Below are 144,179 nucleotides of genomic sequence, written 5' to 3' on the forward strand. Positions count from 1 at the left end.
ACTCTGAGTCTCGATATGCAGGATGTCACAGTCATAACTCACGTTGATGTCATGTGAGGCGTTTATTATTAGTGATACATGTTTTTGTGCATTAATGTTCGGACATGTTTATGACCTACAAATAAAATGTGAGTTTCAGTGTTTCGACAGAAAGTGTGAAATTAACGTAGCGGTATCATCATGAAATCTCTTACCGGTTTCCAGGTTCAGAGATGAAAATTCACTTTTCTTGCCTTCCGATTGGAAAAGTCGCTGATGACGTCTTTGTAGTCTAATCTGGATCTGCAATGTCTTTTTCAATAGATAGGAGAAGCCAACCCAGCAACTAATGGGCTATACCGAATTTAGGAAGGGATTATACTGGCGACCCTTTTCGGCTGATGAAGGTGGACTATGGAATGTTTTCAAAGATGTACTTGTGCGGAATTTGACCTTGAAGAGAGATTTTAAAAGGGTTCCTCTTAGAAGTATCTCAAATCTTATATAATACGCTACCGTGGCTGTTCGTTTGTCTGTCCAGGATTTTAAATCACCTGTAGCTCGCAAACCGTTTGAACTATTGACCTGAAATTTGGTACACATATATTACGTGACATCTACTATATGCTTTCAGTGTGATGATTGACCTCCACGGTTATTCCTCTTTTTATTTTATTCTATTGTACAATCAACTCTCGGCAGCGGCCAGCAGGGCGGCCGTGTGGCACATGCGTACGGGCATCGTTCTCATCCCTACCACCTTCGCCGTCACTTCGCCTACGTCTACATATCTTAAATCATTCTTGAGGCAGATTGAAGACTTAAGTACCAGCTATAAGTGAAAAATTAAAGAAAACGTACTAGGTAATTGCAACACAAACACTGACTTAATCAGTTTTAACGTGAAAAGATGTCGACGAAAGAAGAGAAGAAGCGGGCCGCTAGGGTGGAAGCAGCAAGCGCATCAACCTCTGAGCAAATGAATGCTAAATGTACAAAGAAAGAGTACGAAAACTAAGAATGCTCAAGTCAAGTGTATTCACTGCATGTTATCGTGTAGTGCGCCGTTACTGGTATACATATATTGAAGAATATAACTTGACAAATCCGCCCGATTAGGACACGCGGACCTCAAAAGCGGGTCCCCCTTAGGCGTGGGGCCTGGGGTAGTCGCCCCACTTGCCAACCCCAAATGCTGCTCTTGGCAGCCGTGCAACAGGTGACACCTCAGTACCAAAATTGAACACTATGTGATGTTATTTTTTTATTTTTTTTTTTTTTACAGTGGCTGGAGTGCCAATCCAAATTTTCCACTCCAAGTTGGAGGACCTGCTTGCAGGGCTGGGGGCGGGATGCAGATTAACGTCATACAGAAAACGAACCAATTGCAGGTTAAGGGTCTCGCTTAAGGGCCTAATGGATTATACTGGTAACACAGACAGTTTTGTGTAAAACGAGGAGTTATAATCCAAACTTCCTAGCGTGTGAATCGACACAACAAAAATTCATATACGAAGAGCGCTGCGCCACCAGACTACCAAAAAAAAGAGTAGTGTCCAGCTGCAGTCAGGACAGTTTTAGGCCTCGGACAGATCCGAGCATTTCAGCTGCATCCATCCATTTTTCAACCTGCTGAATCCAAACACGGGGTCACGGGGGTCTGTTGGAGCAAATCCCCGTCAACACAGGGTGCAAGGCAGGAACCAATTCCAGGCAGGGTGCCAACCAACCACAGGACACACACATACACCCACCAAGCACACACTAGGGCCAATTTAGAATCGACCTAACCTGCATGTCTTTGGACTGTGGGAGGAAACTGAAGCACCCGGAGGAAACCCACGCAAGCACGGGGAAAACATGCAAACTCTACGCAGGGAGGACTCGGGAAGCGAACCCAGGTCTCCTAACTGCGAGGCAGCCGCCCACTTCAGACACTATGAAGTCCATAAATTGACGCCCCCTTCTGGAGCCCCTCCCCTGTTTCTCTGCAGAACTGACGCCTATATTACACGCCCCTCATGATGATTTCAATCCCCTTTAGTTCCATCCATAGACATAGAATTACAGTGCTAGACGCCGCATGACCAGCAGCATCGTACGTCAACGTCGCCGCCATATTGCGAGTGGCACTGCTGTGCAGTGAAGTAATGAATAATGTGCTGCTTGGGATTGTACAAACCGCTGTACGCTCCAAACCAGATCCCAGGGGATTACATTTCATAGGTAAGGCTGAACAATTGTTTTGGTTATATTTGGCCATTAGAAAATCCCGTTTTATAATCTTAGCACTCAAGGTCACCTCACAATAAAATTAAACATTAGTAAAATTAAAACGAGAATGATAAATCAAAAAGCAATAATTAGCAAACAAACAAAGATAACTGGCAGTAACAGAGCAAAATTCACAATTGGTATGCCAGTTTGAAAAGATAAGTTTTGAGGGCAGTTTTAAAATGTGTTATTGAATCGTGCTGACGTATATGAGAGGGAAGAGAATTCCAGAGTTGAGGAGCACTATGAGAGACGCTCGAGATCCCATAGAACTGAGTTTGATGTGCAGTACAGAAAGTAGAGCTGCAGATGAGGATCTGAGTGAGCGAGAGGAGTGCAAGTCTGTAGGAGATCAGTGAGGTTGTGGAGAGCTTTAAACGTTCAGAGCAATATTTTGTATTGTATTCAGTAGTTAACAGTGAAGTTGAGAGAGAATAGGTGTAATATGTTCAGTGGATTTAGAACAGCAGGTTATTATCCTGGCCGCAGAATCTTGAAGAAGTTGTAAGCGATGGATACGTTTTTGTGGGATGCCAGATAGAATAGCCTTACAGTAATAGATAGATAGATACGTGAGGTGACTCGGCCATTAACCAGTACTTCAGTACTGTGTTGCGTAAGAACAGGACGTCTAGAAATGTTTCGGAGATGGAAGAAGGCAGTCCGAGAAATGTTACTTATATGGGAGGAATTATTTAATAATAATAATTATTATTATTTAATAAATGCCATTATTAGTGTATAAATGGATATAAATTATTGCATGTAAACGATTCGCCAAAATATGTTGTATGTAAACGATACTGTTTTAAACGTTATTGTTTTTTCATCAGAAAACCCGGTTTCCACGTCTACCTGTGTTAGTTAAATGGCACTTTTGCCACTCGCAATATGGCATACGCGCTGACGTATCGTGTCGACTGGGCAACACAGTGAAGGCGGCGTCTATCTATACACTGTATGTCTATGGTTCCATCCATCCGTTATCCAACCCGCTATATCCTAACTACAGGGTCACGGGGGTCTGCTGGTGCCAATCCCAGCCAACACAGGGCGCAAGGCAGGAAACAAACCCCGGACAGGGCGCCAGCACACTGCAGTCCCCATTAGTTCCTACACTCAAATGTGGATTCAGCATTTATTAAACTTGTAAACTATCGAGGTCTCTCAGTTCTGAATCCGAAGTAGCTGTTTTGGTGTCATATACTTGAAACAAATTGAACAAAAAAATCTAAACATTTTGTATCTTACCGTATACGTTTTATATCTGCGTTTGCCATTTCTCATTCATGAGACTGCACTTTTTAATACGTTAGTTATATGCTGCACTCAACAGAGTAGCGGTTCTGTGGCTGAGGATCTATACTGGTAATCAAAAGGTTGACCGTATATAAAAATGGGAAATGCTAAAGAAGATGATGAAGAAGAATAAATTATCTGCTGCACTCAGCTACGATTAACATTACATATTCTTACAGATTCTGATTCTAATAAATCATCAATTTTGTGTAAACTGTCAAAATATGTAATACTACGCGCCGGCAATTTTTATTATTTATATTAACGATGCATTAATTGTTGCGGAGTTCATGCTCCAGAGGAATGACGAACTCTCCCTCAGAAACACGAAGTGGTGTAAAGTAGTCGTTTGAGTTGCCCACCTAAGACCTGCTCCGTTAGCCGAGCGGCTTTGTGTACCCACTGGTGATGGCTCGCAACCTCGCAGCAAGTACGAAGAGACGTTTATTACATTAGCACGACAGTTTATTGTGGTGAAGCTTTTTTTTATTTTTAATAAATATTTTTCTGCACACGCGTTCAATTTGCCACCATTACTATAATACTGTAGTCCATTTAGCACAAAAGTGTACCGCTAACGCGGGGTTGGGGGCGTGGAAAGTGGGTGGAGTCAAAAGAGATGCAGCTGACAGGCACCTCAGAATGTCTCACGTCGCTGAATCTGTCCGAGGCCTAAAACTGTCCTGACTGCATTTGGACGTTGGAAAAAGGCGCGCACAGTGCACGTCGGAAATTCGTCAGTTTAACGGCGGGACCCGAGCCGCATCACAGCCTCCTACTCACCGTCCCGAGTCTTCCCACAGAAAGCAGCCACAAGACGCGCCTCCTCTCTTTCAGAACACCAGGTACCGTGCTTAAGTGGGTGGTGACCGACCAGAAACCGAAAGTAAAAAGAGGGGGGCAGGGTGCAGCACTTTTTCTTTCCCTAGTGCAGCTGGGTCGCTCGAAATCCGCTTCCTTTTAAATGCTTTAGACTTTCAGCTTAACGAAGCGTAGCGATATTAAAAAATAAATAAGTACAATAAGTAAAAAGAGAACCTCCTACCAGCCCAGGCCGTGTGACACCGGCTTTACGTCAAATAGCGGGCGTGCGAGGTGTTGTGGCGGTGTGACATTCCCCTTGAGATTGACGCCACAGTTGACCGCGTGATGTCATCCCGTATACCGTACCTCCAGAAGCGTGCGTTTCGAAACCAGGCAGTTTATATGATGAGCTGAGCAGCACGCTGTCATTCTTCATTTCGGAGAGCGCCTGATGGTGCCTTAACTGACCGTTTTGGGAAATGGGACTTTAATGATCGTGAGATGAAATAGGAAAACCAAGGAGTCTGTGCATCGGCTTGATCCCGTGACTCTCGTGATCCTGTACAGTTTTAGGTAAGAGTACAGTAGGATGAGCCGACAGTGCTTTTTGTAGAGTTGTTTTTTCTGTATTACAGTGAATTTGTATGTCTGTTATTCCATCAACTTACGCTGTCAAATTGCTTTCCAGCCTCGTCACGCCTTTTAAATTCATCTTTTGAAAGATCTCGTCGGCCTTTTGCACTTGTGTGATTAATTTAATTTCAAATTCTCTTCAGCTTTACTTAGTAGGCAGCTGTATGTATGTAGAATGGGCGGTAATAAATAGCGTGTAAATTTAACTTCATTACTTTCGGTTTAAAACGGAATCGTTTCTTTTTCATATCCATATTTACACTGAAGTTATTTTGCTGCGAGTTTATTAGATATGCCATAGCGTAGTGCGACATAAATTTCGGACATAACTAAATTATGCGTTAGGTGTAAACCGAGACCCCGACTGAATTAAGCGGATCTGAGAATGTTTCATTACAATAGCAATCGATCTTTTTGTAAACTCGCTTATTTATATAATAATAATAATAATAATAATAGTAATAATAATAATTATTATTTCTATTTATACGGTATTTAATTTAAGGCGTTAACATAAATTATGCGTTAGGTGTAAACCGAGACCCCGACTGAATTAAGCGGGTCTGAGAATGTTTCATTACAATAGCAATCGATCTTTTTGTAAACTCGCTTATTTATATAATAATAATAATAATAGTAATAATAATAATAATAATAATTACTATTTCTATATATACGGTATTTAATTTAAGGCGTTAACATTTCCTGTGTCCCTCAAAAAACAAAGCAGTTTCGTTACAGACGTGCAGGGGATTTCTGACAGATACTGCTTGAAAAACCATATCCGGCAGCACCGTTTGCTGTACAGTAGGGTTTCAAGTAATTTGATTGACATTAAATGCACTTACTCTCTAACTGAGGTTATTTCTAGCAGCCGCGTGATGACTGTAATAGCATACAATTCAGAGCTGAATTTGTGCACTAATTGTTGCTCCTGAATGTGTCAATCTGGTACCGTTACATTATTTGTTTCTTGAACTGCAATTCTCCATCAATCTACCCATACATTAATGGCTATTCCTAATAGAATTAATTGTCTTGAGGGGCCTTAGCCTATGCACGTGCACAACAGGAGCCAAACCAAGGTGAGGTTTAAGTGCATCACAGGGTCTATGTATGCTTGCAACTAATGCAGGTGTGATGCAGGTGCTTGCCTTTGGGATGTGTTAGCCAGCAATAATGCCGCCTGCACATCAGGGCAGGTAATCCACCATGAAGCTAAGCAGGTTTGGGCCCAGCCATTACTTAGATGAGTTAAAAGTCGGGTTGCTGCTGGACCATCAGGGGGTGCTTAACCTGTGGATACCAATGGTCCAGTGCAGTGACCGGGACACTGCTGTAAAAATAGTCTCTTTCCTTCAGATTAGACATAAAACCGCGGTACTGATTCTCTGTGGTCATAATAGATTCCTGGTGTTTTTTGCCAATGTCCTAGTTAAACTGCCCACCATTGCCTTGTCAATTCTAGCCCCATAGCATTCCCTGTCCCATATTGGCTAACTATCTCTCTCACCCCTTCACCACCTAATAACTAATGAGTAGTGAGCATAATGGCATAGGAATGGTTGTCGTCATATTACCCAGGTAGATGCCACTGTGGCGGTTGAAGTGGTTTCCTACTGCCTGTGTAAAGCGCTTTGAGTATGTTAAACAAGCACTATAGAAATATAATCAATGATTATTATTAAAACCACTATATTTGGAGATTGGACATAGACATGGGAGAAAATGTGCACACTCTACACAGAGACTCTACAGGCCAAGATTTGAACCCAGGGCTACCCATTGATCTCCATTGGAGTATGCACGCCGGACTATTTAAAGTTTTTAACATACTGTAAAGTGTACAGTTCCTAAGTTTATAACATATGGAAATAGCAGAAAATTCTCAAGCCCACATAACAGAAAACTTAAAGAATTTGTATGATAGGCTGAAGACTTAATTAACATCAAAGCAGTATGTTTGATTGGTGAATTAATAATTTGCCACAAAATTAAGCAAAAGGGAACAGATCTAAACAAACTGTCCTTCTCATTTTGCATACCTTTATATGAAAACGCCCCACAATTTTGTCTTTCAGCTACTGTTATAGTATTATGTTGAGTGCAGGCAGCTTGTAACAGTCTCCAAATGCTGATTTGTCTCCAGTGCAATTTTTCCACTAGGCAGGTGCTACCAACAGACCAGACACTATAACAAATGTGAATGTTAAGGTCAAAGACAAGTGCAGAGTTCCATTTCTTTATTATTAAATAAATTGGGTGTTGAAATAGGCATATTACATATTATTAAATATTTTCAGCTAGCAACAGGAGAATCAGGAGCAAAAGAAGGCCTGTGATTTGATGCAGCACATCCACTTAAACATTTTTCTCCCTTTTCCCCTTATTTTCTTTACTATTTTTACATAGAGTGACATATTCCCACCAAAGTTTTAATGAGTGGGTTAGGTGTGTATAAGCAGAGTTATACTCTGAATCTGCATACTTTCAGACCTTGCTGTATGTAAAATAAGAGTATGCGATATCCACCACTAGATGGTAGTAACTTGTTACTATGACTATTTTGGACATACTACATTTAAAAAAAAAACAAAATTGTACACATCCATATTACTAACCGAGAATGGTAAACCGGAATGCACGGACGCAGGTACACGGCGATGGACCCAGGAGACATAGTGCGCAGGCGCTTACAGCGCGCGTCTCATAAACCGCAAGCGAAGTCTGATCCAGCGCGAACGAAGGAGTTACGGCTCAAAAACGAAAGAGCTCAACTAACGTAAATAGGACATGAAGCAACAACGCGCCCATAGCTAACGACCAACGACACAGCCACACAGAAAAGAGGATTCTGCACTGCACCCCAGAGTCAAACGTAAGACACTATGGAGTCCGCAAAGGTCCACAAAGATAGTACGAAAGGCGCAGGCGCCTACAACGCGCTTCTGAACTAAACGTCCACACTACACAGCATGGTCCGGGTAATGAGAATAAACGAACTCTCCGTATTAAACATACGGCATCCTCACACGTCCAAACCATATAGCATATGTGAATCACATTACAGTGATGCATTATTAACGGTGCAACCACAGAAAACGCTCCGTATTAACAGTAAGTGCAATTATCCAGATTACTAACGGTAGACAACGGATAACTAATGGAGTCACGGTCATGGCTCCAAAACGATCCAGCTCAACTAGCGGAGCTACAAAAGCGAGCCCGCATGGATAAAAACAATAGATGTAGGCGCCTACAACGCGCGTCTGAAACCGTGGAAGCAAAATTGTCTCGACTCCAAAACCAAACAGCTCTGCATGGACAAATACAATGTACATAGACGCCTACAACGCTCGTCAGAAACTGTGGAAGCAAAGCAGGCACGGGTTCAAAACGAAAGACCACAATTGGCGGAGATACAAAAACGAGCCCGCCTGGATAAAATCAATGAACGCAGGCGCCTACAGTGCGCGTCTGAAATGCCGCAAGCAAAGCAGGCACGGCTCCAAAAAGAAAGAGCTCGACTAACGGGGCTACAAAAATGAACCCGCCTGGATAAAACAAATAAACGCAGGCGCCTACACCGCGCTTCTCAAACAATGCAACCAAAGGAGTCACGGCTCCAAAACGAAACATCTCAACTAACGGACATACAGAAGCGAGCCCGCCTGAATACAATTAATGAACACAGGCGCCTACAACGCGCCTCTCAAACAGCAGAGTCAATAGATAAATGGCAAAGAAAGGAACGACAGACGGCCGCTAAACAATTCCGCCAATTAGCTGACAATGCATTCTGTAATGAGTCCACTATTAGTGAACATTCATTAGGATTAATGAATATACTTCCTTTGTTCGTCATCTACACCTTTACACTCCAATTCATCTACACCTTTACACTCCAATATATCTCATACATTCATCAATGTATTTCGGGTTACCCAACACCGGGGGTAGGTGAGCGAAGCGAGCAGGGGGCAGAGCCCCCTTGTTCCAGCAGAAAATGGAATTTTAACAGTACTAGATAAAGTGGTTTGGAAACCTGCACCAGAACCAGGCCCAAATGTGAGAAAATGCCTACAAAAGCCAAAATCCTGATGCCTGGTAGCAGGAATTGTTGAGTTTCAGGGCTGTAGTTAATACTAGGATGATGAAAAAACTAGACAGTTGAGACTAATAAAGTGATCATTTTTCTTCAAAGTTGTATTTAGTGATAAATATAATTTCTAAAAATATCATGATATCATTTATAGGCATAGGGGGCACAAATGCAGTGTTCAAGTTCAGTCTTAGTGCAATATGCCTTGTGTCTATGTGGGTTTTTCCTTTGTACTTTTCCTTTCTCATTCTAAAGTTGTGTATTTTAGGCAAATTCAATGTCGATGTCATCAGGATTCTGTTGGTCTTGGAACTGCTTTTGAGTTGTCGTTTTAGGACAATCATTAACTTTCAACCAGTCAGCTTTAAAGCTAGTTTCTGTCATCATAAAGTAGGAACTGCACAGTCAAAATCCCCTTTTTGAAAAGAGACCAAAAAAAAACCAAACCAAAAACTTAATTTGTCATTCACAAAAATTCATGCAAAATCCTTTGAGCTTAGGAGTGAAATATCTTTCATTTTTGAATTTACCAAGGTAAACAAAAAAATTAAATAAATAAATAACGTAAAATTGTGTGCATTTGTGCATAGAGTCCCTTCTTTATGATGTCAAGATAAATAAAAAGGTGAGTCAGTGTCCTGGAGTGAAATCTTTCATGCTGTTCCAATAGCAACAGATACCTGATGCATCGCATCAATTATATGTGTTAAGTTAATTTATGATTCTAAATTACCCCCTTGTGAGTTTGGAAGAGAATGTGTGTGTGTGTGTCCCAACCAGAATTGATCTTTACCTTGCGCACAGCATTGCCATGATCTTAAACTTAAACAGGAATGTTATTTATAAGGTGTATCGCCCATTAATCAGCCGAGTTCTCATTCTGCTACCAGTAAAGTGCATTAAAAGTTTACTACCGTATATACTCGCGTTTAAGTTCTCCCGCGGATAAGTCGGGACTTGATTTTAATTTCTGGTATTTTATAATGTCGGTTGTATAAGTCAAATGTGGAAAACTCACACTGTTGGTCCAAGAGATTATGAAATGCTAATGTCCACCTGAGAGAGGAACCACGGAGTACACTGCCTTTTTTTTCTATGTATTGTGCCTACGTGACCACACGGTAATACCTGAACTATTCCGAAGCGACGTTTGCACTGTTTTGTGTTTTTTTTAATCTCACACCCTCATACACCTTATCGTAAGAGCATCCCTTATCTACAATGAAGTGTTCGATCAGAAGAAAATATGAAGTTGGTTTTAAATTAAACGTTGCTGAAGTAGCAAAAGAAATTTTTAACTGTGCTACTGCAACAAAATTTGATGTGTCTGAGAAACTGATACAAGATCGAAGGAGGCAAGAAGATGTAAAAAAAAAAAAAAATTAAGCGTCGCATTTTTGAATGGGCATATAAGTCAGGGTCTGATTTTATCATTGATTTTTCGGGTTTCAAGACTCGACTTATATGTGAGTGTATGTGGTAATTAATATCAAAATCATTACCTTACAGATAAAGCCTGTTTTATTTACAGATATTATGTTGCAGAATAAAGACATTAAAGACATGATACATGCTGTATACACTGACATCATTAGACCCACTATTCATTTATTCACTGTGGACTTTAAAATGAAAATGTACTATATAAAAATTGATTGAATTTATCTCATGCTCAGATTTGGTTTAAAAATACTGCCCCGGCCATTGTTCAACCTTGAGAAGGCCCCTGAGCATTCAATGAGTGTTTTTTAGCCTTATTGGGCTTGTTGCACTGTAGTTGTTCTTTGTTGTACTATAAGCCTGTCACCTTGCCAAATGCTAGTCTGAGTACTGAAGGGTACACATTTTACCCTGTACCTGAGACAGATCTACAACAACAACAGCATCTATATATATAATTCACTAAATCCATGGCAAATAAGACACACGCAAGACAGCCCCGCCCACCAACAATTCACTAAACAGTCGAACATGGCACGAGAGCGAAAGCATTTGCCAAGAATGTGTTCATTAATTAAGAACGAAAGTCGGAGGTTCGAAGAAGATCACATACCGTCGTAGTTTCGACCATACACAATGTCGACTGGCGATCCGGCGGCGTTATTCCCATGACCCGCCGGGCAGCCAACCGGGTAACCAAAGTCTTTGGGTTCCCGGAGGAGTATGGTTGCAAAGCTGAAACTGAACGGAATTAACGGAAGGGCACCACCAGGTGTGGAGCCTTTGGCTTAATTGGGCTCAACACGGGAAACCTCACCTGGCCCGAACGTGGCTCACAGGTGCATGCGACTGAGGTGGTGTGTGGAAAATGAACAGTCAACGTGACTTACAAGTGCATGTGGACTGTACACAGACAAAAGCAATTCAGGTGAGGAGTTGGGGGCGGACACATGAGCAGGCAGTGCATACTGAACGATGACTAAGAGATGACTTAAGAAATCGGCAGACTAGAATGGCGGGGGCGGAATGGTCATCAGACGATCGAACTTGCCTATCTAGAGGATGTAAATGTCCTAACACGGGTTCTGTAGATGAACCTGCGGAAGGACCATTACCGGTTGTGCCGACCTGTCGTTGGACGGTTAGGACCCGAAACCTCTCGGGCCGCTTCCCCGCCCTCTCTCCAGAGTTCCATTTTTACATTCACTTACAGTCGTATCCTCAAACCTACCCCATTTGGACAACTGTGTCTTTCAGGAAGTGTTCACCCATCAATACATAATTATGCGGCATATGCTAAGCCGTGGGTTGGCTAGTTTATTTATATACCACATTTTCATACATCATGTAAAGCACTTTGAGCTACATTATTTGAAGAAAAGAGAAAAAAAGACAAAGTAAGAATTAAAATAAGACAACACTAATTAACATAGAATAAGAGTAAGGTCCAATGGCCAGGGAGGACAGAAAAAACAAAAAAACTCCAGACGGCTGGAGAAAAAATAAAATCTGCAGGGGTTCCAGACCATGAGACCACCCAGCCCCCTCTGGGCATTCTACCTAACATAAATGAAACAGTCCTCTTTGTATTTAGGGTACTCATGGAAGGACTTGATGATGATGGTTATGTAGACTTCTGGCTTTTTTAATCAGTGCTTTGATTAGGTGGTGGTGGCGCAGGTCGCCACCACAGAAAACCGGGAAAAGAAACAGAAGAGAGAGTAGGGGTTAGTACAGCTTTTAGAGCCACCATGAATAATAATGGTAATTAATTGAATATACTGAGTATCAGGATTAAACTAAATTGAAGTTATGAGAAAGCCGTGTTAAAGTAATGTGTTTTGAGCAGTGTTTTAAAGTGCTCCACTGTATCAGCCTGGCAAATTTCTATTGGCAGGCTATTCCAGATTTTAGGTGCATAACATTAGAAGGTCGCCTCACCACTTCTTTTAAGTTTAGCTCTTGGAATTCTAAGCAGACGCTCATTTGAGGATCTAAGGTTCCGATTTGGAATATAAGGTGTCAGACATTCTGATATTTAAAATGGAGCGAGATTAGATCTAGTGTTATACTGTCCTGAAATAAGCTTGGACTACCAAAAATTTGAAGTGGACCATCAATGTTTTAATTAACTTTATAAAATAAATAACCCTTCTGGTTTAGTACCATTTCATGTAATCCACTGCTTAATCTGTCATGTATTGGGTTATACAGTATGTTTTAATGGGATATTCCCAGTGTTCTATAATTATGTAAGCCATAACACAGTTTCTTTATTTTCATAGCATCAGATAACAACTTTAAGTGTGTTAACAAGAAAAGCAATATGATAACACACAGTAAAACAATAAAGGCTTGTTTGCCCTGCTTTTTTAATAATAAAATGTATCTACTCTAATGTGGGACAGTTTCTTTACCCTCCTACCAAGTTAATAAATAATAACATTAATGCCAATAAGATGAATGGAATTTTATTTAATGAAGGGCATACAAGTAAAACATCTATACAAACATACAACATAAGGACATTAGATTCATAATTTTCCTTCAGCCTGTAAACAGCCAGTTAACAAAACCCTCCTCAAATTACTGCAGATGATGTTAAAGTTAATGAGTAAAACAGAATTATTCTTTCTCCCAGTGTGCCCTTGTTCTGCTGGTCCTCCAAAATTTCATAATGCTTACATGGTGGCTCCGTTTAGTGGAGGCGTTTGCAGTGACTGTATTCCATGGTCAATAGTTACCTAACCAGATTACCTCTTCCAGGCACCCTGTCTTGTAATGTTGGAATGGTTCTAAAATTTTGACTTCGGTACCAACACCAGCTTTTGGACTGAAACAGAACTGAAGCGGAAAACTCCCCTTCCCCAGCCGAGTGTAGCCAGCAACCAATTTGCACAGTTGCCAGCTTACACATTGCACGGCACAAAAATGTGTTTCATCTGTTGCATCTCATAAACGCACGTCTCCCTACTTTCTCACATGCTGTGGTTTCCCTTTGAATTCTCCAGTACACCAAAATTTGCTGTCCACAGCGCATTGAAGAGAAAAAGGTGTAGGATGTAGGGTATGGTGGTTTGTTCACTGTGGGGTCTAAAGCGTGTTGAAGGGGAGAGGGTGGTTTAGGAGAATTGTCCGACACCAAGTCTACAGCACATCTCACTGCCTTGCTACAAGCAGCGGTTCCCCTTTGAATTCTTTAGTGCAGGGGTTCTTAAATGTTTTAATCTGAGAACCCAAGTAAGAAAAATCAGTACCAAACTGGGATCCAAGAAGATTATTATCAAAATGACAACAGGGTCATAACAAACAAATAACAGTGGCCATATAATAAAAAAGTAAAAGCTTTTGTTCCTTTTAAGCATATTTCTCACATGAATATTACTAAAAGAGAAAAATGAAAAACAAATGTATTGCTAAATCTATCCAAACTGGCTTGTCCTGAGCTGGGTCATAGGACATCTGGTCCTTATCCCAGCAAGCATAGGGTGCAAGGTAGAAACAACCCCTGAACAGGGCGCCAGTCCATCACAGGGTGAACATACTCACACACACATGCGCACTTGGGCCATGTTAGCATTCCCATCCAACTAACCTGTGTGTCTAACAAATACGCCCTTCACAATACCAGTTAATAGACATTTATCAGACCATCTTCATACAGTGTCACAAGAAGGAATTCTTCCTCACCAAGGCATGTTTACCTTGTAAATGCTAGGGGTCGCTTTTGCCCCGTTAACCCCAACAGACAGATGCACTGACAGGGTAAAAGCACCAAGAAGTTATTTTAATTTCTTCTTTAAATAGTGCCCTTCACGCACCACAGCCACCAATAAACAGGCAAGAAAACTCTAATAACAAGGCACTGACATCTAAAGTTCGATCCCAACAAGGGGAAGCAAAGGAGCATACAATTGATGAGCCCCAATATCGAGCAAAACACGTTTCATGTACTGTTTGTATTATTTGACAGGTACTGTACAGCATGTATATAATCCAACCCAATTCACTCGCCATTCTTAACACCATGAAAATCGTCACATCCTTGTCTTGCACTTGTTATTTTCATTTTGACATTTTAATCTAACAGCACAGTCTCTTCACCTCACATACTTGTCTGTCAGCTCCTCCAGTCTCTCTCTTTCTTATATGCGTACTTGCTTTCAGTCTTCTGAGACAGATTGTTTTATAGGTTGTGAGATAGGAGTTACATATTTTATACTTATATTTTTGTACCACGGAAATGAAAGCTGTTTGTGATGCATCTATGCCGTTAAAAGTACGATAAATAGAGGCAGGCATATCACTCAGCACAGAATTCACACTTGGATGAACTTTTGTAGTTTTACTACAAAATCATGTTGTGACCCATACACAAACATTCGCGACCCATAGTTTAAGAAACACTGTTCTAGTGTGTCGAAAGGAATAGGTAGGGATTTGTCCCTCGTGGAGTCTAGAGAGCGTCAGAAAGCAAGAGGAACAAAGAGCTGAGCATAAGGTCTTTCATAACTACTCTTTACTTGTGGTACTGAAATTTGCAAAATGCTGGTATGATAACATTTTATAAGTTGAGCTTTTCAGTCCTTTTTCAGAACCGGTATACTAAGCAACCCTAGTGTCTTATTTAAAGTTGTGAGTACTTTTGAACACTCTTTGGCTAACAAGTTCCCAATATCTTCTCAATGAGCTTCATTTATATATGGTTGGGATTAGTTCCTGTCTAAATAACTCTTCATTTTCTTGTTTTCTCTATATAATTACTTATGATACATATAATGTACATGCCTGGGCACTTCTACCAGCTCCTGTTACCCACATCAGCAAGGACCTGACTTGGTCTTGCAATACACAACATCTCATTAACCAAGCAACAAAAAGACTGTTCTTTCTGAGGAAGTTGAAGAAATTTGGCATGCCAACCAAAATTCTCACCAATTTCTACAGGGGTACAATAGAGAGTGTTATCACCTGCTCCATTGTTGTATGGCACAATAACTGCTCCCTACAGGAAAAGAAGGCACTCCAGCATGTAATTAAAACTGCACAGCACATCTCTGGAGCAACCTTCTCCTCCCTACAGGACATCTACACCAGTAGGGTCATCAGGAGGGCGTGCAACATAATTAAAGACAATACTCATCCTCAACACACGCTTTTCATGCTGCTTCCCTCAGGGAGACGCTACAGGAGTGTGAAATCATGCACCACAAGACTGACACACAAGCAATCAGACTCCTCAACAATGCTATAAGTTAAAGTCAATCCAAACCACAACTCATAGCCTCACAAATGGTACTGAGTGCTGCGGTATGTCAGCAGGCACTGTGCACCTTATTTTGTAATCTTATAATTGTAATTGCTATTTGTTTTTATACTTCTTTTTTCTTTCTGTCTTTGTATATGAAGGTGAGCAAGCAAAGTAAGAATTTCATTACATGGTTTTAACATGTGTTTTTGCTGTGTATATGGCAATAAACTTCTTGTATCTTGTTTTTTGCACTGTGTGTTCTAAGTTGTCACAGATTTGCTGCTCACGCTGTCAAGTTTAACTCAGCGTTACCAGGAGTGATAACCACAGCACTGCCAGTATGTCTATATCAGATCATATATGCAACCATAAATATGTATTACCACATTTATGTAGAGCATGGTCTGTCATTCATAATAACTCAACCACTCATCAATTTGTGTAAAAAGCTGTGAAAGGAGCAAAATGTGCTTACTGTAGATGATGTGTCAGATTCCTCATCTTTAGCAGCTCAGAAAAGACACAGTAACTAGAAAAGGAGTGGCTTCGATCATCTTATAATCTTTTTATAAAATCTTTTTTCAAGTCTGAGGTACTGAGTGTATCTTTATCAAAAACTATAGGATGTTTAAGTATAGGGTCAACATACTGTACAAACCTGTGGTTCATTTTTGTTTAAATTATTTGTGTTTTGTGATTTAAAGTAGAGTCATTTTGCTTCACTGTCATTTTATCAATAAACGTGAGACATGTTTCCATAAAATAAGTAATAAAGCATTGTGCTTTTTTTGCCAATATTGCCATTAGTAAACATTTTTAGTGCAGTTTCCTATTTACATACAAAATTGGATTTCATATGTTGGCAGGAACAGAACTCTTTTGTAACCTAGAGCTGTTTATATGTATAGTTTATGTAATTTAATAAAAAGCTATTAATCATAGTGATTTTTCTTTTAACCAGCACAGGTTGAAGAGAATTTTTTCATAATAACATTTTTCTGTTCTAAAAAAGTATATAATAACTAGACATTAAGCCCGTTACAATAATGGGCGCTAGAACAGTAGTGCATAAACATTAGTAGGAACAGTCTATATTAAATGGCAAGGGACCTTGACCTCATTCTGTTTCTTGTCTTAATTTTTTTTTGTCAAATATTTTTGCAAGAAGCGTAAAGTAAAATAATAATAAAAATAAAATAGAAACGTATATGACAATACAGTAAGTATAATTAATAATACATTTATCCTCTCCTGTGTGGCTGTTGATTGATGTGTTGTGTCTGTTTGAAGATCTCCTATCCTGCCTTTCTTTATTTTAGCTTGCTGTGGTGTCTGTCCAGCAAGTACTGTGCAGTTCCCCAGAAAGTATTTTAATCTGTGCTGGCGTGCAGCTGATTATTGTAGATAGATAGATAGATAGATAGATAGATAGATAGATAGATAGATAGATAGATACTTTATTAATCCCAATGGGAAATTCACATTCTTCAGCAGCAGCATACTGATACAATAAATAATATTAAATTAAAGAATGATAATAATACAGGTGAAAAAAACAGACAATAACTATGTATAATGTTAAAAATTAACGTTTACCCCCCCCTGGTGGAATTAAAGAGTCGCATAGTTTGGGGGAGGAACAATCTCCTCAATCTGTCTGTGGAGCAGGACAGTGACAGCAGTCTGTCGCTGAAGCTGCTCTTCTGTCTGGAGATGACATTATTTAGTGGATGCAGTGGATTCTCCATAATTGATAGGAGCCTGCTGAGCGCCCTTCGCTCTGCCACAGATGTTAAACTGTCCAGCTCCATGCCAACAATAGAGCCTGCCTTCCTCACCAGTTTGTCCAGGCGTGAGGCGTCTTTCCTCTTAATGCTGCCTCCCCAGCACACCACTGCGTAGAAGAGGGCGCTCGCCACAACTGTTTGATAGAACATCTGCAGCATCTTATTGCAGATGTTGAAGGAAGCCAGCCTTCTAAGGAAGTATAACCGGCTTTGTCCTTTCTTGCACAGCGCATCAGTATTGGCAGTCCAGTCTAATTTATCATCCAGCTGCACTCCCAGATATTTATAGGTCTGCACCATCTGCACACAGTCACCTTTGATGATCACTGGGTCTATGAGGGGTCTGGGCCTCCTAAAATCCACCACCAGCTCCTTGGTTTTGCTGGTGTTCAGGTGTAGGTGGTTTGAGTCGCACCATTTAACAAAGTCATTGATTAGGTCCCTATACTCCTCCTCCAGCCCATTCCTGATACAGCCCACGATAGCAGTGTCATCAGCGAACTTTTGCACATGGTAGGACTCTGAGTTGTATTGGAAGTCCGATGTATATAGGCTGAACAGGACCGGAGAAAGTACAGTCCCTTGTGGCGCTCCTGTGTTGCTGACCACAATGTCAGACGTGCAGTTCCCAAGACGCACATACTGAGGTCTGTCTTTAAGATAGTCCACGATCCATGCCACTAGGTATGAATCTAATCCCATCTCTGTCAGCTTGTCCCTAAGGAGCAGAGGTTGGATTGTGTTGAAGGTGCTAGAGAAGTCTAGAAACATAATTCTTACAGCACCACTGCCTCTGTCCAAGTGAGAGAGGGATCGGTGTAGCATATAGATGATGGCATCTTCCGTTCCCACCTTCTCCTGATATGCAAACTGCAGAGGGTCAAGGGCGTGTTGAACCTGTGGCCTAAGGTGGTGAAGCAGCAGCCTCTCCATGGTCTTCATCACATGTGTTTTGTATTATTATTATTGTATGTGTGACGTCTCCCCAGCAACGGATTTTATGTGGGCGAAAATAAATCTACTTTTAAAAGTCATCCTATTGTAATATCATGAAAATGCATATATTTAGGAAAACCCCTTCAACGACTGACACTTTACACATTTTTTCAGGCCAAGCTTCTTAATCGCAAAGCTGACATCCTCAGAGTGAACACTTGCACAACAACAAAGACTAATCCCACCTCTTTGGGGAAGCTGGTCTCCGCGTCTCAGTACCTGATTGGATTTTTTGTGCCATATGTTTTAGGTGTTACCTCATTTACCGAAATCCGATTGGATCGGCCGCAAGATATTTTATAGGTCCCGCCCTCTCTGTCTTGTGTGACGCATCAGGTGGCCTTTGAAGCATCTGCTAGAGGCCGGTGACTCTGCCACTCATTCTACCCTTCCCTGTACTTCCGCCTTGTCCGTAATATGTGTTTAATTTTCTGTCACAACAGTGGGCAATCAGCAGAGTCTCCCCAGGAACTGATGTAATGTGTGGCGTGCAGCTGATAATCGTGGCTGTGGCGTCTCTCCAGCAAGTACTGTGCAGTTCCCCAGCAAGTATTTTAATCTGTGCTGGCGTGCAGCTGATTATTGTATGTGTGGTGTCTCCCCAGCAACGAATTTTATGTGCCCGACCGCGACTTCCCAATCAGCACTCTCCCCAGCAGTGATGTCCTTTATTAAAGAGTGTCCCACTCATGCGCACTTCACCAGAAGAGACACACACGAACACATGGACGCACACAGGAATTTTATTAAAGAGGATAAATAGTATGCATTAATTTTGTCATTTGTAGATAGCATATTTTCTTTGTTTGGAGAAATAAATGCTTAGTGCTTATGACTGTAGAAAAACAGCTAATGGATAATAATAAGTATATAATGAATATACATTTAGAAAGAAAATGATTAATTAAAAAATTTTTTTTTTTTTTTTAGGTGGTGATGGCAGCAAACGAGTACTCTTATGAGAATATGGGAGTTATTTCTAGACAGAACTCTAATGCAGGCATTTCTTGTGAATTTGAAATGACGTTAATGGAGAGAAATCTGCAGTTTGTGGAGAAACTAGAAGATCAATACACATGTCCCAGTTGCTGCAGATTTGTTATCAATCCTCACCAGGCTAGCTGTGGACACATATTTTGTTATCAATGCATAACAATGTTCCTGTAAGTGTTTGTTTTTTTTTTTCTGCAGTTTTCTCAATGGCAATGACTTTATTTAAAGCAATAAGAATATTCAGCACACTGAATTAAGGGAGGTTCAATCAAATAACAGACCACAATAAGTCTTAAGCAGTAAAGTTTTATCTGTTTACACCTGGTGAATGTCTCCAAAATTTGTTTTCACTCCCACAACATCGGCCTTCTCCATCCTCTTAGACTCAAAGTTTTTTGAGGTTGATTAAGACTGCCTGATTTTTATAGTTTTAACCTCCACATTTTCCATTTTATAACCAGTTTAATGTTCACCATGTATAGTATATCGTGGGCTAAATGAATTATTGCTATATTTTTTAACCATTAATATACTAGAACTGGTATTTTAACCGCTGTGTTTTGTATTTATTTTAAAATGATAACATAGCCTAAGTTATTGTCCTCACACTATTTACTAATATTCTTCTAATTAATTACACTAATGCTAATTAATGTCATTAGTGGTTTTTGTTCCTTAATAAACAATTTATACATTTTCACATTGGTCAATAAATGAGCTTTTAAGAAAACAGATGTATGCATACTGTTTTTCAGTGTAAATATTCACTAAGCTCTTTTTAAAATAAATATTCCCAAAGTCTTCAATAAATTCCATAGATTAACAAACTAGTTGCTATAAATATGATGTTCTTAACTCTGCTTATCATCCTTTTAGGCTTTATAGGCTTCAAATGAAATTTTGTATGCATCATAATTTAGCAACACCAAATGTTTGTCACACAATGAATTATTATTAGGATATACATCTTGAGCACAGTAAATGCAGAGAGATATGCATAAAGTACACTAAAAGACTAAATGCCACAACTGTGTAGCAGTCAAAGATTGGTTTGCAGCTTGTTCAGATTTTCACCATATATAAGCAGTAAGTTAACTTATTTTAGTCAGGATACCTGAAATACACCCAGCTTTGGTCTAATCCACAAAACACACAACAAACACAGAAGAGATAAGAGAAAAATGTAAATCAATAATTATATTAAAATCTCAAAAATATTTCTAAAGGTCCATCTTAATAAAATAATAAGTATTTGTGTGTCCGTCTGGTTGCTATGTCCCTTTCATTACAATACAAGATGGTGCATCACAAATATTTTTAGTAATAAAATGTAATGCATTCGTCATTCCAATAGATGGGGCATCATAAACATTAACACTGCTTTTATGAATCCTATACCTAATGGCATTTAACAAAGAAATATTAATTGCATGGTGCACTGCAAATGTTAACACTGAGGTCTACGTTGACTATTTGGATTTCAACCTGTCTTAGACAGCACAGATAACTACACTATAATGCATGCACCATGGACGTGATAACATGACATAACATGTAATAAATAACACCATTCCCAAAGAGTAGAAATGTAAAACAGCACTAAATGGTGGAAAAGGATGAATAGACCTTAATATATTCAAGAAACCTGACCATGACTTCACTGGTCTGCCTCAGAAACAGGCCTCACCACAGACAGCCAGACCTTGAACTCGAGGCAAGTTTATAAATCTGCCCAGGCCCAAATGGGACACTGGTTTTAACAATTCAATAACACTTTTAAATGTACCAAAAATGCCCTTCAAGGGGGGACAAAACAAATTAAGTATCTTTGAAAATGAAGAGTTTATTAACATCAAAAAAGTGAAAAAAAAATGGCAAAATAGAGCTTTGCTCACAGCTATGAAATTTTCTACTCCAGCCTCAATGAACTTCAGGTATTCACTCCCTAGCCTGAAATATATGGGCTGAGGGTAGTTTCACAGCAGTACTGTAATGGTCATCTTACCTCTTAGGGTTCCACCCACAAAAAAAATATCCTCTAAACACATATACTCCAGGTATAAATCTCAAACAAACAAATATAACATTTAAAAAAAATACATAAAAATAAAAAATGCCTGAAAAAGAATAATTTTTAAAAATGGCAAAAATAAAATATATTGGAAGATAAACATAAGCCAGGAAACAAACACTGGATGAAATATAAGGTATATTTCCAATGTTAACTGGTCCCAGTTACCTGTTTGCTGACTCCAGTTGAAATGTGCGCTGACAAAGGTGTCTTCCCATCATCGCCTATATTGCTTGATGAGAGTCGCAGTCCTCTTATTACTACCACAACAACCTTACATAAGGAAGACTACAATTTTCATTACTTTAGCAGAATAGAGCACACTTGTAGCAGACATATTATGTGTATAAATGTAATAGCTAGAGAGACTAGTTAATTTAATATTATTTTTAGTATTATTGTATATCTTGTCCTCTAGTGATCCTGCTTTGGATTAGATGGGTTTGAGCATGTTATGTTATTGTGTTATCTTCTAGGGAATGTAGAACCAATCCAGTGTGTCCTGTTGATAACACCGTAATAAAAGCAAATGAGGTAAGCCATAACGCAAACAAGTCTAATAAGTCTTTCTTATTATTTCATTTTCTGTGTATAAAGATTTGCAAGCAGTGCTTGTATTTTAAAAGGAGTGCTGATCTGACATTTACCATCACCAAAATCTTGGTTTTCCTTATTTGACAGAGAGTTGGTGCAGCTTCTGTAATATTTACTGGAATGAAACAATACATGGAAGAAAATTAAAATAAATGGGAAGTAAATGCAAACCTGTATGTGAAAGATCAACTGAGATACTGTAGAAAATGCAATGATTACAGGAATGATTGTGTAGGACAGGATTAAGGACAAAAACATTTAACCATCTAATTAAAGAGCAATGTGGCTTAGTTATATCCGCTGTTATTAAAGTGAGTTATATCGTAGCTATAATACATGGTAGGTCTCTTTCTTTGGCTTGACACCTTCCTTATCATTGATGTCCACCAATGGTCCCAAGGGATGCCACCATATTTTGGAGTTGTTGACTGCATCTGCTTCTACTGTTAGAGTATTGCACTGTATGAATTAAAATTAAGATGCCATTATTACACAAGTACAGTATTGTAGGAAAGGCACTGAATCTAATTTGAAAATTTTGAAATTGTGTGAAAATCAAAGTCTGTTCTGGATACAAGCTCATTTACTCTGAAGCAGTGGTTCTCAACCTTAAGTATGTGAAGAATTACTGGGTGGTATGTGAGGGAGCACATAAACAAAAAAAGCTGGGAAATTTAAACACGAGCAAAAACAGAGAGTGTGTGTGAGAGAGAATGAACTTCACTGCACAAAAAAGAGAGAGAAGCTGCCTCAGTTGCTGTTACATGTCAAGAATCGCTTCCATGGCTTGAATTTCAGCATGGGATTGCAGGTTTCCCACCTATTACTTAAAATTTCCATATGGTTTACATTAATAAAACAGTGGATTCCTGCTACATCTTCAAAGCAAATAAAGGATTTCTTTTTGCCTCTACCATGCCATTAGTTGTAAAATAAAAATACACGATTTGTTAATGCTTTGTGAGTGCAAAGTTGTGAGCAGTCAGTTGAGTGAGTTTAGCGAATGGCCAGATTATTCACTTTTTAATACAATGCCATATCCAGCTACAGTTAAAGAATAGAAGCTTCACTTTTATCCTCTTGTTGTTATGAGCAGGGCTACAGTGGTCCATCCAACCCTCCATTTTCTGTCTGGCATATATAGTTCAGTGTCGTTGGGAGTCTGTGCCTATCCCAGCTACACTGGGCACAAGGCAGGTGTCAGCCTTAGACGGGGTGCTAGCCTTGCCTACATCTGCCTACATATCATTTTAAAATAAAATTAGTTTAGTTAGAGTTTCCACATTAGCCAGAAATTTCTGCAGTTACAGTTAGTCCAGTTCAATGAATAATTCAGCATTAATGCACATACTTAAGTATTAGCAAACACTGGTCACTTTTGTGAGATAACTTGAAGACATCAAAACAGAAGCAGTCTTATGGAAATCTTAAAATAATCTTAAAATGTTTGAATTCCCAAAGTTAGCCCTAAAGTTGGGACAAATCCAAAAAAAGGAGGGAAAGATTTTGAAAATTGAAACATCAGGGGCCTCATGTATAAACGGTGCATACGAACAAAAATGTTGTGTAAGAACATTTCCACGTTCAAATCATGATGTATAAAACCTAAACTTGGCGTAAAGCCAAGCACATTTCCATGGTAGCTGGCGGCACCCAGCGTCAAAGCAGTGCTACTGTTCCTGTGTGGTTAGATCCACATCCCTGAAGCGGCTTTATAAATACACTGAAATTAACCGCATATTGTTTACTAGCAAAATACCCGCGCTTCGCAGCGGAGAAGTACTGTGTTAAAGAGGTTATGTAAACATATATATACATAAACATACTGTATATACATAAATATATACATATACACATCCACATATATATACATATATCAACATATATATACACATACATATATATATATATATATATATATATACACACACATGCAGACACATATACATATATATACATATACATATTTGTATATCTACATATATATACACATATATACATATATATACATATACATATTTGTATATCTACATATATATAAACATATATACATATATATACATATTTGTATATCTACATACATACACATATATCTATCTATCTATCTATCTATCTATCTATATATATATATATATATATATATATATATATATATATATATATATATATATACACACATATATATATACACATACATATATATATATATATATATATATATATATATATAGCTGATTACCCAGTGGATTCGCTCACTGAGTGCAAGAGAAAAAAATAAAATGTATGTATAAAATAAGTTTAATTGCCAAATTTATTTTTCCACAAATAAAGAGCACTTACAATAACATAGAAATCAATATAAACAACATTAACATCATTATCATTTGAGAATATGAAGTAATATATAAGAAGCACATTGCATATAAATATAAATTATTAAACATTAAAATGTTCTTCTATAAAACACTACCGTGGCTATTCGTTTGTCTGTCCAGGATTTTAAATCAGCTGTAGCTCGCAAACCGTTTCACCTATTGACTTGAAATTTGGTACACAGATACTACGTCACGTCTACTATTCGCTTTCCCACACATATGAACACATATATATATATATATATATATATACACACATACATATACACACACATACACATATATACATATACATACATAGTGCGTTGCAACACGGGCTGTGATTGTTACATGGGAGGGAGACGACAAATCACAGCTTCCCGCTTTCTAATCGGGCTTGTGATTGCTGCTTTGACGGATGCCCAGATCCCACAGTATTTCCCCTTAGGAGAGGCGTTAGGCAAGTGTAATTGAATAGCGGTGCTGCAAGTTATTACTCTTTTTATCTTTATTTTATTTTATTGTAGAATCAACTCACAGCTGCGCGCACCAGTGCGTGCGTGGCGGATGCGTACGGCTGACGTTTTCATTGTCTACCACCTTCGCTAATCATTCTTGAGGCAGATTGAAGACTTAAGTGGCAGCTTAACTGAAAAATTAAAGAAAACATACTAAGTTTTAAAAAAAATGAGTTTTAACGGGAAAAGATGCCGACGAAAGAAGAGAAGCAGCGGGACGCTAGGGTCAAGAGCTGCTCATTAAGCAGCAAGCGCATCAACCTCTGAGCAAACGAATGGTAAACGTACAGAGAAAGAGGATAAATACTATGAATGGTCATGTCAAGTGTATTCACTCCACGTTATCGTGCAGTGCGCTGTTACTGGTATTTTGATAAAAGAATCTGAATAACATATAAGAACCGTATAAATTATTAAACAGTAAAACATTAACATTTAAGAAGTAAAGATACATTGAGTACTACTGTAGTGCTTTTGGGTATAGTACATTTTTTGTTTGCCCATTACATGCATAAATGTATACATTTTTTGGTGTACCTACCCAAGAACACGCGACATGACCCGGCAGTTAAAAATGTATCGCTCCAGCAATTTTAACTGTGTTACAAAGTCATCTAATATGGTATTGCAAACGGCAGCGGGAGCGTTTCTATAAACTCAATTTAAACTTACTGTTTACACCGTGCTTTGAAGATGCATAGTATACGACACGTGTTTCGCCGTAATTGTGGGCTCATCAGGAGTACACAGTCACTGCACTCCCTTACGGGAATCGATCCTCGGACGTAGAGGCGAAGCCCCTAACGTTGTGCCACGGCGTGACGTTCGTTCATTTGACATCATGTAGATCGGGGTAATTACATTGCAAGCATTCGTAGTCTGATTCACAATCTGATTGTATGGGTGGTTACCTACCAGGTAACGCTTGTGGTTGGTGAGCAAGTCGGCTAACTTCTGCCACGGTGCCCTCTTTCAGTTGCGAGAAGCAGATCATACAATGGTTGAAATAGTTTAATATATATAGCAAAATCACCGCGCTTCGCAGGGGCGAATATGGTATTGCAAACGGCAGCGTTTCTATAAACTTAAAGTTACGGTTTATACCGTGCCTTGTTTCATATTCTTTTCCTACCTTATCAATTGTGTAATGTGTTTTTTGAAGAGGTTTGATTCATGGAAGTGATCACTCCTGCTGCGTTCAGTCACTTCACGTGAGCCACTGTCTTGTGTGATGTTGCGATGTCCACGGGTTTATTTAATGTTAGCTAAGACCCGGCAGTTAAAAGTTTCTCGCTACAGCAATTTTAACTCTGCTACAAAGTGATGCAAACTCTCGTTTATACCTCGTGTCTTCTCATTAAACTTGTATCTCGCGAATATGGCATTGCAAACGGCAGCGGGAGCGTTTCTATAAAGTTAAGGTTACGGTTTACACCGTGCTTTTTTATACGTCGTGTCTTCTCATTAAACTTGTATCTTGCGAATATGGCATTGCAAACGGCAGCGGGAGCGTTTCTATAAAGTTAAGGTTACGGTTTACACCGTGCTTTTTTATACCTCGTGTCTTCTCATTAAACTTGTATCTCGCGAATATGGTATTGCAAACGGCAGCAGGAGCGTTTCTATAAAGTTAATTTAGACTTACGGTTTACACCGTGCTTTTTTATACCTCGTGTCTTATGAAGATGCTTGTATGCGTCACTCACTCGCTTCTTATTGTTTCGCTGCCTTGTCAATTGTGTAATGAATGTTTTCTTCTGTGCTCTTTGGGGCTCCTCCTTCTTTTCTACGTACTGAGTTCACAGTCAGTTCATGTGATTACGTGGGAGGCGTGATGACGCGACATGCAACTCAGTCTCCTACGGCCATCTTGCTGCCTACCATTACAGTATATGGACAAAAAAGAGGTTCCAGTTATGACCATTACGCGTATAATTTTGAAATGAAAACTGCCTAACTTTTGTAAGTAAGCTGTAAGGAATGAGCCTGCCAAATTTCAGCCTTCCACCTACACGGGAAGTTGGAGAATTAGTGATGAGTGAGTCAGTCAGTCAGTGAGTGAGTGAGTCAGTCAGTCAGTCAGTCAGTGAGGGCTTTGCCTTTTATCCATATTACTAACCGAGAATGCTAAACTGGATGATGGACGCAGGCACATCCGGCAATGGGCCGTAGCTGCAAAAAGACATACTGCGCAGGCGCAAAAAGAGTCCGCGAGAGTCGGCTGAGGAGCCGAGAAAGGCGGACAAAAGAGGGCGAGAGAGGCGGATGAGGGGCCGCGAGAGGCGGACAAGACCACAGAAAAAAGGAGTGAGCACAGGAAAAATGGAGAAATGAGGAAACGCAGGCAAAGCACGAAACACATTGCACACGAGAATGCTAAACCGGATGATGGACGCAGGCACATCCGGCAATGGGCCGTAGCTGCAAAAAGACGTACTGCGCAGGCGCAAAAAGAGTCCGCGAGAGTCGGCTGAGGAGCCGAGAAAGGCGGACAAAAGAGGGCGAGAGAGGCAGATGAGGGGCCGCGAGAGGCGGACAAGACCACAGAAAAAAGGAGTGAGCACAGGAAAAATGGAGAAATGAGGAAACGCAGGCAAAGCACGAAACACATTGCACACGAGACTAGACCCAAAAAAAAAAAAAAAAGAGGCTCGCGCACAACAGCAAGGCACCCCCCCCCCCCCTACAGGCACCGGACGGGACACACACCAAGAGGGGGATTCAACAAGCCCATGGAACACAAAAAAAAGAACACAAAACCACCCCACAGACCCTACAAGCAAGGGACGGGACACACACAAACAGGGGGATTCAACAAGACACAGGAACACAAAAAGAAAGAAGACGCTCGCGCGACAACAATCCTCAAACCCCACCCCCCCCCCACCCCCCAGACACACACACACACATCCATAAGAAGTGACACCCAAAGCCACATATTCTAAAGTGAACATCAACACCTTCACACTAGACAGCATAGGTGTCAGCATTGGTGGATCTCCTTACAATAAAGCACTATTAACCGTTCAACTGCAGAAAAGGAAACATATTAACAGTGACTGCGATCCTCCTTATTACTTATCCATATTTCGCATGCTGAGAAAGAAACAAGTCATGAATACACGGTCACGAGTACAAAACGAAAAGGAAAGGATAACAGGAACAAACACACGAACACGAAAGAAACAACAAAATAGACGGCTATGCAGCATAGGTGGATCTCATTACAATAAGGCACTTAACCGTTCAACCGCAGAAAAGGCTCCATATTAACAGTGAGTGCAATACTCCTTATTACTTATCCATATTTCTAAAAGAAAAAATGACTCGACTCCAAAAACGCAAAGCTCAACTAAAGCTTCTAACTAACGATGTACCTAAAAGTAAAAACTTTATGAACTGCATTAGATCCTACAATAGTTCATTTAATATGCACAAATCTACATCCTAGATCCACATGACGCAAACTATCAATCAAAGTGCTGCATCACAACAGGCACGGATTCAAAACGAAACACCTCCTGTCTCAGACATACGTTAATGGCAGCGAAGGCTACAACGGGCTTCTCACACAGCACAGGCAAATCGATTACAGCTCCAAAACAACACGTCCCAAATACTACACATGCAACAACGCGCCTCTCAAACGGCACAAGCAAAACATACACCAGGAAAATTCATTCGGATTAATGAATGTCATTTGCAATCATTGTCATTCAGTTCACTTCCCTGAAGAAACAACTGGCAATACAAGTTATACATTTACACGTTGTTGTCAAAAGGGTCAAATTAGACTGCCTTCTTTACATTCATATACTGAATATCTACAGAAGCTTATAGCTGACGATGTACCTGAAAGTGAAATCTTTATCAACTACATTAGATCCTACAAATCGGAATCCACTATGAACATTAACGGTGGCACTGCACGTGACATCCGTCTTGAAAAAATGTTGTTTATTGATAAATGTTCAATGGCATGAACAAACGTTTATGAATAATAATATTCGATTTGGAGGAAAGGTACTTTTATGAGGAGGAGATTTTAGACAGTGATTAGCTATTCTTCCAGATGCCATGCACTCAGCTATTGTTCAGTGCACCTTAAAATACGCAGACAATTGGCATTGCTTTCAAAAGATACAGTTAGTAAAAAAGATACGATGTCCAGAACCAGATCATAACAATTGCTTATTACAACTGAGAGATGGTACACTCACCAATACAGATGGACTTCAGCCACATATTATTACAATTCCTCAAGCCTTTATCTGCGACGACTTAGTTACAGAGAGATTTGGAACAGCAATCTCATTAGACCAAATGCCCCTTTTAACACAACACACTATATTATGTCCAAAAAATATTAATGTGGAAAACATAAATACCCAAGTCATTCCATTACTTCCTGGAAAGACACAACTCTTTCTAAGCTCTGACAAACTTGACTCTGATCACAACAATAACCATCTTAAATGACCTTACAAGTTCTGAGCTGGAATTACCTTTTGCACTTAAACGGCGTGTACAAAGAAATTTTCAAATAAACCTTTACACTGTGCCACACACTTTATTGTTTGCTTTCTATTTGCATCATCTACACCGTCACACTATTCTATATCTCATTCATACATCATGCTCTTTGTCATTCCCAACACCAGGGGTTGGCGAGCGAAGCGAACAGGGGGCGGAGCCCCCTAGTTATTATAGATTAGTTTAATGCATCTGATTGTAATTAACCTGTAACAATATAATGGTCCACAGAATAGTCAAACTATTCTAAATACAATAGCTGCTTTAGTGTTGTTACTCTCACTGCACCTTCTTCTTCTTCTTTCAGCTGCTCCCGTTAGGGGTTGCCACAGCGGATCATCTTTTTCCATATTACTCTCACTGCACCACTCGGAGTATTTATATCACTGTATCTGAGTGGGGAATCACAGATCTACAGCAGCTGATCGGAAAGAGAATTATCAGTATACAGCATCAAGCACACACTGCCTCAGCCATGCTGTCTATTTGAACTGCTCTCACACGGCAAACACTTCAGAGCCTTTCCTGTATGGACCTCGCAGTTCAGAAACGGTTCCATCCCAAGAACTATAAATGCACTTGATCAGTCCATCAAGTGCTCCTTGTAGAACTGTTTGTACTTATAAGTACAATCACCTCACTGTAAACTTGCACTACAGTTATAATATTGCACAACCTAAGCCACTTTATAAAACACATATTTACATACAGTATGATGATGATATCATTTTTAAGATGAAATGCAGCAAAATATGTTTATTATATTATACAGATAAACTTTAACTATAACTACACGGTGCCACAGCGCTAGCGAGGAGCTGCAGCTCCATTCACGGATTGTTCCTGCCTTGCGCTGTATTCTTGCTGTGGCTGGTGCAACACCGGAAGGATAGATGGATAGAATAATTAAACACGTACTACGAAGATATTTCAATGTTCCTTAAAGGTTTTGAAGAATTGGCGTTCTAAGCTTACAGATGGCTTAACGTCTATTACAGAGCTGATTGTGTGATGATTGGGTATTTGGAGAAAGAAAAGTAAGGACAGGAATTGGGGGTTAGTACGTTTGAAAGAGACAGTACTTCTGTAATAAAGTATTTCATTGAAGATCGCGCATGGCGCAACAAGCATGTTGCATGAGACATGAACACTCACTGCGCCACCGTGTTCCCATGTTTAATAACATGCTTTAACTCCTATCATCATGAAAATGATATCATGTATACATCTCAGTATTTTAATTATTCAGAGAGCTGTATAATATTACAAACGTAATGGATTCTGTTTCCTGCTGGAGGAAGAGAAAGCCCGGAAGCACGTAGTGATTCACACATACAGAGCACATAGAAGATCAAATATAAAACAAAGCATTTAACATGCTACTTTAGTTATGATGGGATTTGAGAAACTAGTAAATTAAACGATTTTAAGATGAAGTTTATGATGTTCTACTTTAATGACAACATAAACTACGTGATTAAAGTGAAAATTTCGAGATTAAAGTTGACATTTCGTGCTTTTTTTCCCACTGTGTGCCTTTTTTTTTCTCTGTACCCTAATAAGCTATCATATGACACTCAGATGGTGGGCTACGACTCGCCTTTTCACGGCGACTTTGATATGTGACAAATTCTTTTTTATTTCGGGCACTGTGCGACTTTGTGAACTTGAGCTTTCGAGTTTCTCCGACACGCTATGTCACTCAATCAACTTCCTTTTGTTGTTTATATAACTGTTTAAACCAACAAATAGTATGTTTTTCCTTGCCTCCACTTGGTATTCGCTGAAATTCTTCTATTTTCCCTAGTGCTTTTGCCATTCCCTTTTAACAGAAGGCTGAGCTTAATGGCAATTTATATTGATTTGCACATTCAAAGAGGTGTAATTCTGGGAGGAGTTGGGGCGGGACAGCAGGCACGTGCATTACCTTTCACGCTGACCGGGATTTATGGAGCGGAAGAACGTGGAAGTTGGCATTCGCACAGATTTATGCATCTGGATTTTTTTGTGCGTAAGCACATTTCCGCTTTTGTCCGCACGCCATGTTATAGTGTGAGTTCTACGCACGGCATTATGCATGAGGCCCCAGGTGTTTGACATTTGAAATGTTAATTAATTTAACTTGTGAATGAAATATTACTGTTCAGTAAATGTTACTGATCATCTAACATATCCTCCATACACTGACAATAAATCTCAAATGAGCCAATGTCACAATCCTGACAAAGTGGTTTTCTGACAAACTTGAACTGAAACATGTGTTCTAATAAAAGCAGTTTTAAAGAGTTTGTGTTAATTAAAATATTTAGAATTATATTGATATTTCTTAATTCATGTTGCAAAGACATAATGTTTAAATGTTTGTAGCATTGGCTTTAAGCAGTATTTATTTTTTAGTTAATGGAAAGAAACTGTAAGTGAATAAATTTAATATGTACACATAATATGATTGTTTGGATACTCTATGATGATAATAAAATCGTTCTTTATAAACCCCATGTTAAAATTCCCCAAAGCTAAAACATGCTCCACTTTGTTGTTAACCTTGCAGGAAAATCCCTCCCTCTCTGATACACATGAAATTCAAGTTTCAGTCTATATACTTTTTGTAAAATAAAAGTATGGAAACATAAGGCTTTCTAATTTTTATTCCATTTTAATATTCCATTTTAAAGTGCAGTAAAGTTGTATATTAAAGATTCATTAAAAAAAGAACTTAAGGGTCACGTAACAAAAATGAAAAGACATGCACAAACTCAAAATGTATTCGTAATACCTTGTTAAAACCCCAAAATACCATATTTTTAGGCAGATAAATATATGTCACCTTTAGATTTACATAATAACAGTTAGGTACTTTCAAAACATTTAAATTCTTGAGGGTGGTATGCCAATACAAATTTCTGAGGACCGCTCCTCTACAGAATTTGTATTTATATTTATTTACTGTCATTTTTTCCCTTTCACTTTGTATTAATTTTTTCCTTTGCGTTTATTGTATTCTCAACATTTTGCAAGGTTTTTCTGGATAACTGCTGCAAAAGGGAAATACTGAATCGAGAGGTCTTCTGTGTCAATTCCCCTAACTGCTTGTTTAAAGTCATTTTATGTCGTTTGCAGGTAAGTTTTACTATGCTTTCAATAGATTGTGTTTATATGCCTGTACTTTGCTAACTAAGTGTGATATAATGAAGAGGGCATACAGACATAATTGACTTTTGAGATCCTGCTTCAGAATGATGTGTCACAGGCTGTTGAATCCTACAGTGATATTAAACCTCCTTTTAAAATGATAAATAGGACACCATCCTTCTGCTCCACTCTTAATTTAGAATTCCTCCTTTTTTACCTGCTGATTTTACACATCACTGGAAACAAGAAGAAGTAAACTGGTTATTAATCAATTGTTCACTGCATTATAAAGTACTAAAATATTATTTATAATACAATAGAATACAAAATAATTATTTTGTATTCTATTCGGCACTAACATGGTCACGTTGTTGAGGTAATGGAGGACTTCCTGGGCACAATACTTTTCAGGACTGTAACATGGGATGTATGCACACCCATTAATGCTTATGAAAGCTCACAACAGGTTGTTCTTTCTGAGACAGTTAAAGTTTAAAGTATCACAGAAAGCAATGAAGCTCTTGTACAAGTCCAAGAGTGAGTTTTGACTAACTCAATCATAGATGGTATAGTTGTATCTTTGTCAAGTTCAGGTAGAAGTTAGACAGAGTGGTGTGCGCTGCTACTAAAATCACTGGTTGTCATGTCCTAAATATGGATTCAATATATTGCTGCAGACTGAAATCAAAAGCCAGTAAGAGCCTATGACATCCAGCCAACAATCCATTCATTTTCTATTACACTGACACTGTACACATCTCAGGTCAGTCAAGATGGAGGACTACTAGAATTCATAATAGTACTTAGTTATAAGCTGTGAGATGCATGAACTTAACACCTTACTCTTAATAAACCGTCAATTGAACTCCAGTCCATCGTAGTTTAAAATCATGCACATATATAAAGTGTGCCAGTAATAGTTTCATAAGTGTAAATGTTTACTTGAACATTAGAGAGATGCATTGTTTTGAGAAGTTGTTTAGATACAAGAAACTAAATGTTACCAAATAAGTGGACACCTTGGGCCAAACAGTTATGACTTGGCTATGCTATGGGATATGACATCTAAACTTGGCACAGGGATAGCTGACAGATGGGGTACAAAAGAAAATTGATTTCAAGGTTGTACATCATAAAATGTCTTTGATATGAATTGTAAAATCTAGAAGAGAAATCTCTAAAGGGCCATTTTTTGTATTTTATTTAGTTAATAAGTTTTTAAACATATGTATTTTCTTTTAAAAGTTTAAAGTCTTGTAATCGCTACTCTTCAGCCATTTATACCTTCTTTTTTAAGTATGCAGAGTGATAGTTGTTTATTTTTGGGTATGTAATTAAGGTGAAATAAGGCCATAAACCCCTTAGTGCATAAGGGATTAAAACAGATTGCAACACCAGATGAAATCTGATTATGTTTCAAAGGACAAAAAATTGAAAATTCGAAAAATTATTGTGCCATATGTGTAGGGCACTTAAGATGAAGAATTAATAAAGAAATGTATTTAGCTTGGTTTTCTTGGATTAATTACAGGATCACCTTAAGCAGTGTCCATATGAATCTGTACAGTGCACTAACAAAGGATGCACAGTAGCACTGTTTCGGAAGGATGTAAAGGAACACATCAAAAATGAGTGTAAATATCGTCTGGAGCCATGTTCATATTGTCAGACGTATGTCATGGTATTGCAGGTAAAGGTAAGGATTTCTTCATTAATGCTATTAATGATATTATCTGTTCTTTTTCTGAAAGTGTTGTGTTTATTACAGGGTTGCAAATAGCCGAACCCTGTCCTAGCAGATTTAATTACAAAGCAGAACCCAAACCTGGATGTCACGTTAGTTTATTTTAGAGCACATTTAGGGTGCCATGTTTTATAGTATGCTTATTTTTGAGATGTGGTATACAACTGGAATACAATAACCGACACAAGGAAGAGAGTGGTAGTAAAACACAGACACTCTCCATCAGACTTAATGAACACTTTCTATAACTCTATTTGCAGACACACGAACAGTACGAATGTCTGGAATATTTGGTTCCATGCCCAGATAAATGTTCAGAATTTGTGAAACGAAGTAAGGTAAGATGTGACTGTTTTTTTATTTTTTTTTTTTAATCAGATTCAAAACACTATTTTTACAACCCAATGTTACTTGTTACTTACAGTATAAGAGTATTTAAAATATACAGTGGAACCTCGGTTCATGACCATAATTCGTTCCAAAACTCTGGTCGTAAACCGATTTGGTCGTGAACCGAAGTAATTTCCCCCATAGGATTGTATGTAAATACAATTAATCCGTTCCAGACTATATGAACTGTATGTAAATATATATTTTTTTTAAGTTTTTAAGCACAAATATAGTTAATTAAACCATAGAATGCACAGCGTAATAGTAAACTAAATGTAAAAACATTGAATAACACTGAGAAAACCTTGAACAACAGAGAAAACTAACACTGCAATAGTTTGCACTATAGCGCTACAAACCGCTGGCTAAAAACACTTTTTTTAATGAGTTTTAAGCACAGGGAAAAAATGAACATTTGAAAAAATCCGTAATTTAATAAACCACCAAGAAAAGTAACATTGCAACAATGCACACTACGAACCGATTGCTGTAAACAGAAGTGAAAACAAAATCAAGCCCAGTGCATTCTTTAACTGCCTTCCTACCTTATCCGTCCAGCTCTCTCTCTTGCGCTGCCTGTGTGTGCGTCTGTCTCTCTCTTGCACTGCCTGTGTGTGTGCGCGGCTCTGTCTCGCGCTGCCTGTGTGTGTGCGTCTGTCTGTCTCTCGCTCTGCCTGTGTGTGTGTGCGTCTGTCTCTCTCTGGTGCTCCCTCTGTGTGTATGTGTGTGTGTGTGTGTGTCGTGCGCTCTCTCGCTTTCTGTCTTGCTCGCTGCAAAGGAAATGCACAGGGAGAGACTGAACATGTACAAACCGAAAGAGAAACTGGCTTGTTCGTATACCGAGTGTGTAGTCGTGAACTGAGGCAAAAGTTTGGTGAACTTTTTGGTCGTAAACCGATTTGTACGTGTACCGAGACGTACGTGACCCAAGGTTCCACTGTACCTGTTGAAGCAAATTGAATAATTACTCGATTAAAATATTCAGAATATAATTTTTACAGTTTCCTTTGCTTGATTTGACCTGAGAAGCCTTTTTCTACTTACAGTCATATGAAAAAGTTTGGGAACCCCTCTCAGCCTGCATAATAATTTATTTTCAACAAAAAAGATAACAGTGGTATGTCTTTCATTTCCTAGGAACATCTGAGTACTGGGGTGTTTTCCAAACAAAGATTTTTAGTGAAGCAGTATTTAATTGTATGAAATTAAATCAAATGTGAAAAACTGGCTGTGCAAAAATGTGGGTCCCCTTGTAATTGTGCTGATTTGAATGCATGTCACTGCACAATGCTGATTACTTGCAACACCAAATTGGTTGGATTAGCATATTAAGCCTTGAACGTCATAGACAGGTGTGTCCAATCATGAGCTATAAAGGTATTTAAGGTGGTCAGTTTCAAGTTGTCCTTCCCTTTGACTCTCCTCTGAAGAGTGACAGCATGGGATCCTCAAAGCAACTCTCCAAAGATCTGAAAACAAAGATTGTTCAGTCTCCTGGTTTATGGGAAGGCTACAAAAGGCTATCTCAGAGGTTTAAGCTGTCAGTTTCAACTGTAAGGAATGTAATCAGGGAATGGAAGGCCACAGGCACAGTTGCTGTTAAACCCAGCAGGTCTGGCAGACCAAGACAAATACAGGAGCGGCATATGTGCAGGATTGTGAGAATGGTTACAGACAAGCCACAGATCACCTCCAAAGACCTGCAAGAACATCTTGCTGCAGATGGTGTATCTGTACATCATTCTTACAATTCAGCACAATTTGCACAAAGAACATCTGTATGGCAGGGTGATGAGAAAGAAGCCCTTTCTGCACTCATGCCACAAACAGAGTCACTTGTTGTATGCAAATGCTGCATTTAGACAAGCCAGATTCATTTTGGAACAAAGTGCTTTGGACTGATGAGACAAACATTGAGTTATTTAGTCATAAAAAAAGTGTTTTGCATTGCAGAAGAAGAACACCGCATTCCAAGAAAAACACCTGCTACCTACTGTCAAATTTGGTGGAGGTTCCATCATGCTGTGGGGCTGTGTGGCTAGTTCAGGGAATGGGGCCCTTGTTAAAGTCGAGGGTCGGATGAATTAAACCCAATATCAACAAATTCTTCAGGATAATGTTCAAGCATCAGTCACAAAGTTGAAGTTACACAGGGGTTGGATATTCCAACAAGACAATGACCCAAAACACAGTTGGAAATCTACAAAGGTATTCATGCAGAGGGAGAAGTACAATGTTCTGGAATGGCCATCACAGTCCCCTGACTTGAATATCATCGAAAATCTATGGGATGATTTGAAGCAGGCTGTCCATGCTTGGCAGCCATCAAATTTAACTGAACTGGAGAGATTTTGTATGGAAGAATGGTCAGAAATATCTTCATCCAGAATCTAGACACTCATCAGAGGCTATAGGAGGTGTCTAGAGGCTGTTATATTTGCAAAAGGAGGCTCAACTAAGTATTGATGTAATATCTCTGTTGTGGTGCCCAAATTTATGCACCTGTCTAATTTTGTTATGATGCATATTGCATATTTTCTGATAATCCAATAAACTTAAGGTCACTGCTGAAATACTGCTGTTTCCATAAGGCATGTCATATATTAAAAGGAAGTTGCTACTTTGAAGGCTCAGCCAATGATAAACAAAAATCCAAAGAATTAACAGGGGATCCCAAACTTTTTCTTTTGACTGTAGGTCGGATCTACTAAAGGCAACTTAAAAATTAAATTTTTAATATTTTAAAGTATTTTTCTTTTATTAATTTGTATGTCATTCTTGTAACAATCCCTTGTGAGCATAGCATTGTGGTGGAATTGTAGTACAATTTGCTTAGCATTCTAAAAGAATTTTTTTTTGCTAATTTTTCCTCAGCTTGCTGATCACTTCCACGAGTGCCCAGAAATAGAAGTTGATTGTATCTACAAGAAGTATGGCTGTACTGTCAGGGTTGGTATAGATTATTAAATCAGTCGGTCATTGTTTTGTGTAGTACTGATCATGGTTACCGGCATGTACTTGTACCTGTCTTAATTTAAAGCAAAGACATGTCAGGAATCTGCTAGCCCTGCCATTTCAACTCCAGTTCCTGAACATATTGCTCCTTTATTGTCCATGTAAAAAATCACAAAAAGAAATGTTAAAAAATATTGTAGACATTAGTTACAGATTTTTCTTATTTAACTAAAATCATGTATTTTCTGAACTCACGTTTCCCCTTACAGGTTCACAAGGAGCCAGAGCCAATATTGTTAGTTCCAAGTATGAGGCAGGAATCAGTTATAAATAGGAGTATAGTCCATCACAGATCACAATATAAATGAACTCATTAATTATGCACCAGCTAGAATTCAGAGTTACCCAGGAATGCAGCAGAAAACTTAAATACTCAAAGGAAGTCCATGCAGACGTAGGGAGAATATGTAAACTCTACCAGACAGACACAGGGTTGAGAATCAGACTTGAGTCTGTGAAGCTGTACCTAAACTTTGTCCAACAAAAATTTCTGCCAGTTGATGTTGAGGATTTGAAAATGCCAAAAAAGAGGCTTATGAAAAAAGAAGATTTAGAAGTCATTACACCTAAAATTTTATTTTTTGGCATTGTCAATTGACATTGATATTTTATTTTATTTCACGTGGTTAGTTATAAACTCTGTTTTGTAAAACTATTGTACAGTAATCCCTCACTTATCGCGGGAGATAGGTGCTAAGGCCGACCGCGATAACTGAATTTCCGCGAAGTAGGGACACTATATTTATTTAATTATTTAACGTGTATTTGGACGTTTTTAAACCCTCCCAGTATTGTTTACAACCCACCCTTTACTCTATTAAAAACAGGGACAACTGCTAAGCAATATGAAATCGGTAGATAAGTTTACACTTACTGTATAGCGAAGTACACGTAGCAGCTTGTAGGCGGTCATGACGTCGTCGACCTTGTTGCAAAGATTCCTAAAGCAGATTCTATCCAGACTACTGCCTTATCACGTCCACTTGCAACTCGTTTTGCACCCTGGTTAAAGGACACTGCGGCCGTAGATCTTATATGCTTTTCCTCCTTTTTAAATAAAGAGAATCGATGTCCTGCAGCGATGTAGCTGTTCCCTTCCTTCAACATATCCAAAACTTTTACCTTTTCTGCAATCATTTGCATCTTCTGTTGGTGCTTGGACACGGCCCCTGAAGCATTAGCACGTTAATGATGAATGAGTGAGATGAGACTTCCTGGTTAATGCAACACTCCGTCGCTGAGCCAATCAGCAGCACACAGGAACTTAACTGCGTGCTCTGATTGGGTAGCTTCTCAGCCATCCGCCAATAGCATCTCTTGTATGAAATCAACTGGGCAAACCAACTGAGGAAGCAAGTAAAAAGACCCATTGTCCGCAGAAACCCGCGAAGCAGCGAATAATCCGCGTTATGTATTTAGATATGCTTACATATAAAATCCGCGAAGTCGTGAATCCGCGAAAAGTGAACCGCAAAGTAGCGAGGGATTACTGTACTAGAAAAGTATACCATTCAAAAGACTTAAGGAAATATCTGAAGAGCTTCCTATCTAAATATTGTACACAGTATCCTTTTTAGCCAAACAGAAATAACCTTTTGGGTGTGACTAAATGCATTAGAGAGTGTCGACAACATAAAATATTCAAGTTAATTTAATAAGTTAATTGTTACAGATGAGTTTGGTAGTATTATTTTAATTGCTGCTTGTTTTTTGTTTAATGCCATACTGCCCTATGGTACTATAGTTACAGGTACAGTGTCCCACCAAACAAAGTGAACAGTTTTAAGAAAATATCTAATAAAGAAGGCAGAAGCCATACCGTCAGGATGTGTTAGCTTGCCTTCCTTTGACCCATTTCTTGATACTTTTGTATAGTATGCATTGTCAGTCAGAGCAAAATGAAAGTTTATGTTTATGTCTCAGTTGAAAATAATCCTAAACCTCACAACCTGGTCTAGGTTTTGAAATTAAAAATTCTTTTTTAAAATTTCTGTCTGCGTTTCAAATGTCAGAAGTTAAGGGGGTAAACGTCCATTTTGATTTTTAAGATATACCAATTGCTCCAACATAACAGAATTCCTTTAAACAAGTCGAGGGTAAAATTTCACTGGTTTTACAAGAGTTTTTATTTGATTGTTGCAAGGAGCTTTTTTTTTTTTTTTAATGTCAGATTCTAAAAATTATTGTTCATTTGAAAGAAATTGCTGAATGCGACTTTAAACAATTTCTCATTACTTTTGTCAGTTCAGTTTTTTTCCATCATTTATCACATTTTTCTGTATTTTTAAGTAGGAAAAACGTATTAAAGTTCGGGCTCATGAGGACACAGCTCTGAAGAACCACTTGCTTCTTGTAGTGGAGAATAATACCAAACTGGAGAAACAGGTAAGAACTTATATTAATTATCAATTTGGAAGACTTTGAAAATGTTGCTTTCTGTTTGTCAGTTACAGATAAACAGTGATGCCTTTTAATGTTGACAGAAAATTAAGGGTACTGCGTCAAGTATAAAATACCTATACCTAATTTCTTTTTTCATTTATGTGAAAAATAAATTTCTAACTAGAAAGGTTTTGCTGATAACTTGAAAGAAACTAGTCCTATATTACTACTAAGACTCTATTATGTGGGCAAAGTCTTAAATTGTTTAGTGAATTAAAATTACTGTGGTGGGTTGGCACCCTGCCCAGGATTGGTTCTTGCCTTGTGCCCTGTGTTGGCTGGGACTGGCTCCAGCAGACACCCGTGACCCTGTGTTTGGATTCAGCGGGTTGGAAAATGGATGGATGGATGGAATTAAAATTAATAACATTTATATTTTTTTCATCAAGTTATAATATGTATTTTAATACATTTCCTACATTACCAGGACTAGTTATCTCAGAACAAAGTGGAAACTACACTACCACCGATAGACCTGTGTTTGAGATAAAGGAATGTGTCAACTGTGTTATTTACATCTGAATGACGTCATGTAGCTTAACAACAGTCTAGTCTAGTGATTTTTTAATATATATAGAATAACTTCATTCTATCAGAATTGCTTTGTTGTTTTTTATTTTGTTTTTTATCCTTATTTCCTATTTTTCCTTTAACCCCTTAACCGCCCTCTGCCGGATATATCCGGCACCGTTGTTTTATTGCTAACGCCATACTGCCGGAATTATCCGGCACATTTGCCTGTGGTTATGTGAATGCCTGGTGCGTAGTATAACTGACAGTTTGGCGTGGGTATTATTACTACATTGTATTTCGACAACTCTGCGCTTGTATTGGCCGATCACGTGATGTGATTCGAAAGTGAAAGCTGTGAATATGGCGAAACGTAAACTGACTTCAAGTGAGGCTTTGCAGGCGATTTTGGACAATAATTCTGATCATGATTGTAGCAGTTCTGAAGAAGATTTTAGCGACAATGATGAGCAGCAACGTGCGCTGCATGATACTGTGAATGAAGACGCATCGGATGACGGCGATATGTGGGTGTATCCCCAGCATCTCAACTGGGCTGCTGCCCGTGGTGAACTACCTTTTCTGCATCCGTTTGAGGCAACGTGTGGCTTTACTGTTGATGTAAACAATTACTCTGCTGAGCAGTTTTATGAGCTGTTTGTGTCACCTGATTTGATCAGACATTTTGCTCATCAGACAAATCTGTATGCAGCACAGTTTATTGAGAAAAATCCCAATTTACCTCCACATTCCCGTGGTCGTGCTTGGTTTGACACTGATGAAAGCGAAATGAAAAAATTCATTGGGATTTTGATGTTGATGGGAATAATCAGAAAACCAGATATTGAGATGTACTGGTCTACAGATCCTATGTATGCAACACCTATTTTTGCAGCTATCATGACACATAACCGATTCTCTTTGCTGCTGAACTTCTTTCATTTGAATGACAACAGAAATGAGCCAGATAAGAAAGATCCAAACCGCGACCGCTTGTTCAAGCTACGTCCTTTGATTGATCATTTATTTGAAACATTTCAGTTGCCCTACATGCCAGGACCGTCAGTTATAGTTGATGAAAGTTTATTGTTGTGGAAGGGCCGCTTACAGTTTCGACAGTATCTACCATTGAAAAGGGCACGGTTTGGTATCAAGATGTTTTGCTTAGCTGAGAATTCAGGTTACATTTATAGATTTCGTATATACACTGGCAAAGAGGATCCTATGAGTAGTATTTCAGCAGTGTTGCCAGATGAATGTAAGGACTTTGGACTTTCAGAAAAATGCTGTCGTGTCTGTTCAAAGAAGGGTCAGCGTAGAGACGTCAAGACCTTCTGCTCAAAGTGTCCCAGCAATCCAGGACTTTGTGCAGTTCCCTGCTTTGGCCTGTGGCACAGCAAACTCAAATACTGGGAATGAAACTATGATTGACTGAACTACTTTTGACTTTTGAATTACTTTTGACTGTTCCGTTTTGTGGTAGACAATAAATCCAGAAGCCTGAGAAAAGGTACATTTTGTGTTTTATTATGTGTTTGCCCATTTCTAGAACTTGCACAACATTTAGTGGTCAATACTGCTTGAATAAATGTAAAAAAGTAAAAAAAATGTAAAAAAGTAAAAAAACGAAAATTGTTCAGATTTCGCCTGGCGTGGGGAATATTTAGGGAGTTGGCGGTTAAAGGGTTAAATGACAACAATCATGTTTACAACCTCTAAGAATATTCTCAGTCTGTAAACTGTCTTTTCTAATGTTTGTTCTCAAACAGATAGCGGGCCTTAAGGAGACTTTACATGAAAAGCATAATGAAATACAAGAGTTAACAAGAGTTGTTGACAAGATGGAGAAAGAAATCAAACCCCTTGTGCAAAATGTTACTAGAAATGACAATATGCTTTCAGCTATTCAAGTAAGTTTTTTATAATGTTAAAGCAGACGTGCAGTACTACTACTGTAAAATATTGTCTACACTTAAAATATAATATCCTTTTCATCCTGATAATTAAATTAAATTGTATTTTGTATAATTTGACATAGTCCAAGGCATAAAGCTATATTGGGCAACATAAAAGTTAGGGTTTTTTGTTTACACAACAATCTGAATTATTCAAAGTACTAATTTGACAAAGATCTGGAAACATTCCTTAATGGTTTTTATAGTACCAACACAATAACAGATTTTTCAGCCTCCTATTCATGCTGTTTTACCTCATACTGAAGGTAAATGATGATGTAAGCTTTGTGACATGGTGCATATGGTGCTTAATGCATCCATTTGAAAAGGGATAGACTGTAGCTACAAAGGACGGCACATGATTCCATGATTTCATTCTCATTATGCATCCATTTAATCTGAATGGTACACCAGTAACTGATTCAATTTACCAGGCAACATTTTTCTGATGTTCAGTCATCTAATTCTGGCAATCATATGTTCTTAGTTGGTCAAGAGTGGACATTCTTCTATGGCTATAGCTCATTCAGTGTCCTGTCCATTGCATTGTGTGTTCAGAGATGCCCATCTCACCACTACTGTTTTAAGGAGTTGTTATTTCACCTGCCACCTAGGTTATTGAGAGAGACAATGTCCTGAGTAAATTGTCTTCCTCTTGCCTTCCATGCTATTGGCATCTCTGCCAGGTAAGAATCCCAATTCTGCTCTGGCTGGGATGCCAGTCTCACTTTGTCCCCTGCTCACTTCGTTTGCCAACCTCCCGGCCTGCGCTACACGCCAGCCACTTCGCGTCTCTGCCACTTGCGTATGTGGATTTCACTTTCACCAAACAACAAATCTTTTAATTCTCGGGTATAGGCCTCTTCATTGGGAAGAAACACTACTTATCCCTGATGGCAACATGAATTATACAATCTACAAGTCTCTGACTTTAAAGCCAAACAATATCCAAAGACTTCTGTCCATATATTCAATCTCTTTTTGCTGTTCTGTTATTTCACCAAGTAAAAATGTCCATTTGTTAGCACTAATGTGATCTTTACTATCATTTTTTTGAGACTTTCGAATTTTAGTACTTTCATAATCTCTAACCTGCTCTGCATGTGTATCACACCATTTTTGAACCTCTTTATGAAGTTCTACTTTGTCTTCTACTCTTTGTCTTTTATTCCTGACCCCGCTTGGAACTGAGAGCGCAGGAACTGTGTCTGACAATAGCATTCACACAAATAAGAAGTGATTGGACCGTGGGTGTGGTTGTAAATGTTTGAGAGGAGGGCAGGACTTGTCAAAATCTCTTGGCAAAAAGTCTTGTCTCGCGGTACCTGAAATTATCTCTAGCGGGAGTTGAAATTATCTCCAAGAAAGTCTCGTCCCAGGATTTCCTTTTATAATATATATACATTGTAATAAGCAGATATAATTGTAATAAGCCCCATATAATGTCGTCCAGACACAAACAAAAATGATTAGACGTTTGTCTAAGGGATCAAAACATCATGGGTATTTATAGGAGAAAATGATTGCTGGAAATGATTGGACCGTACAAGGCGTCACAGCAGCGGGACAGAAGTGACGCCATAAGGTTGAGACTAGAAGTGAAGTCATCAAAGGGAAGCGGGGTTGGCGTCTTTGTGGTGCGACTGGAAGTGATATCTTTGTTGGTGGAATAGCCATTTTTGGGAGCCTGGATACAGAGAAGGTAAGCGTGGTGTTTTATTATTTTTCTTCCTTGGATCTGAAGATAGAAAGAGAGAGGTGTTAGTATCTGACACAAACCCCATGTCTCGCGGGATTTTACTCACCTCTGTGCTTGTTGGCTGTCTCCTAAACGTGAGCGTGTGACAATATATATAACACAGTACCTGTCAAATAATACAAAGAGTACACAACTTGTGTTTCGCCCATATCTATGATCTGCTTCTCAAACTGAGAGGGTGTGGCGCATGTCTGCCGACTGGCTGAACAACCACGAACATTACCTGGGGGGTAACCACCCAAATATCAGATTGCGATCAGACCTATGATGATGATGATGATGATGATTCATTACATTTATATAGCGCTTTTCTCAGTACTCAAAGCGCTATAAATGTAATATAAATGTAATACACTGATCTACACACTGTCAAGTAAGTGAACAAGCTGCCGTGGTGCAACATCTGATGCTTTGCCTTGGGCACTGATGTCTGTGATTCAAATGCTGCAAGGGGAAGGAAAGGTGCATACTCCTGATGAGCCCCAATTATGACTCAGACCTATGTATATATTGTGAACACTCGGAGGCACTTCAGCTCCCCAAACGCCTAACACAAGGAGGCCTAGACGAAAAGTCTTTTATTGTGGATAAACTCTTTAAACCAAGCATTTTTCACCACCACAGCCCCAAGTACAATTTGCGGAGCAGCACACTCTTTGTCTTTTTTCTCTTAGTCACTAGTTAATGCCTCCTTTGCTCCTCCTCACAAGCCTCATCCACCATCCTCCCGACTCTGGCTCCCTGATGGTCCTCATGGGAACCCAACAAGACTGTCCCTCCAGGACTAAGATACCCAGCATGCCTTATGGGCAGCCATGCTGGGATCTGAACCTCGGCTCACTGACATCTACCGTCCTGGGGGAGACAAAACCCTGTGTAAGCTGTCTCCTCCTGTCCTTCCACATCAAGGGTGTCCCAGCCGGGCCAGACTCCCAGCCATCCCTTACAATATATTAGTCCAGGGAAAGTTAACGTGTTTATTTTTTGTGATTAATATTGCTTGTTTAATGCAATAAAAAATATTGTCACATCCAGGGCCACGAGGCAAACGTCTCAGGCAGTGCTGTGGTCAGGGTGGCATTTTCATGTAATTTTTTTTTAACATTATGAAACAATGATTCAAATAAGTCAAGTGTGTACCTAAAGAATTACATACACATCCAGTACTGTATTTATATATTACCTTTAATATTTCATGAAAAAATATTTCTGTTTAAAGGTTTAGCATTTCGTATTATGTGGTTCACAACAATGTGTGGCACTGGTGTTCATTTTCTTGATTTATGCATACTGACATGAGAGCAGGGGACTGGGAGGAAAGGGGGTGGGGATGGGGGTTTATGGCAGTCCTGGTGCAATGATAGAGAAAAGTTGCAAAGTTAAAAAAATGATGCTCTTTCTTTTTTTGCTTTCAAATTTTTGTAAGAAGATCGAATCAATGTCATATCATATAAGTGCTGAATAAGTTATCTTTGAGTGGCACTAAAAACAAAATAACTCTTTAGCATCTCTGTATTTAACTCACCAGTCTGCCAGCCAGCTTAAAGTGCTGACTGCTCTAATATAATGACAAAATTCTACGAAATAGATGTGTAATGATTATCCATACGCATGTTCAAGTTTGTAGTTTCTTCACTAATTTATGCAAGGAACATAACATAACTATCCAAGTAGATAGATAGATACAGTAGATAGATACTTTATTAATCCCAAGGGGAAATTCACAATCAATTCAGAAAAAGTAATGCACAGTGTCAGTTTTTAAGCGAGATAGCAGCTATGAAGATCTTGTTAATCGTGCCAGGAGCAAAGGTGTAATTAGAGCAGTGTCTTTCAACTGTTTTTCTGTGGTGGCACACTTTTTGCAACCCAAAAAATCCCAAGGCACAATTCTACCAACCACAAAAGCATTAAATCTACAGGGTATACACATACTAAACTGTCTGCAAAACAGCGATCACAGAGCTGCTTTTATGTCGGCTTCTCCAGGTAGTCCTGTCTCGACCACCTTAGGAGCATGTCTCTCTAATGTGAATTTCCCCTTGGGATTAATAAAGTATCTATCTATCTATCTATCTATCTATCTATCTATCTATCTATCTATCTATCTATCTATCTATCTATCTATCTATCTATCTATCTATCTATCTATCTATCTATCTATCTATCTATCTATCTATCTATCTATCTATCTATCTATCTATCTATCTATCTATCTATCTATCTATCTATCTATCTATCTATCTATCTATCTATCTATCTATCTATCTATCTATCTATCTATCTATCTATCTATCTATCTATCTATCTATCTATCTATCTATCTATCTATCTATCTATCTATCTATCTATCTATCTATCTATCTATCTATCTATCTATCTATCTATCTATCTATCTATCTATCTATCTATCTATCTATCTATCTATCTATCTATCTATCTATCTATCTATCTATCTATCTATCTATCTATCTATCTATCTATCTATCTATCTATCTATCTATCTATCTATCTATCTATCTATCTATCTATCTATCTATCTATCTATCTATCTATCTATCTATCTATCTATCTATCTATCTATCAATCAGGTCAGGACCCAGGGGCACTATGCTGTGATTTCCACGGTATACCAGTTGAAAAACACTCGTGCAGAGTATAATTATCAAGTCGTTGATGGTGATGAACAACTGAGGATAGTATTTACAGAGTTTTAACACAAGTTTGAATGTATGTTCATTTAACAGATACTTATTTTTTCAGTTAAATCAGTTTTCATCAGGGCATTGAAAGTCAATAGTTACTTTGATCATTTAATTTTTACTTTGACATGTCTGTGTTTCATATGCTATGCACAGTAATTAAGACATTGGCATCATCTTTTTATTGCCTTATTTTTCAACTTGCCATTTAGGAAGGTTTTCAAATTCAGGTTATACTTTCTCAGGTAGTATTTTGTTAAAAGTTCAGTTTTTAAGTTTGAACTATGCCTTTTTAATTCCTTTGTACCTAGAATATGTTTATGGAATCTGAAAGTGTAAGATTTATCAAACAATTATAACTATGCAGCCTCTTACTATTGGTACTTGAATATAAGTCAAGGTTTGAAGACAACATATCCTTTGTGGGTTCTATTGGCCACTTCAAAAGTTATCATCTTACAATGAATAAATGAAGATAACTGCAATAAGGCAGCTCTAGAATTACTTTAATATGACCTTGAATTATACAGTTATTTTTTCATATACAAGAAATGCCAGAATTAATTTCCCCTTTTAAATGTCAGAAGTCAACTGATAGAACAAAATTCTAGGAACAAAAAAAAGGAAATGGTGGGTGTAAGCAGTTTTCCTGTCAGTGACAATGCAGGCCCACTTAATTTCCCATTGTGTACTATTACTACAATTAATAATAACAAATTAATTTTTTAAAAAGCGTTCCTCCTGTGTTACTCTGAATTAAGAAGTTTATAATTTACTGTTTGGGTTTGCTTAAACAGAAATCACTTGAAGACCAGAAAGAGAAAGTATCCAACATCCATTTACAGTTACAGCAGTTGAGCAGGTCATTTAACCAAGACCCAAGCAGAAAAGACCTTGGGCATTTAAGAATCTCAGTAGATAACCTGCGGCAGCAAGTATCCGTTATTGAGTCACTCCGAGATCGCTTAGGTAAGTTGAACTTGACCTAGTTTTGTAAGTGTTCTTGTATTGCTAATCCTTTTTTGATTCAGTCTATTTATTTTCTCATGGGGGGAATTTAAGGGGTGGCTGGGTTGGGGGCCCTGCCCACTCAACAGTTGCAGTATGTTAACTAAAATACATCTCCAATAAATGTTACTTTTTCCTCAATTTGTTTTTTTAAGTCACAGCTACTGTACAGTAATGTAAATACGTTAGCAATCAAAAGATTGATAATCCATCTTACCTAAAGTAAATATCTCTTTCACATCCCCTATCCTTAAAACAAACAGAAAAACATTCTGTGTGACTTTGGTTATGAATTAGTTTACTATTTCAAACTTAGCTTGAGAAAGGTCATTTCATCTTGTATATTTTGATTTTTTTTTCTTGTGTATTTTGTATTCTACTTTTACATGTCTCATAGCTGCCAATGGCTGCAATCTGATCCTTAGTAGTCTATACAAGCCAGAGTTGCGTGCGTGTGTCAGTGTACCCGTGGCATATGCCTGAATGGGCTGCCCGTATAAACAGAGATGCAGTGATCTGAGCAAACGCCTCTGTCACACGTTACACACACCACAAAATACAAAATAGGTATAAAAATGAGAAAGTATCTCTTTGATAAAGTAAATAAAAAATTAAAAACTCCACATCATTCAAAACTGAGACAGCATATGAATGTTACATCATGCATACGTTTTCCCAGTTTTTTAAAAAAATAAGAAAGTACTGTACTTATTTTGTCACAATTACAACAAGCAGACAAACTGAAAAAAAATATTTCTGTTATTTAAATATCATTAACGGTACAATGTACGTTTTTGTAATTTCATCGTTTTCAACATGTTAGTGTAAGTGAGGTTTAGTTTATATTGTAACTATGTAATCAACAATTTATGTTTTTTGACTTGGGATATGATGTAAATATTTAATAGTACGGTGGATAATATAACAAATGAATGAAATTATTTTTTATGAATCGTTTGCTTCCCCTTCCAGCCTAAATGTCAACCTCTGCCCATGATTGTGCTTAACTTAATTCAAATAGTAGATTTTTTTATTTTATGTTAGGGGTTTTGAGCCATAAGGAATTCAGATTAAATGTTTATGTTGTCCATCCATCCATTTTCCAACCCGTTGAATCCGAACACAGGGTCACGGGGGTCTGCTGGAGCCAATCCCAGCCAACACAGGGCACAAGGCAGGAAACAATCCAGGGCAGGGTGCCAACCCACCGCAGGACACACACAAACACACCCACACACCAAGCACACACTAGGGCCAATATAGAATTGCCAATCCACCTAACCTGCATGTCTTTGGACTGTGGGAGGAAACCGGAGCCCCCGGAGGAAACCCACGCAGACACGGGGAGAACATGCAAACTCCACGCAGGGAGGACCCGGGAATCGAACCCAGGTCCCCAGATCTCCCAACTGCGAGGCAGCAGCGCTACCCACTGCGCCACCGTGCCGCCCCTGTTTATGTTGTTCAAGATATTAAAAATAATTTACATCTTATTTAGACATAATTTTGATTCATGCGAATGCTGTCCTACTCTTTAGTGGTGACCTAACATTGTCATGGAAATTTCACTGGAAATGAATGGCATGCAACATCAATACCAGTATGGGATAAAAGGTCAGCATTATGCTTTCACTGACCTTCTGAGTTTGCGTATAAATCTTAACACTTGGCTAGTAGTTCTTTTCAATTCTTAGTTTTCCTGGTTAACAAATTTAGTGCTTTGTATCTTGTTATTTTTGATAAGCATTTTTGTTTTGAAAAAAGATAGAACAGCTACTTGGTTTAGACCTTCCATCATTTATTTGACTCTGCCACTTTTTCTGGTCCGATTCAATCATTTCTGCCTCAGCAGAACAGATCTAGCTTATTCACAATAAATATTTTACCCATTGCTTTTTTGCTAAGTTTTTTTTTTTTTAGAAGATGAACTTTATAACTAATATAGAAGACTATTTTGTACATTACTTTTTATTGTTTAGAATTTATTAGTTTTCACACTGCCATTTGGTTTTCATGGCTGTTGACATTTTGCAATGCTGATTATAATTTTGACACTCATTTCTTGTGCATAGGCAAGCAAGTAATTTTACATAATTTGACTAGTGTGACACACTACGTGAATTCCACTTGTTATAAATCATTTATGAGTTTGACTTCTTCCCAAGAGATGTTGAAGCAGCAAAGTAGCTTAAAGATTTGGAGAGAGAGAGAAAGAACGTAATTTCTATATTAGATTTTCCCAGTTTCCTTGCAGTGGATTTAGAGCTCTGTGAAAATCCAACTATTTTGTGCTAAGTGCCATGGAGCCAGTGCCATTCTACATCTAACAAGCCTCCCTGCTGAAAGTTTTTTTTTTATTTCCTATTGCATTGGAAGTTCCATAAGCTCAAGGAGACAGAGAGAGAGAGAGAGAGCGGTTGGGAGCATGCACTGATACAGTGTGTTGCCATACCTACTACACGATGAACCACCTCAGCATCCCAATTTTAGTACCCAAGTGCAGCCGTGCAGTGGGTGACATCTCACCATCACACTAGTTCAAATGGAATGGAACAGTGTGAGGTTTTTTGCAGTGGGGTTTAAGATAAATATTAATAAGAAAAGAAGAATCAATGTTTATTTTTTTTATACTCTGGCTCCACGAGTATCTTCATGTCATTGATTGATAAGTAAATTATGCAGTTTAGTTTCATATTGAAAAATAAGAAAAAACATATTTGTGTTTTATAGAAAGTCATGTCTTATGGATATGCTTACAATATTCTGGTTTGCACTTCACCCTTCAGGGAAAAAAATAAGAATTTGTGCAGCTACAAAATTTCACTTAGTAGTTCAGTGTTCTGTAGGGTCCATACAACACGGAAGAATCAAAGGTATAGTACTTAGAGTCTGTCAGTGCAAAACACTGCTATGTGAAAATAAATTGATTTGAAGGTTTATGTGCTGCATAAACATCTTGACTCTGATAGTTGATTACTTAAAAACCATTAGTAATACTAGTAGTAATGGTTATCTGATGAAAGCAGTGGGTGGCGCAGAGTTACTAAAACATGTTCATATAGCAAAATGTGAATGTTGCCATCTTGTGCATTCATTCAATTTCCAGATGTTACTTTTATTCTCATTCTTTTTTGTTATAAAAGGGCCACATTTAATTTGCTGTCTATGCACAAAGACGATCTGCAGTATACCCCATTGTCTGTGGTAGATGTTTAAATAAGTTTATCACCAGGAATAAGAAGTGAGGTATTCTTAGTCTGGGCAGTTATTGCCATCCATAAGTGCTGTTTCCAGCTATATTTATATGGCTGTTACTGCTGCTAAAGCTTCAGTGCACATTAGCACGTAATATTCAGGTTAGTAGGAATGCAGTCATTAATTGTATTAATAAAATTTATTGTCCAACCTAATGCTAGATGAAATGCATGTGGCAGCCATACTACTACAAAAATCCAATCGTTTATCTATCTATCTATCTATCTATCTATCTATCTATCTATCTATCTATCTATCTATCTATCTATCTATCTATCTATCTATCTATCTATCTATCTATCTATCTATCTATCTATCTATCTATCTATCTATCTATCCAAGCAAGAAAAAATATATATATTTTTTTTTTTTGCAGCCTCCTTAGAAGTACAATCTACACGTCATTCTGGACAATTAAATATACACGTTGACCAGCTAAGCCTAAATGAAGAAAGATTTAACTGTTTGGAATCTACCTCGTACAATGGAAAATTCATATGGAAGATACGAGATTATAAAAAGAAGAAGAAGGAAGCAGCAGAAGGTCGCATTGTTTCAATTTTTAGTCAACCATTTTACACAAGTCGCTGTGGATATAAACTAGGTGCAAGGGCATACCTGAACGGAGATGGCAATGGCAAAGGCACACACTTATCCCTTTACATTGTGTTGATGAAAGGAGAATTTGACTCATTGTTACCTTGGCCTTTTAAACAGATGGTGACACTGATGATCCTAGACCAAAGTGGAGCTAAAAGTGACATTTCAGATGTTTTTAAACCAGACCTACATAGTGGTAGCTTTAAGAGGCCTGTGAATGAAATGAATGTAGCTTCTGGTTTTCCTTGTTTTGTTCCTCATACCACTCTGGAGTCTTCAAAACAAAGCATTTATATAAAAGATGAAACTTTATTTGTAAAGGTCAAAGTAGACTTAAATGGATTAGAGGAGCTCTAATGGTACCATTTCTGAAACATATGGTATCAAAAAAGTCCCTCAAGTTTGTTTCTTTCTCAGAATCCAGTGGAACTATTCTACCAGTTAATTTAATGCTTTTAACAGAATTTAGGCTACTTCGGTTTGTGTATAAAATTGCAATGATGTCAAACATCAGTATGTGTTAAAAGTTATTTTTTATCACAACGTAGAACTTGATATAAAGCATTTAAATAATTGAAGCTTTCAATCTTGCTTTTATTTCTTTTAGCAAAGAAATGATTAGAATAGGGCGGCACGGTGGCGCAGTGGGTAGCGCTGCTGCCTCGCAGTTGGGAGACCTGGGGACCTGGGTTCGCTTCCCGGGTCCTCCCTGCATGGAGTTTGCATGTTCTCCCCGTGTCTGTGTGGGTTTCCTCCGGGCGCTCCGGTTTCCTCCCACAGTCCAAAGACATGCAGGTTAGGTGGATTGGCGATTCTAAATTGGCCCTAGTGTGTGCTTGGTGTGTGGGTGTGTTTGTGTGTGTGTCCTGCGGTGGGTTGGCACTCTGCTCAGGATTGGTTCCCTGCCTTGTGCCCTGTGTTGGCTGGGATTGGCTCCAGCAGACCCCCGTGACCCTGTGTTCGGATTCAGCGGGTTGGATAATGGATGGATGGATGATTAGAATAGATATACAAAAACAACTCCTTAATTTTATTATTTTTTACTTGGACTGATCAGAATATGTGCTTGAAATTATGTACAAAATTAAAATGTCTTTAAAACTGTTTCAGCATATCAGTGATGTTAAAAATATTAAGGATTACTGTACATTATATATGTGGAATACTTTATTTACACCACTGTTTATGGATTAACACAGGAGAACACGATTAATGGGGTGATAATTTGTTTTTTAGATGCTGTGCATAATAAGCAAGCAATACGTTTTGTTGTTTTCACATTTTGGAGACGTAATGATAGTACCGGTATTTTGTATTATGATTGCAGAGTGCTTAATGCCGATGCCTCATAGCTCCAGAATTCTGGGTTACAATGCTGACCTGGTCGCTCTCTGCATGTTTTGTTTCTCCTCTTGTTTAAAAGGGATATTTCTCACATCCTAGGGATGTTCAAGCAAATCTAATTGACCATGTATGAATTAATATATACTTGTATATGAATATCCTAAATGACACATTGCATCCAATGGTTGTCTCTGCTTTGCATCCCTGTGATTGGCTGTGGCTGCCTGTATCTCTGATATTATATTATTAAGTGCAAATTTTATCATCACCAGTAGAAAAGGAAAGGTTGTATCTTGATTCATGTATACGGTAAATGAATCATCTAGAGCTCAAACCTATCTGTTTTAAAATGGAAATGTAATCAGTGTTGCTGATAGGCCTTTAATGCATACAATGTTTAAAATAAAATCTGTCAAATTTGCATTATTTACTTGTAGTCAGCTGTTGTTGCTAGGAATATTGTAATTAATAGTAATATATTAATATTAATGTTGTTTCTTTTGATAATGTTGGTAACTGGAAAGGAATGAACACAGCCGTTGCCAGGCCTTATGCTGAAGTTCGTTGCTGCCTTTTCCTTTCAGATCTTTTCTAGTACTAGTGACCGAATTAAAGTTTATTATTGATCCCTAATTCATACATTTTCAGTTATAATTTAGTACATTTGTATGTGGCATGAGCTTGTGAAGGCTAATATTTTGTTTACAGACTGGAAAGCAAATATAAAATAACATTTCATGATTGTTCCAAATACTTTATTAAGAGAAGCCAGGATTATCTGATAAAATACATTTTAATTCATTTCTGTTAATGTTAGTTATGGTATCTTATCAAACTGTCATCTAGGATACAGAGTGTAAATAACTTGATGAAAAGTATAACACCTGTTTATAAGCTCACAGGCTAGGGTCTCTTGTTTTATGGGGTTGCTCACACATTTTGTGTTGTTACATTGAATCTCCATGAATTATCTGTTTTAAATTTTTTTTTCAGAATACTTATTAAAGCCTATGTGTACTTGAACCATTTGCATATTTATTTCTGAAAAGTTTCTAATCACTAATACCATATTTCTGTGGAAATGTTACACTTTGCAGTATCATTGACTTTATTAATTAGTCGTCAAACCAATAAACTTTTCTGCCTCTTTCATTGAATTTACCTTTCCCTAAAACAAAAAAAGAGTCCTATATAGAGTATGTCTTTGTTCTTCAGTGACATTTTATTGAACAGTCCTGTAACTTGAAACCATTCTCTGAATTCAATCAGAGCATGTGTCAGGTGGCTAACAAACAAATGCAGGGCTTATAAATAAACAGTCTATATCTGGCTAGTTCAGTTGTCAGGTCGAGCCCAGCTGGTTATCTTCACCTCTATATTCATACTGTGTCTTTTGAAGGACGTCAGCTTTCAAATGTGGAAACTGCGACGTGAGTTAATTTATTTAATTTTTATGTAACCTCAAAAATGATGAGACTGGTCACTTGACTAAGATGTTGTCATATAGGCATCAAGGTGTATCATTAATCATTTTGATTTATTGATTTTTATTTGTTTGTTTCTGTTTGTTTCAGCTCCACTAGAATTACCACTGGCTTCAAAATACAAGTCTGTTATTGAGGTATTTTATAAAGAAATTCCTTTGACAGTTTTTGCACCCTAAAAACTTTTTATTTTAGCCATATTATAGGTAGTAATGTTAATGTATATGGTACACTTGAATTATCTGCAATATATTTTGTTGTGCAGATGAATATCATCACAAAGCAAATACAGTGTGATAAGTATATTTTGTTACTAAGTAACACGCCTATTCCTTACTAAAGTGGAAACCATGATTAACCATGTACTGTAAAAAGATTACACCTGTATTTTATTAGTGTTTCCTGTGTAAATCAATTATTGTCATGGTTTTACAATATTTTATTTTATTGTTGTTTAAGAATTGTGTTTTATTTTTCTGTATTTTATGTGTACTAAGTGCCTTGAGCATGGGAAAGGCGCTATATAAATAAAATGTATTATTATTATCCCATCCATCCATTTTCCAACCCGCTGAATCCGAACACAGGGTCATGGGGGTCTGCTGGAGCCAATCCCAGCCAACACAGGGCACAAAGCAGGAACCAATCCTGGGCAGGGTGCCAACCCACCGCAGGACACACACAAACACACCCACACACCAAGCACACACTAGGGCCAATTTTGAATCACCAATCCACCTAACCTGCATGTGTTTGGACTGTGGGAGGAAACCGGAGCGCCCGGAGGAAACCCACGCAGACACGGGGAGAACATGCAAACTCCACGCAGGGAGGACCCGGGAAGTGAACCCAGGTCCCCTGGTCTCCCAACTGCGAGGCAGCAGCACTACCCACTGCGCCACCGTGCCGCCCATATTATTATTATTATTATTATTATTATTACTGTTTAGTTTTCAAGTGTCTGTGTATCCTCTGCTGTGTGTTGTGCGTCTTGTGATTGGTTCCCCAAGAGGCATGGCCACCTGCCTATCACTGTCATGGTGTTGCCCTCGGTCCTATAAAGGGTGAGAATTTAGACAGTCCCTTGTGGTTCATTGAATGAGCTGGGCTTGGTGAGTTTCTTGTGTGATTAAACTGTGCTTTGTTGTGAATTTGCTGGTTTCTAACTTTATGCTTTGTTTTTGACTATACCTTCTGGATTTGTGTTTTTGGGACTTGTTGGCCTGAATTGCATTGTTGTTTAAGGCAGTCCCTTTTTGCCTTTTTTGCTCCTATGATCTTATGTTTGTTTAAAAGAAATATTTATGACTACAAGATTCATAATAGAAAAGAAAAAAGAAATTTGTGTTATGTTTCAGTCTTGTTACAGTGCCCCATGTGTATGGTTTTTAGATGTTAGTGTTCTAATCTATGATGGAGGCATTCTCACTAGAAAAAACTAAAAGTAGTAGTAGTAGTAGTATTGTCTTATGTACATTAGATTAGATTGGATTACATCTTGCCTGAAGAGGGGGCCTGAGTTACCTCGAAAGCTTGCATATTGTAATCTTTTTAGTTAGCCAATAAAAGGGGACATTTTGCTTGACTTTTCACTACATTCACATGTACATTGAAATTGTTATATCGTTGTCTGAGCAACATGCAGCAATTCACCATTCTCCAGTGCTATGATAAACAAGGAATGTATTAAAATACAGTAAAACCTCGATTATCCATCAGGGGTCTGGACTGAGGCCGGGATGGATAAGAGAAAAGACAGATAACAGAACGGCTACTTTAAAAATGATATACAGTAATTAGTTTAGCAAATAGTTGTATTTATTTACAAAACAAAACTATATTAACAAAATATAATATAGTATTAACAAAATTAATTAATTCATATACTATTGTAACGACCAGCCTAATAAACAAATCCAACTCAGAGGTACTGTACTAGAGTTTTCTACGTTTTACTTGGAGTCTTTGTTCCATAACAAGTGGTGCCCTGTCATACTGTATCTGGGTTACAGAGCACACCTCCAAAACAGTAAAAGAAAGCTTTCCCTTCCAGTTACTTTATCTTCTGCCGGTTACATTCTTTTTTCTCTATACTGCAAACACTCCTGCTTATTGTCTCCTGACTCCCTACTGAAAACTTCCTTCCACCTGCAACTTCCTTTTCCTTCTAACTTCTCCGGTCACTCATCTTCTAAGAGGCATGTCCTCCCCTTACAGAGCAGAAGACCTTCTGCCAGTCCCATCACTTACAGCATTCATTCTACCCTTTCTGCCCTCACACAGCATTTCACAAGCTGCCTGCAACAAAACATAACAGAACTTAAAAAGAAAATTACAATGCAGAAGAACATTAACATTAATCGACACGTTTTTCAATTTTGTCGGCATCACACTTTATATCAGTCACTGTTGTTCTTCCTACTCCACAAATTGAAGCAATACTTGAAGCACTTTCGCCATTTTGTACATGTTTAATAATTTCAATTTTTTTTGTGACAATTCCAACACCACACACATGCGTTTATCGGCTAATACAATGTCCATCCATCCATTTTCCAACCCGCTGAATCCGAACACAGGGTCACGGGGGTCTGCTGGAGCCAATCCCAGCCAACACAGGGCACAAGGCAGGGACCAATCCCGGGCAGGGTGCCAACCCACCGCAGGACACACACAAACACACCCACACACCAAGCACACACTAGGGCCAATTTAGAATCGCCAATCCACCTAACCTGCATGTCTTTGGAATGTGGGAGGAAACCGGAGCGCCCGGAGGAAACCCACGCAGACACGGGGAGAACATGCAAACTCCACGCAGGGAGGACCCGGGAATCGAACCCAGGTCCCCAGATCTCCCAACTGCGAGGCAACAGCGCTACCCACTGCGCCACCGTGCCGCCCGTATAGTAGATTAATTATAGCAAAAGTGAAAAGCTATGAAACACTATTAAAACTGAATGTATTTAACTAACACTGTGATTTCAAAATGTGGCATGACACATGGTGCTGGGGAAGAAAATTACGCGCTAGCACAAGTAAGAGTTGATCCAACATACATAATAGCTCGCAGTGTACCACATGGCAGTAGTAGTACAGTAATAGGTAGGTGCTGGCGTGTGCAATGGTTTTTTTTTTGGGCCTGACAGTTAACAGAGACTGCCAGTTAATCAAGTGACGGATAATTGAGGTTTTACTAAACCTAATAATACTAAATATCAATATCTGAGGTTAAACTTGTGCATTTTGCAGCATTTGTAAAATGCAAGTAATGTATTGTTTTCCAGTGAAAAAAACAGATGGAAAATTTCCAAGATCTACTGAAGAATGTGCATCAAGCACTTAGGCATTCCAGCTGTCTTCCAAAGACAATATGAATCTATTATCTTGACAGAAATTGGTTGGTGTTTATCAGGCTTGCAAACATGCACTCACTTTGTAATTTACTATTGTCCCTGAAAAACAACTTGGGCAAGTGGTACTACTTGACAAATCACTGATCTCTGTAACACATTTAGGACTTAATTTGCAGATCTTCATTTGTATTACTATGTTGTTATCAATCAAAGCATCCATCTACAGTTTGGTACTTACAGATAGCTTACCCTCTCTCCCCAGTTGTCCACTACTATATTCCTCTTAGCTAAAAAAGCAAGCAAATTCTGAAACTAAACATCAATCCTTAATATGCATTGCTCTTTTAAGCAAACACGCATAATATATCTTTTTTATACAGTGCTAACCCATGCTGGTGTCTAACAGCTCTTAAAGCAGTTAGCAGTGGCATGTAAAGACTGGGCTGTTATCAAAATGCAATGAGGATGGCTCATGAAGGACGCAGTGCATTTCATGTAGATTCCATGTGAGAGTAACCCCATTTCTCTTTAATGTTCACCTACACGGCAAGCCCTGGGTTGGTCAGTAATCTTTAGACTTAATTTCATCAGTACATCTATATTACTACACATGAAAAAGTATTCCACATTCAGATACTTTTTTTATCCTGTACAGACCAGCTTCTGTATTTGTGAATCAATTCACCAATGTTGTGATTTATACAAAAACATCTACTGGTGTATAGTGAAATTGCAAACTCCTAATGGAGAATTTAAAGCATAAAACATTCATGCCTTGGTCACATATTAGTCATTTAAATAAACATAAGAGTTTGAAGACAAAATTATTTGGCCATCATGACATAGAAATACAAGTGAAAAGGGCAAAAAATAAAAAAACAGCAGCACAACAGTGATAAAGGACTGGCATAAAAGATAGGGTTAAATTAAAGAGCACATTAAGAAAACATGATTTCCATGTGCACATAATTAGAGTACAAATTGCTTAGTCAAGAACATTACTGTTGGAAAAAATACATTTTATATTGTTTAAACCCATTTGCACCTATCTCATGACCATGTCCTGGAATAAGCAGTTTGGGAAAATAAGTTATGTATATGTTTGTGACAGGGGGACCCGGCCGGGACGCTCCTGCTGCATATGTTCTGGGGGAGCAACCACGGGCAGCTCAATACCTGGTGGCAGCCTCCCTGGCCGGCGGTGATTCCTCAACCTCCCGTAGGGCTCCATGGGAGATGGAGTCCTCCACAGCCCAGTTGAGAGCTGGGGTGGCCGCTAGGGGGTGCTGCGTGGATTCCACAGCCCGGCTGGCCAAATCTTCAACCCCACCCGGAAGTGCAATTGGGACCAGGTGGTCAAGCACCTGGAACACTTCTGGGTGGGCTATAAAAGGGGCCAGCCACCACCACTCAGTGGCCAGAGTTGGGAGGTGGAGGATGAAGCTAGACAGGAGCAGTGGTGGTGCCAGAAAAGTGTTTTGTGTTGGCTTAAGTGCTTTTGGGACTGTGTATTGCCTGTGGGGTTCACGGGGAAGACGGTGAAGAAAAATAAAAGTTCTTAGTGTTTATACGTGCCTCAGTGTGAGTCTGTGTCGGGTCGGGCGCTATACAGCGTCCATATCACAATGTTATATATAGTTTTTCCTTTGGATTGAGGTATTATGCTTCATTTTATTGTTTCTTAATAAGCACTCATTATGGTTAGTACTTTTTTACTTCACAGAAGTAATCTGTTATTCTTAGAGAAGTAAATTTATATTAAGAAGGATGGAGAAATGAATACATGTCATCAAATTAATTTGGCTTAACAGGAGTTTATCTGGTATTCTCCTAATGCATGGGCTATTAAAATCAATTGGAGAATTCTCTGTCAGGAATGTTGGTCGCTTGCAGTGCTGCAACATGCTGTTCATTGATCTATATTCAGCATGCCATATTCAGACCTGTTGGTTGGCTGAATTTTAAGTTGATTTGATGCCCTGAATATCTGATATGCTTGTTCAGCAGTTGACACGAGACTTCTAATTCTCTCATTATCACCTGTATAAAAGAAACACATTAGCAGCATTTTCAATTTAAGTTTTGACCTCTGTCCAAGCATTTCACTTTAAACATTAAAAAGCAATACTTTGTTTTCCCTGTATCAGTCCCTTTGTGTTACTCTTTACTTTCATCCTGATTCATCTTTAGTCCAAACAAATTTATTTTTTACCTTTTAGTATCTTGACATCTCTCACATAGCAATGGCATAGTCTTTTCTGAGTTAAATCCAAGTAAATCCAGGGTGCTTTGGTTCAGGTGCATGAAAAAAGTGAATGAGACATAAACAGAGCAACTGCATTACCTAGATTTAAGAAGACACAGGAAGATCAAAACCCATAATTATTACAGGACCCAATGGTAGCCTAATAAAAGAAAGTACAGTAATCCCTCGCTATATCGCGCTTCGACTTTCGCGGCTTCACTCTATCGCGGATTTTATATGTAAGCATATCTAAATATACTGTATATCGCTGATTTTCTGCTGGTTCATGGATTTCTGCGGACAATGGGTCTTTTAATTTCTGGTACATGCTTCCTCAGTTGGTTTGCCCAGCTGATTTCATACAAGGGACGCTGTTGGCAGATGGCTGAGAAGCTACCCAATCAGAGCACGTATTACATATTAAATAAAACTCCTCAAATATATTGTGAGCAGAGGGGCTGTTCACGCCGCTAGAGGATACGGACGCTCCTCTAAAAAATGCTGAAAAAAGACTACCTTGACATTACTCCCTTCCTTGCTGGGCTTACTTGCGGCTGCTTTGTTGCGCGATATGCTTCCCATGCGGTGCTTCGCATACTTAAAAGCCCAAACAGCACCTATTGATTTTTGATTGTTTGCTTTTCTCTCACTCTCTCTGACATTCTCTGTTTCAGACGTGCACTCCTTTGAAGAGGAAGATATGTTTGCATTCTTTTAACTGGGAGATGGAACTGTCATCTCTGTCTTGTCATGGAGCACGTTTAAACGTTTGAAAAAGAGACAAATGTTTGTTTGCAGTGTTTGAATAAAGTTCCTGTCTCTACAACCTCCTGTGTTTCTGTGCAAATAAAATAATTCTTTGCATTTATATAGTGCTTTTCTCACTACTCAAAGCGCTCAGCAATTGTAGGTTAAGGGCCTTGCTTAAGGGCCAAACAGAGCAGAGTCCCTTTTGCATTTACAGGATTCGAACCGGCAACCTTCCGATTGCCAGTGCAAATCCTTAGCTTCAGTGACCCAAGTGTGACAATATAAAAATAACCATATAAACATATGGTTTTTACTTCGCGGATTTTCACCTTTCGCAGGGGGTTCTGGAACGCAACCCCCACGATCGAGGAGGGATCACTGTACACATGGAAAGCCTTATGAGCAAACCTGCCTGCATCAACTAGCTCCTAATGAGCTACTTGATGCAATGATAATAAAGCACTGAAAAAGCATTCTCAAAGGTGTTGAAACACAACATGCAAAAGCACAAATATAGAGCTTATTGCTATGAAAATAGAAAATAACTTTAAACACCAAAGTCTTGCTTTTCAAATAGAATCAGGAGAGCTGATCGTACTATGCTCCCAGGTCTACATTTATAGGGAGAAAATTTCTGCCACGATGTCACGCATTAATTCATGTAGCTGCATAAACTACATTACATAGGAAAGCACCTGTGACCTAATTCCTGGAAGACAAGGCAAACTTACCAGTTAGACAAAAGTATTGATACTGGCTCTGGGCTGCTGACCATTTTGGTATTGCTTGACCTGAATGCAGTGTTTGATACAGTCTCCTGTAGTATTTTGTTACATTAGTTTCCATTGGACTCACTCATTTTCATACAGAATTGTAATACTATAACTCAAAAAGGATGAAAACAACTGCATCAGACAAAAACAAAAAATCGGCCAACCACATGATGTCATCAACAGTCATTTTCTGACCCCACTGATCCATTTCAGGGTTTCAGGAGACCAGAGCCTGTCCTGGTATATTTGAGTACAAGGAAATAACCAGTCCTAGATGGGGCTATTAGCAAACCTAGCAACTGGTCTAAAAGAAACGATTAATGATAATAATTTCTTACCTTCTTACAGGCTTTGTCAAGAGACACTGGAACTGTGATTAAGATTTCTAGGCTGTCTGCTGAGGAGGAGTTTCCGGAGCTTCGTAGAAACTATACACTTATGGCCAGGGTGCTAACAGTGCCAATGTATAAGCGCCTTTGTCAGAAAGTCACAGAAAGTGGCTTCACCTTTGATGATGTTATACAGCCAGGTTTAGAAGACCCTGGTAAGTATAGTTAAAACATCATGAGTAGCCATTTTTTCCAGTTTACTATTATTGTGTGAAATTGAATATGTTGTTACTAATTTCACTGCTAAAGGAGAATGAGTAGCACATGATATACTGCCAGATTAAGATAAGAGAGAGTGAGGGTGTAGAAGTGAGGAAGTTATGTAGTAAGGGTAATTGAGATGATGTAGTTTGGATATGTGGAGGTGAGCTGATGCACTGTGACATAGGCAGAGGAGATGAAGCCAAAATGGTTGGAAATACTGAAGGATGACATTGGAATAATGGGTCTCACCCTAAGGACAGGAAGATTTAAACTAAATGAAAGGAAGTTGAAGTACTGCATACCAAACCTGGACAAACTCAGATAAAAGTCATTAAATAGGATAAGCTGTGTATTGCTACTACGGACTGCTATGTTTAAAGAAAGAATCTTGCACTGTTATGGCTACAAACCATAAGGTTAGCCTGTACCTAATAAGATCCAAATGATCAGATTGAAATGCTGAGATGTTTTAAGACAGGACTATTCTTGAGGTTTTGATTGGATTTGACAGTTATTAGGTATTAACACGGACCCATTCTAGGTGACTCACAGCAAAATATTTCTGTTAGCATTCTGGAAACCCTTCATTTCTTGTTTAAATGTTTCTTATGTTATTGTTAACAGAATGTTGAAAAATGCAAGAATATAAGTATTGGGATTAAGATACAAACAAAGCCTGGTTTATTCACAGTAGCATTTCAGCCATTTGTGTGTCAGTGGTGTTGTAACTTGCATTATTCATGCTGTAATACTGAATGTGGTTGGACATTGATAGTTTGGGCAGTATTATGTGAAATGTTTTTATTTTATTATGTCACTTCATGTATCCATGGCTTACAGGTGGCAGCACAGAGTAACTAACTGGAGTAGTGGGCAAGTTGATGAGAACCCCAGAGGGGCAGCAGGTTTTCTCCTTTTGTTGCTGTTTTTCTCTTTGTATTCAACCTTTGGTATTAACATCCAGGTGTGTCAAGATGATATGTAGTTATTCTTCTTTCACAAGGTGTCACTGATTCTTAGTTAGGTTTTATGGAGACTTCTTTAGATTCAATGAAGACTTACTAATTAAAAAATGTACTCACCAAAAAAAATATACTCACTGGCCACTTTATTAGGTACACCTTGGTAGTAGCGGTTTGGGCCCCCTTTTGATTTCAGTAATTGTTCATGGCATAGATTCAACAAGGTGCTGGAAACACCTTTTGTCCATATTGACAAATTTGAAAAGTGTCAAATTGAATTAGGGATTTGCTGTCAGCCATGACTTGATCAGGGAGATGGTGTTTTCCCATTTATTGATAGCATGTGCAGGTACCCCATTGATCCGTGCAGCTGATAGTTCTGATAAAGCAAGGTTGTAAAAAGAGGACTTCCAGATCAAGAAAATGGCAGATTTGGGATTCTTCCATTAGGAAACTATTAGTCTTTTGCCTGCTATTGTGGCCAATGAGATAATGAGATGGTAGTGATGAGAAAGAGAGTAGAAAAACCTAACAGAAGTAGAGTTGTAGGAGAGCAAGGTCTAGATATAGATAAAATGGAGTAGAGGACTGCTGCAATCGAAGCCCAAAGAACAGCGACAGTGGGACTTTCTCAGAACGTGTAGGGAAAGGTGCCCTGTACATTAGGGATTCACTGATGGCAGAGTGAATCAGGGGCTAAGCCCATCAGGAAACACTTCCTAGGGTAATAATAAACTCCATGGACAGTGTTGTGGTGTGAAATTTTGCATATAATTTGATAAATATTTTGTAGGTCTTTATTTGTAACTTATAACACTAATGTCTATCATTGATAAGAACAGCAATAGTTTGATGGTTACGAACCAGTCCTTTCTAATTTTACTACTGGGTTGGGGGAAGTCCCTCAAACCAGTTTGACAAGTGATTCTCAGCAGGACTCTCTCAATCAACCCCCACAAGAAAGCCAGACTACCTAGTTGGTAAACTTCACCTTAACAAATGGTTTTGGGGACAGGTGTGAAGGTATCCTGTGCCCCACATATCGGAAGTAAATCTGTTTGGAACTGGTTTGTATCAGAAGCCTTTAAGTACCATGATGCCCTATTGGCTGTAGGTTTTGGACAGAGAATCTATAAATTTGCTTGCTTTACCCCTCTCTCTCTCTCTCTCTCTGTTACCAACTGATAATGGAGCATCTCACACACCATAAAATGAAAAGGACAACACAATGAAGAGCACAGCTAGGCAGCCATATTGAGACGGGCATGTGGCCTGTTCTGAAGAAAGCTGACCAAAAATGAGGACTTAACTAGAGCTAGGCAGCCATACTGAGATGGGCATGTGGCTTGTTCTGAAGAAAGCTGACCAAAAATGAGGACTTAACTAGAGACATTTTAAGTAACTAACAAGTCTGTGTGCCGCCTGAAACTACACATCAGCATTTATCAGGTTGTATGGTTGCCAATATTTAAATGTACTTTGCTTATTGTTATTATTTATGATTATCATCAATAATACATTATTTAAAGTGTAATTTAACTCCTGCGGTGGGCTGGCGCCCTGCCCGGGGTTTGTTTCCTGCCTTGGGCACTGTGCTGGCTGGGATTGGCTCCAGCAGACCCCCGTGACCCTGTGTTAGGATATAGCAGGTTGGAAAATGACTGGCTGACTTAACTCCTGCTTGTCTGTTGCTACTCCTAATTGCATGAGGTTATAAATGTAGAAGGGAAGGTGGGGAGAAGTTATATGGTACAATACCTTAGAAACAGTGGTAAGTCTGGGAGATGTGAGGCATTCTGACAAAGGTTACACATTAATAATACAAAAGGCAGAAAGTAGAGTCATACAGAACTCTACCAAGGAAAAACAGACAATTTAATATTGGATGTGTTGGTGATTAGAGTTCCTAGAGGAATTTGTAATGTTTTTAAAAATTGTGCTCCAACAAAATGATGTTAAATTGGTTAGATCATTGATCCATGTTTGAGTGATTGGGATAGGTGTAGTTATGAAATCACAAAAGTGGGCATACAAAAAGGAAATACGTTTAGTAGAAATCAAGGGTGAGAAAAAGTACTCAAATAATGGGTGGTTGGGAATGCGGACAGAAAAACTTACTCAACATACAGTCATGGCCGAAATTATCAGCACCCCTGGAATTTTCTTTGAAAATGCACCATTTCTCCCAGAAAATTATTGCAATTACAAATGTTTTGGTATACACATGTTTATTTCCTTTATGTGCATTGGAACAACACAAAAAAACAGAGAAAAAAAGCCAAATCTGACATCATTTCACACAAAACTCAAAAACCGGGCTGGACAAATTTATTGGCACCCTCTACTTAATATTTGGTTGCATGCGCTTTGGAAAAAAATAACTGAAATCAAGCGCTTCCTATAAACATCAACAAGCTTGTTACACCTCTCAACTGGAATTTCCGACCACTCTTCTTTTGCAAACTGCTCAAGGTCTGTCAGATTTGAAGGGCGCCTTCTCCCAACAGCAATTTTGAGATCTCTCCATAAGTGTTCAGTCGGATTTAGATCTAGACTCATTGCTGGCCACTTCAGAACTCTCCAGTGCTTTGTCTTCAACCATTTCTGGGTGCTTTTAGAGGTATGTTTGGGGTCATTGTCCTGCTGGAACACCATGACCTCTGACGCAGACCCAGATTTCTGACTTTGCGCCCCAATATCTTTTGGTAGTCTTCAGATTTCATGATGCCTTGCACACAGTCAAGACATCCAGTGCCAGAGGCAGCAAAACATCCACAAAACATCTTAGAACCTCCACCATGTTTGACTGTAGGTACTGTGTTCTTTTCTTCGTAGGCCTCATTCCGTTTTCTGTAAACAGTAGAATGATGAGCTTTACCAAAAAGCTCTACCTTGGTCACATCTGTCCACAAGACGTTCGCCCTGAAGGATTTTGGCTTCCTCAAGTACATTTTGGCAAACTCCAGTCTGGCTTGTTTATGTTTCTGTGTCAGCAGTGGGGTCCTCCTGGCTCTCCTGCCATAGCGTTTCATTTAGTTCAGATGTCGACGGATAGTTCGAGCTGACACTGTTGCACCCCGAGTCTGCAGAACAGCTTGAATATGTTTTGAAGTTGATTGGGGCTGTTTATCCACCATTCGGACTATCCTTCGTTGCAGTCTTTTATCAATTTTTCTCTTCCGTCCACGTCCAGGGAGATTAACTACAGTGCCATGTGTTGTGAACTTCTTCATTATGTTGCGCACAGTGGACAAAGGAACATGAAGATCTCTGGAGATGGACTTGTAGCCTTGAGATTGTTGATATTTTACCACAATTTTTGTTCTCAATTCCTCAGACAATTCTCTGCTCTTCTTTCTGTTCTCCATGCTTAGTGTGACACACTCAGACACACAACAGAAAGACTGAGTCAACTTTTCTCCATTTTAACTGGCTTCAGGTGTGATTGCTATATTGCCAGCACCTGTTTCTTGCCACAGGTGAGTTCAAACGAGCATCATATGCTTGAAATAAAACGATTTACACACAATTTTGAAAAGGTGCCAATAATTTTGTCTGCCCCATTTTTGGAGTTCTGTGTGACATGATGTCAGATTTGGCTTTTTTTCTCTGTTTTTTTGTGTTGTTCCAATGCACGTAAAGGAAATAAACATGTATATACAAAAACATTTGTAATTGCTATAATTTTCTGGGAGAAATGGTGCATTTTCTGGGAAAATTCCAGGGGTGCCGATACTTTCGGCCATGACTGTACGCCCTGAAGTCCTTCTATTTCCACAAAGAAAGCCCACCATTTATTCTGGAATTTGCATTCATTTTCGCATCTGCCATGTCTGTGAACACATTGTTATACCATTTCAGGCGAGTTTATAGTCGTTTTTCTTACCTGATTGGAATAACTGGAGCCCCGGCAGTTCTCAGATTTATTTATTCTCTTCATCCCACGTACTGAAACAATGTGATTGTGACATTTTTTCATTGATTATTTCATAGTTGTCTGCTGAAGAGAGACATCAATTCACATCTGGGAAACAATGTACAGGAGTGTCAACAACAGACACAGGAGAGGATTTGCCGAGGTACAAAGCATATATAAAAGTAGTCAAGTTTGTGCCGGAGGAAGGAGACAGCAAATCGCACCTCGGTACCATCGTTCAGTGGCGTTGTCTGTGGTGGAAACAGGAGATCTTTCGTGTAAAAGAAAGGAAAAGCACTATTAATCAAGTTTTTCTGAATAGATTTTAAGAGTTGGCAACAACGTGGTCATTTGAAGTGCAACAATTTAGAAAAACTGAAAGAAGGATAGGAGTGTGACATACACACTGATGAAATAATTCAAGATTTAAGAAACGCAACACCAATCAGCGTCGGCTGTGGCACTTCTAGTGATAAATTGTTTAACCTCTACTTCTTATGGTGCCCCTGTGCACAGTTTGAGAATCACTGCTGTACAGATCCTGTCTGCCTACAGGGGGTCAGACTGCACGATACACAAGACCAGCCTCTCAGACAGCTATAGCTCAGTGTATCATACCATCAATCGCTTCTAAAGGTTTTTATTACCGTGAGATATGAGACACGGGTGTGACCACAGCTGATCCAGCATTTCTGCAACTTCTGTCTGTGTCAAGATGTGTTTTCTTTGTAACGGAGGCAGCCCGATATGTGACATTTACTGTATCTCCAATAGCCACAGTGGTGCAGTGGTTAGCACTTTTGTGACATTTTTAGTCACAATAATCATAACCCTAAGGGAAACCTCAAAGGCTATTGCACCATTAGAATCCACTCAAAACTAAATTGTTTTTTTTATTTGATTTCAAAAAATATAAGGATAACAGGGAAAGACATTTTTATATAGACATTTGAACTCCAAACTGGCGTCCAACATACTCCACAGCTTTATAAAAGAGAATAAAGTGACGCAGGTCTATGAAGTCCCAGAGGCCCACAGATTTGACTGAGCAAAAGCAAACTGGCACATTTACAGTGCATCCAGAAAGTATTCACAGCGCATCACTATTTCCACATTTTGTTATGTTACAGCCTTATTCCAAAATGGATTAAATTCATTTTTTTCCTCAGAATTCTACACACAACACCCCATAATGACAACGTGAAAAAAGTTTACTTGAGGTTTTTGCAAATTTATTAAAAATAAAAAAACTGAGAAATCCCATGTACATAAGTATTCACAGCCTTTGCTCAATACTTTGTCGATGCACCTTTGGCAGCAATTCCAGCCTCAAGTCTTGTTGAATATGATGCCACAAGCTTGGCACACCTATCCTTGGCCAGTTTCGCCCATTCCTCTTTGCAGCACCTCTCAAGCTCCATCAGGTTGGATGGGAAGCGTCGGTGCACAGCCATTTTAAGATCTCTCCAGAGATATTCAATCGGATTCAAGTCTGGGCCACTCAAGGACATTCACAGAGTTGTCCTGAAGCCACTCCTTTGATATCTTGGCTGTGTGCTTAGGGTCGTTGTCCTGCTGAAAGATGAACCGTCGCCCCAGTCTGAGGTCAAGAGCACTCTGGAGCAGGTTTTCATCCAGGATGTCTCTGTACATTGCTGCAGTCATCTTTCCCTTTATGCTGACTAGTCCCCCAGTCTCTGCAGCTGAAAAACATCCCCACAGCATGATGCTGTCACCACCATGCTTCACTGCAGGGATGGTATTGGCCTGGTGATGAGTGGTGCCTGGTTTCCTCCAAACGTGACACCTGGCATTCACACCAAAGAGTTCAATCTTTTGTCTCATCAGACCAGAGAATTTTCCTTCTCATGGTCTGAGAGTCCTTCAGGTGCCTTTTGGCAAACTCCAGGCGGGCTGCCATGTGCCTTTTACTAAGGAGTGGCTTCCGTCTGGCCACTCTACCATACAGGCCTGATTGGTGGATTACTGCACAGATGGTTGTCCTTCTGGAAGGTTCTCCACTCTCCACAGAGGACCTCTGGAGCTCTGACAGAGTGACCTTCGGGTTCTTGGTCACCTCCCTGACTAAGGCCCTTCTCCCCTGATCGTTCAGTTTAGATGGCTGGCCAGCTCTAGGAAGAGTCCTGGTGGTTTCGAACTTCTTCCACTTACGGATGATGGAGGCCACTGTGCTCATTGGGACACTCAAAGCAGCAGAAATTTTTCTGTAATCTTCTCCAGATTTGTGCCTCAAGACAATCCTGTCTCGGAGGTCTACAGACAATTCCTTTGACTTCATGCTTGGTTTGTGCTCTGACATGAACTGTCAACTGTGAGACCTTATATAGACAGGTGTGTGCTTTTCCAAATCATGTCCAGTCAACTGAATTTACCACAGGTGGACTCCAATGATGCTGCAGAAACATCTCAAGGATGATCAGGAGAAACAGGATGCACCTGAGCTCAATTTGGAGCTTCATGGCAAAGGCTGTGAATACTTATGTACATGTGCTTTCTCAATGTTTTTATTTTTAATAAATTTGCAAAAACCTCAAGTAAACTTTTTTCACGTTGTCATTATGGGGTGTTGTGTGCAGAATTCTGAGGAAAAAAATGAATTTAATCCATTTTGGAATAATGCTGTAACATAACAAAATGTGGAAAAAGTGATGCACTGGGAATACTTTCTGGATGCACTGTATATCCCCGGCCTAATTCAATTTTGCCATGTTGTCCTTTAGACAAGGGTTTGTAACAGGTTGTTCCTGACACCAGCGTTCCGCATGACTGACTTTTTCCTTTGTTTTTACCCTCCTTCAGGTGACCCGGCCAGAGTGACTGTTGGCTGTGTGGCTGGAGATGCTGAATCCTACAATCTTTTCTGTGAATTTTTTGACCGCATCCTCAAACTTTGTCACCATGGCTTCCAAATGACACAGAACCAAAAGAGCAACTTCAATCTGCACAACTTAAAGGTAAATGTGACGTTACTTGAACTTGCTGACAAGGCTACTAAATGTGAAGAAGGCATGTTGTTAACAGAAGGCTCAGTTTCAGTCTCGGGGGAGAACATGGCATGTGACGTCATGGTATTCACAAGATATGAATGAGCTTCTGGTTTGTTCAGCGGCTATGCTTTATTTTCTCAAAAGTTAAACCTACATCGAGATTTTTTTCCTATTTGAACTACTCTTGTTTACCTAAGTGTTCTTCAAAAAAAACAAAAAAAAAAAAACCTTACAGCCTGAGGGCATTTTTTAGCAATGTCCACCTGAGGGGGGTACCACAGCGGATCATCTTCTTCCATATCTTTCTGTCCTCTGCATCTTGCTCTGTTACACCCATCACCTGCATGTCCTCTCTCACCACATCCTTAAACCTTCTCTTAGGTCTTCCTCTTCTCCTCTTCCCTGACAGCTCTATCCTTAGCATCCTTCTCCCAATATACTCAGCATCTCTCCTCTGCACATGTCCAAACCAACGCAATCTCACCTCTCTGACTTTGTCTCCCAACCGTCCCACTTGAGCTGACCCTCTAATGTACTCATTTCTAATCCTGTCCATCCTTGTCACACCCAATGCAAATCTTAGCATCTTTAACTCTGCCACCTCCAGCTCTGTCTCCTGCTTTCTGGTCAGTGCCACCGTCTCCAGCCCATATAACATAGCTGGTCTCACTACCATCCTGTAGGCCTTCCCTTTCACTCTCGCTGATACCCTCCTGTCACAAATTACTCCTGACATACTTCTCCACCCATTCCACCCTGCCTGCACTCTCTTTTTCACCCCTCTTCCATAATCCCCGTTACTCTGTAGTGTTGATCCCAAGTATTTAAACTCATCCACCTTCGCCAACTCTACTACCTCATCCTCACCATTCCACTGACCTCCCTCTCATTCACACACATGTATTCTGTCTTCCTACTGACCTTCATTCCTTTCTGCTATAAAGGCAGAACAATCAATTTGTCACTAACACCTGACAGATAACTTCTCAAAGGTTACAGAATTTGTGTGTGTCAAATTTAAACATTCCTTTACTGCTGCTAAATTAGAAGAAAAAAAAAAAACATGTGCTTACAGTAATATTATCAAATGTTTGTTTGCAATACAGTAGATCTCATGTACAAGTAATGGCAGGGCAGTTTGTTCACCTTTGTGGCATTCCCACATATTTTTCATGTTGATAACAGAAAGAACTAAATAGTTTCTGCATTTGGCACCATGGGTCCCCTTTCACTATCCAAAGCCTCTCTAAACAGGGATCCTGGTCAGAACAATTTTATTGCAATTAAAGCAGTAAATCATATAAAACCTCTGAACCCCATCCCCTAATACTCTGTTACACCCACGTACCCCACACCTACACATCTACATCAGACTATTTGCGTTGTCTGTGAAGATTCTCAGTCATCCAGGTGAAATTATCTGGTAGTTGAGTCATGGCAACTGGACTTCTCTCTTGTTAGGTAGATACGTTTCACTGCTCATCCAAGCAGCTTCGTCAGTCTGACAGACTGCGATGACTCAACTATCCATTCCATTTTCCAACCCGCTGAATCCGAACACAGGGTCTGCTGGAGCCAATCCCAGCCAACACAGGGCACAAGGCAGGAACCAATCCCGGGCAGGGTGCCAACCCACCGCAGGACTCACACAAACACACCCACACACCAAGGCCAATTTAGAATCGCCAATCCACCTAACCTGCATGTCTTTGGACTGTAGGAGGAAACCGGAGCGCCCGGAGGAAACCCACGCAGACACGGGGAGAACATGCAAACTCCACGCAGGGAGGACCCGGGAAGCGAACCCGGGTCTCCCAACTGCGAGGCAGCAACGCTACCCACTGCGCCACCGTGCTGCCCATGACTCAACTACCAGATAACTATTTGCATTGTTTGCTGCTGCTTCAAATAGTCTATTTTTTCATTCTACACACCCCCAGTCGTGTCTCATTATGTTCATACATGGACATCTGCGTATCGTTGGAGACGTCACAGACGCAGCCATCCAATGGTATGAGGTTTGCAAGTGTGTGACCCACTGAGTCTGAGCTGATGACCCGGAAATGTGAGGTGTACTTGCCAGAGGATGCTGTCAAAAAAAAGCTCCCCCTATTTCTGCCTTACCCAGAAGTGCTTCCCACAGGCTATGCCCTGACATCGGAAGTACTCCCAGGTCTTGTACCGCACTTCTTTTCAGGGAGTCAGAGTTGGGAGGCAGAGGATGAAACTCACCTGGAGCAGTGGAATGAGAGGAAAGACAGAGAGAAGGAAAAAGAATATTATTTGTATTTGTGCTTGTGCAACCTTCAGAAGAAGCCTGTGAGAGGTATTTGTGCATAATAAAATCTTTATTTGAACCCGGGACTTGTGATGATAGATAGATAGATAGATAGATAGATAGATAGATAGATACTTTATTAATCCCAACGGGAAATTCCAGCAGCAGCATACATTTCTTATGATTTAAGGGTGTTTACACAAATTCAGACTTTTTGTAAAACAATTTTCTCTGTCCTTGTCTAAACTTTGTTTCATTCTGGCTCAGGTTGTGGCTCTGACCTTCTCGATTTTCGCGTGCAGGGAGCTGAGACCCTTGACGGTGATTATGTATTGAGCTGTGAGATGCGAATTTGCCGGAATGTTGAAGGCTTCTCGTTCCCTACACACTGCAGCAGAGGAGAACGCCGGCAACTGCAGAGTTTGGCTAAGCAAGGTTTGTCATTTCCAGTCCATTCTGCATTAGGATGTGCACTCTCGGTCCCTCCCTGTGTTAGTTGGGTTTTGTTGTATCTACTGTAAATAAAAACAAAATGTCACCATCATGAGCATTAATGTCATAGTGTACCTTGACATGCCTTGAATGCACAGCTGTTTAACTTTATTGAAAACCGAGTGAAGGAGATGTCTCTATTATGCCACTCTTAATTTAGGCTATTGTGATTGAGGTAAAGTGAAACTGACTGTAAAAAACATGCTTGTTAAAAAATATAACAAATTAGCAAGGGTTATGAAACCCAACACATCAAGTTCAAAATTCTATACAGACTCCAACTGCTTCCTGCGAGCGGTTTCTGACGGGCCTCACTGCTGATGCTCTCTGTCATTTATGTTCCCTTGGTTTACCTGGCACTTTTCTCCACATGTTCTACCACTGTCGCTCTGTCTTTTCTTTTTGGACAAACGTATGTCACCTACTGTCTTCCTTTCTTTCCTGTAGTATCCCTCTGTTACCTCAAATCTTTCTTCTTTTAGTTCTTTCTAGGCTCTCGCTCAAACTCTCTGAATGCAAGTTATTCTGTCTGGGTACCCCTGGCAGCCAAACTAATTATTGCCCCCCCGCTTGAAGACACCTGAATGCATCACTGTTGACAACTGGCAGTCCTCCTTCTACAGCCTAATATGTCTGGGAGGTATCTGCAGCGCGGATTAATGGTGTGTCCAGTAATGTAATTGAATCCTGGTGTGCTGCGGCTCAATTGTGTAAATCTTAGCTTGTAACTCCTATAACATATGAATGGCGGAAACAATTTATTCACAAAACATACTTCATATGTGCAAGATAATTTACAGGAAGGTCTCAACCTGTTCTCCATCATGCACATAAACTGTCCACGAAAATTGGATATACAGTAAGTATATACATAGTGTATAGCATAGCGTACATACTATTAGTGTTAAGATAATTTTGACTCACCTTATATACACACACAGTGGAACCTCGGTTTGCGACTAACTTGGTTTATGAGTGTTTTGCAAGACGAGCTAAAATTTTTAATAAATTTTGACTTGATAAACGAGCGAGGTCTTGCAATATGAGTAGTATGGATACGCTTTGTCTGCTGAGCGTCATGTGAGCACAACTGAGCTGATGGTTCTTCTCTTTCTCTCTTGCTGTGGGATTGTGGGCAATCGTCTCCTATTCTCCGTCTGAGTCGGCATGCCTCATTCATATAGTCAACATCCGTACGCATGTATACTGTTTACTACAGAATTGTGACTGTGTGTGTGTGTGCTGTGACATGCGAGTCCACACAGAGCCATAGCAAGGTTTGGGGCAGCTACCTGTATAATTTGGTCGAAAAATGAATACAGCAGTGTTGTGCACAAAACCGAGTCCAAAACAGAACTGAGGGATTAGGGGAAAGGTGGAGGCTTTTAAAGGGGAAGACAGGAAGTGAGGTCAAAGGGGTTGGGCTCACAAGGATCTTCAGCCATAGGCTCGAGCCTGGACGTGACATTACAGGGGCCGGAGCCAGCAAGGTCTTCTTCCATAGGCTCAGACCCAGAAGTGATGTCAAGAGGGCCAGGTGAAATCTCCCATGAATGGTCTGCAGAAAAGGGAGAAAAAGAGTCAGTGCACTCTGTCACATCCTGGTCTAATTCGGAATTGCCCTTACTCAAGCCCTTTAGCTGCTTCCCATGCGCATGTGTGTGACAATTTATATATATATATATATATATATATATATATATATATATATATATATATATATATATAGTGACATGTGAGTCCCTGTCTTGAGGCTGAGGCACAGTACTTTAGCAAAACCAGCTTTATTCATCTTGAAACTGGAACAGCACGGTTATTTATTGTAGCAGGATCTACCACTCTCCTATACACCAACACAAGGCCAATTAATCCTTTCCCTGCATTTATAATGTTCCTTGCATCACCCATCGATGACAGACACTTGTAGCGTGAATGTGATCGGCTCAGATTTGCTTTTGCTGCGAGCCACTACAGTGCTGGGAGCCTGCGGTTACCCTGGAAACCAAAAGGCTGTGTTTCACAGACGCGGCGATCACGCTTTAGGACGCTCTTCGGCGTGATGTCCCGTTGGGAGGAGTTGTAAAAGAGTTTACAAACCTTTATATAGTGTATATATATTTATATATATATATATATATATATATATATATATATATATATATATATATATATATATATATATATATATATACACATACATATATTTTTTTCTTTATCCCTTGGCTCAGGATGGATGGGAGAGGGTGGGTTGAGTTACTTTGTATGATTTGTCCGTTGATAGATATATTCTGTCAATTTGTCTTTATTTAATAAAAAGTTGATCACAAAAAAAAAAATAAATCAGCTGATAATAAAAGAGATAAAATTTGTGGCAAATGGCTGACATATGCAGAGCAGTGCTATGGTCCTACCGTGAGATGTTTGTGACGCAGATAGTTTCCTAGTGGCATCAGCAAACAGAAGTCCTCCACAATGACCAATACTTCTGTGCTGTCTTTGCTTTGCGTGTAAGGTCATCTCCATCTGAGGTCCAGATTTTCATTAAGGATATGTCTGTACTTTGCTCTGTTAAGCTTTCTCTCGACCCTATCTAGTTTCCTAGTCCTTGCTGCTGAAAATCAACCCCCTAGTTATGATTCTGCTGCTGCCACCATACTTCACTATTGGAATGGCATTGCACAAGTGATAAGCAGAGTCTGGTGTCCCCCATATATGACTCTTAAAATCGAGGCCAAACATTTCAATCTTGGCTTTATCAGACCAGAGAGTCTTTTAGGTGCCTTTTTGATAACTCCAAGTCGGTTTTCATGCACTTTTTACTGAGGAGAGGCTTCCTTCTGGCCACTCTCTCATAAGCCCAGATCACCACAGTGTTGAATTGATGGTTGCAGTGATGGGATTTTCTCCTGTCTCCACACAGAGTTCATCCAGGTCCGTGGTCACCTCTTTTACCATGCCCCTTCTCCTACAATTTCTAAGTTTGATTGGGCATCCAACTCTAGGAAGAACCCTGGTTGTTCCAAACTAATTCCATTTAAGAATTATGGAAACCACTGTGCTCTTGGAATCCTTCAATGATGCAGACATTTATTTGTAGCCTTCCCACATCTGTGTCGGTGTGACAGCTCCTTTGACCTCATGGCTTGGTTTTTGTTCAACAATGGAATCTTCTGCAGACAGCTGTGTGTCTTTGCTTATCACCACAGGTCAGCTGTAGAAACATCTCAATGATGATCAGTAGAGCCTGATTATAAAGTGTCATAGCAAAGGGTCTGAATACTTGTAACCAATTAGATATTTCAGATTTTTATTTTCAATAAATTTGTGAAAATTTATGAAATGTTGTTTTTGCTTTGTTATTCTGGGGTATTGGGTGTTGATTAATAAGGGAAAAAATGAATCCGCACAAGGCTATAATGTAGAAAAATGAGAAAAAGGAGAAGGGGTCTGAATACATTCTGAGGGCTTCATATGGATATATGTGACCAGTGGACAGACCACAAAGGAGCCAGGAAAATCTTTGAAGCACCAGCCAGACTACCGTACTTAACTGTAGGCAGTGGGACAAAGAAACAAACAAAAAACAAAGGAAGTTCAGTGGTCTTAGCACAATAATCAGGCGTAGGTTCAGCCAACACATTAATCTTAAGACAAGAAATCCAGGAGGGTTCTGTTAGCAGGAGCTCTGACTCCGTTGCCGGTTGGTCTTCCGGGGAACCACCCATTTTTATTGTGTCCTGACTGGAAGGGGCAGAGTCTGTTTGCGGCTGAAGGTGGGACTAGGCCTCTTCCTTGAGCTTTATCTCTGAACTGTGGATGAAAAAAGGAAGACAATGTTGTTGACAGTGCCCCCTCTCATCCTGGAGTGGTATTGTTTATCTCGACAGAGCCAGGAAAGTGATCGCCAGGTGCACATGTGTGACAATGTATATGTATACATATGGGTGTGTGTATAAAATAGTTCTAAATCCAGTATATTTATGTCATAAGTCCTGGATTTCAAAGTTTTATATTATAAGTTTTAAATGATATGGCAGGCAGTGTGGTGTAGTGGTTAAGGCTATGGACTTCAAACCCTGAGGTTGTGGGTTCAGATCCCTCTACTGAAACTGTGTGACCCTGAGCAAGTCGCTTCACCAAAAGAAATAATAATAATAATAATTCTTTGCATTTATGTAGCGCTTTTCTCACTACTCAAAATGGAACCAGTTGTATCATAAATGTTGTACAGTCGACCCTTGATATACGACTGGCCTGACATGCGAACAACTTGCTTTACGACCAAAATTTTTGTTTTGAATTACGACCAACATCTTGCGTTACGACCCGAATGCAGTCACGTGTATCCATTCGTGCGACTGTAAACAAACAGCCGAGAGCATTTGTAAGCGTCAGTCGGAGCCCAGATACATGTGTTTGTGGACGTAATTTTGGTCAGTGCAGTGATTTATATAATTTATTTCGATAATTGCTAAGGAAGGAAGCGAAGGTAACGAAGGTAAAGAAAGCGATCACAATCAAAACTAAGAAGGAAATTGTGCGGAAATATGAGGGTGGTGTTTGTGTGACCGATCTCGCTAATATGTACAACATGTCGAAATCCACCATCTCGACAATTTTACAAAGAAAAGATTTGTATAAGGAAATTCCTTCCAAACAATAACCACCTTCCATTTCATTCTCCTCCTCCTTCTTTCCTGCAAGCCAAAGATGTCAACTTAAATGATGAGTACAGTATGAAATTGTTGTTTCTGGTAGGCTTGGCACTTTTTATAACTTTTTGGTTAGTACATTAGAAAAAATATTGGTGTTTTTGGTAAATTATGCACATTATACAACCCTTTTCTATTAAAAAAAGTTAAGTAAGTGTTGCTGTGGGTGGTTTGGAACGCATTATGGGTATTTCCATTATTTCTTATGGGAAAAATAATCTTGACTTACAACCAACTTGAGTTACAACCAGCCCTCACGAACGAATTGAGTTTGTAAGTCAAGGGTCCACTGTACGTCACCTTGGATAACGGCGTCAGCCAAATAAGTAAGTGTAAATGACCCTCATTGTCACATAATAGTATTGTATTTGCAGGCTTGTTGGTGGGGCAGGAGGCAACTTGCTTGGAGTATTTGCCTTTATGGATATAAACATTGAATTTTATTTTTTTTTTTAGCCTTTACCAAAATGGACACAGCCTTTCCAGGTAAATACTGGCCACTACATGAATTGGCACAGGAGGCAACAGATCCAGGAGTGAATGAATGTATAGCCACTGGCCCCTCTGTGATGATGATGAGGACTGGAGTGGCCAGAGATTGGCCTGATGCTCGTGGTGTCTGGTAGGTCTGATGTCAGAACTCCATTATCAAATTAGTTGTGGCATTGTTGGATTATGGTGAGGATACCTCTGCACTGCAGTGCACACAAGGCTCTCACAAGACTCGCAGATCTCACCTTGGGCTTTTAGATTGATGGAAGAAATACAAAGCAATGCTAGAGTAGGGGAGAAAGTAGGAAAACTTTCTCCTATGTTTTAATTCAATTTGCTATTTTTTCTTATAAAATATTATCCTATACAGTAGCATGCAAACATTTGAGCACCTTTGCTTAAAATGTCTGTTACTGTGAGTACCGTATATACTCGCGGATAAGTTCTCCTGAGGATTAGTCGGTACTTGCTTTTACAGTATAATTTCTGGTACTTTATAATGTCGGTCATATAAGTCGAATGTGGAAAAGTCACGCTATTGGTACAAGGGATTATGATATGCTAACACACCTGAGACAGGAACCACGGAGCACATGATAGCCTTTTTTTTTTATGTGGGTGCGGCAATGCACTGTATCAACATGTGCTCCTAACCTCTGTCTCTCTATTGTACCTACGAGATCACACAGTAATACCTGAACTGTTGCACTGTTTTGTGTTTTTTGTATCTCACACCCTCATACACCTTTATCGTAAGAGCATCCCTTATCTACAGTGCATCCAGAAAGTATTCACAGCGCATCACTTTTTCCACATTTTGTTATGTTATAGCCTTATTCCAAAATGGATTAAATTCATTTTTTTTCCTCAGAATTCTACACACAACACCCCATAATGACAACGTGAAAAAAGTTTACTTGAGGTTTTTGCAAATTTATTAAAAATAAAAAAAACTGAGAAATCCCATGTACATAAGTATTCACAGCCTTTGCTCAATACTTTGTCGATGCACCTTTAGCAGCAATTACAGCCTCAAGTCTTTTTGAATATGATGCCACAAGCTTGGCACACCTATCCTTGGCCAGTTTCGCCCATTCCTCTTTGCAGCACCTCTCAAGCTCCATCAGGTTGGATGGGAAGCGTCGGTGCACAGCCATTTTAAGATCTCTCCAGAGATGTTCAATCGGATTCAAGTCTGGGCTCTGGCTGAGCCACTCAAGGACATTCACAGAGTTGTCCTGAAGCCACTCCTTTGATATCTTGGCTGTGTGCTTAGGGTCGTTGTCCTGCTGAAAGATGAACCGTCGCCCCAGTCTGAGGTCAAGAGCGCTGTGGAGCAGGTTTTCATCCAGGATGTCTCTGTTCATTGCTGCAGTCATCTTTCCCTTTATCCTGACTAGTCTCCAAGTTCCTGCCGCTGAAAAACATCCCCACAACATGATGCTGCCACCACCATACTTCACTGTAGGGATGGTATTGGACTGGTGATGAGCCGTGCCTTGTTTCCTCCAAATGTGACACCTGGCATTCACACCAAAGAGTTCAATCTTTGTCTCATCAGACCAGAGAATTTTCTTTCTCATGGTCTGAGAGTCCATCAGGTGCCTTTTGGCAAACTCCAGGCGGGCTGCCATGTGCCTTTTACTAAGGAGTGGCTTCCGTCTGGCCATTCTACCATACAGGCCTGATTGGTGGATTGCTGCAGAGATGGTTGTCCTTCTGGAAGGTTCTCCTCTCTCCACAGAGGACCTCTGGAGCTGTGACAGAGTGACCATCGGGTTCTTGGTCACCTCCCTGACTAAGGTCCTTGTCCCCCAATCGCTCAGTTTAGATGGCTGGCCAGCTCTAGAAAGAGTCCTGGTGGTTTTGAACTTCTCCCACTTACGGATGATGGAGGCCACTGTGCTCATTGAGACCTTCAAAGCAGTAGAAATTTTTCTGTAACCTTCCCCAGATTTGTTCCTCGAGACAATCTTGTCTCGGAGGTCTACAGACAATTCCTTTGACTTCATGCTTGGTTTGTGCTCTGATATGAACTGTCAACTGTGGGACCTTATATAGACAGGTGTGTGCCTTTCCAAATCATGTCCAGTCAACTGAATTTACCACAGGTGGACTCCACTGAAGCTGCAGAAACATCTCAAGGATGATCAGGGGAAACAGGATGCACCTGAGCTCAATTTTGAGCTTCATGGCAAAGGCTGTGAATACTTATGTACATGTGCTTTCTCAATTTTTTTATTTTTAATAAATTTGCAAAAACCTCAAGTAAACTTTTTTCACGTTGTCATTATGGGGTGTTGTGTGTAGAATTCTGAGGAAAAAAAATGAATTTAATCCATTTTGGAATAAGGCTGTAACATAACAAAATGTGGAAAAAGTGATGCGCTGTGAATACTTTCTGGATGCACTGTATGATGGAGCGTACGACCAGAAGAAAATATGAAGCTGGTTTTATATTAAAAGTTGTTGAAGTGGCAAAAGAAATTGGCTAAGAAATTGGTAACTACGCTGCAGCAACAAAACTCAATGTGTCTGAGAAACTGGTGAGAGATTGGAGGAGGCAAGAAGATGTAAAAAAAAAAAAAAATTAAGTGTTGCATTTTTGAACGGGCACATGAGTTGGGGTCTGATTTTATGATCGATTTTTTGGGTTTCAAGGCCTGACTTATACGTGAGTATATACGGTAGGTAAGTGAGCAGAAGATGAACTGATCACCAAAAGGCACACAGTTAAAGATGACACATTTCAGCATTGTATGCAATATTAGTGTATTGTTTTTGCTTTGTACAGTTGTACAGTGAAAAAAGGAAATGAGCACCATGCAAGAGTTAGGGCATCCTAAGATATCTGAGGTCTCAGATAACTTTTCTCAAGGTCTCCAGACCTTCATTAGCTTCTTAGGGTTATGTCTTGTTCACCGTCATCATTAGAAATCCCCAAGTAATGCAAATTGCAAAGCTCTGACTCCTCAAACCATCCCAACAATCAGCAGCAATGGGCTCCACTAAGCAGCTGCCTAGCATTCTGAAAATAAAATAATTGATACCCACAAAGAAGGTGAAGGCTACAAGACGATAGCAAAGTATTTTCAGGTTGCTGTTTCCTCAGTTTGTAATGCTATTAAGAAATGGTAGTTTAACAGGAATGGTGGAGATCAAGTTGAAGTCTGGAAGACCAAGAAAACTTTGTGAAAGAACTGTGTGTTGGATTGCCGGAAAGGCATATAAAAACCCCGTTTGACTGAATAAGTCGTTCAGGAAGATTTAGCAGACTCTGAAGTGTAGAATAATGGGTCTGTGGCTCAGCAATTACTGGCCAATATTAAATAAATAATCGTATCCCAAGGAGGTGCAAACTCTAATCGGGTGCGGGTGTGTGTGAGTGCGTTTTGCTCTGCCGTTAATTGGAGAACTGGCTGACCATACCATACACGTGCGGATCGAGCGGTTCCTCACACCTGCACCCAATTCGGCAGCAGAGAATAAAGGCGCCTGCTCTGGACAAAAAGGGGGAAAAAAATAGACTGGCATCGGGGGAAGGCAGGGGAGAGCGAGAGCGCACACTGAAAGGAACAAGAGGGAGCTCGTCGGGAGTGAACTTCAGGGCTGCGGGAGTCTGAAGCTGAAGGAAAGGCTCCTACTGAGTGATTGCTGGGGAGAAGGAGTTGTCCAGCATGCGGTGTCTCCCGCAGAAGCGAAGGGACAGGTGGCAAGGGATGTGTGCGGCTCAGTGTTGGGCCCCAGGATTGCCGAGGACCGGGTAATGGGGACCTGAGCCAAGCTGTGATGGGTGACTGCACCTGTTGGTGGGCCTCTCCTTCTGCAAAGTCCAAAGATGATAAGGAGAGGAGGCGCCAGGTTTAAAAGGGCACTATTTGACGTTCAAAGTTTAGTGGATCATCTCTGGCTTTTAAGCACTGATTTTAATAGTTTATTTACTGGACTATTTTTATGGATTATTTATTTATTTATTACGGATTGTGCACTGCACTTTTGTTTGCCTGTTTTAATAAAAGCACCAAGGCACTTTTGCACCTAATCCTTGTTGTGTGTGCTGTGTCCTCATTTGCTATGCCCATCCTTTGGTTACGATACAGATGATGGTGGGTTCAAGAGGCTCCCTAGACCAACTGCAAGTGTGGAGCCGACCCACGCCATCACATGGAGTGGTGGTGCACTGTTGTACTGTGCAGCAACACCTCAATAAATATGACGTTCATGGTAGAGTCAGCAGAAAAAAACCTTTAATGTGTCCTAGCCATAACAGTTTGTGCCTGAAGTTTGCAAACGAACATCTAAACAAGCCTGGTGCATTTTTGGAAATAGAACCTTTTGGCCACAATGTGTTTGGAGAACACCTGTCCAACTATTAAGCATGGTGGTGGATCGATCAGGCCTTGGGCTTGTGTTGCAGCCTGTAGCACAGGGAACATGTCATTGGCGGAGGGGAAAATGGATTCAAGTAAATACCAGCAAATTCTGGAAGCAAACATCACAGCATCTGTAAAAAAGTTGGAATTAAAAGGAGTCCTACAACAAGATAATGATCTGAAGCAGACCTAAAAATCTACAATGGCCTACCTCGAGAGGCCCAAGCTGACGGTTTTAGATAGATAGATAGATACTTTATTAATCCCAAGGGGAAATTCACATTCTCCAGCAGCATACTGATACAGTAAATAATATTAAATTAAAGATTGATAATAATGCAGGTAAAAACAGACAATAACTTTGTATAATGTTAAATGTTAACGTTTACCCCCCCCCGAGTGGAATTGAAGAGTCGCATAGTGTGGGGGAGGAACGATCTCCTCAGTCTGTCAGTGGAGCAGGACGGTGACAGCAGTCTGTCGCTGAAGCTGCTCTTCTGTCTGGAGATGATCCTGTTTAGTGGATGCAGTGGATTCTCCATAATTGATAGGAGCCTACTGAGCGCCCGTCACTCTGCCACAGATGTCAAACTGTCCAGCACCATGCCTACAATAGAGCCTGCCTTCCTCACCAGTTTGTCCAGGCGTGAGACATCCTTCTTCTTTATGCTGCCTCCCCAGCACACCACCGCGTAGAAGAGGGTGCTTGCCACAACCATCTGATAGAACATCTGCAGCATCTTATTGCAGATGTTGAAGGACGCCAGCATTCTAAGGAAGTATAACCGGCTCTGTACTTTCTTATACAGAGCATCAGTATTGGCAGTCCAGTCCAATTTATCATCCAGCTGCACTCCCAGATATTTATAGGTCTGCACCCTCTGCACACAGTCACCTCTGATGATCACGGGGTCTATGAGGGGTCTGGGCCTCCTAAAATCCACCACCAGCTCCTTGGTTTTGCTGGTGTTCAGGTGGTTTGAGTCGCACCATTTAACAAAGTCCTTGATTAGGTCCCTATACTCCTCCTCCTGCCCACTCCTGATGCAGCCCACAATAGCAGTGTCATCAGCAAACTTTTGCACGTGGCAGGACTCCGAGTTGTATTGGAAGTCAGATGTATATAGGCTGAACAGGACCGGAGAAAGTACAGTCCCCTGTGGCGCTCCTGTGTTTTCCATGGCCCTCACAGTCCCCCGTCCTAAACATCACTGAAAATCTGTGGCTACATCTCAAAAGAGCAGTGCATGCAAGGCGGCCCAAGAATGTTACAGAATTAGAAGCCATTTGCAAGGATGAATGGGCGAAAAATACAGCAAGAAAAAACTAAAAGACTCCTTAGCTGGCGTCAAAAAATGTTTACAAGCTGTGATACTCGCCAAAGAGGGTCTTACTAAGTGCTGACCAGGTTGGTGCCCTAACTTTTGCTTCAGACCCTCTTCATTAATTTAGTATTTTGTACCTGTGAATGACGGAAATTAAAACGTTACCTTGCTTAAAATACCAAAGAAATGTGTCGTCTTTGACTTGATGCCTTTTGGGTGCCCAAACTTTTGCATGCCACTGTAGCTGGAGAAGTGAGTGCTCGGCCCACAGCTCAGCCACTTGTTCTTCATTTCTCTCACAAGAAGCAGGTCCATAGCCATCAGTTGCCAGGTGGAGATTTCTCCCTCCTCCTCCTCTTACAATTTGGTAAATTAGTTTGAGACCTGCTGGTCTTGTCTGGGCTATTCTTGTTGTTTTGCTGCTTTGCTCCAGTCTATGGTAATGTTTACTTTATCATTGTTTAGGATAAGTCAGAATGAAAAAGTCTACATATGGGTTAACATGGAAGAACATCTTCAGATAACATCTAAACGGGAAGATGGGAACATAAAAGAAGCTTTCGGACTTGCAATCAACGTTGTGAGAAAGGTACAGTTTTAAAGCTGTTTACATCTAAAGGGAAAAGAAACAATGTGTTTGAAATAAATGAGAGCAAGTGCACACTGAATATGGCTGCAAGTCAGCTGCTGAGTTTTAGTAGCGTGCCTACCGCTGGGCAGATGCTGCAGAGGGTGGTGGCTTTTCTACTCCATGTTGACCTGCTGCACTAAGAATGGGCTGTGGACCTGTGGACTAATGGATGATTTGTAGAGGGGGTCACAAGAATGGACACAGAGTTGGCCACTGTCACACACACGTGTAGTCTGCAGTTTCATTCAGGCACCAGATCAGTATAAATTAAAATCTAAGGTAGAATAACTTACAAATGAAAGAAGCATAAACTAATGCCCCCTTACTTGCTAGTCTCAGTGTCCTGAGCTCCAATCCCATGCCCAGTCCTCATGTATGTGGAGATTGTATGTTCTCCTCATGTCTATGTGCGTTTTCCTATCACTTCCACAGTATCCTGCATGTTAGGTGGATTGAGTCGGCCCTGTGATGGAATGTCACTCAGTCGAGCGCCGGCTCCTGTTTATGCCTTATGTTTGCTGAAGGAAGTTGTGGGCTCCACCACCCTGAATATTATGGTTTTTTTTTTTTTTTGAGTGCATATGACTGCGCTCCATTGTCGAGTTTGCAGATAATACAGCAATGGCAGGCCTGTTATCTAACAACATTGAGCGGGCTTACCTGAGTGAAGTGCAGAGTCAGCCACGCTGGTGTCAGGACAACAGTCTGCTCCTGAATGTCGGGAAGACAAAGGAGCTGATTGGGGACTTGGGGAGAAAACCACAGAGGGAGTACAGCTCCCTCAGTATTAATAACACTCGGACAGAGAGGGTGGGCAGTTTCAGAGACCTCAGTGTCCACATAACTGAGGACCTGACCTGCTCTAAGTACATCAAAACCTTGGTGAAGAAAGCACAACAATGTCTTACACCTTAGACATTTTAGAGTGTCCTCTCAGGTACTAAAGAACTTCTGTAAATCCACCACACACAGGCCTTTTGTGCCCCTCAAGTCTAGCAGTATGGGCACTGCCCACTTTGTCCTACAAACTGTTAGGGAACTGCATGCATGAGAATCCATAGCCAGCAGTACAGTCAGGTGAATGCATCAGTGGGTGTGTAATGTCACACCTCCAGGACATCAAAACCAAATGATGTCGGGCCAGGGCAAAGAAAATCGTTAGTGATGCCAGCCATCCGAACAATGGCATCTTCCCTGTGCGGTGGTCAGGTAAACACTATGGCCGGCTGAAGATCAGTCCAGAGAGACTGAGGAGGAGCTTCTGTCCACAGTCAATCCACATCCTAAATGAGGACAGTGCCTAGAGCTACATGGTGTCCTACTGTCACTTGTCTTATGTATGCATGCTTAGATTCATGTTTTATATATATATAAATAAAAATCCTAAGCCTAAAAGTGCAACTATTTTGTGCAACAATTTTATGTGACGGTTTTATGTCACCTTTTTTTTGTCACACTTTAAATCGGGCTTATTTTAAAACCTATATATGTTTGGTATCATTCTTTTCAGGATTTATTGAATTTTAATGTGATAGTGTTAGATTTTCTGATTCTTATTACATTTTTAAACTATAAACTAAACAATTTCAAGAACTTGTGACGAGACGAGTTCGAGATGAGACGTTGTGCCAAGAGATTTAACCATGCCCGGGGCCAGAAATAACAGACAAAGAGTAGGACAGCTGCTGTACAGGCTTTTAAATGTTTGAAGCGCCACTTGAGATGCAGATCATGTGGCATGGCAGCGGTGGCGGCAGCAGCACCCTCAAGCCAGCAGCTGATCGAGCAAAGAGGAGGTAAAAAAAAAAGGTATTTGTTTCCCATTGTATCACCGTTTAAGGGGGGGTTTCGGAGGAGCGACCGTGTCTCCTTAGGGTGCATTCAGCCCCCCATCTTCACAACACGAGCGGCAGAGAAGCGAAGTGGCTGGCGCATAGCGCAACAAAGGGGGGTTGATGACCGAAGCGAGCAGGGGGGTAACCCCCTAGTATATATATATAATTTACAATATTTATATAATGCACACTCCTGGCATTGTATGTACTGTAGATATTTGTTTACTGTCTTTAATATTCTTTCTTTTAAAGTACAGTCTTGGAGTTTAGCAACTAAGCATTTCGCTACATAATTATGTGTGACAAATAACATTTGATTTGATTTTCCGTTTGATTTGGTTATGTTTCTTGTACCCTAAAGTGATTTTGTGCTCATCTCTCCTCTAGTTGTAGTTTTGGAGATTTTCCACGCAAACTGTACATGCCATTCTTCAATCTTGAGATATATATATATATATATATATATATATATATATATATATATATATATATATATATATATATTTATAGACTCTTCTGTTTTGGGATTGCTAAAATATAAAGTGCAATATAAATAAAATTTATTATTATTATTATTATTATTATATATATATATATATATATATATATATATATATATGAGGAGATAGACAGAGAGAATCACATTTGCCACCTGCTTTATTTTCGTTGGTTTGTGTGTCTGATGTTGTGTGGTGGGTGCGGCAACACGCTAAGTCACTTGGTTTGGGACCAGAGTGCAGTGGTGAGTTGTTTGGAAATACTCTGCCAATAGTGGCATTATGGCCAAGCATCTCCTGGCGGTCCAGTTTGTTGCAGCCTTACTTAGGGTTTCTACTATGGAATGCTTAGCACTGCAGCCAGTCCCCAGTCTGGAGCCCCAGCGTCTGTCCATTAGGCTGACCTCTATACTCTCCAGTTAAGTGTGAGCAGTCAGCATGGTTGGACCTGCCGGGAATGTGTTGCTCAAGCTGCTTTGGCTCTCCAGATCATGGAGATACACAAGAAGCCTCTCCACTGTAACAAACAATCCAAAAAATGTGAACTGTGAAAATTATGTCCGACCCCAAGCTTACCCACTGAGCACTTCACTTTAAATCCATCTACTAAGGACATTCATCTTAAGTATCACAGCTGACTGTTCCACTATTGTTTATTGCAGCTTGAAGAAATATATAAAGAACTGAAACACCCTTTCATCTGGAAAGACCACCTTGGCTACGTGCTCAGCTCACCAGCAGAGGTTGGAACAGGACTAAAGGCCACTGTTCAAGTCAAGCTGAATCACATCTCCAAGCACCCTAAATTTGAGGATATACTCGGCAGACTGTGCTTAGGTGAGATCTCGGTTTGCTTTTAATTCCTCAGGCTACACCAGAATACACTGCTGCAAATTGGCAGAGCATCAGCTGATGTTTTCTCCAAAGTATTAACAGTATCACAGCAAAGAGAGAGCCACAAGCTATCTGAAGACTGAACATCTGCTTTCAAGTGATAAATGTGTGAAAAACAGAAGGCCAGAAACATGTGCCATCTAGCTAGGTGTCTGGCAACCATGGTCCTTTAGAACCACGGTTTTCAAACTGTGGTACGCGTACCACTGGTGGTATTTCAAGTCATGCCAAGTGGTACTCGTGTGGTCCTTTATTTTCCATGAATCGATGTTGCTAGAATGCCAATATGTTGCATATAATCATATATAGTATTAGTATACTACTGTAAATGCGTGGAAGACTCCAAGCCGGCTTTTATTAGCGCAGGCACCCATTTCCTTAATTAGTTTAATATCACTTTAACATCATAATTATAGTCATCATAGTGATTATAGTGACTTTTTCTTCAAAACAACACGGGCGTAAATTAACGATACATTGACAGTGGTACTTCAGTTAACTGGTCCTCGCGGAGTGCTACTTGTTCAAAAAAGTTTGAAAACCGTGGCTTTAGAACTACACTGGACCGTGCTTCACTCCCATGAATTATAACACCTGAATATGGTGGCCAGTAGGGGGCCGCATAAGACCCTAAACCCCCAGACACAACCACAAGATACACAAGTTTTGGGTTCAAAAATTATGCACCTATTTCTATTTAACAAAAATGCCTTTCCAGGATTCTTCACAAGCAAAACTCTCCCAATCCTTCTTCAGTCCTCCTCAGGCATATGTTGTTCTCCTCGTCTCCTGTTCCCAACTCACCTAGTTGAAGTGGAGCAGTTTCTTGATGCACCCAGCAAGCACTGCTAGCTCAGCTGGGACATCTTTAAATTAAAAAAGTACAGTAGGTCCCTGTGGTACTTCCCCAAGGAACCCAGCAGGGTAGGAGTCCCAGAAAAGGAATGCTGCAACTTGGCATATCGGTCATTCTCCCTCTGCCCTTCCATTATGTCATCCCATTCTCCATCCATTATGAGGGCCTCCTAGCCAGCGCATCTGCCATCAAAGCTCAGGATGCTTGCCTTCAATCACAATGTAATTACCATCTTGGGATCTGTTGGCAGTGGCCATTCATTCAGCTTAGCATTTGGTACAGATATGATAGGAAAAAACTGGCAGTTTGCCTCTCAATTTAGAAGACAGTTCAATAAAAATGTATTATGGGATGAGTGATAATCATGTGAGTCATCCACCAGTCACCTTACACTATTCTGTCACATGCATTTTATCACCATGTCTTCCTCTACACTTTACTGGTTAACTTCTATAAGTTGTGACTTTATTCCCAGTTATACTGTAAACAACATTAAATATGAACACCCTTAAAATCAATTTACTTTTTATTTATTTCTTCATTCTCCAAACCCATTCCAGTGTCACATCTACATTCTATCCAAACATCAACAGTCGTGAATCAGTCTCACCATGCACACCAAGTACAAAGTCGTTAGGGTGACCAGTCTGCTGGTGTGAGAGTAAGCCGAAGGACACGAGGAGAACACGCAGACGACTCTCAGACTGTGCCCACGATCAGACTGCAGCTCAGTGCCCAGATCTGTGAGGCACTACATAAATGAGCCGTTAGAATTCAGTTTATTTAAGGGGTGCTTAGCTGACGCCATGTGTACAGTGCAGTCAAAGTACAAAAAATAGCAATACTGATAAACCCAATATTTACACAAAAGATATACTAATGAGAAGAAATGGCCGCAAAACCTGTAAATATAGGATGGTACATTGAAAAGATAATCTTGTTATGCATTCACTCATAGGCATAATGAAGGCAGTTAATCAGATGTTCAGATTTTGGGGTCAAAGCTCTTCACACTCCCTTACAGGCCAATTAGAGAAGAGAAGAGCACACGTATACTCCAGCGACAGCAGAGTGCCATCCTGCTCTCAGTTACTGATTAAAGCCCTTGTTTACCTATCTTTTTTATTTGAATGTAAATGTCATGCACGTCATACTTCTCTCATTTTGATCTCTAAACACAGGTGCCTCCGAGAGTGGAGTCTGCACAATTTTCAACAAGTGTACAGCCGGAGTCACTGAAGTCGAGCTCCTTCAGTTGGTAGTGGATGGCATTAAATTGCTGATAGCCATGGACAAGAGCCTTGAACTGGGAGAGGCCATTGATAGCCTCTATCCAACTCAAAAGTGACAAAAAAAGAAATCTGCAGCTTACAAGGAGAGAAAGATGACAGAATGATAGCAATTTAATGGCAGAAACAGATGATACAAAATTTCAGGTGATGTACCTCTCGTACGAGGAAGATGCATGCCCTACTAATCCATCCATCCATCTTCCAACCTGCTGAATCCGAACACAGGGTCACGGGGGTCTGCTGGAGCCAATCCCAGCCAACACAGGGCACAAGGCAAGAACCAATCCCAGGCAGGGTGCCAACCCACCGCAGTGCCCTACTAATGAAATACTTTAATGAGGTCTTTTCTCTTTGGTGTACAAAAGTCACACATAAAACAACAGGTAAGACTCATAACAAGTTTAACAAACTGTGCAAACTTTTCTGAAGTGGCTCTTTTGACTCATCCTCAGAAGACATTAACACGCACTCTAATGCAGTGCCTCGCATTGTATATGAACTTGATACCATGCTATCTGCTCTCTTTGCCTTGCATACTCAAATATTGTAATAATTTACTTGACAATGTTATTTAACTGTACCTTTTATGGCATACTAGCTCTGTTAGTATTGGACTTTTAACAAATGCCGAGATCCTGGCACCCGGCCTGACCTCACCACCTTTTTTTATACTGGTGTGAAGCTTCTCAGGAGTCACTTTTAACAAGATATATCACTGTAGTGGAGACTACAAATGCTCAAAATATTTGGCAATATATAGCATATTGGTTGAGAATCTTTTTTATTTATTGCCTTTTAACAAATAATATCTCATTTTAAAAAGGGGAAGCTGAGTAAGCTAGTTCTGATGATTGGGGCACATTTAAGACTCACCTGACCAAACAGATAACCAAAACCTGTAAAAGCTGATTTCCATATGCTGAAATCAAAATACGTGAAGGGATAAGCAGGTCTGTATACAGATGTAACTGTAAAATGTAATCTAAATTGAAAACTGGCGCAGTGGTAGTGCTACTGCTTTTCAGTAAGGAGACTGTGGAAGATTGTGGGTTCGCTTCCCGGTTCCTCCCTGTGTGGATAGCGCTTTGAGTATTGAGAAAAGCGCTATATTAATGTAATGAATTATTATTATTATTAAAAGCTAAATTACTGGAAAACACACTACAACCCCACTGGTCAAAGAGGTAGGTCAGGGTCCACAGCACAAGCACAAATTGAGGCTGATCTAGAGGTCATGCTCTCTCAACTATTCCATCCATATAGACATCATATTGTCTCTGCTGTTCTATCTACATAGAGGCCATGTTGTCTCTGCTATTCCATCCATACCAATGCCATACTGGATTAAGAGACTAACTGGACTGGGGAATCACTAAATCACCTGTCCTCACAGGTGGCGCAGTGGTAGTGCTGCTGCTTTGCAGTAAGAAGATTGTGGGTTCACTTCCTGGTTCCTCCCTGTGTGGATAGCGCTTTGAGTACTGAGAAAAGCGCTATATAAATGTAATGAATTATTAAAACAAAGCCACCTGCGTAGTCTAAGCATATTGGATGTTTAGATGCGAAATTAACTGTGTTATTTTACAAACAGTGTGGGTAAAGCTCCTAATAAAGCAACAAGTCCCAAAATATCATACCATTAACTAAGCCCTCTTAGTCCTGAGCAGGGGCCTCATGTATAAACGGTGCATACGCACAGAATTGTTGCGTACGAACGTTTCCACGCTCAAATCATAACGTATAAAACCTAAACTTGGCGTAAAGCCACACACATTTCCATGGTACCTCATACCCTGGCGTACGCAATTTCTCCGCTTGGTTTTGCAGACTGGCGGCACCCAGCGTCAAAGCAGTGCTACTGTTCCTGTGTGGTCACCCTTTCTTTCTTAGATCCACATTCCTGACGTGACTTTATAAATACACTGAAACTTACTGCATATTGTTTATTAGTGTAATGCATCTGATTGTAATTAACCTGCAGCAATATAATGGTCCAGGGAATAGCCATAGTATTCCAAATATCATAACTGCTTTAGCGTTGTTACTCTCACTGCATCTTCTTCTTCTTTCAGCTGCTCCCGTTAAGCGTTGCCACAGCAGATCATCTTTTTCCATATTACTCTCACTGCACCACTCGGAGTATTTATATCACTGTATCTGAGTGGGGAATCACAGCAGCAGCTGATCGGAAAGAGAATTATCGGTATACAGCATGAAGCAGACGCTGCCTGAGCCACGGCAAAACGCTTCAGAGACTTTCCTGTATGGACTTCGCGGTTTAGAAAAAGTTTCATCCCAAGAACTATAAACGCACTCAATCAGTCCATCAAGTGCTCCTTGTAGAACTGTTTACTTATAAGTACAATCACCTCACTGTAAACTTGCATTACAGTTATAACATTGCACAACCTGCACAACTTTATAAAGCGTGTATTTACCTATGATGACGATATCATTTTTAAGATGAAATGCAGCAAAATATGTTGATTATATTATACAGATAAAACTTTAACTTCATTTAAATAATCTGTATTGTTAATAATTAAACATGTGAGGACACGGTGCCACAGCGCTAGCTAGTTCAGGGATTGTTCCTGCATTGCGTTGTATTCTTGCTGGTGCTGACGTGACACTGGAAGGATAGACGGATAGAATAATTAAACATGTACTACGAAGATATTTCAATGTTCCTTAAAAGTTTTGAAGAAACAGCGTTCTAAGCTTACAGATGGCTTCACGTCTATTACAGAGCTGATTGTGTGGCGATTGGGTATTTGGAGAAAGAAAAGTAAGGACAGGAATTGGAGGTTAGTACGTTTGAAAGAGACAGTACTTCTGTAATAAATTATTTCATCAATGGTCGCGCATGGCGCAGCAAGCCTCTTGCGTGAGATATGAACAATCACTGCGCCACCGTGTTCCCATGTTTAATAACATGCTTTCATTCCTATCATCATGAAAAAGATATCACGTATACATCTCAGTATTTTAATTATTCAGAGAGCTGTAATATCACGAATGTAATGGATTCTGTGTCCTGTCGGAGAAAGAGAAAGCCCGTTTAAGAAGCACGTAGTGATTCACACACAGAGCACAAAGAAGATCAAATACAGAACAAAGCATTTAACGTGCTATTTGAGAAACTAGTAAAATAAACGATTTTAAGATGAAGTTTATGATGTTCTACTTTAATGGCAACATAAACTATGTGATTAAAGTGGAAATTTCGAGATTAAAGTTGACATTTCGTGCTTTTTTCCCCACTGTGTGCCTATTTTTTTGTCTGTACCCTAATAAGCTTTCATATGACACTCAGACGGTGGGCTACGACTCACCTTTTCATGGCGACTTTGATATGTGATTTCTTTTTTATTTCGGCACTGTGCGACTTTGTGAACTTGAGCTTTCGAGTTTCTCCGACACTCTGTCACTTGACCAACTTCATTGTGTTGATTATATCACTGTTTAAACCAACAAATAGTACGTTTTTCCTTTGCCTCCACTTGGTATTCGCTGAAATTCTTATATTTTCCTCCATGCTTTTCCCATTGTCTTTTCACAGAAGGCTATTTATATTGATTTGCATATTCAAAGAGGCGTAATTCTGGGAGGAGTTGGGGCGGGATGGAAGGCGCGTGCACGTACGTTACTTTTCACGCGGATCGGGATTTATGTAGCGGAAGAACATGAAAGTTTGCGTATGTACAGATTCCTGCATCTGGATTTTTCTGTGTGTACGCACATTCCCGCTTTTGTGCTTACGCCATGTAATAGTGCGAGTTCTACGCACGGCGTTATACATGAGGCCCCAGGACTGCAGGGGCCTGGAGCCTATTTCAGCAACCATGGGGCACAAGGCAGGAATAATTCCCTGCAGTCATGTCCATTTTTAAATGCATTGTGACACAGAACAACTAATTTGGTTGGAGAGGTAGTATGAAAAAGACTAAAGACGTTTGGCCTATAGACATAATTGGGTTAGCTGTAGATTCTGCACTTCTCAAAAAACCTGCCATTATGCTCTACAACATTTTTAATAAAACTCTAGCATAATGAACTCTTAACATGTTTTGCAAACATGAACTAAACACCAACAGATCCTAATGGGAGCACTTTATGTTGAACTGAACAAAAACAGTCTTCTCCCATGTCTGTATTGTCATATCAGCTGCCAATATTCATGCCTTATGTATGCCAACATTGTGAATATTTCCCCATTTTTCACTCTTAGTGCAGGTTACAACAGATTCAAAAAGCTACTGCCATGCAGCTGACAAAGCAATGAACAAATCATCCTCAAAAGGCTTCCGGTAGAATACTATATCATCTTCAGAACTCTGCTGACTTACTGGTCCATTTGTTCCTACACTCCATGCCTTGTGCCAACTTGTGAGATGTTCTTGCCGTGCAGCCCTCTGCATTGGTTTACTTAGCTTTGAGGTTTTTTTGTTTCCTCTGAAATGCTTACTGATCTTCTGGTAAGGCTTCAGCACTATTCATTTTCCTTCTTTTTCTTAAAATTAAATCTTCTATATCAGCTCCATCTGACTCTACTCCTTTATACTAATAGTTCATTTTTACTTTTCTATGCTCTTAATACTGTAACCCTTTAATTGTAATTTTACTGAATGATCATTTTTTCTGTTACTTTTCCTATGTAAAAAATCTCACAATGGCACGCTTTATAAAATGTGTTACAAAAATAAAAGTTGATACAAATGTTTAAAGAATTCACTTGAATATAAACCAAAGGAAAATTGTTTAATGAACATAAGTGTGAATATAATTTCAACAGCATAAGTATAACTAGACAAGTTATGTGCCTTTTTCAGATTGTCCTTGTCAAAATAAAAACTCCTTGTAAATCTAAGGTATGGTCCACTTTTTGGAAACGTTCAACTGGTTTAGATGATCTCCCACATGCCTATGCCCGGGAAAGCTCTTTATCTGTGAAGCTTTCAGTGTAGCCCATCTCTGAAGGCGATACTCCGTTGCATGGCCTTTCTCCTGCTCCTTTGTCATATAGGCTCGACTCAGCCAGTACTCATTTTCTGCTTCCACCTCCAGCTTTTCAATGAGGTTGCGTTTCATCTGCCACGTAATCTGCCGAGGTCTTCTGTACTTTCCAATCCACTGTTTACCTGGAATCCCCTTTCTGAACAAAGCCAGTGTCAGGAACATTCTTGGTTTGTTGCTTTAAAATAAGTGAAGAACAACAGATTAAGTTATTTTACAGATTAACTGTATGTATAAAATGTACAATGAATGCCTAACCCAATTCTGAAATTCACGGCAAAAGTCCAACCTCTGACATGGCTGTCAAAGTACAAACTGGAGTTTCATAAAGGTCCCAGCCATCTACCCATAATGAAGGGAACTTAATTTTTAGTGAAGTTAATTTGAGACTACACACTCTCCTATCACAGGCAAAAAAGCAGGCATTATCAGTCTTTCAGTCAACTAGGAAAATGGTGCATCATAAAAACACTTAAAATATGTCAGTGGGGCAAAGTTATGTGGCAAAAACTGAAAGAGCCAACATAGCAAACATAAATTTCAGTCATGCCAAGTACTTTAACACTGTACATTTCCATCAAACAACAACATTCCCAGGACATTATTTTTAAAAACAAAGAATGTTCAAGTTTTCAAAATGTGAATTTGGTTCATGATTTATCTTCCTATATTTTGTATCTACTGTAAATTGCCTAATTTTAGTTGTGGAAGACCTCATCAAACTAAATCAAATCATAATTTATCACATACAAATTATACTTACAGTAAATTCTTTGAGGAAACTGATTATCAATTTCACTTAACACTATGGATGTGCCGATCAATTGGCGGAATTTCACTACAAAAGACTTGATCGGTGATCAGTACATCGGCCAATCACAAAACACGATATTTTTAGTCCTGCTTTTCTAAGCTTGATGATAATTTAAATGCAGTGATCTCTTATGCAAGTTATTATGGGTAGTTGAGCCAGCACTCCTCTTATTTATTTTTAACAGCGAACTTCTTGTATTGTAAACAAAGAGCAGTAAGTCAAGGCTTGTTTTACCAGACAGAAAGAGGAGAATGAAATACTAGCATTTACGTTAAAGATGGTGGAGTAATAAACTGATTAAAAAAAAGGAATCAGAGAAGCTGTCCTCTGCAATCAGACAAACATCTGTTTGTCCTTGAATTGGAACAGACATCGCTTGCTGCGTTTGGACAGCACTATTGCATTATGTACAGCAGCTTACAATTTTAAATTTTAAAAATAAAAAGGTAAGAATTTGAAAATTACTGCGTAATTACAAAAGGCTTGTTAGCTTAAAGGTAAAATATGTCTTAGAAATTCGTTAAGCATGTTAGCCTTGTGTCTTCTTAATAAACATATGAACATTTGCAACTTTTTTTAATGTTTAATATTTGTTTGTGTATGTCATACAGAGTAAGATTGGTAAGAAACAAATACTGCATTATTGAAGTGAAGGCCATAGACCAAGAATTAGGAATGTCTAGTTAGTACACTGGAGGAAAAAAAAAAAACCTGCATAAATATAGTAAATGTATGTTTTAACAGCGCAAAAGAAAACTGTAGTGCAATTAATGATTAAAAACTAATAAAAGCTTTAATTGCATGGATATTAAGCAGTGTTTTATTGCCAATGTTAATGAAATGACTGTGCAAGAATCTATATATTTTGTTATAGAAACGGTGAAAAATACTTTTTAAATTAAGTTTTGTTTCAGATAGGTAAATTACAGAAGAAATTAAACAATATTGCAGCTTCCAATTATGAGAAGCATTATATTTTCTTTTATGCCAATAGTATTATGGGTAAATACTGTAGCTTTGTACATATTTTATTAAAGTTTGTATTTTAAGGAAATGTTACTGTATTTCATTATTTCTTGTGGTCACTGAAAAATAAGCCTATACAATTTAATTTTGTTAATACAAAAATGATCTGTGGTCTACAGTTTGGCATTTTTAGTATTAAATACTAATATAAGACAAAGCTTTTATGCATCTGTATATGCTGGAGCTTAGTGTAAAAAGCTTTTTTAAGAGAATATAACTGGGGAATAGGCCAATCCAGTAGCATGAAATTGGTGATTGGTATCTACCATAAGAAAAAACTGATCGGAGCATCCCCATAAACACATTACTTCTACCTCAATGAAAGGAAAAATGTCTGTGCATCTGTCTTGTTTGTCTGTATTGTTTCTATGTCTCAGTCATTCAAAAAGATGGCACATCACAAACATTTTTAGTAATAAAATACATTGCATTTGTCATGCCATTAGATGGTGGATCACATACATTAACACTGCTTTTACAAATCTCATACAAATGGTGTATAACAGAAGACACGATGCACTGCAAACTTTAACACTGAGGTCTTAGACAGGTAGCACAGCTAGTCAGGAAATATTCTTTCAAGGTCAGTAACACCTAATAATGTTAAAAACTGAAAGCAAATTGCAGCAGGCCTGAAAATTATTGAAGTTTTCATGGCATAGTTTAATGTAATTTTGTCTTCTTAATTTACAGTATTCATTTGTGTGCAAAAGGTCTCCAGGAGAAAGCCAGCTCTGTCATAAATACGATAACAGATGCATGTGGTGCCCACTGCCCAAAACCTGCTGAGCCACATGCCCCGTCCTGTCCTAGCCCAGCCTAGAAGCACCTCGTTTTACTGCTCCTGGGCTTTGATCTTAACATGGATCAGTAGGTGGAGGGTAAAGCACGTAACTAGTACAACACCAGCACTTTAGGCAGGTATCACTCCATTTATTCTACCCAGAATCACTCAACATGACAATATAATGTAGCCTAACATCCTACTGTACCTCTGCCAAAGAAATTCATAGATAATTTCCATAGTGCTGTAGTTTCTTTAACATGAGTGAAGGATGGACATCACTTAGAAACAATGAGCAGTCTTTGTAAGGTGCAAAATTTCATTGGAGCATTCAAACAATTAAGCTTTGTTGTATAAAACATCCACTTTATTAATTGGAGTTACATATTCAAAAAAATTTAAGAACAGCTGCATTCAGAATTTGTGTTACTGGTTATACATATTGGTGTCACGGTGGCGCAGTAGTAAGGAGACCCGGGTTTGCTTCCTAGGTCCTCCCTGCGTGGAGTTTGCATGTTCTCTCCCATGTCTGCGTGGGTTTCCTCCCACAGTCCAAAGACATGCAGGTTAGGCGCATTGGTGATCCTAAATTGTCCCTAGTGTGAGTGCTTGGTGTGGGTGTGTGTGTCCTACTGTAGGTTGGCACCCTGCCCGGGATTGGTTCAATCTTCTGGGATTGGCTCCAGAAGACCCCCGCTATCCTGTGTTCAGATTCAGCAGGTTGGAAAATGGATGGATGTTATACATATCTCTGGGAGAGCTGCCCCTTTAAATTCCAATTCAAGATTATCCCCACATTCTCACCATTATTACATTCATCCTCAATTGTAAACACTTTCCAAAAGAAAATAAACTAGGAGGACTGGGAAAGTGACATCACAGTCATGTATCACTACAGGCTACAGCAAAACACTTCAAGTCCTGAAGGTACCATCCATTTTCATTTTATAACACCAAAGTTGGATAAAGTTTGGCTTTCCCCAAAACCAAGCACTCCATCCATTTTTAATAACTCACTACATCTGGTAGAGAGCTCTTTTAGGCAGGGTCTATCCTAGCAGCACCCCTGAACAGGAACAATCTGGGACAACTGATAAGTTGCATTCACATCTTTTGTCCTTGGAAGAAAAGCAGAGTATATGGAGAAAACCAGAACACAAACTCCAAACAAAACCTGATCACTAATTGCATTAGCATTTCTGAAACCTGTTATTTTGTTTAAAGAAAGCAAGTAAAATTTCTTTAATGGTTGCAAGTTACTAATGTTTCTAAAGTTCAATTCTAGGTTCTACAATGGCAAAAATGAAACATCTTTCTCAAAAAAAAGTGTCTTTTTTCTTTTTTAGAATGAAGGTCAGTCTGTAGGACTGATTGCCAAGAAATTGAAGATTTCATACAAAAGTGTCTACTACTGTCTTGAGAGAAGCAGGGAAACTGATCCAACCAGAGCAGAAAAAGAAGAGGAAGGCACAGATAACCAACTACATAAGAGGATAAAGACATCAGAGTGTGTAGGGTGAGAAACAACACGTCTTTCAGATCCTCAGTTGGCTTCCCTCTTAAATACACACTAAATCACAGTGCCATCTGCAACATGGGCTCTTTTGCCCATTTTAAACTTTACTTTTTACAGTACTTGCTCTTTTCAGATATGACTTTTTCTTTGAAACTTAGCCACTTCTGCCAGCATCCTGGAGCCATTTTTCTTTGTTGCAGATGACACTGGTACTTGACATATATTTAAGAAAGGACTGAGAACCTGTAAGGCATTTGTTTCCCAAACTACACACTCCAATGTCCTTACCCACCTTCCTCTTCTTTTTCTGTCCTCGTTAGATCCAGTTTGTCCTCTTGGCTTGAGCCAGTAATAGACGCCATTGTGTGAAATTTTCCATTTTTAGGCAATCTGTCACAAGGAATAAACTTCATTCTGTAAAAAAAAAAATAAATAAATAAAAAAACAATAGACTAACATGTGTCTTGAGAAAGCTGTTTCATTTTGGCCATTTCTGAACCAAGAACTGAACTTGCCAACACCCTGCAACCCAAAGAAAGACATGTAGTTACTTCATTGAATAGAATCAAAGTTAATGAAATAACCAGTTTGATTAAAGATAAGGTAAGGAAGGAGGACACTGAAGGAATGGCTGCTGAAAATGGGGCTTTGCAGTCATATGTGAATAATAAGTTAAAAATCAGTTATTTCAAGCAATAATAGCAATTAGCATAGTGGGGCTTCAAGGCAACTACTTAATATTTTTGTGCATTTACTAATTGCACCATACTGTTTCCAGTGGTATAGTTCTTTTTATATCATACATGGGCATGAAATATATGTATACATTTATTTTTGTTTATTTTTAATGCCCCACAAGACTTCTTTCAGACATGCACCTAATTGTTTTAAAAAAACCAAAAACCAAACACACACATAAGTGATATCTATCCACAAAGGTCTGATGTGGTTTAATTTGGAAATCTAGTGGTCGCAGTTTGCTCTAAAGCATGAAATAAATAGTTTTAAACAATTGACAGTAAGCCATAAACTTGCAAATATCCAACTACGGGCCAACGATTTGTATGTTAAAGAAATCTAATAATAAATAATTTCTGAAAGTGTCATTCATCTCGCATTAACAGTTCAAACGTTTGGTCTTACCGAACACTGTACCACCCCCATTTTTAAAGCCCCTATAATTCAGAAACTAATGAACATACAAGCTTCAGATTTTACACACTAGTTATTTGGTAAAATGGCATTATTTTCAGCAAGTATGAAGCAAATCGGAGATGGTCAGTCGGTAGGCCTCTGTTGATTCCACGTGAATTGACATATAATCCATCCATCCATTTTCCAACCCGCTGAATCCGAACACAGGGTCACGGGGGTCTGCTGGAGTAACATATAAATTCAATTCTGAGGTTTGGGTCAGGGTAGTTGTCCCTGAGCTGTTGCATATCCCGTCGGCACAAGTCATGAATAAAGCCTAAGAGTTCTAGCCCATCTCATCGACTCACTTTACATAAATACACCTACACTGGGCCAGTTCATAATCGGCCATGACCCCTACCAGCTCGTCTTTAGGGCAGAAGGACGGCTCGGAAAATACCTCACGTTAACACCGGGGGAGCCTGCAAAGTTTAACTGGTCCAACGCTGAAAACAATACGGAGGCCATGCTACTACTGTGCCACCATGACATTCGTTAGAGTATACTGTATATAAAAAAAGTTCTTTGAAACTCACGGTTTAAAGATCGGCCCCTGCTGATTTAATACAGCCGCCCCAGGAGGATCGAATTCAAAATTTCAGGCAGATTCTTAGAGCCTGTTGCATAAACGTTCTGCCGTAAACAGCACCGATATCCGCTAAGTCCATACGTCACTATTTTAATATTTCACAAAAGCGTACACGTACTGAAGCCACATAACTAAAATATTAACATGTCTTCTAATTCTAACCGCGCGCGTTATGGTGACAGGACATCGTGACACTGATGAACTTACAAGGTTTTTATCTACTATTAAACTATACCTCTGCTACCTACAAACAAGCACCGTGGGCCTATTATTTTATTTAAAGTAATTCCAGAATCTCAAAGTATTTCAAGATAAAGATCAGAAGTTGTATGATTTTGTCATAAAGCGCTCTACACGTACCTTACGAGGATGCAATGCCTGACCTCCGAGTTCTTATTCCGGGCCAAAAAAAGAAAACGCAGTACGGAAAGCGCTTGAGGTCAAAACGTGCGAGCGGGCGGGAGGCCAGTCAGTCCCGCGCGTTCTCGACGTTTCATCGAATGAAGGCTCTCCTACAGCAGAAATGTAAGTAAAAGAATGACGGGTGCAAAAAAGAAAACACTACTGCAATTGATTCAACGAGAGAGGCGGCCTTTGACCCTGTCAGTCCAGGGTTAAGAGCACCATTCCGTGCACGTGATATACAACTCAACAGCGGGACCCCACGTATCCAGATATCACTATACTGCTATGTGCAGCCTCCTGTTACGTGTAAGTCCCCCTCTGCTATTCTGTATTACAAATATATTTGTGAAAACTGTAGGCAGCACTGGCCGCAAAGTAGGAAACCAGCAACCGTGAACAGAATAAAAGTCCGAGGGCGCCCGCGCCCACTCACACTGGAGACAGTTTAGAGTCGCTAGTTAAATGATAACCAGTTAATATATGAAAGGCTTTCCGACTTAACATACGTACCATGCTCTCACAAATGCAGTATGTGTGGTGTATCGTAAATTAAATGTATCCCTCCACATTCATGGAGCTGCTAACTACTTAGATCCGCGCTCGGTTGTGCTGAGACAAACTCTCGAGACTTCAGCCAATTCAAAGTGGGAAGAAACCAGTGGGAGAACATTATGGCTTCACGTCCCCCTTAAATGGGGTGCAGAGTAAATTGATAGTGTCTGAGTTAGCAGCTACACCCTTGGCTTGATGAAAATTCCTGAAGGCAGCATTAAAGTCAGTCAGTCAGTCAGTCATTGTCCAACTCGCTATATCCTAACACGGTCACGGGGTCCAATCAGTAATCAATACATCACCATGGTCGGCATATTTGATAGGCTTTGCACTCATGTGTGTAACCAGCTTATGAAATTTTATTCTTTAATTCACAATATCCTGCCAGACTCTGATATTATGGGTACCTCCAGAAATTCCATTATTCGTACATCTCTATATATAAAATCCAATTTCTGTCTGTATGTCTGTCTGCTTTTCACGAGAGAACTACTTAACGGATTTAGATCGGGTTTTATTCTATAATTTGCTTGAATATTCCGGTTGATTTTGCGACTTCTCTCATTGTGCTAAGTATCATAGTTCGCTTGCAGGAGCAACATATTTGTGCAAATCTGAGACAGAGACTGCATGCCGAGGGGAGGGGGAAGCATGACGTCAGGAGTGGGGAGCCAGGTGGGGTCGTCCTCACTAACACGCCAGACTCCGTTCGAATCGGTCTGCCTCTGACCACGTCTTGGAGAATACCCTGTCTCCGCTTAGCTAGTGATGCCTGTTTGTCTATTGATTTTTAAAGTTTGTTCTGTTACACTGCTACACCGCTAGTATGTAATATTGTTGCCTATTTAGAAGGGTATGCGTGGTGCCAGTGTGATTTAATGCTGTCTTACAGCTACTTGTTTTCATTACGGGGTCATGTATTGCTGGGGTCTTTTCTGACCACATGAAGACCAAGGCCGGCCAACTATGGATGGGCCACCAGTGCATCACAATGTGTACAGTCGTGGCCAAAAGTTTTGAGATCATACAAGTATTGGTTTTCACAAAATTTGCTACTTCAGTGTTTTTAGATATTTTTGTCAGATGTTTCTATGGTATACTGAAGTAGAATTACAAGCATTTCATAAGTTTCAAAGGCTTCTATGGACAATTACATTAAGTTTATGCAAAGAGTCAATATTTGCAGTGTTGGCCCTTCTTTCTTTTTCAAGACCTCTGCGATTCGCCCTGGCATGGTGTCAATCAACTTCTGTGCCAAATCCTGACTGATGCCAGCCCATTCTTGCATAATCAATGCTTGGAGTTTGTCAGAATTTGTGGGGTTTTGTTTGTCCACCTGCCTCTTGAGGATTGACCACAAGTCCTCAATGGAATTAAGGTCTGAGGAGTTTTCTGGCCATGGACCCAACATTTCGATGTTTTGTACCTGAGCCACTTAGTTATCACTTTTTGCCTTATGGCACAGAGCTCCATCATACTGGAAAAGGCATTGTTGGTCACCAAACTGTTCCTGGATGGCTGGGAGAAGTTGGTCTCGGAGGAGGTTTTGGTCACATTCTTTATTCATGGCTATGTTCTTAGGCAAAATTGTGAGTGAGTCCACTCCCTCGGCTGAGTAGCAACCCCACACATGAATGGTCTCAGGGTACTTAACTTTTAGCATGACGCAGGGCTGATGGTAGTGCTCACCTTTTCTTCTCTGTTTTTCCGAATGCCCCAAACAATCAGAAAGGGGATTCATCAGAGAAAATGACTTACCTCGGCAGTCCTCAGAAGTTCATTCCCTGTAACTTTTGCAGAATATCAGTCTGTCCCTGATGTGTTTCTTGGCTTCTTTGCTGCCCTTTTTGACACCACGGCCATCCTCCAAAAGTCTTCGCCTCACTCACACTTGCCTGCTGCCATTCCTGAACAAGCTCTGCACTGGTGGTGCCCAGATCCCAAGTCATGAATAAAGAATGGGACCAAAGCATCCTCCAAGAGAAACTTCTCCCAACCATCCAAGAACAGCTTGGTGACCAACAATGCCTTTTCCAGCATGGAGCACCGTGCCATAAGGCAAAAATGATAACTAAGTGGCTCGGGGAACAAAACATCGAAATTTGGGGTCCATGGCCAGGAAACTCCCCAGACCTTAACCCCATTGAGAACCTGTGGTCAAAAGGTGGGTGGACAAACAAAAGCCCACAAATTCTGACAAACTCCAATTATTGATAATGCAAGAATGGGCTGGCATCAGTCAGGATTTGTCCCAGAAGTTGATTGCCACCATGCCAGGATGAATTGCAGAGGTCTTGAAAAAGAAAGAAGGGACAACACTGCAAATATTGACACTTTGCATAAAATTAATGTAATTGCCAATAAAAGCCTTTGAAACTTATGTAATCCTTGTAATTCGACTTCAGTATACCATAGAAGCATCTGACAAAAAGATCTAAAAACACGGAAGCAGCAAACTTTGTGAAAACCAATACTTGTGTCAGTCGCAAAACGTTTGGCCACGACTGTACTCACTCACACAATACCAATTTTGAATCACCAGCTAACTTAACATGCATGACTCAGTGATGTACAAGGGGGCTTCGCCCCCTGCTCGCTTCGCTCGCCTACCCCCAGCGTTTTGAACCCGTGCCTGCTGGGCAGCCGTAGTTTCAGACGCGCGTTGTAGGAGCTTGCGTTGTTTTGAACCCGTGCTTGCCCTGCTTCTGCGGTTTGAGACGCGCATTGTAAGCGTATATCCGTCAGTCGAGCTCGTTCAGTTTGAACCCGTGCCTGCTTTGCCTCCGCAGTTTCAGACGGTGGGTCGCGTTCGGCCTTTTGTACGATCCCAAGCAGCACATTATTCCTAACTTCACTCCGCAGTAGTGCCACGCACAATATGGCGGCAACGCCAGCGCCTTCCATATTATGTCGGGTTTCACCATGCTGTGTAGGCGCCTTTGCCTTTTGTACTTTCCCGTGCCTTCCGACGCGCGATGTAGGCGCCTGCACCTTCCGGGTCTGCCTCCGCTGTGTGGTGTGGACATTTAACTGTCGTTTTTTCTGCCTTTATATTCTGTATCTCGCTGTGCATGTGTTTCGTGCCTCAGGTTTTTTGAAGCTGTTGCATTCCAGTTTTCATCATCTGTAACCTGCTCTCCATGTGTTTGGCCCCGTTCTTTAACCTTTTATGACGTTTTACTTTGTTTCCTACTCTGTCTTTTATTTCTGAGCTTGCTTTATCCTGCTTGCGGCATGTCAGACAGTTTGTAGTCTCTCCCGTTTCGCTCTGGGGCTGGGGGGGGCTTTGTGTGGCGCCTGCGCACTATGTCTCCTGCGTCCACGGGCAGGTCCCTGCGTCCATATCCGGTTTACCATTCTCGGTTAGTAATATGGATGAGCTAAACAAAGTATCTGGACGTACATGAACGCTGGGACAACTTGCAAACTCCACACAGCTTCTAAAAATTCAGATGCCTGATGCTTTGGGAAAGTACTGCTGGCTGCTATTGTCCCACAGAAAATACAATATAAGTCACGTTCTGTTCTTATTTTTTTTGAGGTAGTTTGCTTATTTTGTCATGTTTAAATGTTAAAGTCAAATCCAGTCACCATCTGATGCATCCTAACTTGTGCTTATAATTGTATACTTATGTTAGTATCTTCATTTTATTGTACACAATTTAAAATCCCTTTAAAATTGTAACTTGGTACTGTATTATGCAAAGTTTTCATATCTTGGTCTCACTGTACATCTTTATTAAGGAGTTATCATGATAAGTCAACCCATTTTGTCTTTGGTAAGTTGTATCAGTTTAAACATAAAGTCAAGTAAAAATAGGAAAATGACAGTGAAGGTGGTAAAGATGGCAATGAGTTAAAGGGGAGTAAGTACTGCATTTCAGCTCTTAGGGCCCAGGGTTTGCATAAAGCATAAAGATGATTTGGAATATTCATGCATTGTTTAAGGTGAGAATTGATTCATTTAGAAATGATGCTGTAAATGCTTATGTCAGTATCTCTACATAGTATGTGTGCATATTTATGTTGACTCACTATTAGCTCTTTTTAAATTTGTTGGCGTGACTATACAGTTTAATTGGGAAAACATGTCATCTGGGATTTATTACAAACCTGGATTTTTTTTAATGTAATTATATATAGTGCATCTGGAAAGTATTCACAGCACATCACTTTTTCCACATTTTGTTATGTTACAGCCTTATTCCAAAATGGATTAAATTCATTTTTTTCCTCAGAATTCTACACACAACACCCCATAATGACAACGTGAAAAAAGTTTACTTGAGGTTTTTGCAAATTTATTAAAAATAAAAAAATTGAGAAAGCACATGTACATAAGTATTCACGGCCTTTGCCGTGAAGCTCAAAATTGAGCTCAGGTGCATCCTGTTTCCCCTGATCATCCTTGAGATGTTTCTGCAGCTTCATTGGAGTCCACCTGTGGTACATTCAGTTGATTGGACATGATTTGGAAAGGCACACACCTGTCTATATAAGGTCCCACAGTTGACAGTTCATGTCAGAGCACAAACCAAGCATGAAGTCAAAGGAATTGTCTGTAGACCTCCAAGACAGGATTGTCTCGAGGCACAAATCTGGGGAAGGTTACAGAAAATTTTCTGCTGCTTTGAAGGTCCCAATGAGCACAGTGGCCTCCATCATCCGTAAGTGGAAGAAGTTCAAAACCACCAGGGCTCTTCCTAGAGCTGGCCGGCCATCTAAACTGAGCGATCGGGGGAGAAGGGCCTTAGTCAGGGAGGTGACCAAGAACCCGATGGTCACTCTGTCAGAGCTCCAGAGGTCCTCTGTGGAGAGAGAAGAACCTTCCAGAAGGACAACCATCTCTGCAGCAATCCACCAATCAGGCCTTGTATGGTAGAGTGGCCAGACGGAAGCCACTCTTTAGTAAAAGGCACATGGCAGCCTGCCTAGAGTTTGCCAAAAGGCACCTGAAGGACTCTCAGAACATGAGAAGGAAAATTCTCTGGTCTGATGAGACAAAGATTGAACTCTTTGGTGTGAATGCCAGGCGTCACATGTGGAGGAAACCTGGCACCATCCCTACAGTGAAGCATGCTGTGGGGATGTTTTTCAATGGCAGGAACTGGGAGACTAGTCAGGATAAAGGGAAAGATGACTGCAGCAATGTACAGAGACATCCTGGATGAAAACTTGCTCTAGAGCGCTCTTGACCTCAGACTGGGGCGACGGTTCATCTTTCAGCAGGACAACGACCCTAAGCACACAGCCAAGATATCAAAGGAGTGGCTTCAGGACAACTCTGTGAATGTCCTTGAGTGGCCCAGCCAGAGACTTGAATCCGATTGAACATCTCTGGAGAGATCTTAAAATGGCTGTGCACCGACGCTTCCCATCCAACCTGATGGAGCTTGAGAGGTGCTGCAAAAAGGAATGGGCGAAACTGGCCAAGGATAGGTGTGCCAAGCTTGTGGCATCATATTCAAAAAGACTTGAGGCTGTAATTGCTGCCAAAGGTGCATCAACAAAGTATTGAGCAAAGGCTGTGAATACTTATGTACATGGGATTTCTCAGTTTTTTTATTTTTAATAAATTTGCAAAAACCTCAAGTAAACTTTTTTCACGTTGTCATTATGGGGTGTTGTGTGCAGAATTCTGAGGAAAAAAATGAATTTAATCCATTTTGGAATAAGGCTGTAACATAACAAAATGTGGAAAAAGTGATGCGCTGTGAATACTTTCTGGATGCACTCTAAATGTCCATTCCCCTTATAACTACTATTTGTGTATGCAGCTTCCCCAAAAATTCACATTGTATGCTGATGACATTTTAGTTTTCCTTAGTAATGATCCATCTAATCTGCCTCACATCCTTAGGTTTTTTTTAACTTTTATTAAACTATATCAGGGTACAAAATAATAATTGGAAAAAGTCTACCCTTCTTTTTTCTTCCTTGTCATGTTTTCCCACTTCTGTGTGGGGTTGATGTGTTTCATGGTAGTGGATACAAGACCAGTGGCTACAGATCAAAAAGCTTGGAAAGTGGTGGAGCAAAATACCGGATGCCCAGTGGCACCCACAGCAGTGCACTGGCTTTGTGGCACACCACATTCAGATACTTGCTGAGGGCAAAAAGAAGTAAGAAAGAAGAGTATGCTCCTTCTAGTATGGGGCCCAGGCTTACACTCCCCCCCCACAACTCTCCCTCTTGTCTAATTTAAATGTGCATTGCTTGCCCTTCCTTTTACTTCCTTAAAGTCATTTCTTTTAGTCAGGGCACTATCACCACCTGTGCATTAAAGGAGTACAGCTTTTTCCATGGGGCTGCCACAGTCTAGTTTTTAATAATGAGGCTTTGTGAATTGCTGGATGCTCTGTTTCCTTTTTAGTCTTTTTACAGTTTTAAACTCATTTCAATGAAAGTCCCCTCATTCCCTCAAAAGTTTAAACACAATATCATAACATGTCGCTCATCTGTGCAAATCCTAGACTTCCAGCCCAAAAGCAGTCAACCCAGAATCATTCATTTCACTCAGATGAGACACACAAGCAACCAAAAATGATCTCACACACACACACACACACACACACACACAACGAGAATCAATTCAGAACACTACCCTAAAAACTTGATACAACCAGGGACCATATATTTCAAACGTATCAAGGTTTCCATTGATAGCAATCAATATACAGTAATGAAAGTGTACAGTTACACTAGGTGCAAGACCAAGTTTCAAATTTTAATTTTTCTCAAATGCAACAGTTTGTAAACTCATGCACAACAAAAGAAAAACAATGTTATACACATGATGGAAAACTACTGTAGAATAAAAAAGCAACAGAAAATAAAAAGTCCATAAAATGTACAGGAAGTTGATGAATAATGTCTGCCAAATACTGAACATTACAGACATTATTCATCAGCATCACGTCTTTTGTCTGGGTCAGGCCACAAAGCCTCTTCCACGTCACACAAGAGGTTTACTCTTTTAAGGCAACGAGAGAAATATGCTCGGCTGTGTCTCATGCAGGCTTGGATGGACTCTAACGTGATATCTGCTATGATGGACGGACGGAAGACACATCCAAGACGCTAGATGGCATCTTCCCTGCAGCATGGAGGTGCCCCGGATTCCCGCAGGGCACCATGGGAGATGGAGTTCGGCTTCAAAGTCCTGCTGGGTGCAGTGGGTGCCATCGTGTGACGTTGCAGGGAGATGCGGGGATTTTTATTTATTTACCCTGTAGCCCGGAAGTACTCCCAAGTCACAGGGACAGAAGAACAGAAGTACTTCCGGGCTGAAGAAAAATGTAAGTCTTCCGGGTCTATATAAAGGACTATGGGAGACCCAGCAAGCTGAGCCGGAGTTGGGAGGTAGTGTAACGGAGCTGCTGGGAGGAGAGGAGGATTGATTTATTGTTTTTTGGGGTGATTGTGGCGTCTACTGTGGCACAATATCGAAAAGAAAAGAAATTAAAAGTATTTCTAGTACTTTCACTTGGTGTCCTGGATGTTTGTCTGCGTGGTTTGAGGAGCGACAGTGCCCTTTAGTGTCACACTGCATAGGCTTCCTTCATGGCCCACAGAAGATTCCCTGCATCATAAGGGTTCTGCTCGTAAACCTTCCACTGCCATGCAGAGAGGAATTCTTCTATGGTGTTGAGAAATGGGGAATATGCCGGCAAGAACAAACTGGAAAACCTGGGGTGATTAGTGAACCAGTTACATATGTCTGCAGCTTGGTGAAATTCAACATTCTCCAAAATCACAATGCATTGTGACAAGTCTCAACATTCTCAAAAAGGTGATCTTGGAAATTCAACAGATACGCTGTGTTATAAGGACCCTGAATGGCATGGTGGTGGAGAACCCCATATTCACTTATGGCTGCACACATGGTCACAATGCCTCCCCATTGTCCGAGAATTTCCACAATGGAACATTGCCCAATAATGTTGTGGCCCCATCTGCTTTTAGCGAGGTTAAATCCAGCCTCATTGACAAAGATGTATTCATGTGGTGTGTTGCTGGCATCAAGCTCAAAAATTCTCTACAATGACAGAGATGAGCACACTGGACAGGAAAAATGTTGAACTTTGTACACTAAATCAGTATTGTACTTTTTACTAGATCATGACCTGATATGACATACTCTGTGGTTGCAGTGACCTTACCTGTACATTTTGAGGCATTGGGGTTTTGATTCGGTCTGAATTCCCTTCAAAAGGCACTTTGTATACCTGCTTCTTGTTAAGGTTGTTACTACGATATAATAATAATAATACATTTTATTTATATAGCGCTTTTCCCATGCTCAAGGCACTTACAGAATATAAGACAGAACGGCAGGGTATACAGGATATAGCATTGTACAAACCAGATAAATAAATAAAGAAGATTAAAACAGTGAATTTGGAGAAAACAAAGCCTAACAGACAAAATAATTGATGGTCTCTCACACACACACACAGGTTACATGAGCATCTTGACAGAGAAGTAAACTGAGAGAAGGTTACTAAAGTCATGTAGAGCTATAAGCCTTCCTGAACAGATGAGTTTTGAGTTGTTTTTTAAAAGAATTCATGGAGTCAGCTGACCTGATTCATTTCGGTAGGTCATTCCAGAGTCTGGGCGCTATACAGCTGAAGGCCCTGTCACCCATGGAGTGTAGATTAGTGTGGGGGCACAACAAGATTACCAGAATCAGAGGACCTTAGTGGGCTGACAGGCACATAGTGATGGAGAAGGTCACTGATGTAGTTTGGCGCAAGGTTATTTAAGGCTTTGTAGGTTATTAGTAGAATTTTTTATTCGATTCTGTAAGACACGGGGAGCCAGTGAAGACGGAGCAGGATGGGTGTGATGTGCTCGCTGCTGCTGGTTCGAGTAAGGACTCTTGCAGCTGAGTTTTGAATAAGCTGGAGCTGTGATATAAGATTAGAAGGGGCACCTGCCAGTAGGGAATTACAATAATTGATGCGGGATGTGATAAAAGCAGGGACAAGTTTCTCAGCATTAGAAAGGGAGAGGAAAAAGCGAACACGGGATATGTTACGGAGGTGAAAGTAAGAATGTTTGTTAATGTGATTTATGTGGGCGGAATAAGAAAGGGAGGAATCAAAAATGACACCAAGATTCTTTGCAGTAGGGGCAGGACTGATGAAATCACCGCCAAGATGGACTGGGAAGGAGCTCATTTTATTAAGCTGCATTTTAGTCCCAATTTGCAGGAGTTCAGTTTTGTCGTAGTTTAATTTTAAAGAGTTCTGCTCCATCCAGGTTTTAATTTCACTAAGGCAGGTTGTGAGCTGAGAAAGCTGTGATGAAGTTCCACTTTTAACATTGAAGTAGAGTTGAGTGTCATCTGCATAAAAATGATTACCCAATCCATAGCTACGGATAATATGGCCAAGGGGAAGCATGTAAATACAGAAAAGCAGAGGACCGAGGACAGAGCCCTGAGGAACTCCTTGTGTGACTGACGCTGAGCTGGATCTGCTGTTGCCAAGACTAACAAACTCTTGCCTATCAGTAAGATAGGACTTGAACCACTGGAGGGCAGTGCCAGAGATACCCAGCATGTTCTCCATTCTGGACAGTAGGATCTCATGTCTGACTGTGTCAAATGCTGCACTGAGGTCTAATAGAATTAATATGCTGGTTTGTCCAGAGTCTGCTGCCATAAGCAAATCATTGGTTACCCGTAGCAGAGCAGTTTCACAGCTGTGCCGCGCCCTGAAACCAAACTGAAAAAGTTCCATCAAGTTATTAGAGATTAGGTAATTGTTGAGTTGGGAAGCTACAACACGCTGAAGAACTTTTGACGGGAAACGTAAGTGGGAAATAGGCCGGAAATTGTTAAGATTGTCAGCATGAAGACCAGACTTTTTTAACATTGGGGTTACAGAAGCAATTTTTAAAGAGAGCAGCACAGAGCCAGCGTCAAGGGATGAGTTTATTATTGTTGTAACAGGGATTATGGCATGAAGGCAGGATTTAAGTAGTGTGCTGGGGATGAGGTCCAGATGTTGTAGTATGCAGTAAATAGTAGAAAGGCTGATTTGATTTATACCCTAGAATGTTTGCTGATCTTCTGACTCTGCTCTGAATTTCCTATAAGTGAATAATGTTGTTGGCCATGAACATATTCACTATTTCTTGTTCTTGTGTGTCCAACAGAAGTCATTATCTGCCTCCCCTATGAGGTCACCTTTCAGTTCTACATAAACACACATACCTATCTTTGGGAGCTGCAATCAATGTCCAGTGTACCAAAAAAAAAAAATTCATAGTGTACATAAAAGTAGAGTGAAACTTTTGTGTAGGATCTACAGTGGTGTGAAAAACTATTTGCCCCCTTCCTGATTTCTTATTCTTTTGCATGTTTGTCACACAAAATGTTTCTGATCATCAAACACATTTAACCATTAGTCAAATATAATACAAGTAAACACAAAATGCAGTTTGTAAATGGTGGTTTTTATTATTTAGGGAGAAAAAAAAATCCAAACCTACATGGCCCTGTGTGAAAAAGTAATTGCCCCCTGAACCTAATAACTGGTTGGGCCACCCTTAGCAGCAATAACTGCAATCAAGCGTTTGCGATAACTTGCAATGAGTCTTTTACAGCGCTCTGGAGGAATTTTGGCCCACTCATCTTTGCAAAATTGTTGTAATTCAGCTTTATTTGAGGGTTTTCTAGCATGAACCGCCTTTTTAAGGTCATGCCATAGCATCTCAATTGGATTCAGGTCAGGACTTTGACTAGGCCACTCCAAAGTCTTCATTTTGTTTTTCTTCAGCCATTCAGAGGTGGATTTGCTGGTGTGTTTTGGGTCATTGTCCTGTTGCAGCACCCAAGATCGCTTCAGCTTGAGTTGACGAACAGATGGCCGGACATTCTCCTTCAGGATTTTTTGGTAGACAGTAGAATTCATGGTTCCATCTATCACAGCAAGCCTTCCAGGTCCTGAAGCAGCAAAACAACCCCAGACCATCACACTACCACCACCATATTTTACTGTTGGTATGATGTTCTTTTTCTGAAATGCTGTGTTCCTTTTACGCCAGATGTAACGGGACATTTGCCTTCCAAAAAGTTCAACTTTTGTCTCATCAGTCCACAAGGTATTTTCCCAAAAGTCTTGGCAATCATTGAGATGTTTCTTAGCAAAATTGAGACGAGCCCTAATGTTCTTTTTGCTTAACAGTGGTTTGCGTCTTGGAAATCTGCCATGCAGGCCGTTTTTTGCCCAGTCTCTTTCTTATGGTGGAGTCGTGAACACTGACCTTAATTGAGGCAAGTGAGGCCTGCAGTTCTTTAGACGTTGTCCTGGGGTCTTTTGTGACCTCTCGGATGAGTCGTCTCTGCGCTCTTGGGGTAATTTTGGTCGGCCGGCCACTCCTGGGAAGGTTCACCACTGTTCCATGTTTTTGCCATTTGTGGATAATGGCTCTCACTGTGGTTCGCTGGAGTCCCAAAGCTTTAGAAATGGCTTTATAACCTTTACCAGACTGATAGATCTCAATTACTTCTGTTCTCATTTGTTCCTGAATTTCTTTGGATCTTGGCATGATGTCTAGCTTTTGAGGTGCTTTTGGTCTACTTCTCTGTGTCAGGCAGCTCCTATTTAAGTGATTTCTTGATTTAAACAGGTGTGGCAGTAATCAGACCTGGGGGTGGCTACGGAAATTGAACTCAGGTGTGATACACCACAGTTAGGTTATTTTTTAACAAGGGGGCAATTACTTTTTCACACAGGGCCATGTAGGTTTGGATTTTTTTTCTCCCTAAATAATAAAAACCATCATTTAAAAACTGCATTTTGTGTTTACTTGTGTTATATTTGACTAATGGTTAAATGTGTTTGATGATCAGAAACATTTTGTGTGACAAACATGCAAAAGAATAAGAAATCAGGAAGGGGGCAAATAGTTTTTCACACCACTGTATCTAGTGCTGACAATATGAACATTTTTATACTGCTCCAGGGTGACTGTCTCTGTAATTATGCAATATAAGTCTGCTAAATGCCATAAAGGTAACATGCTTTACTTGTTCTCAATTCTGAAGGTACAGACTATGGACGCACCTATGTAGAGACTGAAATTTTTATGCACTTGTTGCCCAGCTTCTCTCTTTGTTAAACCACAGACAAGAACGTGGTCAACCACAGTAGAAAAAATATCATCTGATATTACAGTTCTTTACTCTTGTTGCTCCCTGACTATAATCCATTGTAAGTTCATCCAAAAACAACCACAGTAAACACACACATTGCTTCATTTATAAGCAGTCAGCGGTTTAGCCTCAAATGTGAAGCAAGTTGTCACATAGTGTTTTCAGCTGGAGAGCTGAGTGCTAATTGATCTTAAGTTTCGACACCTTGTGTTTGATTAGAGAGAGGAGTGTTTTCAGATTGGTTGTATGGTGATAAGTGTGTGTTTGAAGATCTGCTCAAATGGTGCAACCAATCTGATAGGACACTAAGGACAGGAACACAGTTTGGAATTCTGGGAATAGTGTAAGAATTTTCAGGACTGAATTAATGCAGATGGTTATCTAGCTGACTGTTCAAGATATAGCATTTAAGAAACTGGGAAAAACTGTAACATTCTTGGAGATATGTTTGAAAAGTTGACAGCACAGGGCTCTGTATATTCCAAGCACCAAGATCTTGGTTCTTTATTTTATACTTGTTTGTTTTTTTATTCTAAACTTGGATCAGTTGTAATGACAAATGGGGTCCCTCTGTCATGTTCTGAAGAACAGAAGTGAATGGAATATCTTTATTGTCCTTACACAAGTACAATGAAATTGGATGCCATCCTATCAGTGCAAAACAGTAAGCAATTATAACAGTAGAAAAACATATACATATGAAGATTTAGAAATGAGATTCTAAAAGAAGAAAAGCAAAACAAACGTCATATTACACAACAAGACATTTTTCACATTCTTCTGGTATTTGTTGCATAATTTGTTCCCATTGAAGTTTCTCTGTGTGAGGATCATTTAGTGCAGTCACGACCTTTGAGTGAAAGGTATGTTTTAGTCTGAGAATTCTCAGGAAGTAACGTCTCTGCTGTGCCTTCTTTATCAGCGCTGTGGTGTTAGTGCTCCAGTTCAGGTCCTCCTCTATGTGCACACCCAGGAACCGGAGGTTCGAGACCTTGTCCATACAATCCCCGTCAAAGAAAAGGAGATGAATATTCTTTTTGTTCCTCCTAAAGTTGATGATCAGCTCTTTGGTTTTGGTGGTATCAAGAACCAGATTGTTGTCACTGCACTACACAGACAACCATTACAATTCATCCCGATAAGCGGACTCATTCCCCCCAGAGATGAGCCCCAACACAGTGGTGTCATCCGCAAATTTGATGATGCTGTTGCTAGAGTGTGCAGGGGTGCAGTAGTGGGTGTAGAGGGGCAAGAGAAGGGGGCTCAGCACACAGCCCTATGGAGAACCAGTGCTGAGGCTGAGGGCTGAGTAGATAAGGTCCATAATGTAGATACCGATGGAGTGAGACAGTCCCAGATCTGTCAGTTTGGTCACCAGTTTATGAGGGAGGATGGTATTAAATGCAGAGCTAAAGTCTACAAAGAGCAGCCTAGCGTAACCTCCCTGCTGCTGTAGGTGGATTAGGACGGTATGGAGAGTTGTGCCTGTGGCATCCTCTGTAGACCTGTTTGTCCTGTAAGCATATTGGTGTATCTGTGTGTGTGTGTGTGTGTGTGTGTGTCTAACTTTGGTGGAAGGCTTGAAATGATGTGAGAGCGAACCAGTTTCTCAAAGCACTTCATGATCACAGGAGTAATTGCCACTGGACGGTAGTCATTTAGGCTGCTGATGGTAGACTTTTTTGGCAGTGGATCTATAATAGAGGACTTCAGGCAGGATGGAATGGTTTACTGGGATAAAGATTGGTTGAAGAACTAGGTGAAGACCCCTGCCAGCTGATCCACGCAAGCTAACAGTACTTGACCACAGACGTCATCAAGTCAACCAGCCTTCCTTGGGTTCACCGCCCTCAGTATGCGTCTCACCTCATGCTCCTCTACTATGAGGATGTGGCTATTGTGGGCTGGTGGATGTGATATACAGTAGCTGTCTCTGGTGACTTTACCTCGAAGCTGGCAAAGAAGTGTTTCAGCTCCTCAGTCATCCAGGGCTTCTGATTAGGACAGACCTGGATGCACTTGTCCACAGTGACAATGTCAGTGCAGAACTTAAGATAGCCCAGAACAGTTGTAGTGTACTTTTCCACGTCCTGATGTTCAAAAATATCCCAGTTTGTTCTCTCGAAGCAGTCCTGAAGCTGTTGACAAGCCCCTTCAGGGCATTTTTAATAGTCTTAAGTGTGATTGGAGCACTCTTCCTAAGGGGTGTACATGCCGGAAGTAAAAGCAGGGACATGTAGCCAGACTGGCCCAGGTGTGTTAGTAATTTAGTTCTGAAGTCCTGTGTGATATTGGAGTAGACCAGTAGCCACCTCCTATGGTGCCCCATTTAAAGCATCGTGGATGTCTTTGCCTTTAGGCTCAATCCAGTAACATGATCCTAATTCCATAGTAGCCTATGCTGGAGTACTGTTTTTAAAAGTACCAATTCGTGCACCATATTTATTTTTTTTCCTCTAAGCAGTTTGCTATGGACCTTGCCCTGATCTCTTTTGTAAATTCTGATTCCTAAATATTCCCAGTGTGCTTTTTAGCTGTACTCCTCCTTATTGGTCCTTTATTGGTGGTTCTGTCTCTCCATTTTTGATTCTCCCTTCTCCCCTCTCATTTTTCTTCTCATAGATATTTCACCCTTCTCTCTTTTTTCCAGGCTCCATAACTGCAGATCTGTCTCTGACCTCCCACTGGAGAGCAGCTTCAATCACTGCAAATAATCCCTTAACAACTTAACCCTTCTTGTACTTTTCAGCCATGGAGATCATGAAGTCTTCCACCATTAATATTAAGAGATAGCAATTTGTGGACAATCTGCTATGCAGCTGGATGGCCCAAATCAAGTGATGGAAAGAATTCAATTTCTTATAAGGGCCATCTGTTTATTTATTTATCTTCCAAATAAAGCCTTTCTGTTTAGCCGGGCTTCACATTGATATTATGTGATAGCACAAGCTCTGTCTCCTGCACATCTCTTCCTGAAATTGTTAGTATTCAGTCTGTGGAGCTGTGAGGGTGCAGTGTTCTTACTTTTATGTGTATTCCTTTTTGCAGTTTAAAAGCAATCCCTACTTGCATATATTGGCTTTGTTTTATCTTTGCTTCCAATAAAACTTTGATCACAACAAAAAAAGGAACATCCTCTCCTTACCTTGCTTATAAACTCAACGGCCACTTTATTAGGTACACCTTGCTAGTACCGGGTTGGATCCTCTTGCCTTTCGAACTTTCGTAATTCTTTGTGGCATAGATTCAGCAAGGTGCTGGACATATTACTCAGGGATTTTGGTCCATATTGATTTGATAGCATCATACAATTGCTGCAGATTTATAGGCTGCATATCCATGATGCAAATCTCCTATTCCACCACATCCCAAAGGTGTTCTGTTGGATTGAGATGTGGCAAATGTGGAAGGCCATTTGAGTACTGTGAAGTTTTTTGAGCTTTGTGACATGGTGCGTTATCCTGCTGGAAGCAGCCATCAGAGGATGGGTACACTGCAGTCATAAAGAGATGGACATTTAAACAATGCTCAGTTGGTAGTAAGGGGTCCAATGTGTGCAGAGAAAATATCCCCCACACCATTACACTAACAGCAGCCTGAACTGTTCATACAAGGCAAGATGCATCCATGCTTTCATGTTGTTGATGCCAAATTCTGACTCTACTATCTGGAAATCAGAACAGACAAATTTTTTTCAATCTTCTGTTGTCCACTTTTAGTGAGCCTGTGCAATTTGCAGTCTCAGTTGCCTGTTCTTAGCTGACAGGACTGGCACCCAGTGTGCTGTAGCCCATCTACTTCAAAGTTCGACGTGCTGTTTGTTCAGAGATGCTCTTCTGTATACCTCAGTTGCAATGAGTGGTTATTTGAGGTACTGCTGACTTTCTATCAACTCAAACCAGTCTGACAATTTTCCTCTGAACCTCAGGCATCAACAAGGAATTTTCGCTCAGAGAACTGCTGTTCACTGGATATTTTCCCTTTTTGGGACCATTCTCTGTAATCCCTAGAGATGGTTGTGTGTGAAAATCTCAGTGAATCAGCAGTTTCTGAAATACTCAGACTGGCCCATCTGGCACCAACAACCACGTTCAAAGTCCCTTAAATTACTTTTCTTCCCCAGTCTGATGCTCGGTTTGAACTTCGGCAGGTCGTCTTGACAATGTCTACATGTCTAAATGCATTGAGTTACTGCTGTGTGATTGGCTGATTAGATATCTATATTACTAAACCACACTTAATTTATGCACGGTGGACACAGCGGACGCACCGAAGCACATGCGCACTGCGGCGCGGCGCCCCAGAGTCAAACGCAGTGGCTTCCCAGAGTCAGTAGGTGGCACCCAAACAACACAACCTGTAGAGCCCGTATGGATATAAACAATGAACGAAGGTGCCCACACAAAGAAACCGCTTTAGTTCAAATAGGGTTATTAAATTAAATGGAAACTTTACCATGCCTACGACCTGTGAACTAAACCTGAGGTGAAGCGTGCACGCCAGGTTGTACAGCCGCCCGGACGCGACCGCATATACATAAGTTCTGTGCCGTGGCACACGCCCCAGAGTCAAACGCAGCAGCTTCCCAGAGTCAGTAGGCTTCCCACACTCAGTGGCTGGCACATGAACACCTCAACCTGTACACTAAACTTGCTGTGCTCCACTCTGCCGGCTGTCGGTGTCAGCAAAGGTAATGGAATCACGTCTCCACAAAGCGAAACCGCTTTAGTACAGATATGCTTATTTAATCAAATGACATTTCCCCAGTCGCACCCACCCTCCATGATATGTCATCCATCCAGATATCGGACGGAACAGAAACTGATTGCCATTCTTGGATTTATGATTCTCTAGAGAATCGCTGGCTTACTTGTTTGTGCTAACAAGCAGCTGAACAGGTGTACCTAATAAAGTGGCCGGTGAGTGCGTATCATCCTTTGTAGCTGCCCCTTTAATCTGTTTCTGATGGAGCCTTCTGTAAATAGTTTTCTACCTCTTTCTCTAAGCAAAGAATCATAGACACATGGAATAAGTTGTGAAGTAGTGTAGTGGAGAGCAGGACTTTATCTCGACTTGATGTTAATTTTAGACAGTCTAGGTGAAAAGAATGGAAGAGCTTGTTGGTTTAATGGCCTGTTCTCATCGTTATTTTTCTAATATAAAAATATAAACGAGATTAAATGCATTTGAATGACTTTCATTCACCCTTTCCTTAGTTGTAAGAGTCCAGAGATTCATTTTCTGTAGGATCTGCAGCAGACCAGTTTTATTTTCATTTTCATTTTCCCAGTTATTCTTAGTTTAATGCATTTATTACAATAATATATTTATTTGGACTGTTACTGTTGGCAGCCTTAAAAAACAAAATATATTTGTAAGAGCCATTTTCCTAGTTCTATAAAATTTATGAATATTTATTAGATGACAATGCATAATTTATGGAAGGTACCTATAACCCCCGTAAATAGATTTCTATTGGTACATTCTTGCCTTTTCTAACTGCTTCAAGTAAATATTATTCTTCAGTTAGTGACAGCCTTGCCTTGTATGAGGTGTATAGGCATACAGTTTTTAACCGTGACCGTGCTTGATGGCCTACAGGCTCTTTGAATGTGTGAAGTAACACGTAAAGAAAACTTGTTTATTTAAATACCATACCGTATGCTAAGGCATACAGAAGAAGAAATTAAGCACCTTTAAGTAGAGTAAAGTTTTTTCAAGAAAAGCTAGGTTTATAGAATATACATTTTTCCTTTTTTTTTTTGCCTTTTATTCTATGTGTAACCATTTTTCCTTTTATTCTTGTGTGGATTATTTGCTTTTAACTTTCACTAAATATTTTTAAAACGAACTTTTGGACTTTGAGAATTCTTTCGACACACGTTTTACCCGTGCCTGATAACACCTTATATTCCAGCAGCTAGAATATTTATGCTTATACGCGTATCTGTACGTGTATAAGTCCTGGGTATGACGTTAAACTGCATTTGACCCTGCAAGCGGTCCTCCAGCTTGCAGGGAAATCTTGGAGGTTGGTGGCAGGATTGGCACTCCAGCCACTGTAAAAAAAAAAACTTCACAAAGCTCCAAGACGACAGAAAGGACTCCTTTTTGCTCTCCGCGGGAGTAGCTCTGCTGCAGCCACCCACCAGAAGGCTGTTTGCATCATGAAGAGGATGGGGGAAAGAAAGCCCTTGGGAGCCCTAACCCAGGAAGAGTCAAAACCGTTGGAGAGCCAATGGGATCAGGTCTGTTGGGAATCGGAACTGGTGTGGTGCTGAGGCATCCCAATTTGAGGCGGCCCATACGGGTGGGCATATGGAATGTCTTGTCTCTCCGGCAAGATGATCATCTTCTTCTGCTGTCGGAGGAGCTGCGTAAACTCTGCATTTCGGTGGCGGCACTCTCTGAGGTGCGCAGACTGGGGACTGGCCAGATCTCTGTAGGTGGATACACCTTTTATTGGTCTGGTCGGTCTGATGGCTCTCATACTCGGGGAGTAGCTGTTGCTGTAGCGGATTGGCTTCTTCCTATGGTGTTCGATGTCACTCCTTTCAACGAGCGTATTATAAGGCTCAGATTATGGCACTCCCTGGGTGCCTTGTCTGTTGTCTCAGTGTATGCTCCGACCACGGTGAGTGATGTCTCGGTGAGGAAGACATTTTATTCGCAGCTTCGCTCAGTGGTTGATGGGTGCCCACGGGGTGACACTCCTCTGGTCATGGGTGACTTCAATGCAGCCACTGGCACTGACAGGGCTGTCTATGAGGATTGTCTCGGTCCCCATGGGTCTGGTGACCGTGGTGAAAGTGGCTCCATGTTCCTTGACTTTGCAAAAGGTCAGGGGCTGCGAAGCGCTGGATCCTGGTTCCAACGCCCAGAACTGCATTGTCGGACTTGGTACTCCAATACTGGTGGTGCAGTGAAGGAGATCAATCACATCCTCGTGGGCAGACGCTGGAGGCTCTTGCAAAACTGCAGGGTCTACTGAAGTGCCCAGTTTGTGAATTCTGACCACAGACTTGTTGTTGTTACTCTTAGGATCCAGCTTAGGTCCAGTAGGTTACCACCTGCTAGGAAAATGAACCTGGACTGCTACTCTTAGGATCCAGCTTAGGTCCAGTAGGTTACCACCTGCTAGGAAAATGAACCTGGACTGCTACTCTTAGGATCCAGCTTAGGTCCAGTAGGTTACCACCTGCTAGGAAAATGAACCTGGACTTGGCCAGACTCTAAGACCAGGCTGTTTCTAATGAGCTTGCATGCAGTTTGTGTGAGGAACTTTCAGTTTTGGGTACGACTGCCAATCCTAATGTAATGTGGGAGACCTTCCATGACAAGACCCTGAAGGTTGCTAAGGGTTGTGTTGGTGTTACCGGTGTTCCCAGAAGGGAGGTGTTTCATCTCGCAGGGCACCCTGGATATCATTTAGAGGAGTCGCAGCGCACAGCTCAATGGCAACTCTGGTCTGTACCGGGAACTGAGAAGGATGGCTGTGAGGGCTCTGAGGGCAGATACAGAGGCGTTTGTTAGAGGAATCTGTGAGCAAGTGACACACCATCTGTGGTCTAGCGACCCACGTCCTGCTTACAGATGAATCGAAGCATTATGCACATCTGAATCTGTTCCTCAGAGAGTCGCAGTCAGGGCGGCTGATGGAACGGTCCTTACAGATGACACTGCAGTTGTGACCCGCTGGGCTGGCTACTTTGAGCAGTTGTTTAAAGCTGATCCTCCGGCTAGGATGTTGGATATCTCTGGGTCCACGGTTCTTGAGGCTGATCCTCCAATTAGCTGTGAACCACTCAATCTCACTGAGATTGCACAGGTTGTGAACCAGCTGAGGGAGAGAAAGGCTGCAGAGATCAGTGGTATCAGGGGTGAACTTCTTCAGGCTGGTGGTAAGGCTGTCTTCATGGCACTGCAAGCAATCTTTGCTTCCATTTGGGAGACGGGCATCATCCCAACTGACTGGAAAACAGGACTTGTCGTCCCTATCTGGAAAGGGAATGGTAATCACCTGGATTGCAGCAACTACAGGGGGATAACACTACTATCGGCGCCGGGTAAGGCCCTTGCTAGGGTCGTCATCAATAGGATCCGTGATCACTTGCTCACCTACCAGCGACCGGAACAGTTTGGTTTTACACCTAAGAAGTCTACCATTGACCACATCCTGGCACTGAGGGTTCTCCTGGAGCGTAAACGCGAATATCGGCAGCATTTCTTTGCAGCCTTTGTCAATTTTGGCAAAGCATTCGACTCAGTTGATCGAGCTGCCCTGTGGGACATTCTGAGGGTTCGCGGGATCCCCTTGAGGTTGCTGGATATCATGGCCGGCCTGTACACTGGTACTGTGAGTGCTGTGCAGAGTGGAGGCAGGACCTCTGCATTTTTCCCAGTTGAATCTGGGGTTCGTCAGGGGTGTGTTTTTGCTCCTACTCTGCTCAGTGCTTGTATGGACTGGGTGTTGGGCAAGGTCATAGGGTCCAGCGGCTGTGGGGCATCTGTTGGTGAAGAAAGATTCACGGATCTTGACTTTTGCTGACGATGCTGTGATCTTCGTGGAGTCAATGGAGGCTCTGATCGGGGCACTAGAGAGACTGATGAGGAGTCTGAGTGTCTGGGCTTACGAGTGTCCTGATAAAAACCAAGATCCAGGCCTTTAGTGACCTCTAGGGCACAGCCATCAGCAGTGTGTCTGTTTGCAGAGAGAGTGTCGACCTCATCGAGAGGTTTACTTACCTTGGCAATGACATTCATGTCTCTGGTGACTCTTCCTGTGAAGTCAGTAGATGGATTAGGAGAGTATGGAGGGTCATGAGGTCACTGGAAAGGAGTGTGTGGCGCTCCCGATATCTATGCAAAAGGACGAAGGTCCAAGTCTTTAGAGTCCTGGTGCTTCCTGTCTTGCTATATGGTTGCAAGACATGGACGCTAACCAGTGACCTGAGACGAAGACTGGACACCTTTGGTACTGTGTCTCTCCAGAAAATCCTTGGGTACTGTTGGTTTGACTTTGTGTTGAATGAGCGGTTGCTCATGGAGTCCCGAATGAAGCACATTACCTGCATTGTGAAGGAGTGTCAGTTACGGCACTACGGCCATGTGGCGTGTTTCCCAAAGGGTTATCCGGCTCGTAAGATCCTCATTGTTGGGGACCCAAGTGGCTGGACCAGGCCAAGGGGTCGCCCACATAACACCTGGCTGTGGCAGATAGAGGGTCATTTCCGGAGGGTGGGACTGGACTGGACTGCGTGTCTGCCTGGGGGGTTGCCCACTGGGATCCTGAGTTGTTTTGTCGTGTAGTGGGTGCGGCAACGCACTGTACCAGTGCATGCTCCCCAACATGACTTGACTTGTTTCTGTACATATTTATTGCATTATGCTTTAGTACTTTTTTCTGATGTTTGGATAACCTCCTTTGTGTTATGTTTCTCCTCAGAAAAATGTAGCATTTTTTTCTTTAACAAGAGAAAATGTTATTACGTGTAACAGAAACACATTAACAAATGCAGTAGGAAAGATACAGTATGTGTACTGTCCACTGCTATACTGATGCACATTTCGTACATGTCATGTGATGTATTTTGAGACGGTCACCAACACACAGCCTGGTGTTTCTTTGCACACTTCTCTTATATTTTTTCTGTTGCTTGCCCACAACAAGGAGGGATGTCAGTGCCTGATCCGTACGATCGACCCGGCACACGTTACAGTATTGTTGGCTACCATATCTCAAGGCTTAGTGACTACCACATCTCCCAAACGTTAACAGTTGCTCCACTATGACCGGTGCTTAAAGTGCCAACGTCTTTCTTGTCCTTCCACGTGATCGCAGTCATTCTGCCTTTTTGCTATGCATCTTTGGACTGTGCTGCAGTTCCACACAACCAGGTACATCCCGGTGGTTTGATCATACAGTGCCATATGGATCAATTTCACAGTCTGTGTCAGTGGCAGATGAATCAAGCGGTGGTGATGAGAATGTGCATTGGTCAAGTTATGGCTCAGTTTCAGTTTGTTCTAGAACTGGCTATAAGCTTTTCGTTTACACCCCAGTGTGTTTTTTTTGGTTGAAGATTCTACCCCACTTATGAATTTTGATGACTTACAAGAAGAGTGTCAGAATGCACAGAAAAAATCATGATTATTTTGCAGCATGATGTTGATTCACTCACAAGATAGCAGCAGAATACTGACCCAAGTGGTATTCGAACTTAACACTTTATATGCCATCTGTTCTTTATACTTTAACTAGCCATGTGCGCCCAACTACGTTGCGCGTGTTAAAGTTGTCTGTGAAGGGCTCCATTTAAATGCGACTGCCAGTCGTGAACTGGGCCCTTCATCGCACAGCATTATGATTTTTTATAAGGGAAACAAAATTACAAAACAAAACCCTTGGACACTGATTCGATAGGAACGGCCTACTCGGAATCACTGTCTGAATAGTAATTATGTGGTGGTGTAGGAGCATTTCTGCTTTTCTCCGTTCACAGTCCGTCTCGTTTTCACGACGCTGTCGTTTCCTCTCACAATCTCTTCTCAACCTTTCTCCAATCTTGCAGATTGCTTTGTGGCAATGCAAAGAGTAAGGCAATATACATGGAGCAATGGTTATAAAAGGGGGTCACATAGGTATCCAGGCTCTTTAAAGCATAAATAGGGATCACTTCACTGACATGTGAGCAAGCCACGGTACAACTGTGAGACGTGCAGCACTCGCCGGCTACAACGTAACAATAATAATTTCTGGAACGTGCTGTTACGTTGTCATCATTCATTTTATCCACTGTCTTTCTTTCATTCATATGTTACGTAGGCACGTACCTTTTATCTTCGGCAATCTCATTCTCTAACCAGGCCTCAGGAGCTAACCAGCGTAACACTGTCCACCACCCCTTTCGTTATTCCGGCACATTGTTGACATCCGTGAGTAACAACAACTTACTAAACTGGAAGGTGGTCTACGCATGCGTGGAATTTGCGGACAAACAAAGATCAAGATCCAAATGAAGATTATATATAAAGATTAGTTAATTTAAAGCACAACAATTTGTTCAGTTTGAATGTCTGTGTTTTAAGGTGTGATTGGAGTACTACAGTCTTCAGTAGTATAAGCCTGGAGGAGATTCTTAATGCAATGCCTATGTTTTAGCTGTCTCTCTACTGCCATCTAGTGCTTCTTCTTCTAATTCATTTGTAGACAAACAAAGATCAAGATCCAAATGAAGATTATGTATAGAGATGTTACTTTTGTTGATTATCTGCTGTATTTTTTTGCCTGTGTATATATATGTTCCATGTGTTTTGTGGGTGGTCCCCCAATAGGTGAGGCCACCTTGCCTTCCACCCTAAATAGGCAGAGCGTCTCCCACAGTTTCCAGTGGTTCATTTCAAATGCAATTAGGAGTTTTGGTGAGTTACTGTGATTTCTTCTGTGCTTTCTGGATATTTTGAACCTGTGTTCTGTTTTTTGACTTCACTTTGGATAAAGTACTTTATTAACTTGGGATTGCCTTTCCTCCTTTATGCCCTTGTGCTCCTAGTATAACAGAGTATTTTGAGAAAATAAACTATATTTTGTGAAGACATGGTGTTTGCTGGGGTTTGTCGTTAAACACCACAACCCGTGGCAATTCTGGTTCCAGCGCCCAGAACTGCATTGTTGGACTTGGTACTCCAATACTGGTGGTGCGGTGAAGGAGATGATCACATCCTCGTGGACAGACGCTGGAGGCTCTTGCAAAACTGCAGGGTCTACAGAAGTGCCCAGTTTGTGAATTCTGACCACAGACTTGTTGTTGCTACTCTTAGGATCCAGCTTAGGTCCAGTAGGTTACCACCTGCTAGGAAAATGAGCCTGGAGTTGGCCAGACTCCAAGACCAGGCTGTTTTCTAATGAGTCTGCATGCAGTTTGTGTGAGGAACTTGCAAATTTGGGTATGACTGCTGATCCTAATGTGATGTGGGAGATCTTCCGTGACAAGACCCTGAAGGTTGCTGAGGGTTGTGTTGGTATTACCGATGTTCCCAGAAGGAGGTTAAACAGCACAACCCGTGGCAATTCTGAAAGAGGTTTATGGGACGTTCATGCTTCGGGACTCCTCGTTTATATCAATACGAACCACCTGCACAAACTGATATGCTGATACACCTTCAGACTTAGTGTATTAATTTAAAGGAAACAGATTTCTTAGTCAGGATCCACGAGCTGGAGGAGGGTAACAGTTTTTATGATCTGGATGATGGTGTTTCTTTTGCTCAGGTTAAAATTTGGTACCTGTTAAAGTGATATGTTATCCGGGCAGTCGGAAGCAGACAAAAAGCACTGCCACAGCCAAAATGAGTACAGCCACCACTTCCACCATTGCTGCAACAAAAACACCTGCCTGTGCCGGCACGTATACCTCAGTCAATGCAGAAAGCAAGTCCCATTTCTTTGCTAAGGAAGAGTTTCGATCCATCTGTTTCAGGTTATTTTGCCATCTCATTCGATTTGCTAACTCCACAATATGCTGTTTCATCCGTTCAATGCTTGTGGTCGTTTATTACTGTTAACGATCTTGTCTGTTTAGCTGGTCTGAAGATAGTATTCCTGGAAGTTGCTGAAAACAGTCCGCAAATTTTCAATGATCCTCTGACCGTCACCAAAACTATGCCGACGTCTGTCGAGAGCAAGTACAACCATCTGAGTGTTGTCGAAAAAGTGAGAGCAAAAGTGTGGAGCCGTGAGGCACAGACGTGTGGCTCTGAGTGTTGTCAAAGGAATTTGGCTTCAGCAGGCAAAGCAACAAGCAATGATACAGAAGGATCTTGGAAATGGGCATTACAACGAAGGAAAATACGAGGGGGCTAAAGTCGAGCTAGAAGTTAGAACTGATCATGTCGTTTCTCAATGTAGTGTCCCACCCTTCTCAATGCACTTGTGCCACCTGCCTGGATTCCAGCAGAATAAAAGGCTCTGTCTTGTCCTCGCAACTACTCGTGCACCACTTTTTTTCACACCGTCATCTGTCTTGCGGTCCAAAGAGGTGGAAATCTGGCGTATAAGGAGGATGTGGCAATACCTCAAACTTCACTTTCTCCAGACAATCTTTGGTGTTCTTAGCAGTGTGGCATTGTCTTGCAACAAAAGGACTCCTTGAGACGGCAGTCCCTACCACCCAATAGCAGGCTTCACGTTGGTCTCCAGCAAGTCACAGTAACTTGCACTAGTAGCTGTAGTACCCCTCGGCATGTAATGTTCGACAATAACTCAGGTGCACGAGTGATCGAGAGGACAAGACAAAACCTTTTATTCTGCTGGAATCCAGGCACTGCTGGGCTGGTAGCAAAAGTGCATTGAGAAGGGTGGCGACTCCATTTAGAAGCGACATGATCAGTTATGTTAAGGTTCATTCCATTTTCTAATACAGTAATCCCTCGCTACTTCGCGGTTCACTTTTGCGGATTCATGACTTCGCGGATTTTATATGTAAGCATATCTAAACGCGGATTTTTCGCTGCTTCGCGTGTTTCTGCGGACAATGGGTCTTTTTACTTCTGGTACTTGCTTCCTCAGTTGGTTTGCCCAGTTGATTTCATACAAGAGATGCTATTGGCGGATGGCTGAGAAGCTACCCAATCAGAGCACGCAGTTAAGTTCCTGTGTGCTGCTGATTGGCTCAGTGACGGAGTGCTGCATTAACCAGGAAGTCTGATCTCACTCATTCAGCATTAACGTGCTCTTGCTGCTGCATTCAGGGGATCATCACCTTCATCGTCATCATTTTTACTGCGCAGCATATTCATCACCATCATCACGTCATATATAGCTACATGTACTTCGCTATACAGTAAGTGTAAACTTATCTACCGATTTCATATTGCTTAGCAGTTGTCCCTGTTCTTAATAGAGTAAAGGGTGGGTTGTAAACAATACAGGGAGGGTTTAAAAACGTCCAAATACACGTTAAATAATTAAATAAATAAATAAATATGGTGTCCCTACTTCGCAGGAATTCAGTTATCGCGGTCGGCCTTGGAACCTATCTCCTGCGATAAGTGAGGGATTACTGTAAATCCCATTTTCTAACTTTAGCTTGACTCTCCCTCGTATGAAGCAGATATCGAGTACTACACTAAAGGAACAGCAGCTGATGGAAGTAATGCAATTCTCCCAGCTAACCGAGACATGGCTTATTGAAAGCTCAAGAAGTTTTTGCGAGATGAAAAATGACAGCGATATTGCTATTACTTTGGATAGGACTGTACATATTCAAAAGCTTTTGCAGAAAGAGGAAAATACATCAAAACAGGTCACCTCAAGTACTACTTGGCATTTACTGTTTTAGTGTAGATTTCCGAGCCCGAGTGAGGATCAGGGTTAACGCTAAGGAGGTTAGATGCTAGTTTGTGTTTTATTTCAATTTAGTGATGAGTGTGTAGACTGCTGTAAGCTTGACAATGTAAAACAGATTTTTTTTATACAGTAGCAAATTAGTAATTTAAGTAAAAAAGTAATTCCTAAGAGTTTTCTTTTCCTCATTAGTAGATTTTGTTTTATATTATTAATTTACGTTGAAACATTGCTCACATTCTAACTTAAGGAGTCAGGGAAAGATGATCTCATTAAACGCACATGTGGTGTAGAAGGGGAATTTGTTTTTCATTCCTCTCTTTTCACATTGTGGTTTAGGCTTTTCCTCAGTCGTGCCGAGGGAAATTCCATGCTTTAAACAAAAAAAAAAAAACAAAGTGTGTATAATATTAAAACGAGGCAGTGCATTTCACTTTCAAATTTACTTGCAACTTGGAAGTTTGTTTCCTCAGGAAAAAAGCGTACACACTCCTTTTCAAAAAACAGTCATATTGTACTGTTTTAATTAAAAGAAAAAGAAATCAAAGCAAAACAACAACAAAACACTTTCATTGTTACACTCTGTTCAAGTAAGTTTTAATATAGTGCACCAGTGAGACTGAATCAAGATGACTTGCATCAAAGGTTCTTGACTGAACTGCAGAAGGGGGTGCAGGGTGGGGTGGGTGTTAGGATAAACATTGTACCCTCTTTTTATTTTTTTTTTGTTGTTTTGTTTTCCCAAGTGTCATTATCAGCTAAGGCAACAAACGTTACGTCCAGAACCATCACAGGAAGGAAGCTACATCACACACTACAATATCGTATTTACAGTCCTCATTCGGTGATGCCACTGCAAATGGCTTCTGCTTGGATTTACTCATGGTTCTGAAGACCGTCACAGCTTCTTATTGTACTTGTAAAGTCTTCTTTTAAATTAAAACTGCTTTATGTTCCTACTTTACACAAGAGATTGGGTGGCCCATATGTTGCTATTACAGTAATTACAACATGGAATATCATTGCACGGTTAACCTTTTAAGGTTAATTTAGTACAAAATAACAAGTATAAATGTACCAGTACTAGTGGTTTTACATACTTTTATAATCACTAATTATCAAGGAAAAAAACAAACAATAAAAGGCAAAAAATATCTTCTTTAGAATTCTTTTGTATAAGTGAAGGCCTAATAATTACAAAGCTGCACATTACAGGCATAATGTGAAATAAATAGAAGAATCTGATCAAATATTCAGCACAAGCAGGTTACAGCTGGGACGAGAAATGGTAGAGTCACTGAACAGGCACTCCAGCGTTTTCTGTGACCGATGCTGGAGCTTTGCTCCTCTTCCACCCACCGTCTGCCCGCCTGCCTGGTTTGTTACAGTCTCCCAGACCGAAGTCTCGGCGAGGGTTGTGCTACGGTAACAGAGGTGTCACAATATTCTGTGTACCAGCCGGGTAGCGGGTATTACCCACTCTAGCGTGCTAACAGAAGTCCAATTAAAATCAATACATTTCATAGGCTCGGGTCTTTTTTCCCAGGTGCTTATTATACTAGTGTGTCTAGCTCAGTAAAGGTGCTACAATGTACTCCTGTCTTCCAATATGGACTCTTAATATATATTTAATATTGTGACAACTCTATGTATATCAAAACACATCTTTACTCAAATATCTTTTTCAAAAGAAAATAAAAAATAAATCTAAAAAGAGAATTTCACATATTTGAGGTAAACTAAAAAAAAAAAAAAACAAACTAATTGAAATAAGATTAGGAAAGAATGTTTCAACTCAAATTACAGAGTATTAGACATTAAACATACCTTTTCTGTACAGATTCAGGACAGCTATACAACATACCTGTAGATGTTAAGCTAGAAGCTTCTTTTTCATTTGTACAACTCTGTGAACACATAACTGTGGACAGAATGCACGTACTGTATATATTTACCTGTACATGTGAAAAACAAAAATCCAAAAAAAAAAAAAATAATCTTCTTTTTCAAGCTACCGCAGTTTGAATTAATTTCACAAACAACAAAGTTTTGTTTTTATTGCAACGAGGGTCATTTTTTCTAATCGCTTATCTTACATTAGGACGGCGTGGTGGGTCAGACGGGAGGCTGTGGACTTTTTTTTTTTTTTCCCCTCCCACTGACTGGCCCAACACATGTGCCGCATAACCAGTACATTCGAAACTGTGTGTCATGTTTTATTCTACCCTGATCCCATTCCTGAAAGTTTTCTCATTTTACAGCTTTAGTTCATTTGCAATTTTGGATGCAATGTTTTTGAAGGCAAATGAGGTGCCAGATATCCTCTTAAAACGAACCCCATTGAGGGAAAGGCGGGGCAATTTACAGACTTCCATCTCCCACTGGACCAGGTTGTCCTGCCGAGCATCGCCATGTACACAGAAGAGCAGGAATCGCTCCCGCTGCTCATAGTCACAGTTGTTGGCATCCAATACTTTGCGGATCTCTCTCATCATATCATTGGGGTCCATAGAACTAGTGGTTTTCATACTCCAGGTAAACCTTAAGGACCGTGGCTTGGAATCCTTATCTTCTTTATCTCGGTCTTTGGGTTCCCCTGAAGTGCCTCTATAGGGGTAAACACAAAGAGGTGATTACTGAAAGAAATGTCAGGTATCCTAGTCCTTACATCAGTAATGAATATCTTTAGGAAAAAAAATGCATTTGCAGTATGTGCTTATTTTCTTAACTAGTATTTCTGCCTAATATATCCCATTCTTTTATAGGGATGATTGCACGCTACTTTGAAATGCTCAGTGCAGATGAAACTCTTCATCCATCTAGTAACTAACTCACTGATTTCTTCATAAGGTTACAGAGTGGCAGTACCTCTCCCACCAGCTTCCGACAGAGGGGAATCCTCGATGGACTGAACCACGCTTACTCATTACATCACAATTCAGAACTACCATTTAACCCAGTAATGCACATGTCTGAATTGGGAGGAATTTAGCTGGAAAAAAACACATACGGTGCGAGAAAAATGTGTAACATCCACACAGACATTAAAACAGATCTAGATCTCTAGCATGACTAGCCCGCAGAACTAATGACACTACAGTAATCCCTCGCTATATCGCGCTTTGCCTTTCACGGCTTCACTCTATCACGGATTTTATATGTAAGCATATTTAAATATATATCGCAGATTTTTTGCTGGTTCGCGGATTTCTGCGGACAATGGGTCTTTTAACTTCTGGTACATGCTTCCTCAGTTGGTTTGCCCAGTTGATTTCATACAAGGACGCTATTGGCAGATGGCTGAGAAGAAACCCAACTTACTTTTCTCTCTATCTTGCGCTGACTTTCTCTGATCCTGACGTAGGGGGATTGAGCAGGGGGGCTGTTCGCACACCTAGACGATACGGATGCTCGTCAAAAAATGCTGAAAGATTATCTTCACTTTGCTCCCTTTTGTGCAGCTGCTTCGTGAAGCGACATGCTGCACGGTGCTTCGCATACTTAAAAGCTCGAAGGGCACGTATTGATTTTTAATTGTTTGTTTTTATCTCTCTCTCTTTGTCTGCTCCTGACGGAGGGGGGTGTAAGCTGCCACCTTCAACAGCTTTGTGCTGCGGTGCTTCGCTTACTTAAAAGCAAACAGCCCTATTGATTTTTGTTTGCTTTTCTCTATCTCTCTAACATTCTCTGCTCCTGACGCGCACTCCTTTGAAGAGGAAGATTTGTTTGCATTCTTTTAATTGTGAGACGGAACTGTCATCTCTGTCTTGTCATGGAGCACAGTTTAAACTTTTGAAAAAGAGACAAATGTTTGTTTGCAGTGTTTGAATAACGTTCCTGTCTCTCTACAACCTCCTGTGTTTCTGCTCAAACCTGTGACCCAAGCATGACAATATAAAAATAACCATATAAACATATGGTTTCTACTTCGCGGATTTTCACCTTTCGCGGGGGGGTCTGGAATGCAACCCCTGCGATGGAGGAGGGGTTACTGTGTTAGTACCGTGAAGGATGGCCAGTCATATATTCTGGCCCACACCTCCAAGCTGCCAGATGGAGCCCTCCCAGCAGCATGGAGGTTCCCCAAATTCCAGCAGGGCCTCATGGACCTTGTAGTTTTTATAAACAGCCCTGCTGGATACCATGGGGACCACCAGGAGCCGCTGTAGGGAGGCTTGGGGAGTGTTACGTGCCCTATAACCCGGAAGTACGTCCTGGTCACATGAACAGAAGGAACGACGTGCTTCCGGGATGAAGAAAAGGACTTTTTATCTGACCCAGAAGTGATAAGGAATCACATGGACTGCAGGGTGGATTCACTTCCGGGTCAGGAGATATAAAAGGACCATGGGAAATCCCAGACACTGAGCTGAGCTGGGAGGACAGGTGGCTAAGTGTCTGGGAGTGGAAGACTGTGTATTATTGTTGATTAATTACAGTATTGATAATTGTATGAGTAGTGTGGAGTGGAGGGTGCTTAGTGCACTTTATTATAATAAAAAGAACAAGTCTTGGACTTTTACCTGGTGTTTAGCGTGGTACCTGAGGGTTCAAGGGAGCAGTAGCGCCCCCTACTGCTACAGTACCTACAGATAAAAATGCATACTAACATCTAAATGTTGTCAACATGGGCTGTGCTTTCGGCTAAACATCTGTAATGAATTAAGCTATGTTTTTAAATGACAATTGTGGCACTCTCAGCTTGGTGACGCAGTGGTAAGCACTGCTGCCTCTCAGGTCCAGAGGCACATGCTCAGTTTCTGTGCCGTTCTAAATGGACCCACTGAATGTGTTGAGAGATGGACTGCATTGGGTTCATGTGCAATTAAGGTCTTATGTTGAATGTTTGTATTCTACCTTATTTCTTCTTATCTATCCATCCATCCATCCATTATCCAAACCCGCTATATCCTAACTACAGGGTCCACGGGGGTCTGCTGGAGCCAATCCCAGCCAACACAAGGTGTAAGGCAGGAACAAACCAAGGCAGGGTGCCAGCCCACCGCAGGGCACACACACACACACACACCAATCACAATTTAGAATCGCCAATGCACCTAACCTACATGTCTTTGGACTGTGGGACGAAACCCACACAGACACGGGGACAACATGCAAACTCCACGCAGGGAGGACCCAGAAGCGAACACAGGTCTCCTAACTGTGAGGCAGCAATGCTACCCACTGCGCCACTGTGCCGCCCTCCTTTCTTATCCTTTTTTTAATTATATTTTGACACCGCAGCGACTGCACCTAATTTTGTTGTATTTGTTACAAATGACAATAAAGATATTCTGATTCATGCAGCTACGTTACGTTCAAGCCCTGCAACCCTGTGCAGGAGAAAGCTTAAGTATATAGTTAGAGGACGGAGCATTTCTAGAAGTTAAATACTTATAATTACTTAATCCTAAAACAAGACTAGGGACTGAAAGGTCAAAAGGGAAAACAAACAAGGTCTCAACTAGCTGTTGTAATATGCATTTGATTTGTAAAATGGGTGAATAATTCAGGAATGAGATACACTGTGAAGATGTCCAGATAAAGCAAACATAGAGAGACTGGGAAAAGAATCATATTTAATACTATAGTGTTTTGGGGTGAGGGCTCATCTAGATTATTAAAGTTTTTCCTGACAATCCCATGATAAATATAAATGAGAATAGAAGATAAATGTTTAAAGAAATCCCATAACTTGCAAAAGTATCTTTTACCTATGCAAACTTGACATGTCCTAGTTGGTTTGATCTATGCTGATATTTCAGTTTGTTAGCTGCTAGATGACAGAACTGGAGCGATGCTGATGCACATTTATTTTTTCAGCAAGTTTGAAACAGAGAACAGTAAGAATCTACTTGTTTACTGAATTAAATGTCTCAATTTTCAGGGTCACAAGAGGCCAGAGCTTTTCTTGTGAGCATCGACTATAAAACAGGAATCATCCCTGGATGGGACCTCAGACCACTGCTGGGTACCCCCACTGTTTATGTCTTTTCAATCAAGTAAAGCAAAGAAGAAACCGTCTCTGATTATGCCTTGGAACAACTGTGAGATTAAACATATGATAGAGGTAAGTAAACTCTTAGGCTTTGTAGCTGATCCTGAAACATAACTGCAAGTCATTTTAAGCTGACCAAAATGTGATTTAGCAATGTAACAATTTCACAGGTACAATGCAAACAAAAACTTTAAAAACATACTAATTAGATAATGAGTGCACATAAAGAATTTCCCATTGGGATTAATAAAGTATCTATCTATCTATCTATCTATCTATCTATCTATCTATCTATCTATCTATCTATCTATCTATCTATCTATCTATCTATCTATCTATCTATCTAAAGACACTGGCCTGTATAATAGAACCAGAACCAAGGCAATACCTGTCCAATAATTATTGTTAAACTGTGACCATAGAGTCCCGATTCAACTCACTTACATAATGTATATCCTAGGTTAACTCTTTTATGGTGACATTATCCGTACATAAACTCCAAAAAATGTTTTTTGACTTTAATAAAATTCATTGGTGGTTGATCATATATTACTAGACAAAAAGCTCGTTTCAACAACGTAAGATGAAACGAGCACGAGTTTGTGTCAGTAGTGTATGAAGAACAAATGATAAGAAATAATAAGAAAGTGATGTAAGTAATGATAATTAACTAAGAGGTTTGGAATATTTATGACTTTATCATGGCAAAAAATACTGTACACTTAAAAAAGACATGCTATCTATGACAACGTTTTTTGTTTGTATACTGGAGGCCTGTCAGTATGCAACTAAAGTTGTAAAATCTCTCTGTAGACTACATTTTTTGTGAAGATACTCTCACTGTTTGGTAGTAATTTCCCTTGATGTGGCCCATCTTTAACTTGCACCTTCACATCACTCGCCCGCTGAAAGTACTTAATAATAATATGTTCTTACGTATTATTTTGAGTGTGAGGGTTGGCTGTGATCGGGGCTAATATCCTACACCTGGGTGGAAGGATTTGGGATTTCAGAATAATAATCCCGAAATGCGTAGGCTAAATCCGCCGCCTGCTGCGATGAAATGCCTCTTTAGAGGCATTTGTATAAGTTGGAAGTGAGACGAACTTTGAAATGTTTAAGACATGAATGTACCTGTTGAAGACAGTTGTATAATGCGTAGGCTAAATCTGCCGCCTGCCGCGATGTTGGGGTTGGATTTTGGTCTCGTAAGGTTTTTCGGGCAGCGGCGCAGAAGGCAACTGCGCATTCGGCTTCGGACGGACGTGAGTGAGTGAGTGAGTGAGGAGGCAGGCGAATTATATATAAGATTCACCAATGCATACAGATTATTGGCTTTAACTCCCATGAAGCTATATGACATCTTCCTGCTGTGTCCTCCAAAGAAATGGTTGGTGGAGTTCGCTGACTCGTAACTTATAAGTTAAGCATCATTTGCAATTCCCTCCTACCTCAACATCTCTGGTCTCCCACTGGCTTCACTTTCTGCTTGGCTTCTGAAAGAAAATGTCGATAAAATAAAGATTACTACTGTATTTTTATTATTGTGTTTAATATTAATGTATACACAACTAAGAGGAGTCTGTGAGAAACTCCTGAAAAAGAAAGCATTTCATTTGTAGAATATAGTCTATAAATTAGATTCTTAAAAATATACATAGCGTTTATCACATTTTCTGATTTAATTATTAGGATTTAGAATTTTGGGATTATATCTAGTCATGCTCAGGATTACATAAGCAAAAACATTACAGTATTGTTCTGATCAAACAAGTATAACAAATTAAATGTACAACAAAAACAACATTGCACAAAGACATCTGTAAAACATACACTTTTACAGTATGAAACAATGAAACAATTGTTAGTTCAAGTCTTAATATGCTGAAAACAGAAAAAAAACACAACAGAACTGTGGGATGTCAAGAGACCCTTTCCATTTCAGCCTTACCAGTACACTATAGTTGCACTAAAAGAAGGCATCAGCCTGTTTAGGGATAATCTTCATACTTGCACTAAAAAGCCAGACACGGCAAAGGAAGTTGCTTAATATGCTATATTGTGAGTGTTACTTTTAATCATTTTATTTCTAGTCATTTTATTCCTAACCAATTTATTTAATATTTTTATTTCCTCAGTAAGATTTTACTGTGATTGTGTAATAGCTTTTTATTATTTTGCATAAAGATTTTATTAGGGATTATAACATTAAATTAGAAGAATGAAAGATCCTTGTAACTGGCAGTGTGCGCATCCATACTGAGGTACAATCTCTGTACAGGAAAAATGCGTCACAAGCCAAGTACAAATCTGCTGCTGGCTGACAAGAGATCTTCTTTAGCTAAGCGACAGAACTGGCAGCTCTAATTTCACTGACCTGGGTTCACGTCTCACCTTTGCTATCTTAGAAAAGACCACAAAGAGAGATTAGGAGCATCGCTCCGAGCAATTCCTCATTGATCACTATGTTTATTTGGTCTAATAAAGGACAAAACAACTTATGATTCGTGAAAAAATGATAAAATTTAGCTATACAGTGATCCCCCGCTATATCAGGGCACCCCGCTATATCGCGGAACAATTCAATAAGTACATTCTACCTGTAGTGTACTTTGCAGCCAATTCATAACAAAGCATACGGTTTTCAGCAGTCACTACGTGCGCTAGACAAATGTTCGTTAGAACAATATTATAATTTATAATAACTAATGTATATGTAACATTTAAGCAATACACTAGTAAATCATAAAACATACTGCTACGTACAGGAATACGTAGACAGAGTCACAATTCATAACGAAATGTACATACGCTTTTCATTTGTCACTATGCGTGCTAGACAACAGTTCGTTAGAACAATATGTATTATAATTTCTAATAACTATAACATAACTGTAAATATTGACCAAAATGCAGTAAAAAGTCAAAATGTATATAACATAATGAACTTTTAAGCAATACAGTACAGTAAATCATTAAATATACGTACATTGTACACTACGGTAGACAAAGTTTTGCGTTACAGTACCCAGGTGATTTCTTACAAGGCCCGTTATTGGCTGAAAGAGGAGACTCGACCAATCAGAGCGGGATTTTCATTCTCTTGGGCTCTGATTGGCTGCTGCTAATGACGCATCTCAGTTCTCTGCGTATCATGTACCTTGCTTGTGGTCCGATTGTTGTGAGCAAACTTTTTGTGAGCTTTTCATTTTGTTTTAAGCCCTACGATGGCTTCTATGCGTCCTGCATCTTCTAAGCCTTCTGGTAGTAATGAGCCTAAGTGCCAGAGGAAGACCTTGACTGATCTGTGGTTAGTTCTCCAAGATGTTTGGAACAACCTACCAGCCGAGTTCCTTCAAAAACTGTGTGCAAGTGAACCTAGAAGAATTGATGCTGTTTTGAAGGCAAAGGGTGGTCACACCAAATATTGATTTGATTTAGATTTCTCTTTTGTTCATTCACTGCATTATGTTGATTGATGAAAATAAATGATTAACACTTCCATTTTTGAAAGCATTCTTTGTTTACAGCATTTTTTCACACCTGCCTAAAACTTTTGCACAGTACTGTAGTTTATTTAGTCATAAATACCCCCTCTCCCTTACATCTCTTAAATCACTTACAGATACTTAAAGAAAATGTTTTCGTCAGGTGTCCAGAGGCACTTCTATCATTTCTTAGATTTAATGAATCTATAGTTACAAAAGGAACACTTATTAATATCAATGTAGCCAGCAAGATTTGCACTTCATATTTTATTGTCTTCAGTCTCACTCTTTCTAAACAGATTTATTTCCTGAAACTGATACTCTGCTTCTGAAAGCTGTACACATATTCCATCGCGGTATCAGTAATTTGTGGTATTTCAATAAAATTCCCTTCACATTATTTAAATTTTCTGTTCATTAATGTTGGCATCAGCAATATTAGCCTTGTTTGGATGAAAAGTCAAAAGATATTTGTGTGAAACACATGCATGTCCACTTAACATCATACCCTAGGTTTATTGCATCTGGACTGTACTATCATAAGATATCTCAATTATAATCTTTACTACACCACTGCTGGGGGTTTATTTTTTTTGGATGTGCTCTGTCTCTGTGTCAGAGGACTGCTTCTTTGCTAAGTGTGTCTAGCCTCACTTGGGGTGGCAAAATGGGGAAGGGCTGGGGTGGGGAGAAAGACAACAAATTACTTCTTATTTATCCTTTTAACCCCGACACCTATAAGTGCCAACATGATAATAAGCTCTGTAGCCACAATACTCAGCAACAATATGAAATCAAAGTTAAAGCTATTGTATGAAACAACATACTTTTAGGCCTACTTAAGTTTGCGAAATGTATTTATAGGAAAAGACAGGTTTTGCAATTAGAATTTAATCTCTTGACAACAAAAGAAACTGAACAGCTCATCTTTAAATCATGAGATCATTACTGTGAATACAGAGAGAAGGCAAATAAGATCTCAGCTGAACAAATCCACAAGCAGGAACTTCACAATGCAATAACAGAAATTATCAACACAGTTAGCTAGAGACAACAAAATTCTACCTCTAACTTTTCGCCAAACATTAATTACCGTCTTTCCAAAGAAAAATAAGGACTTATTACAATATGCATCATACAGACCAATTTCACTTCTGAATAATGATGTTAAGATACTCTCCGAAGTTCTAGCTAGAAGGGTCGAGAAAGTGCTTCCATCTTTAATATCACAAGACCAAACCAGATTTATTAAAGACAGACACTTTGATTTCATGGGAGAGTATGTTACATTAAACAAACGTCGAAGATTAAAAGCTAACACACCAGAGATCTTATTTTCGTTGGACACAGAAAAAACATATTCACATGGTTGAATGAGACTACCTGTTCACCACATTGCACAAATTTAGGTTTGGCCCCAATATATGTGCATGGATCAAACTAGTCCAGATGCCTGGTTGTGATAAAAATGCTGTTTCAAACTACTTCAAACTCGAACGTGAAACTCAACAAGGATGTCCCCCTATCACCACGGCTGTTTGCAATCGCCATTAAGTCATTGGCCATTCACTTTTGAAATGTATCAGAGATACTGTAAAGGAGATTACCAGAGAAGGACTTGAATGGAAAATATTAGTTTATGAAGATGATATGGTACTATATACATCAGACCCACAAACCTCTATACCAGCAGTCCTCAATGCACAAGCAGAATTTCAAAAGATATCTGGAATCAAAATGAATTTGAATAGAAGTGTTCTTTTTCCAGTGAACTCTGTCTAGCACACAGTATTACACCGGACACCTTCCTACTTATTTTAGCAGATACTATAAGTTCAAATACCTAGATGTAAACATCACAAGTAAATATAAAGATCTTTTGCAACAAAATTTTGCTGTCAGCATGGAAAACAATTAAACAAGAAATGAACAGATGGGTCTACCCTTCATCATACATTAGCAAGGAGAATGTACTGTCAAGATGAACATCCTTCCCATGCATCTATTTCTTTTTCAGAGCATCCCCATATATACTGTATTATCGAATTGTTCCTTAAGACATTAGATTCAATTAAAACCTCATTTATTAGGAATTCGAAACATTCATGCATCCAAAGGGTGACTCTACAACAACCTAAAGCAGAAGGGGGCATGGCACTACTTAACCTTCAGTTTTATTACTTGGCAGCAAATATACAAGCTATAAAGACCTGATGAATACACAACACAAACTGATGAATATACACAAGCCCAGTCTTCAAGAGAAATAAAATCTTGCTGTACTTTTTTATATGCCCTGCTTTGTGCCCAAGTAAATACAAATTATCATCAATACAGGGTAGGATTCAAAAGTAATGAGCCTTTGTTCAAAAAGACAAATTTATTGAGCAAATCGGTACAACTCATTAATAGTCTTCAAAATAGGCACCTCCTGCATCAATACACTTTTGTAGGCGGCTTTTCCATGACTCGAAGGCGTCCACGTAGGCCTGTTCCGGGATGGCTGCAAGGGCTGCCTTGACATTTGCTTGGATGTCCTCGATCGAGTCGAAGCATTTTCCTTTCAGCGCTAATTTTAAGCGCAGAAACAAGAAGAAGTCAGAAGGCGACACGTCCGGACTGTAGGGAGGCTGGGGGACCACCGGAACGTTCACCCGGGCCAGGTAGGCACTCACGATGAAGGCGGTGTGGCTGGGCGCGTTATCGTGGTGAAGCTTCCAGCTGTCCTTGATGTCCCTTCGCTTGCGCGCAACACTTCTTTTCAGCCTTTTCAGGACTTCCAAGTAGTAAGCAGCATTCACGGTGTGTCCTTGCGGGACAAACTTGTAGTGGATGATCCCCTTCACTCCGAAGTAGGCAATGAGCATGGTCTTCGTCTTCAACGTGTACCGTTGCTCTAACGAACTTTCCATTCCGCCGTGTAACACACTACCGCACAGGGGTTCCCGTCAAGGCCGATCCTACCGCTCCGAAAACTCGGAGCGGTAGGAGCTCCGTTGCGTTGTGAAGCCAACACCAACCATTGCCGTCGCTGGCAAGTGGGGCGCGCGGCGAGGTACATTCGCGTCAGAACAAAATGAGGCTCATTACTTTTGAATCCTACCCTGTATACTGATAATCCAATTGTCCATCACTCACTTAGAATATGGAACCAATGCAGGAAGCACTTTAAAACAGAGAAGCTTTTATCTGTTTTTCTATCCTCTCAAACCTACACAGTATTTAATGTTTGGAAAATGTCCATTATTAAAGCACTTAGAGATTTGTATATAGATAATATATTTGCATCTTATGAACAATTATGCTTCAAATTTAACTTCCCATTAACAATTTTTCCACTACTTTCAAATCAGAAACTCTGTTAAAAAGAACCTGCCCAATTTTCCTCACCTACCACCCAATAATATATAAAAATATCTTAAAATCTCTTCCTTTCAAAGACCCTAGGGTATGTTGGGGAAAGGACCTTTCACTTAACATCTCTGAAAAGGAGTGATAGGCAGTTGTGCATAGAATACACTCTAGCTCGATATGCGTAAAGCATTCAATCATCCAACTTAAAATTTTTTATTAAGCACATTTATCTTGTTTAAAATTGTCCAAAATGTATCAGGGCAAGGTTCATCCTGTGAATGTTGGAATTTAGCTCCAGCCACATGTTTTGGGTATGCAATAAATTAGCATCATTCTGGACAAAAATCAGCCTTGGTGTCCCAATCACTCTTAACCCATTAACAGCTGTGTTTGGTGGACTCCCAGATGGAGTGGAGAAGGACAAATTGATTGTAATTGCTTATACCACACTACTAGAATGTAGATTTATCTTACTCAACTGGAAGCCCACCTGTTAGTCAGTAGGTAAGTGATGTTCTATACTATTTGAAATTGGAAAAAATCAAACTCTCACTTAGGAGGATCTGTTCAAAACTTTTTTAAAATATGGCAAGATCTAATTAATTAAATCTTAGAATAGCATTTATATCGGGGGAAAAGAATATTATCTTTTCTTTGTTGGTTTTAAAGATTTGCTCTTGTTGTTGGCTCTCCTCTTTCTCTTTTTGGGCAGGGGTTGAATTAGGGTTTGTGAAGTTTGACATGACTGTATGGAATGTTGTTTTCTTTACATAATGTCAATAAAATTAAATAATAAAAAAAGAAACGCATGCATGCCCATTGTGAAGTTTGCATATGTTTTCCTGGTTGACAGTTTTTCTGCTGGCAAACTGGTTTCCACATAGGCAGGTTAGGATGCTCTATAGCATATTTAAGTATCATGCATCCAGGCCCACTGTATATGCAACTATCTCCTGTCATATAATGACATTTTGTCCAGGTTTTGTGCCTAACATGTGACTGAAACCATAGTCACCATAGGCCTGGGTATCTATAACCCTGGAATGGACAATGTGAGTTCAGTCAATGGATGGATCCCCAACTATTAGAAAAACTACCCATGTTATCTGTCAAAGACAGGTAATAGAATTAATTTAAAATATTTGATATCTCTTGCCCTATATACACCTTCAGGGCATTTCCTCTGAATTCTCATGAGTGTCTGGACCGCTGCGCTGTCAAGCACACTCATGTAAAGCCTGCTCCTCAGACTCTTGTCATTTTGAGGCACCTTGCTTGCCTCCAATCCGTTTTTATAATTTCTGCCTTTGAAAGTGACTCTCAGTGTGCCTCTTACGCTTTTACTACTCCTTGTGTGTCTCACATTCACATTTCCTCTTAAGATCGCATCACCAAATCCAAACTGACCAATCACACAGAGAGACCTTAGCGTTTTATTATACAGTTGATGTATGAATATGCCAAGTTATAGATGACATTTGGTATGATATACTGTCATTTTTACAACTAATTTTAATCAAATATACAGTGATCCCTCGCTATATCGCACTTCGCCTTTCGTGGCTTCACTCCATCGCGGATTTTATATGTAAGCATATTTAAATATATATCGCGGATTTTTTGCTGGTTCGCAGATTTCTGCGGACAATGGGTCTTTTAATTTCTGGTACATGCTTCCTCAGTTGGTTTGCCCAGTTGATTTCATACAAGGGACGCTATTGGCAGATGGCTGAGAAGCTACCCAGCTTACTTTTCTCTTTCTCTTGCGCTGACTTTCTCTGATCCTGACGTAGGGGGATTGAGCAGGGGGGCTGTTTGCACACCTAGACGATACGGACGCTCGTCTAAAAATGCTGAAAGATTATCTTCACGTTGCTATCTTTTGTGCACCTGCTTCCTGAAACGACATGCTGCACGGTGCTTCGCATACTTAAAAGCTTGAAGGGCACGTATTGATTTTTGATTGAAAAACAAACTCTCTCTCTCTCTCTCCCTCCCTCCCTGCTACTGACTGAGGGGGTGTGAGCTGCCGCCTTCAACAGCTTTGTGCCGCGGTGCTTCGCATACTTAAAAGCCAAACAGCCCTATTGATCTGTTTCCTTTTCTCTATCTATGTGACATTATCTGCTCTTGACACGCACTCCTTTGAAGAGGAAGATATGTTTGCATTCTTTTAATTGTGAGATGGAACTGTCATCTCTGTCTTGTCATGGAGCACAGTTTAAACTTTTGAAAAAGAGACAAATGTTTGTTTGCAGTGTTTGAATAACGTTCCAGGTCTCTCTACAACCTCCTGTGTTTCTGTGCAAATCTGTGACCCAAGCATGACAATATAAAAATAACCATATATACATATGGTTTCTACTTCGCGGATTTTCTTATTTCGCGGGTGGCTCTGGAACGCAACCCCCGCGATGGAGGAGGGATTACTGTATTTTTAAATGATACTTTTTTTTATATTGAAGCATATTGATAATTTGGTTTGTAGTTAGAAATACAGGAAAAACCTAAGTACTGAAAAAGCTGATATACTGTTATACTTGAAAAATTAATTAAAAACTACAACGTTTTACCTTTTATAAGTAAGTAATTTGTTAATTTTTAGATAATGTATTGGTCATACAGAGTTTTACCAAATCAGCTGGTTTTGAGACTTTCCAGAAGTTTACAAGTTTTTTAATC

General features: G+C 40.2%; 4 protein-coding genes across 8 annotated transcripts in view; 2 read left to right on the forward strand and 2 right to left on the reverse strand.

Moving 5' to 3' along the window:
• Positions 1–4,106: 4,106 nt before the first annotated feature.
• traf5 (Tnf receptor-associated factor 5) lies at positions 4,107–52,783 on the forward strand. Of its 3 annotated transcripts, none has more exons than XM_028820298.2 (11): positions 4,107–4,397; positions 19,496–19,728; positions 22,106–22,163; positions 32,647–32,748; positions 34,292–34,456; positions 34,765–34,842; positions 37,769–37,843; positions 40,202–40,294; positions 42,631–42,771; positions 48,075–48,246; positions 51,917–52,783. In XM_028820298.2, the coding sequence occupies exons 2-11, from the start codon at positions 19,502–19,504 to the stop codon at positions 52,495–52,497; spliced, it is 1,692 nt and encodes a 563-aa protein (XP_028676131.1). In that variant the 5' UTR covers positions 4,107–4,397; positions 19,496–19,501; the 3' UTR covers positions 52,498–52,783. The 3 variants fall into 3 exon arrangements, with proteins under 3 accessions (XP_028676131.1, XP_028676130.1, XP_051775647.1); XM_028820297.2 differs by lacking the exon at positions 4,107–4,397 and adding an exon at positions 4,475–4,929; XM_051919687.1 differs by lacking the exons at positions 4,107–4,397; positions 22,106–22,163 and having other exon boundaries at positions 19,575–19,728.
• A 61-nt stretch (positions 52,784–52,844) lies between these two features.
• Positions 52,845–90,422, forward strand: zgc:172076. The gene is made up of 9 exons (XM_028820300.2): positions 52,845–54,914; positions 55,059–55,105; positions 62,441–62,636; positions 70,384–70,538; positions 73,152–73,284; positions 78,510–78,675; positions 84,709–84,832; positions 87,869–88,043; positions 90,138–90,422. Exons 1-9 carry the CDS (start codon positions 54,899–54,901, stop codon positions 90,302–90,304), a joined length of 1,179 nt encoding a protein of 392 aa, XP_028676133.2. The 5' UTR covers positions 52,845–54,898; the 3' UTR covers positions 90,305–90,422.
• Positions 90,423–94,988: 4,566 nt separating this feature from the next.
• mrpl57 (mitochondrial ribosomal protein L57) lies at positions 94,989–101,692 on the reverse strand. Its single transcript, XM_028820605.2, has 2 exons — positions 101,548–101,692; positions 94,989–95,442 (listed from the first exon to the last, which is right to left on the reverse strand). Exon 2 carries the CDS (start codon positions 95,427–95,429, stop codon positions 95,115–95,117), a length of 315 nt encoding a protein of 104 aa, XP_028676438.1. The 5' UTR covers positions 95,430–95,442; positions 101,548–101,692; the 3' UTR covers positions 94,989–95,114.
• Positions 101,693–129,150: 27,458 nt separating this feature from the next.
• Positions 129,151–144,179, reverse strand: part of mark1 (MAP/microtubule affinity-regulating kinase 1) — a 409,722-nt gene continuing 394,693 nt past the window's right edge. For all 3 annotated transcript variants that reach the window (XM_028820601.2, XM_028820599.2, XM_028820600.2), the window contains 2 exons: positions 136,107–136,151; positions 129,151–131,264 (listed from right to left, as the gene is read on the reverse strand). In XM_028820601.2, coding sequence (XP_028676434.1) covers positions 130,913–131,264; positions 136,107–136,151 — 397 coding nt within the window. In that variant the 3' untranslated portion in view covers positions 129,151–130,912. The remainder of the gene's footprint in view (positions 131,265–136,106; positions 136,152–144,179) is intronic.

Source organism: Erpetoichthys calabaricus, chromosome 15 (assembly GCF_900747795.2).
Source record: "Erpetoichthys calabaricus chromosome 15, fErpCal1.3, whole genome shotgun sequence".
NCBI lineage: Eukaryota > Metazoa > Chordata > Cladistia > Polypteriformes > Polypteridae > Erpetoichthys > Erpetoichthys calabaricus.

Excerpts from the sequence above, each read along its gene's own strand:
- zgc:172076 (XM_028820300.2), top strand. Across the intron at positions 70,539-73,151 it reads TCAATCTGCACAACTTAAAG|GGAGCTGAGACCCTTGACGG; the intron begins GTAAATGTGACG and ends TTTCGCGTGCAG. Across the intron at positions 78,676-84,708 it reads CCTGATGCTCGTGGTGTCTG|GATAAGTCAGAATGAAAAAG; the intron begins GTAGGTCTGATG and ends ATCATTGTTTAG.
- traf5 (XM_028820298.2), top strand. The coding sequence starts at position 19,502 with ATGGCAGCAAACGAGTACTCTTATGAGAATATGGGAGTTATTTCTAGA. Across the intron at positions 42,772-48,074 it reads ATATGCTTTCAGCTATTCAA|AAATCACTTGAAGACCAGAA; the intron begins GTAAGTTTTTTA and ends TTGCTTAAACAG. Across the intron at positions 48,247-51,916 it reads GTCACTCCGAGATCGCTTAG|CCTCCTTAGAAGTACAATCT; the intron begins GTAAGTTGAACT and ends TTTTTTTTGCAG.
- mrpl57 (XM_028820605.2), bottom strand. The coding sequence starts at position 95,429 with ATGTTCCTGACACTGGCTTTGTTCAGAAAGGGGATTCCAGGTAAACAG.